This window comes from Grus americana, chromosome 1 (genome assembly GCF_028858705.1).
Source record: "Grus americana isolate bGruAme1 chromosome 1, bGruAme1.mat, whole genome shotgun sequence".
NCBI classification, from domain to species: domain Eukaryota; kingdom Metazoa; phylum Chordata; class Aves; order Gruiformes; family Gruidae; genus Grus; species Grus americana.
In genome coordinates, this window is record NC_072852.1 from 219,358,458 (window position 1) to 219,496,393 (window position 137,936).

The 137,936-nt window shown below is 50.8% G+C and overlaps 13 protein-coding genes and 2 pseudogenes across 27 annotated transcripts; 6 read left to right on the top strand and 9 right to left on the bottom strand.

The window, feature by feature from the left end:
• The first annotated feature begins 2,564 nt into the window (after positions 1–2,564).
• LOC129201939 (olfactory receptor 51G2-like) lies at positions 2,565–3,501 on the top strand. Its single transcript, XM_054813933.1, is given in 2 exon segments — positions 2,565–2,899; positions 2,901–3,501. Coding segments are annotated over 2 exon segments (936 nt in total).
• A 2,413-nt stretch (positions 3,502–5,914) lies between these two features.
• On the bottom strand, positions 5,915–7,282 carry LOC129201942 (olfactory receptor 51Q1-like). Its single transcript, XM_054813938.1, is given in 2 exon segments — positions 5,915–6,444; positions 6,446–7,282. Coding segments are annotated over 2 exon segments (792 nt in total). The 5' UTR covers positions 6,854–7,282; the 3' UTR covers positions 5,915–6,060.
• A 9,921-nt stretch (positions 7,283–17,203) lies between these two features.
• On the bottom strand, positions 17,204–19,133 carry LOC129201947 (hemoglobin subunit epsilon). Of its 2 annotated transcripts, none has more exons than XM_054813943.1 (3): positions 18,889–19,133; positions 18,556–18,778; positions 17,204–17,438 (listed from the first exon to the last, which is right to left on the bottom strand). In XM_054813943.1, the coding sequence occupies exons 1-3, from the start codon at positions 18,978–18,980 to the stop codon at positions 17,310–17,312; spliced, it is 444 nt and encodes a 147-aa protein (XP_054669918.1). In that variant the 5' UTR covers positions 18,981–19,133; the 3' UTR covers positions 17,204–17,309. The 2 variants fall into 2 exon arrangements, with proteins under 2 accessions (XP_054669918.1, XP_054669919.1); XM_054813944.1 differs by lacking the exon at positions 17,204–17,438 and adding an exon at positions 18,238–18,325 and having other exon boundaries at positions 18,889–19,115.
• Positions 19,134–22,234: 3,101 nt separating this feature from the next.
• LOC129201945 (hemoglobin subunit beta) lies at positions 22,235–24,121 on the bottom strand. The gene is made up of 3 exons (XM_054813941.1): positions 23,740–24,121; positions 23,405–23,627; positions 22,235–22,480 (listed from the first exon to the last, which is right to left on the bottom strand). The coding sequence occupies exons 1-3, from the start codon at positions 23,829–23,831 to the stop codon at positions 22,352–22,354; spliced, it is 444 nt and encodes a 147-aa protein (XP_054669916.1). The 5' UTR covers positions 23,832–24,121; the 3' UTR covers positions 22,235–22,351.
• A 1,618-nt stretch (positions 24,122–25,739) lies between these two features.
• LOC129201946 (hemoglobin subunit beta-like) lies at positions 25,740–27,230 on the bottom strand. The gene is made up of 3 exons (XM_054813942.1): positions 27,072–27,230; positions 26,737–26,959; positions 25,740–25,974 (listed from the first exon to the last, which is right to left on the bottom strand). Exons 1-3 carry the CDS (start codon positions 27,161–27,163, stop codon positions 25,846–25,848), a joined length of 444 nt encoding a protein of 147 aa, XP_054669917.1. The 5' UTR covers positions 27,164–27,230; the 3' UTR covers positions 25,740–25,845.
• Positions 27,231–33,006: 5,776 nt separating this feature from the next.
• LOC129201950 (hemoglobin subunit rho) lies at positions 33,007–34,685 on the bottom strand. The gene is made up of 3 exons (XM_054813947.1): positions 34,562–34,685; positions 34,229–34,451; positions 33,007–33,214 (listed from the first exon to the last, which is right to left on the bottom strand). Exons 1-3 carry the CDS (start codon positions 34,651–34,653, stop codon positions 33,086–33,088), a joined length of 444 nt encoding a protein of 147 aa, XP_054669922.1. The 5' UTR covers positions 34,654–34,685; the 3' UTR covers positions 33,007–33,085.
• Positions 34,686–41,274: 6,589 nt separating this feature from the next.
• Positions 41,275–52,497, top strand: LOC129201929 (olfactory receptor 51L1-like). 12 transcript variants are annotated; one of them, XM_054813911.1, is made up of 4 exons: positions 41,275–41,347; positions 42,994–48,677; positions 48,796–49,185; positions 50,769–52,497. In XM_054813911.1, exons 3-4 carry the CDS (start codon positions 49,170–49,172, stop codon positions 51,779–51,781), a joined length of 1,029 nt encoding a protein of 342 aa, XP_054669886.1. In that variant the 5' UTR covers positions 41,275–41,347; positions 42,994–48,677; positions 48,796–49,169; the 3' UTR covers positions 51,782–52,497. The 12 variants fall into 12 exon arrangements, with proteins under 12 accessions (XP_054669886.1, XP_054669885.1, XP_054669890.1 ...); XM_054813910.1 differs by having other exon boundaries at positions 42,994–48,460; XM_054813915.1 differs by having other exon boundaries at positions 42,994–48,305; positions 48,498–49,185.
• A 4,336-nt stretch (positions 52,498–56,833) lies between these two features.
• On the top strand, positions 56,834–60,057 carry LOC129201936 (olfactory receptor 52B2-like). Of its 2 annotated transcripts, none has more exons than XM_054813931.1 (3): positions 56,834–57,015; positions 58,376–58,517; positions 58,934–60,057. In XM_054813931.1, the coding sequence occupies exon 3, from the start codon at positions 58,971–58,973 to the stop codon at positions 59,919–59,921; it is 951 nt and encodes a 316-aa protein (XP_054669906.1). In that variant the 5' UTR covers positions 56,834–57,015; positions 58,376–58,517; positions 58,934–58,970; the 3' UTR covers positions 59,922–60,057. The 2 variants fall into 2 exon arrangements, with proteins under 2 accessions (XP_054669906.1, XP_054669907.1); XM_054813932.1 differs by lacking the exon at positions 56,834–57,015 and adding an exon at positions 57,220–57,254.
• A 3,530-nt stretch (positions 60,058–63,587) lies between these two features.
• On the bottom strand, positions 63,588–72,760 carry LOC129206388 (olfactory receptor 51L1-like; annotated as a pseudogene).
• A 1,065-nt stretch (positions 72,761–73,825) lies between these two features.
• LOC129206445 (olfactory receptor 51Q1-like) lies at positions 73,826–74,773 on the bottom strand. Its single transcript, XM_054825625.1, has one exon. The coding sequence runs from the start codon at positions 74,771–74,773 to the stop codon at positions 73,826–73,828; it is 948 nt and encodes a 315-aa protein (XP_054681600.1).
• Positions 74,774–82,952: 8,179 nt separating this feature from the next.
• LOC129201941 (folate receptor gamma-like) lies at positions 82,953–86,501 on the top strand. 2 transcript variants are annotated; one of them, XM_054813937.1, is made up of 5 exons: positions 82,953–83,102; positions 84,021–84,193; positions 84,850–85,038; positions 85,384–85,519; positions 85,788–86,501. In XM_054813937.1, exons 2-5 carry the CDS (start codon positions 84,056–84,058, stop codon positions 86,147–86,149), a joined length of 825 nt encoding a protein of 274 aa, XP_054669912.1. In that variant the 5' UTR covers positions 82,953–83,102; positions 84,021–84,055; the 3' UTR covers positions 86,150–86,501. The 2 variants fall into 2 exon arrangements, with proteins under 2 accessions (XP_054669912.1, XP_054669911.1); XM_054813936.1 differs by having other exon boundaries at positions 82,953–83,097.
• Positions 86,502–89,138: 2,637 nt separating this feature from the next.
• On the top strand, positions 89,139–94,839 carry LOC129206492 (olfactory receptor 51Q1-like; annotated as a pseudogene).
• Positions 94,840–96,705: 1,866 nt separating this feature from the next.
• On the top strand, positions 96,706–109,402 carry LOC129206529 (olfactory receptor 51Q1-like). The gene is made up of 2 exons (XM_054825897.1): positions 96,706–96,782; positions 108,568–109,402. The coding sequence occupies exons 1-2, from the start codon at positions 96,706–96,708 to the stop codon at positions 109,400–109,402; spliced, it is 912 nt and encodes a 303-aa protein (XP_054681872.1).
• A 14,644-nt stretch (positions 109,403–124,046) lies between these two features.
• Positions 124,047–125,006, bottom strand: LOC129201933 (olfactory receptor 52B2-like). The gene has a single exon (XM_054813928.1). The coding sequence runs from the start codon at positions 125,004–125,006 to the stop codon at positions 124,047–124,049; it is 960 nt and encodes a 319-aa protein (XP_054669903.1).
• Positions 125,007–131,361: 6,355 nt separating this feature from the next.
• On the bottom strand, positions 131,362–133,131 carry LOC129206564 (ubiquilin-2-like). The gene is made up of 2 exons (XM_054826036.1): positions 132,780–133,131; positions 131,362–132,632 (listed from the first exon to the last, which is right to left on the bottom strand). Exons 1-2 carry the CDS (start codon positions 133,129–133,131, stop codon positions 131,362–131,364), a joined length of 1,623 nt encoding a protein of 540 aa, XP_054682011.1.
• Positions 133,132–137,936: the final 4,805 nt, after the last annotated feature.

Here is a 137,936-nt window from a genome sequence, read left to right on the forward strand (position 1 = left end):
CAAAAAATGTTTTCATTTTCGTTAAGAACATGACCAATGCCCATCCATCCACTGTGCTGTCTCCTCCAGTGGCAATGGGAGAGGTCTTCTAAGAGGTGCCTTTTTAAAGTAAGAAATGACAGCAAGGGATTGTTGCTGGTCAGCAAAGGTGGCTGCCTGACTCATAGAGCTCCTTGGGACCTATGGGATGTGTCCATACAAGCCATCGCCACCACATAACACCAGATACTTGGCACCAACAGCTTGGGCTCCTACTCTAGGATTCCCTTCTCTGCAAATAAATAAAGCTGGCTGTGACATCTGGATCGTTGCACAGGATGGATGGGGTGGTTGTTGGGGTGGGAGGGGGTCAGCAGTGCCCTCCAGTCAATGCTAACCCTGCACGTGAGCTGCCTGGAGAAAGTGGTGGGAAAGCCAAGGAGGTCTGTACCTAAACCAGGGACACAAGCACACTTTCACTCTGGGGGGGGGGGTGTGTGTACAGCTTTGGGGTGGTGCTTTGAAATCCAAAGGCAATAAATGGTCCCATTGCTGAAAAAGGCCAAACCTGAACGTTTTGACAGGTAGCCCAGTGTTTTCAGGAGTTTCATCTCCTGACAATGGTGCCGGAGGCCTCAGCTGCTAGGAAAGGGAGATCTTGCCACCATCACTCTCTCCTCTTGGTAGGTTCACATCTGTCCCTCTAACCCCTACAGCGGGTCTCCTAGGAAAGTTTCCTCCTGTCTGATGTCCCCTTGTTGAAGCCAGAAGCTAATGCCACATTCAAGTCCTGCTTTGACTTCACACCTAGTTTCTAGTCCTATTTAGCTCCTGGTGCTAACCCAAGGCAATTCCACAGTAGCCTCCCACTTGACGCTGGGATTCACTCTTAATAGTATGTTTGCATCATCTCCTTTGAGATAGTGGATCAACCACAACAAAAGAAGCAGAAGTAGCCAGTGAGCCTGGGAGTCCTGGGGGATTTTGTGGAGTGGAGATATGAAGATGTATTCACTGGCAGCCTGGAGGCAAGATGCTCAGACAGGTCATAGCTGGGTATTGCTCCATATTTAAGGCAAAGTGATCTGCTTTTTCTGGCTGCTTTTCACAAGTCAGCTGTTAGATAATTTCAGATAACTTTGTGAGTGCTTCCGTAGCATTAATGTTGAAGTGGTTATCAGTTTTAAAGGGAGGAGGATGAGCATGTAATGAAGAGCTTGTTACCCTCAAACCCTTTTCTTGTCAATGAGGGTTGTACGCACCGTTGATCTGACCGGGGTAGACATCAGGGTGAGACAAACTGCCTTCTGGCAGCGCCTGTTCCCCAATGTGGTTGGTGGGGTCCAGACAACCAGCTGAGATGCTGATACCTACACAGCAGGCACCTGCACCCAGGTGAGGGGACAGTGACCTGTAAGGACGGACAATCCTTGCCTGTGTTACAGCTTGGCAAGGTGGGTAAGTAGGACTGAAATCTTCTCTCCTCAGCATGCAGAAGTGGTTCCTGTACACCACAGGGAACTGCCAGAGTTCTCCTCCCCGCGAGAGGGTGATTTGCTTCTTGTTCACTTCATTTATACTGGGAAACATCACTTTCGTTTGTACGTATGAGAATGTCCAAGTCCAAAATCTTTTGCTCTTGGGCTAGCAGATGTTCGCAATGCTGCTTTTTGTCAGCACGGTGGTGAATGCTCGTTGGCTGGATCCTGCAAAATGTTGCTGCACTATCTGGGTTCCCAGCTGCGCACAGCTCTCAAAGATGCAGAAACCACTTGGTGCAAAGGCATTTATATCAGGTCTTTGCTGCCAAGGTTATTTTTAGGGAAAGGAAAGATCACCAAGTCTGTTATTCATTCACAGAAAGAAAATAGAGGTGCAAAGAATTTAAAAAAAAAAAAAATCTAAAATGAAGATGAAGCTCACAGCCAGCAGAGAAGACGTGCTCTGCAACACCTGCACGGAAGGGATATGGGAATCTCATTCACAAAGCACTGGAAGCCACGCTCAGATATCCGGGTGGGGGAGTCACCTGGCAATGTCGGAGCAGGTCTAGGTATCTGCATGGTGCTCCGTCCCTTGCTCTTCTACAGGCCAAGGAAAGACAGAGCAAGGAAAGGTGAACTCCCTCCATGACTCCCAAATCCAGAGGTGGGCTTTCTGTATGAGATACAAGTCTGCTTTCACCCTCCATCCAGGATGCTGCCTCTCAAGTCTTTTTGCCCTCCGGTGCAACACAGTCAAGACAGTATCACATCTGCCGATCCTGTAAACAGCTCGCTCTGTCCTGGCATAGAGAAGCCCATAATTCAACCATCAACCAGGTACTGCGTCCCTCCATCTCCATAAGCTTTCTGACTTTTGGGAGCTGTAGTTGTCCGTGCCAAGAGACAATCACAAAGGTAAAATGCCCTCTTGCTGTCTCAGTAAACTCAGAAGTCTGGCTCCCATTGCCACAGTGAGAGAGACGTGAAGAAAGCTTTGCTTTATGGCATGATTACCCTTTTATGCTTTCTGCGAATTCTTTTGTAGGACAAATGGGATTTGCTGCTTGATCTTGGACAGGACAAAGATGCTGCACTAGGAAAATGACCAACAGTAGCTTCCTTAGACCTTCTAGCTTCCTTCTATCAGGAATCCCGGGAATGGAAAGTGGGAATGTGTGGCTGGCCATCCCTTTCTGCTGCAGGTACACTATTTCCATTCTGGGAAACAGTGCAATCCTCTTTGTCATCAAAGCAGAGCGCAGCCTCCATGAGCCCATGTACCTCCTCCTGTGCATGCTGGCTGTCACAGAGCTTCGTGTGTCTCTGTCTACGCTCCCCACAGTGCTGAGCGTGCTACTCTTTGATTCACGGGAGATCAGGTTTGACGCCTGCCTCGCCCAGATGTTCTTCATTCACTGCTTCTCCATCCTGGACTCGGGTGCTGTGGGCCATGGCCTTCGACCGCTTCATGGCCATCTACAACCCCTTGCAGTATGCATCCATCCTGAACAGCCCCAGGATAGGTGTCATCGGGCTGGGGCTCACAGTGAGGAGCGTTAGACTCTTGCTCCCCTTACCGATACTTCTGAAGAACCTGTCGTTCTGCAGGTCCCACGTGCTGGCTCACTCCTTCTGTTTGCACCCCAACTTACTCCAGCTGCCCTGTGCAGATATCAAGGTGAATAGCATGTATGGCTTATTTGTTGTCCTGGCCACCGTTGGGCTAGACTTGCTGTCTATCATTCTGCCCTGTGTCATGATCATTAAGACTGTGCTGAGTATCGCATCCAAGGAAGAGCGTCTCAAGACCCTGAGCACCTGCGTCTCTCATATCTGTGCTGTTCTGATTTATTATATCCCAATGATTGGCTTGTCCATGGTGTACAGGTTTGGGAAAACTGCCTCTCCTCTGATTCATGTCCTCATGGCCAATATCTACCTCCTTGTACCTCCTGTGCTAAACCCCATTATTTACAGTGTAAAAACTAAACGGATCCGCAGAGGGATACACAAACTTCTCACTCCAAGAAGGCACTGATGTAGGACACAGAAGACCCAAGAGGTTTTGCATATGGTAGAACAGCTGGTGAATAATAGTTTACATACTCCCTACTCCATCCTGCCACCCATTTGACTGCTGAGCATCCTGAACCTTTAAACTCTTCTTATGCAGTAGAAGAAGGATTCCTTGTTTCTAGGCTGACAGCATTTTCTTTGCTGTATAAAGGAGTGTTGCAATATCTACAGTCTTCTATACATTCCTGATCAATAATGCAGGGGCTGTAACTGCCTGAGGTTCCTAAGCTAATGGCCCTTCTTTTTAGACAAGGAGGACATGGCAATGGATGTGTTGGGGTAAGAGTTTCCCACTTTCACCATGGCACAGGGTCAGCTGGACCCAGAGCTCCTGCCAGAACAAGGGAGTTGATCCTCCTGGCCAGCACTGCCTGGGCATGTGTCTGCAGGGAAAATCTAATGTTTCCGAGATGTGCTCAGCCATCTAGCCTCTAGCGCATCAGCACGCGCTGGAGCATAGATCTACGTATGTGCTGTGGCATAAGGTTAGAGAGCAGAGAGGGGAAGCAGTGCTATGCACTTAAACCAAAACAAAATCATCGGTAGCAGCGTTGGTTGCAGCCTTGCTGTGCACAAGGCTGTACACCAAAGGCCAGTGACTTCCTCACCGGTGTCCAGCATCCACCATCCCTGGAGGGGCTAAGAAGGGCCAGAATAAATCCTGCCTTCTTTTTCCCTTACATAAAGCTGTCATTACTGAGAACAACCAAGAAACACTTGTATTTACTGAAGCCTAAATGGGCACATGAATACCCAAGGGAAATCAAAGAAAAATAACAAAAAATACCCTACGTCTTCCAAGTCAGACTGGGAACTGAACGGTCATCAGCGCTTTGCAGGTTATCTGTTGAGATTTTGCTGATGTGACCTGAACAACATGAGCCCCCTTCCTCAGGCTGAGCCCCCTTTCTAGCGTTTCAGGGTTGAGCACTGGGTTTCCCTGTCTCTCGTGGCAGCCCAGGAGAACTATCAAGGCATGTATTACATATGCTTACCACCATGCAGCCAGAGTTTCTTCAAATTCTTTGCTTCGAGACCCACTTCTGTGGGACTTGTGATCCAAATAATAGCTTATCACATTCAGGTGTTACCAAGTCTCATGGTGTTTCTGTATGTTGGGGCTGTGGTACACTCAAAAGCTTGTTACGGCAAAAGGAAGCACACATCTATGTTGAGCAAATAATTTATTGTTATTGCAATTAAAGCTTTAACAATCTTGTAAAAACACAGAGGACAGTTGCTATCAGTCCAGTGGCTGACCTAGTGTCATCTGCAAGCTTTGGGACTTCACTGTGCGTTCCCTCATCGAGGTCACTGATGACAATGCAGAATAAAATGAGTCCAAGCAGAGATCCCTTGGGGAGGTCACTGCTGACTCTTCTCTGGACTAAAAATGACCTACCCTTACTTTAACCAACTTCCCATCCCTAGAAGAGGGTTTCCTCCAATCCCCCTACAAAGTAATTTTATTAAAAGCATTTAGTCAAAGGCTGTTGGGCATCCGTGTGTATTACGGCCACGGGATCCCTCCAGCTGGAGCCACTCTCACACAAGTCCAGCAGACCACCGTGGCAAGATTCCTCCTTGCAGTAGCCTGGCTGACTCTGCAAGAGCTTTATCCATAGGTGTTTACGCATATGCTTAGTCACCTTATTCTTTAGCACAGCCTCTACTGTCCCACCAGCAATGGAAATCAAGCCCACTGATCAGTAGGTCTCAGGAGCCCCATGGAGCCGCTTCTGCAGGTGGAGTTGAAGGGATGATCCACCCTGCAGCACCATGACCATTTGCAATAGAGAGATGCACCCTGCTCACCAGCTCTGCAGCTTCACATCTGAGCTCCTCCCAGACTCTCAGCTGAATGACACCAGGTCCTGGGAGTTACTGATATGTAACTGATATCATAGAATCCCAGCCTGGTTTGGGTGGGCAGGGACCTCCCAGCCCACCCAGTGCCACCCCTGCCATGGGCAGGGACACCCTCCACTAGCCCAGCTTGCCCAAAGCCCCATCCAACCTGGCCTTCAACACTGCCAGGGAGCCAGGGGCAGCCACAGCTTCTCGGGGCAACCTGTGCCAGGGCCTCAGCACCCTCACAGGGAAGGATTTCTGCCTCACATCCCATCTCCATCTCCCCTCCTGCAGCTTAAGGCCATTACCCCTAATCCTATATTTCTTTAATGTGACCCCTCCTCCATATTTACTTCAAACTGATCACGATCCTCTAATTCATTTGCTGTGAAGACAGTGTTGGGTATAGAAATCCAATACAGAGAATTCACTGAGCTTCTCTGCTATGGCCTCATCACCCCTGAGTACGCTTCTCACCCTTGGTCACCAAATGGTCCACCTGTTTCCTAGCTGGATTCCTGCTTTCAATGCATTTAAAGAGCGTTCTGCTGACAGCTAGAGCATCCTTTGCAAGGTGCTCTTCCCATTAATTTCTCTCTCTCTTAAACTCCTGCTTATGTTCGACCTGTCACTTTTTATGGGCATTTCAAGAGGGCAAGCTTCCCACCTCTCAATGACTCCTGGGCTTCTGGCCACGGCCAGGCCAGGCCAGTCTTTGACACAGGAGCCTGAGGAGGCCTTTGCGAATGGGCTTGTTTTTCATGCTGTAGATGATGGGGTTCAACATGGGTGGGACAAAAAGGTAGATGTTGGCCATGAGCACGTGGCTGAAGGGTGCAGCTTTCTTCCCATACCGGTGTATAATGGACAGGCCGACCATGGGGACATAGAAGATGAGGACAGCACAGAAGTGAGAGACGCAAGTGTTGAGGGCTTTGGTTTGCTCCTCTCTGGAGGTGATGCCCACCACGGCCTTAATGATCATGGTGTAGGACAAGATGATGAGCACCGAGTCTAGGATCACGAACAGCACCAGGGTTAGGCCATACAAGGTTGTTCAGGGTGTAGTCTGTGCATGCCAGCCGTATCATGTCTTGGTGCAGGCAATAGGAGTGGGACAGCATGTGGGACCTGCAGAACGGCAGTTGCCTGAGCAGGCAGATGAGGGGGAGCAGCGTCAGAGAGCGGCAGACCATCCCCAGCCCAATCTTTGCAATCCTTGCACTGGTGAGGATGGAGGAGTATCTCAGAGGGCAGCAGATGGCCATGTAGCGATCAAAGGCCATGGCCAGAAGTACTGAGGACTCCATGAAGGAGAAGGCATGGATGCAGAACGTCTGGGTGAGGCAGACCGGGAAGCTGATCTTTCTGGTGCCATACCAAAAGACGTGCAGCACCGTGGGCAGGGTGGACAGAGTCAGGCCCAAGTCCGTGGTGGCCAGCATCGAAAGGAAGTAGCACATGGGCTGGTGGAGCCTTCAATTCGCTCTCACAACAAGCAGGATGGTGCCATTTCCCAGCATTGAGATGAGATACATCAGACAGCAAGGGAAGAAAGCCCAGCGGTGGAAACGAGTCATCCCAGGAATGCCGGTCAGCAGGAAAGCCAGGGCACCGCTGCTGTTCCCCGGGGACATGTTTGCTCCACGCTGATGCCCTGCCTGTGTTAAAGGCCCCTTTTCATTAGCAGTTCAAGCACGGCATCGCTAGCCGGTCTAGGGAAGGGATTGTCCCACTCTACACTGCACTGGTGCAGCCTCACCTCGAGTACTGCGTGCAGTTTTGGGCGCCACAGTACAAAAAGGACATCAAACTATTGGAGAGTGTCCAAAGGAGGGCAACAAAGATGGTGAAGGGTCTAGAGGGGAAGACGCATGAGGAGAGGCTGAAGTCCCTTGGTTTGTTCAGCCTAGAGAAGAGGAGACTGAGGGGAGACCTCATCGCGGCCTACAGCTCCCTCACGAGGGGCAGCGAGGGGGCAGGCGCTGATCTCCTCCCTCTGGTGACCAGTGACAGAACCCGAGGGAACGGCATGAAGCTGCGACAGCCGAGGTTTAGGTTGGATATCAGGCAAAGGTTCTTCACTGAGAGGGTGGTCGGGCACTGGAACAGGCTCCCCAGGGAAGTGGTCACAGCACTGAGCTTGACTGAGTTCAAGAAGCGTCTGGCTAACGCTCTCAGTCATCTGCTGTGATTTGGCTGGTCCTGTGTGGAGCCAGGAGTTGGACTCGATGATCCTTATGGGTCCCTTCCAACTCAGGACATTCTATGATTCTATGATTAGCAGTTCAAAGGTAATGCAGGATTAAATTTCACAGGACAATGAAAATGAACAGTCTGATGTTTCCGCATGAAGATCTCACTTCTTTTCTCCTCCTTGAAGATGTGCCAGAGCAGAGATGAGCACTTTGCAGTGCCAGTGCCAGTCTTTTTTCCACCTTTATTTCCCCCAGACTCTTCAGCTGTAAAGTCAATAATAACATCATTTATTACCACGGGTACATCCCCCCCAAGATATTGCGACAGCCTCTTCTCTCAATTCCTGTAAGCAACATTGCCGTCCTTCCCCGGCACTCAGGCGCCGGTGTCTGCTTCCCTGTGGGTCCCTCTCCAGCTCTCTACATCGGATCTGCACCCTTTCCCCTCGGTCCCCAGCCTTTTCCGCACCTCCACTCTCGGTCCCTGGTGCACACAGCCTCACCCCACGCACTTCCATGCAGGACATTGCAGGAGGACAACGGTCCCCCTCTTCTGGGCAGCCCTGCCCTTGCCCGTGGGCTGTTGCTGCAGACAAGGGATGACTGTTTCCCCTCCCAGGCTGTGCCTCCAGCCTGTTGTCCATCCTTGCTTGCAGGTACCAGCCTGCCCAGCCAGCTCCCTCAGTTTGCTTGCTGGATTTTCAGATTTTCATCTTTCACCCTGTGCAGGATGCGCTGTCTGGAGCTCTGCAAACCACCGCTGGCTGCTGAGTTTGGACCATGGCTTGGCTCGTGGCAGATATGGTCCTGCTTGTCCTCCTGTCCTGCACCTGCACCCTTTCCCATCACTTAACCTACCTGTCAGCAGAAGGGAAAGGGGAAAAGTCTGCAGTTTGTCCCTGGTTTGTGTCTGTGCAGCACCCGGCACCGTGGGACTGTGCTCCTTGACAAGGGTCCCCAGGAGCTACAGAAGCAGAAGCAATTACTGACATTTATCTGTCACCCACTCCGACCCCTGAGAGGACACAGTCACTCCTCAAATTTAGGTCACTTATTGGCAAATTTAGAACATTATCGTTTCCCTTCACTTTGGAGTTTATTTACTATTCTAATTGATGTTGCCATTACTACGGTTCTTACTGATAGCCCACCAAGCTATTCAAAGTGACAGGTATTTCAGTCGGTATGTGTTAGCAATATACGCATTCCTAGCAGGAATGATGTTATTACAGCTCACAGTTATGAGTAAAATTAAGCAACGTGTACACAAACACAGCTCATTTCTTCTACAGAACTGTCAACCAAGGGCTTCCAATTCACAGCCCCCAGATACCTCAGGGAAATACTGCTGTGTGAAATACAAATCATAAAAGAAAAACTATGCCTAAAGGGCTTAAACTTTGAATACAGAGGCGGTACCTTTTGGGGTTGCAGGTAAAAAAACCCCAACTGTAAAACATTCCTCTAACCTATGATAATTATTTGCCTGGCTTGTTGGCTGCTCTTCTCAGGGGCTGCAGTGGCTGACGTGGAAGAAGTTAAACTTTTCCAGCCCTCTGCACTCAAGGAATTCACGCTCCATCTGTCTGTGTAAACAGGGAACATGGCATTGTTTAATTGGAGGGCATGTGGCTAAACTCATTAGCGTGCCATGAAAAATGGAATTAGTCTATTTCCAACTGCCCCACTTCTCAGACAAAGCTCCAGACATCTGTGCCTCCACTCTTTACTTCGCCAGCTAAATAATTATCTTGATAAGTTAAATTAGCAGACAGCTTTCCAGGGTGCTCTAATTATCTTCAACATGAAAATATATTTTTAATATATTTAAGTATTTGCATCTGAGTGTACAGCCTTGAACATGTACCTCACCCTCATCATCTGTAAATGCGCTTTGGATGCCCCACAAAAATAAAAAGATTGCTGTGTTCAATCTGTGCCTCACTGACTGTTCTGGCCTGGGTAAATATTCATGAAATTGGGAAAAGTCCCGTCCTGAACCCATGGGGCTGCCCCAGAGGCTGGGCGTCCTGGCCCCCCCCCCAGTGCCCCTCCACGAAGCTGTTCACCTTGATTGCTGCACAGTGGGGCTGAGGAAGAAATATTCCTCGCCTGCTCCTGCCATCCTCCTTTTATTTTTGTCCCTGCCGAGACACATAAGCAATGTGTCTGCACACAGGAAAAGGATGAATTTCCACATCCCAGCTGGGTGCTGTGCCGCGGGGGGGGAGTGGGCGTTCTGACTCCGGTGGATGCTCAGCTTCTGCCCAGAAGGACGAACACGGAGCCTGTAGACAGAGCGTAATCCTCGCTCAGTCGTGCTTCATAGCACCATCTGTCAGGCTCTCGTTGAGCGCGGACCAGAGGAACTGGTTCGTCATCCCCAAGTGCTGGTGCTCAGCACCAGCCACTTCAGAGACAGGAGCAAAACATCGTCCCATCAGCAGATGGGGCATAATCTGTGTTTTGTGAAAGTTCCCATGGAAAAACACAGCACTTAAAGCTTGACTTCAGGGCTTTATATCCTGGCTGGAATATGCTGTTGTAACACTCGATGGTGCTCTCTATAGACATGTCCGCTCCCTCCTCCACGGGGTATTTTATACGGGCAGCTGCGCCCCTGCGGTGTCCCCGTGCTGCCCGAGAGGCACCCGGGCTGTGCAGAACGCTGAGAGGAGGCTGCAGTGGGGAAGAAATAGGGACGGATGAGGAAGATGTATGTGCGTAGATAAACAGGCAGCCAAGGGGTGTGCTGGCAATGGCTGCCCGGGTGGTGAGGGGATGGGAATGGAGGGCGCACCGGTTTTGGCTGGGACAGTTAATTTTCTTCATAGTAGCTCGTGTGAGACTCTGTTTTGGATTTGCAACCAAAAGTGTTGATGAAACGCTGATGTTTGGTTACTGCTGAGCAGTGCTTGCACAGCATCAAGGGCTGTTCTGCTCCTCACCCTGCCCCACCAGCGAGGAGGCTGGGGGTGCACGAGGAGTTGGGAGGGGACACGGCCGGGACAGCTGACCCCAGCTGACCGAAGGGATATTCCATACCATACGACTTCATGCTCAGCGACAAAAGCTGGAGGAGAAGGAGGAAGGGGGGATGTTGGGAGCTAAGGCATTTGTCTTCCCAAGTAACTGGTGCATGTGATGAAGCCCTGCTTTCCTGGACATGGCTGAACATCTCCGGGCTTAAACCACCACGGAGGGGGACGGACGGATGGATGCATGGATGCATGGATGGATGGATGGAAACAGCTGCAAGAATGCACCATGAGAGATAAGCAAGTCAGCTGTGAACCAAAGCTACCCTTTATCACAAAATCAGAATGGAAAATCACCCACCCAAAATTAAAACATCAATGATGAACCAAGGCTGACAGGGGAAGTGCATTGACCCCTCGGATGCCCTCACCTCTGATGAGCTGAAGTCCTTGGGCGGATGACGCAGAGGGACAGGGAGCCACACTCCTGCCTGGGTGTTCCACACGCAGAGGAAGCTGTCTGGTTTTATAATGCCTGTGTGAAATCTCAGCAGCAATGACAGTCACCTGGGACCTGCTGCAGGGGCTGAGGCCATGAAATGCAAACCAGCTACGCAATCCGGGAAGGTGACGGTGCTCCCTTTCGTGCTGTCCTGGCAGAGGCAAGGGTAAATGCTGCAAGAGTAAACACGAGGATCATAAATGTTTAAGAAATGTTGGTCAGAGAACCAATGAAAAAAATAATTTTCACTAGAATTTTCTTCCCTTTTAAAATAGAACCATGAATTATAAAAATGTTTTTAACATTGAATGAAGTCAATTATTTACCCCAAGTGTAAGTGTTGGCTCCAGGGTGAAACTGCTGCTCTGCACCTGCAGACTAGATCTGAAGGTAAGATAGAGAGGCAATTCCTTGGAAATGCTGCTGAGATTTCATCACTGAATTTTGGGTAAATAGAGTGCATCATTAGATCTTCGCATCCCTAGAAAAATACACATGTCCCTGCCAAGCCTTTTAGCACAAAAGCAGTGTCTCACTCTTCTTTCTCTGTACGCTTGAGAAGATGTAAGTTCTTTCATGGCAAAACTTTGGGGAGAAGGGGCTGGGAAAGGGATGGAGAGAGGGAAGTGCAGTGCCCCACATAACTGCACAGGTGAGGCTGAGCCTACTTTTTGGCCATGCAAAAGTGCTCTTACATGGTGACATGCACATCGCTTTTCAAACATCACCAGTGGAATCCAAATAAACCCTTTTAAAGATACATGCATTTTATTTTCCCCATGTTATCGATAGGGCAACTAAAACAAAGAGGCAAAATGCAAAAAGCTAAGGCCAGGGCTCGTGTTTATGGAGTACTTTGCTGGAATATTGTCCCAATGTGCCAATGGAAAATGATCCAACCATGACTCAAGTACAGGTCATGCCTGACAATGCCTGCATTTCTGCTGCATGCATTTCAGCCCATGTACCTAAGCTCTTTGTTGGGGACACAGACTCAAACATGCAGAAAGGTCCAAGACAAATATTCTTGCCTTTCTTTCACACTGAAAGGGGTTCCTTCTCTCTAGTGTGGTCAAACACTGAAAAATTAACGTACATAAAATAAAAATTATTAATAAAGAAAACAGACATTTCCCAAACAAAACTGTTCCAAAACGAAGCACTCCCCTCCATGGCAGGACGTTCTTTGCTGGAAGAAGATGTAGGACAGAGAGAGGGCAAAGCGGGAGCATGAGCAGTTTGTTTGTTTGGGTCACGACCAGGCAGCACGTGGCCGGTACATGGAGAAGGTGCTAGGAGCGCTGAGTAGGACAGGGTGAGCATATTTGCAAAAAGCCTCCATCCAAGCAGATACGTTGCAGTGCTCACAGCAGCAGTGGTCTGTGCAGCTCTGAGCACTGCTGCAGAAGTAATGGGAAAGCTTTGGAGCATGTCTCGGTGATTTGCTCCACGTCTGTCCCTGCAGATGCAACCCGGAGAACCACCACAGCCACCCGCTGCTGAAAGGCTGCCGTGGCCACAGGGGCATGTGGCTGAGCCCCAAACCACGGCAGGCTTTGGGCATGCTTAATCATCACTCTGCAACCCTGCGGTGAAGCTGGAAGTCTCCAGGAGATGACTCTCCCATTTGTGGTCTCTCAGGCAACAGGAGGTACCATGCCCTGTGGTGCTCTGCATTCTGGGGACCAGCGTGTCCTCCCTGTCACTTTCACATCTCTGCTGCATGGACAAAGGTGGTGCTCCTCCACCCTCTGTCAACTGCTGGACTTTGACAGTGTGGATGTATCTAAATCACATCAACTACCGTGGCGTTTGCTACTGCGCAGTGAATGTGTGGGTCTCTAGTGTGGGAAGTCTTAATTTCTGTGGGGTGGAGCGTGGGGACCTGTCTGGTCATTTAGCCGGGACAAAGAAAGATTGAAGGAGAGACATTATAAAACCAACAAAATTAACAACAAAACTGTTTTGCCAACAAAAACAAGAAAGAGAATGATTTGGTTTCTGAGTTCACCTTGTGCCAGACAGTGAGAACTGCACTTCTGGCCAGATGAGTCTTTGGGATATGAAAGAGAAACTCATCATCATTTCAGAAACGTTATCCCTGCCACTTCTGGTTTGGGATGGAAAATGAGCACATGTCTGATTCTCTTACTGAAGCGACTTTGGGCTGGAAGGGCACTAAACAGAGGAGGGAGGAGGTGAGGGGGCAGAAAAAAGGAAAGATGAGGCAGATCAGCTATGACAAGTCACTCTGGGGCTTCAAACCTTCATTTCTTCAAAGTTACCAAGGGGGATGGATCAAAAAAATCTCTTAATATCCAAATGATTTTTCTCAAGGTTTTTGAAGCAGTTGCCATGACATTGGATCTTGCTAGTGACACAGGAAAAAAGTTGCAGTCCTTTTCCCAGCCAGTCCTTGCACAACGTGGCTCACGGAGAACAGCCAGAAGATCTGGCCCCATCCCTCCAATCTCACCCGTGGGATTGCTTGTGGCCCTATAGATTACAGCACTCTCCTATGGGCTAGCCAAGCTGAAGAGGATTCCTCTGTATTTTCTGTCCAAATATCTCTGTAACATAAAATGCACTGTGAAAAACTACCAGAAATGGTTGCTGCAGGACCAGGGAGCCATTAGGCAGCTTGGGTATTTCCGTACTGTTTCTTGGAGAAAACAACATCTTTATTTACTTCTCAAAAGCAATAAAGCATCTTTTGCAAAATCAGAACAAGTACATTACCATTCATCCTCATTTCAAGTAGTGTGGGAAAACACAACAAACACATCACATGGATGGCTGAATTTTGTTATGATTATATTCCAGTCCCACCAGCTGTAAGACTTGTCTTATGAAATGCTCTATTATGCTGATGCTCCTGACAGAGAATTCCCTCTAGAGGCATAAAATCGTGCCTTACACTATATATAACTCCAGCAGGGGCAGCACAAAGTCAATTAAAGAGTATTTTTGGCTTATGCTAAAAAGTGAACTGGTTTGGTTTTGGTTTTAGGGGGGTTTTTTGTTTGTTTGTTTATGTTTTTTCTGAGGTTTTTGGTGTGTTTTTTTTTCTTCTCCTGTTATTGTGGTAAGTGTGGGAATCAGGACAGATAAAAATGATTATACCTGATAGTCCTCTAGTTAGTCTGCTCCTTAGACTGACATTAAACTTCAAATAAGAATTCCTTAAAAGGCTCTAGCATTTTATTAATTTATTATATTTTTAAGCAGGAGTTTTTAAGGTTTCATTTCTAGGCAATGTGCCACAGCAGTTAACAAGAAGGTTTCACTGTAGAGAAAGGATGAACGTTCCTTTCATAAGCACAAACCACACCACCACATTTTTCATTGCACAGACTCCATTAATTATCCTAGCACAGATATTCGGCTAATTCTTTTTCTTAACACCTGGTAGAAACTGCACACAATATCTATTATGAGATAAATAAGAAGTTTTGTCTTCCATCCCACCACGTGCACACCTCGGGGCTCCATGTTCACTGTGGGTCGGCAGGAGGGCAGGCTCCAGGAGGAGACGTGACATCTCCTGATGGCTGAGGAAGAGCAGGTATTGCAATCACAGAACACAACTCTTTTCTAATTTATATAATTTAACACTATTTCCTAATGCCTTTTCCTACCAATTTTCACAAGAAGTAATCCTCCACTGATGCAATCTATTCAGTTATCAGTCTGTGCTGTTGTTGTGGAAATTCCTTTCCTTTCCAAAGCAACATGGTATGGTCATCCATCAAAGGGCTGCAGTGCTGTCTCAGGTTTGAGACAAGCTGCTGTGAAAGAGGAGAACAATCCATCAATCTGCTAGTGAGAGTCTTCCATCATTTCAGGGCTGCATGATGCAATTCACAGGGATTCAGGGGGCTTCTGTAATTTCTAAACCAGACCTGAACCAAATCCTGGCTGTGCACATTGCATTTCCCAAGAAGTGACAGGACATCAAGAGCACCTCATGGGGGCGAGCACTGGACCAGCCTCATGGTCACAGCCTTTCCGCCAACCAGATTCCCCGGGTGTGAAGCATCTTTCAGATTTCCACCCGAATTGGTTCTGTTCATGTCACTATGAGCATTGGAAACGGTGTTATTCTGTATGCTAGAAAAGCAGACCAGAGCCTCCACCAGCCCTGCGCAATGTCCTCTCCATGCTGGCCCTCACTGACCTTGGACTGTGTCTCTCAACCATGCCAGGGGTGCTGCGGTCTTTGCTCATGGCGATTAGACTGTACCACCATGTGTCTCAGCTCTTCCTTATCTGCTCCCTCACCTTCCCGGGGTCAGCGGTGCATTTTGCCATGCCCCTTGACAGGTTGATGTCTCTCTGCCCCTCATGGAGCTCTATGACCATGCCAACAGGCGTGAGGCTAGCCAAGCGCAGGGCTGACGCACCCACAGAGGAGCATAGTCCTGATCATACCCCAGTCCTCCATCTCCTCTGGCTGCCTGGTGACTGGGGAGCACTTTGTCCCATCGCCTTTGCTGCCATGCCACGGTGACCTGACTGCCCTCCAGAGAGGTATCATTTAACAGCATCTGTGCCCCAGACCTCATTTTCTTCACCCATGGGTTCAGATCTCCTCCTCATTTTGTTGTTCTCCATCATGGTCCTCATGACACCTCTCAGCGTTGCCTCCAAAGACAAGGGCCTGAAGGTTGTGCGGTCCCAGTCTTCTTCATCCCAGAACCTGGCTAGTCCATCCTGCACAGATTTGGGAAAGACGCACCCTCATCTTCCTCACAGTGATGGCCAACCTCTACATCCTCCTCCTGCTCCTCATCTATCATGTCTTTTACAGCATCCAAACAAAGCAGATTTATAAAGCCACCTTTGACTCATTTCTTTACGGAGCCCTTCAAAACAGGCCATAGGTGAGAAAAGCAAGTGTCTTGCAAACTCAGAGTGCAGAACCATGGGATAATTCAGGTGGGAAGGGCACTCCGGGGGTCTCTAGTCTGATGCTCTGCTTGAAGCAGGGTCAGCGCGTGGGCTGTGCTGCTGCTGGCTGAACATTTCCAGCAACTGTGCTATTCTCTGTACAAAACCCGGCAGATCTGGCACAGAGGTGAAGCCAGCTGAACCCAGGTGAGGTGAAAGATCACAACCCAACACAACTGTGTCCACCCTGGTAATTCCAGGAATTTCTATCACAGCCAGGGCTCTGCTGTGCCAGATGCTGTAAACAGCACTGGTTGTCAGCCCCCTTGTGCAAGGAATTTCCAGTCTTTGTTTGAGGCAAGATTTAAGAGTAAGATAAACACAGTCTTGACCATTTTTATGGGTTTTTTTTCTCCTGTTTTGTGTAATAAGATAGCTAACAAAAATTTTACTTGTCACCCTTGTCCCAGTGAATGAATAACCAAGCCTGACCCACCGCTTCACCCCCCGCACCATGAAGGACCCTCAGATGGGAGAAGGAAGGCCGGGCACGGCAAAGCCCGGATACCAGTTAGCATGGTGGGTTTTGTTCGCAGGGTGACGTCGGGAGCTGAATGCCCTCAGCGTGGAGAGAGGGGGTCTTTGGGGCTGTGGGTGCCTGGGCATGAGGGTCTGCTACGTGCGTTAGCATGGTAAATCCCCCTCGGGGAAGCAGTATCTCCTCTTAGGCCAGCTGATATATCTAGAAGAAGTGGACATCTCCTGAACCTCAGAGAGTCAGAGTTCAAAGGTTTTCTCCTTTCTCAGCTGTATCAGCTGCTCTAGAAGGGGACAGTGCATCCCCAGCCCCGGAGCACGGCAAGGCAGGTGCCAGCTCCCTGAGAGCAGCAGCGGCTTGGCTGGGAGCTCTGTGCTCTGGATACCGATGGATTCACCTTATTTCCCATTAATCTGCAGCTGGGAGAACAGATGTGGATTCTTTGCAATCCCTCATTATTCCTACGACCCTATCTGAAACACTCCCGAGTGTCAGGGCCCTTCGCATGGGTTTTCTCCGCGCAGACCCCCGTGCGTGCACTGCAAGGGAACGCACATGAGAGAGCACTGCAGAGTTAAGGAAACCGCAACGGCCCTTGCAAACGAGAAATACACCCACACGCGGATGGCATTGCATTCGGCAGCACAAACTCCCCCGGCCCCCCCTCCTTCCCCAGCACAGAGACAGGGCGACTCTGCAGACATGGTCCTGGGAAGCATTTATTTGGTGGTCACAGCCTGTTAATACCGAAGGGCATCTCCCTGTGCTCGGAGGTGCTCACGGCGGTCAGGGACCCTTCCAGTCCCGGGATGCTCAGTGGTACTTGCGGGCCAGAGCATGAGCCACGACGCTGACCAGCTTTTGCCAGGCAAACTGGCAAGCAGGGGTAAAATCCCTGGCAAAGTGGGAAGCCAGGACAATGATTAAGATGTCTCCAAGGAGCTGGAGGAGAAAGAGCAAAACAGACAGGGTTAGTGCTGCTCAAATCGTTGTGCTGCAGCGGACCACAGAGCTGGGACTGGACGTCTCTGAGCTGGGGCTGAGCCGTTGGACTCACAACCTCGCAAAGAAGGCTCTGCGCTCGTGCTGCACACAGCTCCACCGAGCCCACCCTGTCCTGCCATGTCTTTAGCTCTAAACAGCTTCTCCCTTCGTGCGAGCCCTCTGTCCCCCTGGTTTTCCTGCTATAGACTTCTCTCCAGTTTCAGTTCTGCCACCTCTCCTTCCCATCCTCCCACGGCCCTGCAGCCCCCGGGCGGAATTTCCTTTCTCCTGGAAGGACGGGGGCTGCAGGCTGGCTACGGGGACTGGCTCACCCCCCGTTCCCTGGGACTGCTACAACAAAATCCAGTCTTGCCACAGAAAACTGTGGGTTTTGGGAAAACAATATTTGCTTCATTCTAAAAAAAAAAAATAAAATAAAAGAGAGAACCTTGAAACTATTTCCCCCCATTTTTGGGATGCTAAAGCAATTTGGCCTGAGATCCATCCTGCAAAATGCTGTGGTTTTTTTTTTTTCTTTTTCTCTTTAGAAGTAAATGAAGAAAAGGATCCATTTTTATTTAAAAGTGTTGGAGGAGGAGACAGTGTCCTATCCAGACAGGCAGCCCACGCTGGACAGGGCAGAAACCCGTTCTGTTGTTTTCAAGCGAGTTACTTGCTACAGGACCTACGATTTCCTTAAATGTTCTGCTTACCTTCCCTCTCCCTCCGACTCCTCCAGCCCACGCTGCACCTCCTCTTGGGTTTGTTTCTTCTGTTCCCATCCCCAGCACCTACTTCAAGTAACAATCTCCCAACACCTTCTCCTCCCCCTTGCTGCACTGGTGCTAAAAAATGTGAATTTTTAGTGTGAAAGTCACCCACACTCTTGCAAACAGTCCTGCACAAGCTATCATCTCACTTGGGTACTACAGAGTGACTCTGCCTCCACCAACCAAAGGAAATAACCCTAGACAGTGCTGTTGGAGGCAATACCACCAGTTTCAAAGCAAAACCTGACTTTCCCCATGCTACACAGGGGAAGGGGTTGGGATTGCAAAGAAATACGGCTGCTCACCCTGAAGTTCTCGGGGTCCACGTGCAGCTTCTCGCAGTGCAGCTCAGACAGCTTGGAGTAGGTTGCCTTAATGTTGTCCAGGTTCTTGACAGCTTCCCCAAAGGAGGTGAGCACTTTCCTGCCATGAGCACGGACTTTGGGGTTGCCAAGGATGGCGGTGGGGCTGGAGAGGTTCCCGAAGGAAGCGAAGAACCTCTGGGTCCAGGGGTAGACGATCAGCAGCCTGGGGAGAGATGGAGGGACACAAGCAGACACGTTAGCGCTCCCAAATGCAAATGCCACAGTTTCTCTGTGCAGGGTGCAGCTGAGCAGATGCCCGGGAGCTGGACCTACCTGGCCAGGGCCTCAGCACCGCATTCCTCCACGTTGACCTTGCTCCAGACGCTGGCGATGAGCTGCTTCTCTTCGGCTGACCAGTGCACCATGGTGGCAGGTGGCTTTGCTCAGAGCTGCAGGAGGACACAGACCCCGTAGCTGAGCCGCAGACCCCACGGAGGCTTTTATCCACTGCCAGCAGCTCCTCCCCGTCCTGCGCTGCGGGGTCATTGGCTGCGGCCGGGGTGGGGGTCCGCACCAGCGGGGGGGAGCAGAAGGGGATGGCCAGGGTGTGGCACGCTGAGATGGGGCCTCTGGTTATCCTGAGTTCAAGTGCTTTATCCCTGCCCTTCTGTGCAGGCAGCTCTCCATTTCACCCACCAGACCTGGGCCCCTTTGCAGAGAAAGGGCTGCACAAGCCACCGTGCAATAATAGTCCATCGGGGTTTAAGGCGTGTGCACGGGACTCGGTGGGGTGTGAGCTCGTGCCTTGGCTTTCCCAAGGGCTGGACTCTGCCTTGCCTTGGCCTCAAAAATGATGAATGCCCCTGCCAAAGTGCAGCCCGTGGCAGAGCAACCCAAAGGGGTTTGCCATCAGCAAACCGTTCAGATATCTGTGCTGCAGGAGGACGCCAGGCTCCTTGCACCACCAGGAGCTATGGGCAATGCTGGAGTTGCACAGAGGATGCTCAGGCTTTGCAGCTGAAATCTGCATCAGTCCCATTGTCCTCCTCCTGTAACAGATCTTGACCTGCTTGACTGACTTGTCCCTTCTGGAGCAGGAGGAAATTCACCCAAAAGTTCTTCCCTCAGCTGTAAAAGGACCAGCCAGATGCGGTGCTGCAGGGCAGGGAGCGAGTATCAAACTTTTCATCCCATTTCTGCTTTCATCCGCATCCACAGAGGGCAAGTGAAACAGGATTTGAACACCAGGTTTGCCACTGCAGGATCTGCTGTGGACTCAAAAAGCAGCAAAAGCTCAGCTCAAGGATGTCCAGCGCAGGGGGAGCCCGGGGTCTTTCCCTTCTGAACCTGCCCTGACAAGGCTGCCGTATTTCACATTTTCCCCCAAGTTCACGCAGGCTGCACCCAGCCTCCTTTGGCAGGAGGAGGCATTTGGACTTCATGTGAATTGCTCCCCTGGGACGCCCCCGAGCACACTGGGGGTGATGCACCCTCCCCAGGAGCAATGCCCCTGCATGGGGGGGCTCTCCTGTTCTATTTTTAGCATAAAACCCCAAGAAACAGAGCCTTGGTGAAAGCACAGGGGCTGTAAGCCTGATCCCAAGGCACCTGGGGCAATCCGCTGTCTTCCTGTTGTTTTCCATGGGATTTGGACTGGGTTAACTAAGCGGCACTGGGTCTTGTCGCAACGGGTGGGATGACTAGTGACGGGGTAAGGGCTGGGGTGTTTGGATAGCCAGGCTGCAGCAGAGCTCAAGAGCTGACCAAGCTCCTCTCCAGACACTGGGGCTTGCCTTCCTCCATGGACCACCTCTGCTAAGTGTCTTCTTGGCCTTTTTCTGAAAATACAGGAAAAGGAGGAAAACCAGTTGAAAGAAAGAAAATACTAAGGGAGATTTTTCAGCCTGATAATATCCCTTTCCCCCTTTAGTTGTAGACTTTTTTTTTTTTCCCCAATGGAATAGGGATGAATAATCTTTATTAGAGTTGCCTACATTTAGTGCACGTTGGCTGGTGCACTGGAGCATGATGATAAATCAAGTCGAGCGCTGCTGGGGTGCGCGCACGGGGAGAGCACACGAAGGCAGAACGCCGCCGGTGCCCACCCTCCTGCACCGCGCATCGCCCGGGGGGTGGTCGGCTCCCGCAGCAGCGTGCTGCCATCATGCAGGAGGCGAGGTGGGACCAGAGAAAGCAGCGTGGGGAGAGGGCGTCCTGCAGGGTCTGTGTGCTGGGGGCACAGGGAGCGGGGTGTCATCCCCCGGCGGGGGCTGGGGAAGGGGGGTGAAGCCACGGGCAGCACCAGGGGAACCGTCCCTGTCCTGCCATGCTGCCGGGTGCACGGGATGGAACCCCCTGTCCCTGCTCCTGGGAAGGGGTACCCCGGGAGGACCCCCAACAGCAGGAAGAGCCCAGCACACCCCTGACATGGGGTCTAACCTCAGAGGTCTGCTCGGCTCGTTTCTACCCCCAGACACCTTGCTTGTAGGAGGAGACCTACTTGTTCAAATTCAGGCATTTCTCTCTGAAGTCTATGAACAATCCCGCTTGTACGAAAGTCCACAAGTATGTATCATGAAACCTAAGAAAAATCATCTAAGAATCGGATTTTTTTGTGACCCTGGACACCTGCCCAGCACTCTGTGCCTGCCCAGACTCCCTGCAGGGAGAAAAGCTCTTTGTACTTCCTAGGAATCACCTTCTCCCCTTCTCAGTGTCTGCCCTGACAGCAGAAACAAAATGCCTCCGAGAAACGTGTGTGAGAAGGGGGATTTACGGGTCACAGAGGGCTTTTAATACCCCCCCAGGGGGTCCGGGGCAGGAGAGTGGGATGCCCGTGAATGTGGGTGAAGCAGGGGTAGGACACGGTGCAGACAGTGTCAGAGATACTGGGATGTACAGCTATGCCCTCTTTTTTTCCCTTTAAAAAGTAAGCATGTCCTTGCAGCTAACCATTGCTTTTACTGCGTCACGCTCAGATCAGACGTGGCAGACGGCGCTTCCCATGCCAAGAACAAACTCTACCCGAGAGAGTCCCGCTCTGCAGGCAAACACCCAAAACACTCTGCATGCACAGAGCATCGATCGATACATCCAGGAAATTATTAATAGTCACCACTATTAGCAGAATTGCTCCCCCCCCAAAAAAAAAAAAAAAATTGCAGAATGGGCGGCGTAGGGTGAAAAAGAAGCACATAAACAAAGTCTGGACAGGTCTTGATAGCAAAATGTTTATCTAAAACCTGCCCCCACCCAGCTGGCTGCTTGGCCAGTATGAGTCAGCTAATTTCTGGCAGGCTTTATGCCAGGAATGAGCCAGGGTGGATTAAAGTCTCCACTTTGTTTATCCTTCCTAAAAAATATGAATCCTCCAAGTCCCCCTTGCCTGCAAGAAACCACGCAGGTTTTGCAGTAAAATACAGCCTAGTTCCTCAACGCAAGCGTCCCAGTGCATGACCACCGAGGCAGCGGGGCTCTATCTACCTGACACTCCCTAAGTATGATTTCCAGAGGCAAATCCTACACAACCCCCCAAAAACATGCAGAACGAAGGGAGGTGGTATTTTCTGGGAGCAAAACGCCCGCCTTGCTCCAGCCTACACCCCCAGTCTGCCCGCGGCTGCCCCAGGCCCCCGTCCCCCCGACCCCTCCAGCCCCTCAGGGACACACGGACTCAGTGGACACTTCACAGGGTGAGCTTTATTTGACTGTTAGAAGCTGTCAGCTCCAGAGCAGCATGTCAGGCGGTGCACGACATGCAGCTGGAGGATGCTGCCGGGGCTTTCCTGCTGACGCTTTAGTGGTACTTGCGGGCCAGAGCGTGGGCGACCACGCGGACCAGCTTTTGCCAGGCAGCCTGGCAGTCGGGAGTGAAATCCTTGGCGAAGTGGGCGGCCAGGACGATGATCAGGATGTCACCCAGGAGCTGGGGGGAAAAGAGCACCCTCGAGTTAGCAGTGCCCAGGAACTAGCAGGTCTTCATATCAGCACTCACATCAGACCCAGGGAAACCTCCGGGCATTTTGTAGGCTTAAAAATGTCCCTGGGGTCCTTTTTAAGATGTACCTTAAGCTTGTTCTCTGCTCTTACTCTAAAGACTCAGGTTCTGCTACTGCTATGGGAAGACTAACCAAAATTTCTCCAGAAATGTTGTTGATTAAATTTTTCTTTCTCCCTTCTGGCTTCATTTGGGAGTTTCTCCCAGGCAGGAGACACAGCTGAGCATCTGCCGCGCAGCAGGGAGCTGGCACGCAGCGCTGCAAAGCGCCCTGGCATGAGCAGCGAGCTGTGCTGACACGGGGGGATCTCTGCCATCGCCGGTGACAAATGTCGGGGTTACTTCCCCACTAGGAAACTCTCAGCTGCAGAGATGTGGGAGCTACAGTTTCCTCTCCCTCAAGGTCCCATTCCTCTTTTGCTTTTGGCATCTAGCCGCTGTCTCTTGCTCCTCACTCATCTCTCAGCTCCGTGCCAGGCTTCACTCATGCTCCTTCGCTTTCCCCTTGGCTCAGACCTCTTCCTGCTCAACAACTGCTTTCGCTTTACTCTCCCCCTCCCTTTCTGCACTGAAATCACCTCCTCACTGCCTTCCCGTTCCTGTGCATCCTCGCTTGCACCCTCCAGACAGCACCTCCATAACCATCACCGCTCACCAAGCTGCAGGTTGGTCCCTTCCCTCTCCATCCTTCTCCTGCATCTCCCCCTCACCCCGACCACCACCAGCTCCTCTTCCTCCTGCACCACCATGTCTAGGGCAAATCCCTCACATGGGGGGCTCGGGGTAAGGGCAGAAACTGCCCATAGAGACGCGGTGGGGAGGACGGGTCCCCTGGTCGGGAGCGTGGCTCACCCTGAAGTTCTCAGGGTCCACGTGCAGCTTGTCGCAGTGCAGCTCGGACAGCTGGGCGAAGGTGTTCTTGATGTTGTCCAGGTTCTTGACGGCTTCCCCGAAGGAGGTGAGCACTTTCTTGCCGTGGGCACGGACCATGGGGTTGCCGAGGATGGCGGTGGGGCTGGAGAGGTTCCCGAAGGAAGCGAAGAACCTCTGGGTCCAGGGGTAGACGATCAGCAGCCTGGGGAGAGATGGAGGGACACAAGCAGACACAGACACGTTAGTGCTCCCGTGATCGGAGTGGTTTCTTTATCCAAGGTGCAGCTGAGCAGATGCCCGGGAGCTGGACCTACCTGGCCAGGGCCTCAGCACCGCAATCGGCCACATTGACCTTGCCCCAGAGGCTGGTGATGAGCTGCTTCTCTTCGGCTGACCAGTGCACCATGGTGTCGGGTGGAGGGTAGCGTGTGGCTGCCGGCAGGTACGGAGGAAGTCTTGGCTCTTGCTCCCGAGGGGATCGCACGCTGCTGAGCAGCTCTCCCCGTCCCCACTTTTATGCGCTACCCTGGGCCCCTCCTCTCCCCTGTGCACCCCTCCATTGGCTGGGCCCCCGGGGGGGGCCCCGCAGCCCTGGCACCCCGAGGGAGGGGACGCGGCATCAGGGTGGGGCCCCGGGGCAAGATGCCCAGATCCACGGCCAGGACGCGCTGGCGGGCCGCCCTCCCCCGGTCTTTGATTTCTGCAGCTCGCTCCCGAAGGGTGGCATTTATCTCCACGCGCAGTCGGAGCGTGGCACCGCACGAGTCCCACATAAGCCCCCGGAGGAAGGTGCGTGCAAGGCTTGGTGCCCCTCGGATGGCGCAAACCACTGCGGGCTTGCACGGCTGCGAGGCAGAAGACTCAGAATTGGGGCTGTTGGGTCCTCCCCCTGAATGCACCAGCAGCGTGCAAGAAGTTTCTCTTTGTCCCCTTCTTGCAGGACCTGTCAGGCTTTGGGTTCTCCTTGTCCTTTCCTATCAGCTATTTGTTTGCTAACTTGAGGGTAACACTAAGAAAACCACGGACAGTGGCTCGAAGTCAGAGAGAGCTCCTGTCTCAAAGAGCCCGCTAGCAAAGGTCAAGCAAGGCTGAGGGGAAACGTTACAACACGTAGGGTGTTAGCTCACAGGGGCCCCAGGAGAGGTGGGGGAGACTGGGTATGCTGGGTCTGTGCAGCAGGAGACAGTGCCTGCCCTAGCGATTTGGCAACGGGAGATGCAGCGGTCCTCCTGAGTGGTGGGAGAGGCAGCCGGGTCTCCTGGGGCTGCACGTCTGCTCCTGCACCCGGCAGAGCGGGCTGGAGGTGGCGAGGTGGGATGCAGGAGCTGGGGCCGGGGATGGAGCTTGTGGGACCGTACCAGGCAGCACACAGGAACGGCAACTGGTCCAGCGGGGTCTGGGCGACCACGGAGCACCGTGTTTGCCTCGGCCATGGGCTGCCCCCCGTCATGATGGCTGCACCAGGTCTCCTCTGCTGCTCACTTCAGGAGGGGGCCTGGGCAAAGGACCCCGGGTCCAGTCCTGGGGGGGTGAGGCGGTTCCCCAGCCCCCCTCGCTGGGCAGTGCAGCGTTTGTTGCATCCTGCTCCGGAGCCATTCGCTCTGCCTTCTCCCTGATAAGGGTCCGGGAGGAATTCACTGCCCAGAAACCCCAGACATGTCCCTGAGCTGCTCTGGGTGCTGTGGGGATGCTGCGAGTCTGGAAGGAGGACAGGAGGCTGGTGAGGGCCGAGGTCCTCTGCGTGGCATGGACACTCTTCAGGGAATTTCATTTTGCTTGTGCAAAGTTAGGTGTAGGGGCCAGCAAAACCGGGTACTCTGTCCTTCCTGCACATGACATCACCATTCTTGGCATAATTTTGCCATAATAGATAGGTGTGACTATTACATTCTGCCTTTAACAATTTGAGAATGATAATGATTCAGACAAAAAACAACGAAAAAAGTATTTTTCCTTCCATGAAGGAAATTACAAACGATGGACCTGATCTCGCTGCCACTTCTCCCACTACACGTTTTTGTACAAAGATTTGTTCTACTTAATCTGTCAAAGACTTAAAACATTAAACCTAATGATGTTACCTGATGTCTCAGAAAAGCTCTGGAGTATTTCTGTTTGTATTTTGTAGTCTGTTATTTGTTTTTGTCTTCAATGTTCCCCTGGATTCTCCAGCTTAGAAGAGTCTCACTTATATGAATTCACGGACAAGACCATGGCTCTCGTTAGCCCATGTGTGTGAGCACCTTGTTCCCATTCCCCAGCCCCCCCGGGGTGGTCCCCCACCCCATTCCCACAGAGAGGCAGACACCCCTTCATGGCTGAAGCAGTTGGTGTTTATTTGGCAATTAGAGACCAGCAGAACCAGAGGATGTTTCCCAGGGAGCCGGGAGCATCTCGGGGCACGAGTGCTTGCGGGAGGCTCAGTGGTACTCGTGGGCCAACGCGTGGGCCACCACACGGACCATCTTCTGCCAGGCGGACTGGCAGGCGGGGGTGAAGTCCTTGGCGAAGTGGGAAGCCAGGACGATGATGAGGATGTCACCCAGAAGCTGGAGATGGAGAGAGGAGAAGCTGTCAGCCCGGCGCTGCTCCCTGCCTCCTTCCCCACCATCGCACCACCCAGGTGTTCGTGCGTGGACACCGGTTATTGGGGAATTCATCGCAAAGCAAGGAACGGCTTTATCACAGCCCCGTGCGGAGCAGCAGGCTCCTTGCACAGCAAGATGCAAATCTCTCGCACTCGCCAGGACGCCTGGATGTGCTGGATCCTCCTTCCCAAACACCTTCCTTTGCCTGCTGTGCCAGCATCCTCCCTCTGCTTCGACCGGGTTTATCCTTTCCCTTCACTTCCCTGCCCACCCTGCTTTCCCTTGGCTCAGATCCCCTCCTTCTGCCAAAGTGGCTGTATTTATTTTCTCTCCTGGTTTAACCACTCCATCGTAGCCAAGCTCAGCTCTTCCCTCCAAACCATGTCTCAGTTTCTTCCCTTCTTGTTGCTGCCAGTTCCAACCCGACCTCACTTCCTACCGGCACGTATTCAACTCTGTGTTTCATCCCCACCCACCTAGCCTGCCCGCGTCCCTCCTCTCACTGATCCCAGCCCCATAACTCCTGCCTATTCTCCCCAAATATGCCTATTCACACCCCCTTCTCCCCGCTGCCCCTGCCCTCAGCAGACTCCCAGGCTCAGGCAGCCTCAGGGTTTCTCTCCCAGCTCTCACCGACTGTCAGACACCTCAGAGACCCCCAGAGCCCTCTCCAGGGAGCAGAAACCTCTGCCCAGCTGAGCCTGGAGTCCCAGCACAGCTCACCCTGAAGTTCTCGGGGTCCACGTGCAGCTTGTCGCAGTGGAGTTTGCTCAGCTGCGCAAAACATTTCTTGATGTTGTCCAGGTTCTTGACGGCTTCCCCGAAGGAGGTGAGCACTTTCTTGCCATGGGCACGGACCATGGGGTTGCCGAGGATGGCGGTGGGGCTGGAGAGGTTCCCGAAGGAAGTGAAGAACCTCTGGGTCCAGGGGTAGACGATCAGCAGCCTGGGGAGAGATGGAGGGACACAAGCAGACACAGACACGTTAGTGCTCCCGTGATCGGAGTGGTTTCTTTATCCAAGGTGCAGCTGAGCAGATGCCCGGGAGCTGGACCTACCTGGCCAGGGCCTCAGCACCGCAATCGGCCACATTGACCTTGCTCCAGAGGCTGGTGATGAGCTGCTTCTCTTCGGCTGACCAGTGCACCATGGTGTCGGATGGAGGGTTTGCCTGGGGCTTCCCTGAACAATGACGAGGAAGTGGAGCCAAAGTCTGCCCCAGGGATTTTTTATACACTAGTAACGGCTTGTCCTAATCTGAGTTCACGTAGCTATTGGTTGGGGCTGGGGAGGGAGCTGGGCTGCACAAGGAAAGATAGCAATTTTGGATGCTGTCCAAGGGGAAAAGGGGCCCTTTCCCCCTCAGCCTTTGAGTGGACAAGCATCATCTCGCACCCATGCACTTGTGTTCGCAGCCCCGAGCGCAGGTGGAGCTGCCTGCACAGCTGTGGGTTTCCAGTACTGCAGAGGCAGCTGGAGGCTGAACACGCAGTGCAGACCCAAGAAGACAGGCAGTGACATTCAAAGAGTTTGCAATCTTCGCCTTGACCATCTTTTCGGACTCATAATGGTGTCTTGCTGCCCTGCACTACTGGGACTCAGGGAAGCTGTGGATGTCCCATCCCTGGCAGTGTTCAAGGCCAGGTTGGATGGGGCTTTGGGCAACCTGGTCTGGTGGAGGGTGTCCCTGCCCGTGGCAGGGGATTGGAACTAGATGGGCTTTGAGGTCCCTTCCAACCCAAACCATTCGATGATGATGATGATTCTATGATGATTCATCCTGAACAACTCTAGGCATCATCCAGCCCAGCCTTAAAGGATCAGAGTTTGCTGGAACCAAGGGCTGAATGATCACTCCCAAATCTAGGCCCCATACTTTAAATGCAAGAGCCTCCTTTCTTGTCTGTCCTTCAGAGTTGTTGTCCGTCGTTGTTCTCCATCATTGTAGTCCATGCTGTTCTGAATCTAAGCTCTCCTATTGCCCATCCCTAGTGCAATTCCCTGTCATCAGAGAACATGGGTCCCTCTCGAAGGCACAACCCTGAGTTACGAGTCTCAAGAGCATGGTGTAACCCCTAGCCTTAGTCCTGTGAGGAGAACAATCCAGACATGTCACCCATGTGGACAGTCAGTCCCACCTGGTGCCAATGGGACTCTAGGACCAGGCTGTACCGTGGAAAACCAGTTTGATGTTAATTTTATCTGCTGGCCCTCCAGGAAGAGGACAACACAGCATTCATCTTATTTTAGATGTCTGAATGCCTCGTTAATGTATGTGGCTGATGACTGTCCCTTAGTCTAATAATTGGCTGGCTTTGGGGCACAGTTCTGAGCCTGCCCGAATCAGAAATGGTCTTTACACCAAATAAAAAGCAGAACCAAATAGGGAACCATGCTTATTTTTTCACACTGCTAGCAGAAATATGCAACAAAACCTTGTTTACGTGGCAAAAGTTTGATGGTTTTGCTATATCAGGCACTAGCACTGACAAACTTGTGAGTGCAGACACTGCTTATAGCAGAAAAAAGCATTCTTTTAATATATAGCATACCTCATACCCGCCTGAAAATAAGCCATCCTGGCCAAGCAGCGTTCCAACTATCAGTAGAGCTGTCTTGATCAGATTGCCTGTTCGCATAAAATAATTCAGCCCTAAGAAACAGCCTTGCAGGGATTGTCTCTGACTACATGCAGGATGAAGTCTGCCCTCTTGTCTCCCGCTTGGCAGCCGTCTTTACAAATCTGAAGAGCACTATCTTGTCTCTTATCTGCCTGCTCCAAATAAAACTGTCAATAAGTTCTTCCAACCTTACCTCTGGTCAATACCATTACTCCCTTCAGTTACTATATTTTCGGAAGCTGTGACTTTTTTCCACCCTCCTACTTGACAGGGCATCTCGATCCAAGGTGTTTTAAGTACAATTTAAAATCACATGCTTTATGGCTTGGGGGCAGAGGTCTGGCTGGCAATTTTTGGATGCTCAGAGCTCCCAGTACAGGGGTCCCCTATTGAGGGGGCTGTTTAGCAGCACAGGGTGGGAGGGGAAGAGTTCATCACAACATGCCAAGTGGAGGCAATTTCTGTAGCTTTTTTCCAGTTCACAGAGTCAAAGGGAGATTCTACAGAATCCCAGAACCCCAGATGGGTTTGGGTGGGCAGGGACCTCCCAGCCCACCCAGTGCCACCCCTGCCATGGGCAGGGACACCCTCCACTAGCCCAGGTTGCCCAAAGCCCCATCCAACCTGGCCTTCAACACTGCCAGGGAGCCAGGGGCATCCACAACCTCTCTGGGCAACCTGTGCCAGTGCCTCACCACTCTAACAGGAAAGAATTTCTTTCTAACATCTAATCTAAATCGACCCTCCTTCAGCTTGAACCCACTACCCCTTGTCCTGTCACTACACTCCCTGATAAACAGTCCCTCTCCATCTTTCCTGTAGGCTCCCTTCAGGTACTGGAAGGCCGCAATTAGATCTCCCCGCAGCCTTCTCTTCTCCAGGCTGAACAACCCCAACTCTCTCAGCCTGTCCTCACAGCAGAGGTGCTCCAGCCCTCTGATCAGCTTCATGGCCTCCTCTGGACTCGCTCCAACAGCTCCATGTCTCTCCTGTACTGGGGCCCCCAGAGCTGGACGCAGCACTGCAGGGGGGTCTCCCCAGAGCGGAGCAGAGGGGCAGAATCCCCTCCCTCGACCTGCTGGTCACACTGCTGGACACGCAGCCCAGGACACGGGTGGCTTTCTGGGCTGCAAGCGCACACTGCCGGCTCGTGTTGAGCTTCTCATCAATCAATACCCCCAAGTCCTTCTCCTCAGGGCTGCTCTCCATCCATTCTTCGCCCAGCCTGTAGTCGTGCTTGGGATTGCCCCGACCCATGTGCAGGACCTTGCACTTGGCCTTGTTGAACTTCATGCAGTTCGCACGGTCCCACCTCTCCAGCCTGTCCAGGTCCCTCTGGATGGCATCCCTTCCCTCCAGCATGTCCACCACACCACACAGCTTGGTGTCGTCAGCAAACTTGCTGAGGGTGCACTCGATCCTGCTGTCCATGTCACTGACAAAGATGTTGAACAGTGCCGGTCCCAGTACTGACCCCTGAGGAACACCACTCGTCTCCATTCTCCACTTGGACATCTCCTTTCCCCTAGTGCACCCACAGCGATACCCTGCAGCATGCTCATCCCCAGAAGGAAAACTAGGGGCATTTCTGCTGTCTCACTGTGCTCAGGACTCTTCCCTCGGGCATCCTTCCAGCCGGCTGTTTCCTTTCATGTGGGTGGAAGAGTCCCTACAGTCCTTCATCTTGTGGCCCCACACTGGGCCATGCCCACTTCCACGGGTGAGATCCTTCCCTTTTTATAGATAAACTGTCCCAATGGTGGCAAAAAGCAGCTACAGTGACAGCATTTATGAAACAAGCAGAATTTATTGGTCACTCTGATTGCAGCAGGCAGTGTCCCACACCAAGCTTTACCAGCACCCTTATCAGCAGGGGTGGCAGCTGTACCAGCCTCTGCCGCTCTGGATCCAGGCCAGCCTGTTGTCTCTCCTCCAAAACATGAGTTTATTGTGTCTTAAGCCAGTAGGTCTTAAAGGTGTCTTTGTTCCCACTTTATTTGCTGTGATCTTCTTTCGCCAGCTGAACATCCCTGTTGGGGCTCATCCCACTCCGTGCCAGCCTCTCGTGGTCTCCTCGCTGAGGGCAGGAGCTCGCTCCTTCTCCCTGGAGTGGAAGCAGCAGACAGCAAAATGGGAATGTGCATCAGCCAGCCCTGCCTTGGTTAGGCCATGGAGGGCTGGAACCGCTTCAAAGGGACTCTGGGCTCCAAAAGGCCATTTGCACCACGCAGAGATCCTGGGGCTCACGGTGAGCACCCGGGGCTCACTGAAATGGCAGAGGTCAGGTCCTGAACACGAGCCAGCTGCTAAGGACCAAGCTGATGGCTCACCGTCCCCTGGGCACTTCATGGCTCCCAGCCCTGCCTGAGCCACTCTGCACCGCCACTGCAGAAACGCCACGATGGACGTTTTTATCTTGCAGAGAAACACCAGCGCTGCTTTTTCCCCCTGTCGCTGTGCTGGTGAGGCTGGGCTCTCCTCCCCGAGGGGTATGGTCTGCACAGCCTGATGGTCTGGAAATGCACATTTGGTCCCTGCTTTCCCAGCAGCTGCTGGAGGGGCTTTGGTCGAGCCACTTCCCCTGTGCTGCTCCATTGCCCGGCTGCAAAGGAAGGAGGTACTGCTGACACCGTTTCCTCTCTAAAGAGCTGTTGGAGCTACTGATGCAACACTGCTAGGACTAGGCAGCAGTGTCATTTCAACACCAGGCTTGGTGTGGTGTTCACCTAGCCTGCCATCCAGGGCCCACTGGTAGCCCCGCTTTGGGGTCCGACAGGCTGTTGGTGGTCATAACGTTGCTCTTGCTTCACACAAGAGAGGGGCAGCTCTTGCTTGGAAAGCCTGGCACCCTGGCTCTGCAACACCAGCACCGTGTCCTGCCCCGTGCCTGTACCTCTAGCTGCAGATTAAGGCTGACAGAACCATCCAGGTGCTGGCTGTAACGCACGGTCAGGGAGCAGGACGCGTTCCGCATCCCCACATGGCACAGGGCGGGAGAGGAGGAGCAGAACGATGTGCACATTCACTGTGTTAATGTCGGGTGGAAACATACTGCTGAGGTCCACAGCCACTGGTCTTGCTGGTCTGGGACCCCGAGGTATAGACGCACGAACAGTGTGTGCTGCTGGCTTGCACCCAGCTGGGTGCACACACAGTCGTTTTGTTAATTGTGTCCGCCCGTGCCTCAAGCTCAGGAGACCTTTTCTGTTTGGTGGCAACTTCCAAGCTTTTGAATTACACTTCTGTGCTAGCTGGAACAAGACATTGAGAATGGTGTTACCTCCTGAAATCATGCTGAAATGCCCGACAGATGGCTGAAAGGGGAGTGACATGCTGCAGGAAAGCTGGACTGGTTTCTGGGGTTTGTTTCTTTTACTTTTCCCCCTGCCCAGGATGTTCTCGGCACTGCCAGCATGGCTGGATCCTTTGCCTGTCAGATGGGCTGTCTGTGGAGGATGGAGGGGTCATAACTGCAAATCCCTGCTTTATCAGGAGAAAGGCAGAAAATTTACCCCTAGATCATACAAAACAAGAATTTCATCATTCTGAAACACTGACATGTCTGTCCCTGTTGCTTTTTAAGTTATTCCTGGAAAAGCATTGCTGAAACTGATGTGCTTACGCAGAATCCTTCCATTCTAGTGAAAAAACATTCTTCCATTAAGCCAATCTGAGTAAAAAAAGCTCTGATCGGTCCTGTTTAAAAGCTGCCCTCATCCCCTCCTCTTGGGATCATACCCATTTTCTTTTAGATATCGTATTCTGATCAAAATGCACAAGAGTAATGGTAAGAGCATTTTCATTGATTCAGAAAATGCTTTTGATCAACTTCTTAAAAATACATCAGTACCAAAATATAAAGGACCAAATTTCTGCCTAATTTAAGCTGGCTTCAGTGAATCTCTGAAAATTTATATCCGTGCATGCATCAGAGGTTGAGAGGTTTAGGGCCAGAGGGGCCCTGGCTTGCCCTGCAGCTCGTCCTTCTGCGCAGGATAGGTCAGAAATCCCCCCTGTCCCCGGTGATTTTGGCAATCTCAGGGGTACCAGGTGGGCTGGGACGTGCCCATCACTGGTTTAGACACCAGCATCCCCAGATGTCCCACCGGAGCTCCACGTGCACGGGGCATCCCAGCATCACTTTGTGTGTGGAGGTCCAGGACCAGCCCCGCCGGGCGGGCAGGAAAGGGCAGCAGCGAGCAGGCTGATGCCTTTCGGAGAGAGCCCAAATAGCCAGGAGGACTGGCTTTGGCCCTTTGGCCAGCCTGGCTGCCTTTCTGCAGCGTGATGCTCCCAGCAGCCCTGAGCCCATCTCCCCCCTTTCCTGCCCCCTGCTCCCTCCCTCCCAGCCCACAGGCAGCCGCAGAGACACAGCAGCATGCTAAGAAGTTCAGAAAATGTGGATTTTTTTTTTTATTGACTGTTACAGACACATCTTCCTCCGGGAGGGTTTAATGGTACTTGTAGGCCAGAGCATGGGCCACCACGCCGACCAGCTTCTGCCAAGTGGCCTGGCAGGCAGGAGTGAAGTCCTTGGCGAAGTGTGCGGCCAGCACGATGATGAGGATGTCTCCCAGGAGCTGGAGAGGAAGAGGAAGGAAATCAGGTCAGCAGGAGTTGAGCACCCCTTTGCCCCACGCAGGACCCAGGGACCATGGGCTGGAGGGAACCCAGCTGCTCTGGTGGGTCCTGGAGGCTGTGACCCAGGGAAGCTCTTCCAGCTGAATTCTCTGTGCAGGAAAACACTCCTGTGCTGACCGCATGCACCAGTATCCACCCGCTCTGTCTCACACCTGCTTTTTCCAGCCTCTAGACTTTATTTCCAGACACTTTCTGTCTTTTTTTTTTTTTTTTCCTGCTGTGAAACCCCATGCCTACTTGAGCAGAGGGTTGTGGTCAGTGTGAGGTCTACCTGCTACATCCCCAAAGTCAGGCTTAAAGAAAGGCTGAAACAGAGGCCATCAGCCACATCCAGCCCTCTCAGTCCCTTCCAGCCTGAACTGCTCCATCTGTCACCCCCCCCTTGCACCCTGATGTCTTTTGCTTCCTTCACCTCCTGCTCCTCTCCCTCATCTACTGACCTTGTCCCCATGCTCAGACCTGTCCAAATCTCATCTCTTCCCATCGGTGTCCAGTCCCTGACCATCCCACATTTGCTTTTCCTCTCCTCCCACGTCTGCCAGTCTTGGGAAAAGGGGAGACAAAGTGGTCCCCATCCTGGGGGCCAGGAGGTGCCAGGGAAAGGCTGCACATGGCACTGACACAGCGACAGCACCCTTCAGGCGCTTCCCCCCATGCTCTCCACCCTCAGTCCCACTTGGCATCCCTGCATCCATCTCCTGCTTTTCTCAAGCCATGCCTGCACGAGCCTCCAGGCTTCCAAAGCATCTCCCTATATTTGTCCCCAGACCCCTCACAGCCTGGAGCCTGGCATTTCCATGGCATTATCAAATGCCCAGCCTTCTCCTCTCCCCCAGTTTCCATCCAAGCCAGCCCCTTTCTGTGCTGTTTATGCTTGTTTGATACCCTCCAGGCACTGAGCTATTCTGCAGGATGGAGGGACAGAGGGTCGAGCCCCAAGCACAGCTGCTCACCCTGAAGTTCTCGGGGTCCACGTGCAGCTTCTCGCAGTGCAGCTCAGACAGCTTGGAGTAGGTTGCCTTGAGGTTGTCCAGGTTCTTGACGGCTTCCCCAAAGGAGGTGAGCACTTTCTTGCCATGAGCGCGGACCTTGGGGTTGCCGATGATGGCGGTGGGGCTGGAGAGGTTCCCAAAGTTATCAAAGAACCTCTGGGTCCAGGGGTAGACGATCAGCAGCCTGGGGAGAGATGGAGGGACACAAGCAGACACGTTAGCGCTCCCAAATGCAAATGCCACAGTTTCTCTGTGCAGGGTGCAGCTGAGCAGATGCCCGGGAGCTGGACCTACCTGGCCAGGGCCTCGGCACCGCATTCCTCCACGTTGACCTTGCTCCAGAGGCTGGTGATGAGCTGCTTCTCTTCGGCTGACCAGTGCACCATGGTGGCAGGCGGCTTTGCTCAGAGCTGCAGGAGGACACAGACCCCGTAGCTGAGCCGCAGACCCCACGGTGGCTTTTATCCACTGCCAGCAGCTCCTCCCCGTCCTGCGCTGCGGGGTCATTGGCTGCAGCCGGGGTGGGGGTCCGCACCAGCAGTGGGTTGGTCTGTCCGTGGAGTGGTCAGTCTGCACTGACGTGTGGTCTTCAAGGAAAAAACCCTTGCTTAACAGGCGGGCTCAGGACACAGTACCTTCTTATCTCCCTCTCCTTCCCCCCATGACTGCGTGCACACGCTGCCCCATGCCCTGCAGCCTGCAGCAGGCACTCACCCGTGTGCAAGGTGCTTTGCAACGGCCTCATGCCAGCAGCACCCAACCTTTGAGTCAGATTTACAGGCTCTCTAAACTTGAGGGATATTTCTCTGATGCAATAGATGACCGGATTTATGAACTTAGGTGCTTCGCAGGTCCTTCTGCACAGGAGCACGCTCCTGGGGATGCTGAGTGCTGCTGCCCTTGGCCGCAGCTCTGCAGCTCTGGACACACAGACTTGCAGAGAAGCCCTTGTCTGTTTTCCTAAGCAGGCACCTTTCATCAGGCGAAACCGTGGAAAACATCAGCCTGTCGGTCCAGTTCCTGCACACCTGAACCGGGTGCTGGAGATCCATGGATGTGCGGCCACGTGTTAATGAAACAGAGAGAACCTCCCCGTGCTCCAGGTTTTGAGGAATTCCTGTGTGGGATGCTGGTGCCGGGGCAGGCTGCTCTGCTCTTTTAATGCGTGTCCAGTTTTAACGAGGCAGGCACCTCACCCTCCGCTCCCTGCTGGGAAATTAAATGCCTTGCACATGGATAGCAGGATTCACCGGGTTACAACCAGCCCGGCAACATCCCTTTCCACCAGGACAGGATGTGACCAAAGGCTTTTGTTTGACTCGGGGTGTCGCCTTCCCATTGAACTACAGGGGCATTTTCCCGTTTTTCAGCCTTAGGTGAAGCCGTGCTCCCATGGTCAGAAAGGCAAAGCCAGGAAGCACGAGGTGTATGGCATCCTGGCAAGACTTTTGGGTCTGTCTCTAGGCAGCCTAGGAGGTTTCATCCAGACATCTGACCCATTCCAGTTACAGATCGATACTGGTCCATCGATCTCAGCGGAGCCGCGCTGAGCAGCAGCACGAGCCCGTTACTGTGACCCAGCTGGGGTGCTTCACGTCTGCAGTCACATTTCAGCTCCTTGCCGCAGGGTCCTAGGAGGCATTATTCATTTTTTTAAAAAATTTCTGAATCCCAGACAAGGCCCATGGGCCCCTCTGGGCAGCGGGTGAGTTGCTGGAGCGGTCTGATAACAGGCTGTGGAGCAGAGGCTGCTCAGTGCAGATAATTGTATCGTGCAGGTGGCCAGCGCTTGCTTTAGCTCCTCACCTAAAGAGCAGACACACGCTCACACACCCTCGGCTCCTGAGGAGATCTGAAGACGTCAGAAGTTGTCGATTTTCAATAAGACGGGACTCAAAGGGTGAAATCAAATATGTACAACCCTAAATTCACAGGCAGATAACCAGCCAGCCCATACAACCGAGCACAGAGCTGACCAAAACAGCTCTACGCTCATCTGGGGGATGACAATAAATGACCTGCGTGGCCATTTCATTTATTACTTCTCTCATTCTGTAGTCCGCATTTCCTGGCAGACCCACATTGAAAATAAAATCCAAGCTACATCTGGGTCTATTATTAGGAATGCTTTTGCCTCATCTGTGATAGGAGTCTCATTTTCAGCTCTGCAAAGCCGAATTTTAAAAAAGAAAAGATAATCATGCTTTTCTTCTCAATTTGAACCAGCATCATGAAAAAGCTGAGGGAAGGGTGAGTGCAAAGCTGGGAGAAGCAGGACGACAGCAAACACAGAGGCTGGGAGGAGAGCATTAACTGTATTAACAAGAATCTATGGTTAATAAATGCCATTTTCCTGCACTCTGCAGAAAAGCAGGCAGCGACGTGGCTTGTAGTAATAAACCTCAGGTCCTGGTCCCATGCTTTGACCCGTTCTGGGTCTGGTTTTGCTGGTGCAGTTGCAGGAGCAGGATCATTTCTTCACAGGATGGTTAACGATGGTGACAAAGAGCCGAGGGGGGAGAAGGCAGAGGAAACAGGGGGAAGAGAGGCTGAAGTCCTTCCAGCTGTTTCGTCCAGGCAAACTCGTTTGGTGCTGCTCTTCTGAATTGATTCCTTCTAATGGCTTCTGTTATACCCACAGTAATTCTTTAAACTCTTTAAATCCGGCAGGACGAGCACTCATAGAAAAGGAATAATAGCAGGTGAATCAGCCAGCTAATCGGGTTAGGGTCATACTGGAGACTTGTACGCCTCTGGATGGGGAGAGTCCATAATAGGAACGACCTTGTACAGCCACTCTGGGCTGTAAGATTCATACAGGAGCTTCAGCCTACTCCTACCCCACCGGTCCTTTTGGCTGCGTCCAGCCTAGCACCGGTGCCTTGATTTAACTGGCAGGCCAGAGCTGACTTCGCCCCACCACACTGCTCCTGCAGGTACGGCGCGAAGGGTTGCTCCAGAAAAGGGTGCCTGGGGCAAAAGGGGACTCCAGGCTACTGTCCAGGCGAACCCCAAATTTGGGACCACAGCAAAGACTTCCCAAATGCTCACAGACCATAAGGAACCCGCAGGGCAGCTGCTAAAAACCCTTTTGGATGGGGTCAGTGACAAATTCAGGGACACACAGAGCAGCAGCAGGTTGGTCTGAATCACCGTAATTTATACAACTTTCTCCGGTTGGGACTGTCTGGTTACTAGCCTGAACATGAAAGCCAAGGAGAATGTCTGAAAATGCAATCTTTTTCCGTAGGAGAAAAAGGGAGAATAGGAAAGACTACAAACAGAAGAGGTATGGGTGCACCACGGTGCAGATTCGGAGCAGACTGGAGTTTTACAGCAAGCAGGCAGAGAGCTTGATGTTATTACCGCAAGGAGAGTTAGATCTAATTTAGCTGTGGCTCATCGCCTGAGGCACTCTGCTTCCAACATAAAGACATTTCAAATTGTTTATCTGCCGTAACAATAAACTAAGGGAAAAATATAACTGCAGGTTAAATGAATGCCTCTCTGCCCCTAACGGGGATCTCTAATTTCAGGATCCAGGTTTAACCCTTTGTACGCTTTAGGCCTGGCTCCAGGAGGTGTGGCGCACCCCTCGCTCTGACTGCTCTGGCCTGGATTTCATGCCACATAATGACGTATCATGCGAGCATGGGCCTCGGTGTTTTAGTTGGCTTACAGCCTTTTACTGCATTGCTTTCATTTTATAGGAAATCTCCTGGGTTTGAAATTTGGGTCTCAAGTGACCCTGTCTGGAGGCTGAAGGCTGGTTGTGACAGAAATGCACAGAGGACAATCAGGGCACAGCAGGAGATGTGACCTGACCCTGTTCATACATCCCTGCCCCTATATCCCTGTAAAGCCATCTGCCAGGACATACCCAGCCCTGAAGTCCCTTATTGGCTGGATGGTCACACTCCAAGATTTGTGGTCAACGGCTCAATGTCCAAGTGGACACCAGTGATGAGTGTTGTTCCTCAGGGGTTGGTGCTGTGACCGGTGCTGTTTAACATCTTTGTCGGCGACATGGACAGCAGGATCGAGTGCACCCTCAGCAAGTTTGCCAACGACACCAAGCTGTGTGGTGTGGTGGACATGCTGGAGGGAAGGGATGCCATCCAGAGCGACCTGGACAGGCTGGAGAGGTGGGACCATGCAAACCATGTGAAGTTCAACAAGGCCAAGGGCAAGGTCCTGCACGTGGGTCAGGCCAGTCCCAAGCACAACTCCAGGCTGGGCGAGGAATGGATGGAGAGCAGCCCTGAGGAGAAGGACTTGGGGGCTTTGGGGATGAGAAGCTCAACATGAGCCAGCAATGTGCGCTGGCAGCCCAGAAAGCCACCCGTGTCCTGGGCTGCGTGTCCAGCAGCGTGACCAGCAGGTCGAGGGAGGGGATTCTGCCCCTCTGCTCTGCTCTGGTGAGACCCCCTGCAGTGCTGCGTCCAGCTCGGGGGTCCCCAGCACAAGAAGGACATGGAGCTGTTGGAGCGAGTCCAGAGGAGGCCACGGAGATGATGCGAGGGCTGGAGCACCTCTGCTCTGGAGACCTCAGGCTGAGAGAGTTGGGGTGGTTCAGCCTGGAGAAGAGAAGGCTGCGGGGAGACCTTAGAGCCCCTTCCAGTCCCTGCAGGGGCTCCAGGAAAGCTGGAGAGGGGCTGGTGCCAAGGGCAGGGAGTGACAGGACAAGGGGAATGGCCTGAAGCTGCAGGAGGGGAGATGGAGATGGGATGTGAGGCAGAAATCCTTCCCCGTGAGGGTGCTGAGGCCCTGGCACAGGGTGCCCCGAGAAGCTGTGGCTGCCCCTGGCTCCCTGGCAGTGTTGAAGGCCAGGTTGGATGGGGCTTTGGGCAAGCTGGGCTAGTGGAGGGTGTCCCTGCCCATGGCAGGGGTGGCACTGGATGGGCTGGGAGGTCCCTGCCCACCCAAACCAGGCTGGGGTTCTGTGATTCCATAAGTCAGTCTGGAATCTGTGGGGGTTCAGAGCTGACTGAGGTGAAGGGATGAGAGGCATGTGGTCAGGCATAGGAGCCAGGATATTCAGGGAAAAGCTAAAGATTTAATTAAACAGCTTCTGAGTTATCCCTCAACACAAGAACTTGGGAAAAAGCAATCCAGAAATAGGCAAAAGCAGCTTTTTTATTCATGACAAGCTGTCTCCAAGGCAGTCTCATTTAAGGCAGTGTTTTTCCTGCCTGTAACCGAGTTGGTTTGCGCTCACCCCTCGCCCTCACTGGGGTTTTCATCTGCTCAGCACAAGAAGGACACAGGCTCCAGGCAAGAAGGTCCAGCCTGTGGCTTCCTACCAGAACCTCTGCCCTGGGCTGCAAAACGAGCCCACGCGAGCTCTGTGCCACCCGAGTGCGACAGCTTGAGCGAGGGACGTGGTCGGTGCGGCAGGGAAGAGCAACGGGGCAGGGGTTGAGGGAGCCAGGTGGGGTTTTCCAGCTGTGACCAGGCGTGTGACGCGTCTCCATCGCAGCATGGTGCACACTTTGCTGCTGGACCACGCTGCGCCGTTGCAGCTCCACTTCTCCCTGATCAGGGCTCTGCCTCGCTTTGCCGTGCTCGGGTCGGTGTAGCATCCCCGGCCGCAGCGAAGCAGCATGAGACCCGGCTATCAGGCTGACAGAGGCTGATTCGGACCCCACCACCCCGGCCGTGCCCAGCTCCCCTCTATCACCTGCGGGCAGCCCATCGCCGCCCACGCCCTGCGAGCCCGGCGCCAGATAGCTCCTCGCCACCCTCGCTGCAACCTGAGATAAAAGCCAGCGCCCGGCCGCCCTCAAGATGTGACAACCTGTTTTCTGCCCTGGATTTAGCAGAAATGGGCTGTGTTATTCGTGGGGATGGGGCCCGGCTCTGCTGCCTGCCGGCACACGGGCAGCAGCACAGGCTCCAACCACAGATCAGCTGCCGCCGTTTGCTGGTCACGCCAGCGTGCAGCCCTGGTATCTGTGCGGTAAACTGAGTTTTCCTACTCTTTTTTCTCTTAGGGCAGGTGAGAGGTGTTACGGTACAGGATTTCAGGATCTCCTTCACTATTAGTGCCCAAAGGCAGCATTCACACCAGAGCGAAGCGTGCACCAACATAGCTGATCAGGAGATGGGAGCTGGGTCTCTCCCCTTCCCCCTCTAGCCATGTGGGGATCCCTAAAAGCGTGTCCCCCAGGGCCCCTGGCAGAGCAGGAGGTGAGCAGAGGGGAGAGAAAGGGATGGAAAATCAGGAAAATATCCCTTCTGGGGTCTTCTGCCCATGCAGATGAAATAAGTGATTATGATACCAGGGGATAACACAGCGGCATGAATTACAGTGCCCTGGTTAGGAAACCCACAAAGCAGAAATCCCTCAGGCGTTGACGTCCCCGCGCCCACACACTGAAATCCTGCAGCTCAGCCACGCTCCCGTCTCTCGCTGGCAATTCAGCTCAACTGTGGCTAATCCAAAGGTGCTGATCCTTGGCGGTCTGCAGCATCCCTGCGGTTCTGCAGGCACAAACAGTGTCTGGAGCTGAGGGCTGTCCCGGTGCCCTTGTCCTCCTGTGTCTCTGCGCTCTGGCAGCTCGGTGGGGAATTCCCCTGGACTCAGCGTTTTTGCAAATGCAATTCTGCTGATGGAGGGCTCAAACTCAGAGTCATCAGTGCAGGAAGGCAGAAAATGGCCAGAAAGACCCATTGCCCAGGGCTGGACCCTGGGTGCTTTACAGGCCCAGGAGGGGAAGAGATGCAGAACCGAATAGGTGCTGGCACAGGCGGTCGGGATCAGCCGTGGAGCAGAGGGGTCTGGGCTGACCCGCTGTGGGACCGGCTGGGCAGGGAAACCCCTGCGGGAGGGACGCCCAGCCGTGCCAGGCAGGTTGGAAACCATCCTCAGGACCTTAGACAAGAGGCGTGAAACCTCTGCCTCTGAACATCCTGGGGCCTTTGCAGGGCTCTCAGGGCACGCGTGGCTCCCCATCTCAGGGTGGGCATCAGCAGCCTCCTTCGCTCTGCCACTGATGGTGTCCAACGCTGCCTCCCTCCATCGCTTCCCCCAGCCCTGGCCCGTGCTCGTGCCTTGGGGAGCACTCTCACACCTGAAAGGTAAGGCTGCTCCCCTCTCCTCCCCGCATCCTTCCGCACCCGTGGTCAGAAAGGGAGCCGGGGGCTCCTGGGACACGCTGAGCCCAGTCTTGCTGCAGGAAGAGCAGAGGAGCCCGCTGCTCCAGGAAGACACTTGGTTGTACTCGTGCCGGGCAGAAGTAGAGTGTGGAGCACGAAACCCTCCACACATTTAAACCCCAGAGACTTCGGAGTAAGGGCAAATGGCCTCGCTTCCCCCCTTACAAGGCTCGGGCATCCTTTTTTGTAAGGAGCAGGTGAGCTCCGAGGGACCTAGCCAGTCCTCCCAGCACTACGCCCGCTGCAACCTGCAGTCGGCTTTGCCCGTCGTTGCTTTGCAGAAGGATCCCTTAACCACAGACCCCCCCTGAAAGACCCCACAGCACTGAATGGGAACCACAAGAGCTGTGTCTCAGACCTTACAGTCCTGGGGCTTTTGCTAATGAAAGATGCCCCTGTGAGCAAGGACCTTCCTCCTAAGGGACCGAGAAGCGCATTGCTGAGCCCGGACAAGGACTTTCCTCCTCCTGCCTGCGGCACAAGACCAGCTGGGTCAGGAACGCATCCTCTGCAGGGGTTGTGTGTTCCCCTGGTGCCTTTCAAGCAGTTCACACTGGCACTGGACAGACCCAGGCCTGTTTCTGTGTTGGGACTTGATTTTAGGAAGGCAGAAAGTGAGACCTGACTCCAGCCCGGCACCTGCTACTTACTCAAGTAGCAAAAGCGGCTCTGAAAATGGGATGGCACCCGGGGCGATCCCCCTGCAGCCGCTGAGCAGCTCTTTGAGGGCTGCCTGTACAAGGTACCCCTCACCAGGGAAAGCAGCCCCCTGCCCGGAGGGATGCACCCAAGTCCTGGGAGGGGGGGGCAGCCCTTGGCAGACCCTCTCTCCAGCTGTCCCGCCAGAGGCCCTGATGCTCGGCAGCTCATCCCATCACCTCTGTGGTCCCAGGACTTGTTGGGTGAACCAGGGACTGGCCTGAAGGTCCTTACTCATTTGGTCAGCTCTCCACAGCACCGATCTCCATCATCCCGGCATCGTGCACTAGGCAGAGCCCCGTTCTCCCAGGGAGTCCCAAATAACAGCATCTCTGTGGGGCTGCGCTGGGACGGAGGTCAGGGAACATCCCACAGACCCTGTTTCACCCCAGCCCAAAGGCACACTGAATTTTGAGGCTTGTTTCAGACATCCAGGCAGAAAAGCAGCTCTGAAACCTGCATCGCCTGCCTGGCAGAGCCAGACGGGGCTCTCACTCCCGTGCCCAGGACTCAAGCCCATTTTCTGCAGCGGGATGTTTTAGCTATTTCTGCCGTATTGCTGTGGCAGGCTCTCCCATCATAAATTGAGTGCAATGAGTTTGCACCGACGCCGAGCACCCGCGGCAGGGTGCTGAGTCACGGCAGCCTCTCCCAGCCGGCTGCAGCGCGGGGCTGCGGCGGGGCGATAACTGGGGCGGCACAAACAGGAGCCCGGCTGTGCAGAGATAAGGCAGCCCTTGGCCGAGGAGCAGCGTTCCCCGTTATGCTGCGTCAGACTTCTGACGCTGCAGAAAATATTTCTGCTGAGGCAGTGTGGCAACCAGCTGAAAAATATTTAGCAACTTTTTTTTATTATTTATTTTTCTTAGCAGAACCAAGAGAGACAGGGCGGCCCTGGATTACCCGGGCAAGCGCAGGCTGCTCTCCCCTGCGGCAGCGTGGTTTTCGTGACTGCCCTCCACCTCTGGGGCAGAGCCCCTGGCAGGCTCAGGTGACTCGCATTCCCAAAGGGACGGTAGGACATGTCCTGATAGCCAGACCCTCTTCTTCATCCTCCCCTCTTGCCCTGCTGCAAGTCTGTGTGTGAGGGGGGTGGTGAAATGTGCGGCTGCTTTTGAAACCTTTCCTATTTCCATAGGAGAGGGAAGCAGACCACCTTGCTCCCCCTCCCAGAGAAATGCTCTCTGGGGATCAGCGTGCCCCCCTGCTTCCCCCTGTGCTGTCTGGCAGGCAGAGATTCCATGGGGAAACTGAGGCACCGAGCAGGGCAGCTGCACCCAAAGTGTCACGAAATGCTCGTGGCAGGATCCCCCTCAAAAAAGGGGGATGCTTGCTGCCCCATGCCCTGCTCCTACACCAGGGATACCACAAGATATAATCTTCCTTGGCCAGGCTTTTTTAGCATTCGGGCTGGAAATGGATGCCAGGCCAGTTTGGTGTTTGTGCAATTCTGAGCACGACTCCGTGCAAGCGGGTGCTGAGCCTGCTGCACTCGGGGCGAGCTCTGTGCTCTTGCACGTGCCTTGACACCGACCTTTTTCACTGGGATTGAGGGGCTTTGGGGTAAGTGTGGGTTGGGGTGATTCACAGCCCAAAACATTTGTGTTCGGAAGCACTGAGCTGCTGCATGTCATAAGGCACAAAACTCACCTGGGATCTCCTGTCATCCTGGGATCCCTCGTGTTTTACACGAGCCCATTCCAAACTGGCTGCAGGAACTGAAGGCACCACTGCTGCCCTGGGAAGTGCCTTTTTCTTCACGTTTAAAATGCCCGTTCATTCGGAAGAGGAGCAATACAAATGAAAGCAAATCTTCTTTTTCCAGGCAGGGAAACTGAGGCATGGATTTAAGGAAGGGATGGGGAAAGAAAAGCAAGGCTGGCCAAGCTGTCCTGCGAGGGTTGCTGGGGAGACCCGGCTTGTTCCCCCCAGGACCCCCCATCTCCCCGTGAGCCCCCGCAGCACCGTGCAAGTTGTGAGCGTGACTTTGCCCAGCGAAAGGTGCGTCGTGGCTGTGGGACCCGCAGACCCCTGCCCTGTGCGGGTCCACAGCCGGGTGCAATTTTGGAGGGTGGCAAACCCGCTGTCGGCCCCGGCGGGCACCTCACTACCGTGGGAGGGATCCTGCTCCCTCTAGTGTCGGTGAATCCCCACAGCGTGCCCACGCCAAATCCGGGCAGGATGGGGTGAGAGGGGAAACTGAGGCACAGCCGTGGACACCCGTTGTGCTGCCAGCCTGCGAGCATCGGGCAGGGGGATGCCCAGCGGTACCTGGGATCTCCAGAGGTGATGCCGGGATTCGGATGCCCCAAGCCCTTCCCCAGTCTGGGTGCTGATTTTCCATCTGGGCCGTGTGTGGTGCTAACCACTGCTAATCCGGGGCTTGCTCCGAAGCCGCTCTCGGCAGTACTGCCCAGGTTTGGTTTCCCAAAGGGAGGGCAGGGGACGGCAGAGCAGAGCTGGGGGGAAAGGAGTTGCCCCCCCCCACTCCCCAAGGCTTGATTTACCCCACTCATTTCCAGCGGTGTTACCAACATGAAGCCAGAGCAGCAGCACAGCTGCTGCCCAGTGCTTTGCACGCTCATTTGCACACCAGCAAGGTGTGTCAAAATACCTTGTACCCACCACCTCAAGTCACCTGCTGCAGGTCTCCAGCCCACAGGGTCAATCCTCTCGTGCTGACAAAGCAGCACCAGAAACCGCCCGCGGAGGCTGGGAAGGGGACGGAGAGCCTTGCGAGGGGCTCGCTGCTCCCTGTGCACACAGCAGACCAACCGGCTGGGGGGGGATTTTGCTCCTGAGGTGATCTTGGTGATTAAAGATGGACCTTGGGCATCAGCGTGAGGTGGGTGTGCATGGCCACCGGCTGAGAGGGGCGAGGACAGTGTGTCCCTGCCTGATAAATGCCCTGTCCTGCACTATTGCATGAAGCTGTGCTGCTCCAGTGAACCTCCCGCACCAATTTAGTAAATCTCCCTGCGAGCAAAGCCCAGTTTTGTCTTCTCAGCAGCTGATTCCCAGGGGGAGAGCTTCACCTTGTCTACATCAAGAGCAAGGCATCCAGCTGCTGCATTTTCTGGCTTTTCTGGGCTGGGACCACGTCCTTTCCCACACTTTCTGGGTCTGACGAGATGCACAAGGACAGACTTCGTGGGTGAACTTCCTAGTTTCACCCTTTTCCTCCCCTCTACCCACTTCATCCTTTGTTCTGACCCTATAGCAGCACTCAGGGACGCTCACACACACCTCTCTTTAATGGGAATTACCCGCAGGCACAAGCATTTGAGAGGCTGGTACTTTCTCATTGCATGTCTGGGCGCAGAGGCAGCAGACCCCTTTGAGGCTGGTCTGGACTGGGAGGGCTCTAACATCACCCCCAGGTACCTGGGCTTACAGAAACTGGCCCAGCTCCACTCTGCTGTGGGAAAACCCCCGTGCCAGTTTTTTCCCTGGCGCAGGTGGGGTTGTGCCTGCAGAGAGTTTCTCTCTGCCACCGCCGACGCTGCATCTCAACGGGAGGAAGGTCCACGCAGTGGGATGAGATCCCGGCTCCGTGTAGCGACCTGCTGCAGAAGTCACCAGTGCTGCAGCGAGTCTGCAGTCAGCCTGCACGGGCTGTGCCTCTGCTGGGCCAGGGCAGAGGGAAGGGGCTGTGCACCGCTTTGCTGTGCCCGGGGGTGTGCGAAGCGTCAGCGCTCGTGCCTGAGCTGGTGGTGAGCAAAACCCCCTCTCGACAGTCCACGGCGAGTGCAGGTTTTGTGTGGACATAGCCCCCAGGTAGCCAGAATGGGAATGTGGTGTGCTTATCTCAGTTCACCCTGATAATAAGGCGCCTGCCACCAGTCCTGGGCCACCATCCCAGGCAGGACCCGCTGTGATCAGTCTCGTGGTCCTGGAGAGCTCGAGCCCGGTGCTCAGGAGCAGAGATGCTGCCGCTGCCGCCTCCAGCCTGGCTTGTTCCCCGTGGCCAGCCGGGGGGTTGTGATGGCTGCGGTAACGAACCTCCACCGGAATGACTGCACAAACACAAACGGTTTAGATATTTAAGTTAACATTTCCCTAATGCAATTCCTCCTTGCACTAAAAATGGATTCACCATATCCCTGTGCACCATATTTTTTCATTAACATTTTACTGGTGGGGGAAGGCAGGTCCCAAGGAATACAGTAATAAATACAGCTTTAGATACTGAAATCTGGCCATCTTCATCCACTCTGAGGCTCTTGAGCTACAACATTTAGCACTAAATATTCCCTTTCTCCCCCTCACCAACAATGGCCATTAAAACCTTTTGTTCTTATCATTTCCTGTAGTCGGATGAAATCAACCCGGGGCGTTTGTTTTATTATGATGTTGTTTTCAAAACATAATAATCCATCGATGCGCCAAGTGCTGTGGTAAAATCCATTCCAAGATTTAGGAAGATCCCCATGAACCTTCTGCCTCTCACAAGAACCTTTCTAAGGGCTGAGAGGAGGTTTCAATCATACCTACACCCACTGCTGACCTTCCGAATTAACGTATAATTGCCACACCGCAAGAGCGTCTGCCGTCAGACAATAAGGGCATAGCAAGGGGTCTGTGCAGGGGAGACCCACAAAGAGCTGACAGGGATGGAGGTGGATGTCCTGGAGAATCTCTTCTGGTCCGGCTGAACTCAGCGTGTCATCCAGGCGCGTGCTGGTGCCCTGGCCCCGAGGACCATCTCACAGTGCTCCCTCGAATCCCGTTTCTCTCTCACTGCTCCAGTGGCTGCTCTCGGGGGCTCACGATGCTCCGCACCCCAAAGCACCCCAACAGGAGGACTAAAGGCTGGGTGAGTTACTGCAGGATCTCGGAGTGACCCGGGACAGCTGGAGGGAGCTGGGATGCTCAGGGAGGCATTTTGGGGACAGCCGTGGGGGAGGATTCTGAGTCCAGGCTCAGCTGGCCTCACCTGCCAGAGAGTGCTGGGCTCCAGGCTGCGCTGCTGCCAACGGAGCACGCCAGACACCCGTGCCCACATCTCCTTGGTCTTCATGCCATACCCAGTGAGGTTTACGGTCTGGGTGGTCCAGGCTGGCCATGGCCATGGACAGGGTGGCAGACGTTGGTCCTGAAACAGTGGATGAAGAAGAAGAAAGGTGGAAGGTAGAAGAGGCAGAGATGCAGATGTGAGACCATGCAGATGTGGGTCCCACAGGGACCAATGAGCTTGAGACAGATGTTCCTGGGAGGCAAACTCATCACATCTTGGAGAACCAAGATGTATGACCTGACATTGAAGATAGCATGCAGCACTGGTCAGGAAGGCAGTTGTCACACCCTGGACACTGCTTTTGGCACAAGCCACCCTTGAACGGCTCTAAGATGGGTGGGAGGGATCAAGTGTATACTGTCTCTTCCAACACATGAATTAGGACCCCTCCAAAGAAGTGTGTTCAGAACAAGCATAAAGTGGTGGGTCTAGATCTTCTTGCCATTGTGTGTTGCAGTTACCAAAACTCAAATTCAAATGAACCTTTGGCAGAAGAAAAAAGTCCTTCCTGGGCTATTATGTTAATATGAAACAGTTCTGGCTCAGGAATGCCCAAGACCACAAACTGCTGAGGGTTGGGAAGGTGCTCGAGGAATTACTAAGCACACTTGCCCTGTTCTTACATTCTCCTCTTGGCGTCTGCCTGAGACCACTTTTGGGGACAGAACACAAGGCCACATAGCTCTGGTCTGCTCCAGAGACCCTGGACTTGTCCCAGGGTTTCCTTCCACATCCACAGAACTGAAGCGGGGCTGGGAACATCCTTGAGGACTCATCGATCCATCAGCCTGCCACGGAGCAGGAGCTCCTCCGCCCACAGCACGCCTGGCCTGACCCTCTGGGGAGGGGGAGGCTGGGAGGAGGAGGAGGGCATCTCTGGAGGAGTCTCCAGGGTGCATCCCCTGCCGCCATCAGCAGGGACCGATGGCTCGGTGCAGAGCTGCACTGCGTGCCAGGGTGGGCCTGGTGCTGTGGGGGTTAGTGCATCTTCTCTGAGTCCTGAGAAACAGAGAGCCCTCCTGCTCCCAGGCCAGCCCGCTCCCAGGGGGGATTGCTGATGGTCTTCTATAAATCCTCTGCGGCTGCGAGCCCTGACAGTCGGGAACAGGCTGTTTCCTTGCAGCGGAGCTGGTGGGAAGCTCAGGGCAGTCGTGAGGGAGGCAGGTGAGTGGGCTTTTTGCTCTGTCATTGCAGATTGCACTGTGCCACTGGTGAGGGCTCAGCTGGGTCCTCGCTCCTCCCAGACGTGGACAGTGTCCATGATACCTGCAAACACTCCTGTCACCCTCCTGTGGACCAGCTCATTTCAGCTGCCCGAGGTAGGTGTTGCTCCACGGAGCTCTGTCCCCTTTCCAGAGGGCTGGCACGGAGATGGGAGACCTCTCAGAGACCCCAAACTCTCATGGTTCCCTGCTTGCAAGGGGGAATAGGCAGCCCTGCATCCGTCCAGAGAGCCACTCTTCACGCTAGAGCAGGGGGCAGCCCCTTTTCCACTCACAGCTTCGTGAGGACACTCGGTCTCAGTGAAATCCTGGGGTGCGTCTGTGGAATTTGTCATTTTCGGGAGTACATCAGACTGTAAGAGTTAAAAAAGAGTCATCACTTAGAAAAGCAACCAAAAGGATTCACCCTTCTTTTGTGCTCTTCCTGACAGGCTGTGACATGTGAGAGCTCGGTATGGACCTGATCTCAAATTTGGGAGGGTCCCGCATCCTGCCAGCCCAGTCCCAGCGCACGCTCTGCGTGCTTGAAACAGCGATGCTGCCTTGCTCCGGTGCACGCTGCGCTGCGAGCGTGCCGGTTTGCTGTGTAAAAGGTGGATGAGACAAGGGAGTTCCCCAGTTCTTTGTGCACGCAGCTGATGCAGCATCCGTCTAGCACAGTGTGTGTAAAGCACAGTCAGAGCTCTGGAGGAAGAGATGGGGCACACCAGAAATTTAGGGCAATTAAAAGCAACCTCTGACAGTTCCTGTACTCTCAGCGTGAAGACTGAACTGGGAATTATGGCTGCTTTAGCTGATCCTGCAGATGTTTTTGTCTGAAGGTAACTTTCTCCCCTAACTCCTCCTCCTTCCCCTCCACGTAATGTAGGGGATGATCTTTGACAAGCTTCTCCTGAGGACCAGAGCAAACTCCCACACATTAAAGTCTGCAGCTTTGTGCAAGCCCAGGTCAATACTGGGACTGATTCTGTCTTTGCAGTTATCCAAGGGTGCTGCACTGGGCCCTAAACCCGTGTACTGGGACAGGGACGGGCAAAGAGAGATGCTGTGGGTTGGAAGCCTTATGAATTTGAGGAAACACTGGCAATATTCTAAGCAGATAGATAGATTAGATATTTTTAAATGTAATGGTTTTATAGTTATTTAAATCGTTTCAAAAACTTTTCTACACTTACAGGTGGATATTCCAGATAAGGTGACGTAAACCTCCATAAAAGATCTCACTTAGCTGTCAAAACCATCATTTCCAGAGCAGTTCCTTAAAAACCCTCTTATGCACCCTTTCATTCCCACTGCCTTCCTCCCTGTTGCTTTCCATGGGATGTCCTTATGGTGGTGGGGGGAAGACCTCTCTAGAAGAGGTTAGAAAGCCGATGTGGACCACGCTGAGCCAACCTGGGGCTGCAGGGACCTCAGTGACCCTCGCTGATGCATGCTGAGGGTGCACTGGCTTTGCTCCCTGCAGCCCCTGAACAAGCACCCAAGGGAGCACAGGAACCCCTGCGGTAGATGGTCCTTCAAAGACAGACGTGAGGACCCAAGTTAGGCATGCGGGGAAGCCTGCAAGTGCCGTGGGGAGAGGACTCCAGAGATTACAGTCCTTCAGTCCTGTCCCCATCCTTCCTGGCAGCATGAGGCACCGTGACTTTACAGAAAGAAAACTTTCCGTAAAAGCAGTTCCATCTCTCCTCCACGTGTTTGCAGTGGGAGGATGTCCAGAGACATCCTGCTTTTATACGATGTCCTTGTAATTTCCATCTTACATTTATCCGCGTGCAATTTACAGACGTTGCTTTGGGAGTAATCACTATCCTTCAGCTTACATGGATCTTTTTCCCTCCATATGTTTGTAGATGTCCTGTGTTTTGTGGGTCTAAAAGGGCCAGGCTCTACTGGTCTCCACTCCTAAGAAAGTTGCCTTATCTCCACAGGCAGACCAGTATCTGATCCGTTATCACCTCCTCTTCTTTCACCAGAGATTCCCAGCAAAAGCACAAAATTCAAGATCAGAGCTCGCCACAGCCCTCTCTAATTGCAATGTCACTTCTCTCTCTCTCGATTTGCATTTACACAAGCACTCATGGACTTTTTTTTTTTTTTTTAAATTGTTCATTGCCCTGCTATGAACAGAAGGCAGCCAGAACTAGGACCTGCCTACACTGGGCGTGCAACACGCACACGTGCTTTCTCCCGGTGCATGGTTTCTGCGTCAGAGTGTGCACGCAGGCGGCAGTGAGTACGCTCAGACTGTTGCAGTACAGCTCCTGGTAGGCTTTGCTGCAGCACGGCGTTGCTGGTCAGGGCGATGCCTCTCATCCAAGGCTGCAGACGGAAGGGCTCCCGGGCTACCCCTAGTGCCACCCTGCCTGCGTGGGGTTTGTGACCCTGACGGCTTTCATTCCAGGGCAGCTCTTCAGGGATGAGATGGAGCATCCTTGTTTCATCCTGACCAGGACCAACAGCAGCCAGACCAGGACCCTATCATTCTTTCTGGGTGGCTTTCCAGCATGGGAAACCACTCAGATGTGGTCTGCTGTTCCTCTCTGCTCTACGTACCTCCTGGCACTGCTGGGGAACTTGACTGTGCTTTCCATCATTAAGGCAGAGCGGAGCCTCCACACACCCATGTATCTACTCCTTGCTATGCTAGCTGTGGCCGACCTGGGCTTGTCCACGTCCACGTACCCAACCATGCTGAGGATGCTGTGGCTGGAGGCCAGGGAGATCAGCTTTGGCACCTGCCTTGCCCAAATGTTCTTCATTCACACCTTCACGGATATTGAATCTGCTGTCATTCTGGCGATGGCCTTCGATCGTTATGTGGCCATCTGCCACCCCCTACGATATTCCTCCATCCTCACTAACTCGGTGACCACCAAGATATGTGTGGCAATCGTCGTGAGGACCACCCTTGTCCAGCTCCCACTCCCAATCCTGCTGACTCGGCTGTGTTTCACCAGGGTCAGCAAGCTCTCCCATCCCTACTGTTTGCATCCAGACATCATCAAACATGCAGGCTCGGGTACGAGGGTTAACAGTATCTATGGCCTTTTTGTGCTGCTCTCCACACTAGGTTTGGACTTGCTCTTTGTCTTCCTATCGTATCTTCTCATCCTTAAGACCATCCTGAACATTGCAACTTGGAGGGAGCGTCTGAAAGTCCTCAACACCTGCATCTCACATATCTGCGCTGTCCTGCTCTTCTTTATCCCCATGATCTGCCTCTCCATGATGCACCGGTTTAGCAAACACGTGTCCCCCCAGGCCTACGTTTTTACAGCTAACATCCATTTCCTTGCTCCACCCATCCTGAATCCTATCGTTTACAGCATGAAAACCAAACCAATCCGGAGACGGATACTGAGGATGCTCTGCCAAAGAGGGCTCCACAGGTCCAGGGTTGCCATTTGCCAGTGAAGCCAATATGATGGCTGCTGCCAACTGTCTTATACAGGGTACAACCCCCAAGAAGACCAACCAGGAGAGGGGAACATGCCAAACTTCTGCCGATGTAAGGATATGTGGCAAGTAAGGATATAAGGAAGGTAAAGGGTATATGGAAGGTAAAGGATACGTAGATACTTGCAATGTAAGAAACATGGTTTGTAAGAGTATCTGGTTAGTGGCTCTTCAACATATAAACAGAGGCAAAAGACAGGAAAAACAACAAACCACACCTGCACACACCAACCCAAGACCCCAGGAGATAACACAGACAATAACGCAGACCACAACCTTCAGGTCGGTGACTGAGGGGTGGCTGGAGGAGCCGGGAGCAAAAAGGTTCAAGCTGAACTGCTAAGAAGGGAGAAATAAAATTATCATGGGTGCCCTGGGAAAGAGCAGGCAGTGCTAGATATTTGATGGGGCTTGTGTAAAAGTTTATATGGGGTGATTTAACGGGCTTGTGGAAATGTGCAAAGTGTATGATGGGCTGTTTAGAAGAAGGACCAAAACCAAGGGAAAGGAGGGATCTAGGTGTTTTGGGAAGGAGCCAGCATGGGAAAATGGAGGGGGGCTGGTAAAGGGGCTGATCAAGTGGAAACAAGTTGCTGGTCAATGCAGTCTCCAGGCCATGCACCTGATCACCACAGCCTGTCCTGTCTGCTCATTAAACTCACTTCTGGCTCTTTTCTGAGTGACCTTTCTGTGTGCGGGGGTGTACGTGTGGGATTTGGTGACAAACGTAATGCTGGACTAACTGATGAATGGGAGGAGACCAGAACCTGGAGAGACCCAAGGCTGGAGCTGGGGAGTGGACAAACGGGGCCCAGGGTCTGGGCATGGATCTGGACAGGCTTCTGGTCTGCTCCAGGTCTGAGGGACCTACGGACACAAGAGTGGCCGTGAACCAAGCGGGCGAGGGTCGTGTCCTGTCCTGACCGTCCATGGAGGAGGAACGGGGCTGGGTCATGCTGGTCATGTCTACGTGAGCACTGCTGGTGCCGGTGCGGGTGCCAGGGCAGGCACTGCTCTCTCTGATGGCGCTTTCGGCTACCTGGGACCACGTTCGGCCCCAGGGAGACGAGGCTGGTCACTGGCCATTCCGACTTGATCCATTATATGTGAGGTAGAGGATGAGGGTGATTAGGAGCACAGGGGGCTGGCAAGGTTCACCCCCCCACAGACACGGCTGGACCGGTGTCCCAAACAGGGGGCTGATAATAGAAGCAGCCCCCCCCCCCCCCCCGCCCCAGATCTGCAAGGGGAACGCTTTATATCAAGCAATGGCTTTTGGACTCTCACATATGAACCAAAAGTATTGTCTTCTCTTTAAAACACAAGTGTTTTCCTTTCTAGGTTTTTCTTTGTTTCACCTGGAGCATTTTTCCTGGATTGGGTTACAACACTGTATTTCTTGAAATAACTGTCATTCCTGGATTAGCATGCACTAGTTAGTATGCGAGAGTTTCCATGAGGCACTGCAGCACAACGCCTCCGCAGACTGGCTCATTTAGACTTAGAAGATTGATTTCTTCCCACCTGAGCTGAGGGGAGAGCTGTTTCAAAAGGAGCTGTTCTCTTCCAGCTGACCCAGAGGTGCAGGCACTGTATAAACTGACAGCCCTCGGATGGGCATTTTAAAACAGTGTGAACATTTAAGGACTGTGTTTTCTGACAGTGTCTGTTATGGACGGTGCACCCAGCACAGTAACAAGTCAGTCTGTCCTTGGGAGGCACCGTTACTGGGAACTATAACTGCTTTAAAAAGTGGTCCAGTGGATTTTCCTGGCCTTTCCAGGCTCAGACCCCTTGGCACACATCTATATAGCCCATGAAGACACGTATATGCATCCTCCTATGTATAATGAAATGGCAAGCCCCAACTAAAGGCCCTGGAGACCAGTAATTCTGCTTCTTCCAGTGTCAAAGTTTGGGGTTGTTCTGGTGAGAGCTTCAATCAGACAACCTTTTCCCCAGAGCTGCTCAGCGTGTTCTGGGTGGTGAAGGTTTCTACAAGCTCAACAAGCAGCAAGAAAAATCCGCAGGAGAGCAGTCCTCTGATACCAAAATGGTCTCTCTGGCTGAGGAGCCCCTGCGCTTTTCTGCATCGGGGAGCACCACTGCATGTTTGCCTTGTGTTTAAACTCTGCTGCAGGCATCTGCCGGCGGCCAGGCTGTCGGGTTACACAGCACTGGACCAGCTCCTTGCAGCACTCCCGTGTTGGTGCAGGCTGAGCTGAGCTCCGCTGCCCCGGAGCGAGTCCTTCCATCACACCTTGGGAACCCAGAGGGATCAAGGTCAGGCCGGACGGGGCTCTGAGCAACCTCATCTAGTTGCAGATGTCCCTGCTCATTGCAGGAGGGTTGGACTAGGTGACCTTTAAAGGTTCCTTCCAACCCAAACCCTTCTGTGACTCTGTGATTCTATGGCCGGTGCGGCCAGAGCCGGACGCCGTCCCGCCAGCCGAGAGCGCTGGCTGCGGCTCGGGGGAGGTGTGAAGCCAGGATCCTGCAAACTCCCGGTCCTTTCCCGGGGGGATCTGCCGCTCTCAGGCCGAGCACCCCGGGGAGCCTGCGGGCGGGCGGAGCGCGGCTCGTTGCTTCCCTCTGCTGGGTGCTGCGGGATGCGGGATGGGGGATGTAGGATGTGGGATGTGGGATGGGGGATGGGGGATGGGGGATGTAGGATGTGGGATGGGGGATGGGGGATGGGGGATGCGGGATGGGGGATGTGGGATGGGGGATGTGGGATGGGGGATGGGGGATGTGGGATGGGGGATGTGGGATGGGGGATGGGGGATGGGGGATGTAGGATGTGGGATGGGGGATGGGGGATGCGGGATGTGGGATGGGGGATGGGGGATGTAGGATGTGGGATGGGGGATGGGGGATGCGGGATGGGGGATGGGGGATGGGGGATGGGGGATGCGGGATGGGGGATGGGGGATGCGGGATGGGGGATGTGGGATGGGGGATGGGGGATGGGGGATGCGGGATGGGGGATGGGGGATGTGGGATGTGGGATGCGGGATGGGGGATGGGGGATGCGGGATAGGGGATGGGGGATGGGGGATGTGGGATGGGGGATGTGGGATGTGGGATGGGGGATGTGGGATGGGGGATGTGGGATGCGGGATGGGGGATGTGGGATGGGGGATGTGGGATGTGGGATGGGGGATGGGGGATGGGGGATGTGGGATGGGGGATGTGGGATGGGGGATGTGGGATGGGGGATGGGGGATGTGGGATGGGGGATGGGGGATGTGGGATGGGGGATGTGGGATGGGGGATGTGGGATGCGGGATGGGGGATGGGGGATGGGGGATGCGGGATGGGGGATGCGGGATGGGGGATGTGGGATGGCGGATGTGGGATGGGGGATGGGGGATGCGGGATGGGGGATGTAGGATGTGGGATGGGGGATGTGGGATGTGGGATGCGGGATGGGGGATGGGGGATGCGGGATGGGGGATGTGGGATGTGGGATAGGGGATGGGGGATGTGGGATGGGGGATGGGGGATGGGGGATGGGGGATGAGGGATGGGGGATGCGGGATGGGGGATGCGGGATGGGGGATGTGGGATGGGGGATGTGGGATGGGGGATGGGGAGATATGGGATGGGGGATAGGGGATGTGGGATGGGGGATGTGGGATGGGGGATGTGGGATGCTCCTGGTCCCTGTGGCTCCCAGGCCTCCATGGTCTCAGCCCACAGTGGGGAGCTCCTCGTGTTAACAAGGGGGGATGTGGGGGGCATTGGCATATCTCTGCTTTGGGACCACAAATGAGAAAGCAAATCCATGGGATCGCACAGGTTGCCCCATGCCAGACTTGCCCCATAGGTTCTGTGTCCCATGTCTGGACCTTCACAGAAAGGATGTTTCTCCTTTTTTTTTTTTTCCTTCCTTTTCTCATTTTCCTCCTTTGTCTGAAGCAGGGAGATAGTCTAGAAGTAAACCACACACACCCCCGAATACGGTTGCTGCATTCAAAAGGTAGCTGTGCTTTGATATTGAGACTTTTAGGTTGAAAACCCAAAAGCTGAGGACCTTAATCCCCACACCTGCTTTTCAGACCTGAGCCGTAGCTTGCCACCAGCGTGGGACAGGAGAGAGGAACCCCTGAAAGCTGCTGGGCAATGACAAAACCTGCCGCCCTTGGGACTGCTCTGGGTCCTGGTCCCTGCGTGCAGAGAGAGAAATGAGGTGACACCAGCCCCCCCGCAGAGGCCCTGTGAGACCTATGTGCCACTGACTAACCCACAGGGAGGGGTACCCAAGTTAGGTGTGGGACACGGATAATTCCAACTTTAACAGTGTAAAATTGATTTTTAGGCATTAGAAAGCAAGTTAGTCTGCCTATGCCAAAGATACGTCAAGTGGGTCCCTGAGGCTTGAGGACCGTATTTAATTAAAACCATGAATGCTTACACTGGAGTCAATCTGAGCCAGGGGTTATGTGCTACAATATGTGCTGGGGCTGGACAGCCGTAAGGCATGCACATGCCAACAGCTGGTGACAACGATGTTTTGCAAATATCCCAATTTTGAGGGCTTGAATATCTAATCTGGAAATGTTGATTCCCAAGATGTCAGGTCACAATTTTCCTGAGAAAGAAAAGTAAAAAGAAAGAAAGGAAGGAGAAAGGGAAAATAAAATATCTGGCTGGGAAATAAAATATCTGGCTAAAGTCAATCTGTCTGGTTTTATTTCAGCACTAAATCTAGATTTAGTGCTTAATTTAAGGTACCCAAGTTTTACTTTCTCCATACTTTTATTAGTTTCCATTCCCACACAACCTCTTTCTGCTCACCCACTGGTTGACCATTCCCACTCTTTGTTAATATTGGATTTTCTTTTTATGCCCCCAAAGAGAATCCTCACAGAGTACAAGCCGAGGCTGAGCATTCAGACCAGGAATGGCAATGAAAGCAGAGAGCAGACACATTTACTGCATTAATCACGCTGGTGCTTGAAGCAGCAGCCTTTGAACACCCACGGAGGCAGGCAGAGCAAGGCTAGAGGCAGCGATCGCAGCAGATCCCGTGTCGTCCCGGTAGGGTTGGCTGGAGGAGGTCGGCATCACTCATCCGTGTGTCCGCAGCCATCCCACCTCATCCCGATCCCGCTGTGAAGGAGATGACACAGCGCTCCGATGGCTTTGTGTGCTCTGTCCCATGCCATAATCTGCGGAGGCAATGGAAGGTAATCTCTCACCAGGCAGCTCACACTAAAGGAGTTCCACTCAAAACCTCATTAATTTTGTGTACTTTCCATGGTGTTTGGCCAAGCAGAACAGACCAGAGCTCTGCCGCTCCCGGCTGCACGTGAGCCCCATGGGGACTCAGGGGGAGTGTATAAATATTGCCACCCCCCTGCCTCTCTCTGCAGGTGTCCCCTGGTTCAGAGGCAGATATCCTCATTCCTGGCTGTCACAGGAGCTGGTGAGTTGTCTGCAGTAGCTGTCATTTGTCAGGTTTCTGCGGCTGAGGTGCCTGATTTGAACTAGAAGGTAAAATTCTGCAGTGGAGAGAAACTCTCCTGGACCACTCCAGTCTGCAGCTTCAGGCTCTGAGATGAGAAACACCATTTTCCAGGAAGGGTTTGCTATGTAAATGCTGCTTCTTTGGCTCTGGGGTCCCTCTCTGACCTGAAGGCTGTGCTACCAGCAGCAGCTACCTGCAGGAGGGTTCCCCAGGCTCCACCTGGATCAACATTTCATGCGGGAGATCACAGCCCAGCTCTACAAAGCTGATGGCCTGCCTAACGACCTCATGTTGCCTTTCACGTATAATTCCCAATAAGGGGACCGGGATGTGGATTCAAAGAAGCAAAAGCCTATCAGCAAGCCTTCTGCTGTCATCACCAGGTTATTGCTAGTCAGAGCAGCTGGAGACCTAGCCCTGACCACCCATTGTCTGTGAAGGGTTCATGGCTCTTCTTCACATTTCGACTAGTTTGGCTGATGCTGCCCTCATGGGTGGCTTCATTATTTCTCTGGAAATACTGCAAATCACCTTCTCGGTAGGGCTGAGCAACTTGCAGAGGAACGGGAAGCACAGACAAAAGTGCCAAGGCAGCACCAAGGAGAAAAGCTGCAGCAGTCCCTGGTGCGCACAGAGGGGGCTCTGCACGCACAAACCCTGTTGCATGTCGGGTCACTGGAGGATTTGGGCTTGTTCAGTGCACATCTGGTGGCAGATGTGGCCAGCTGAGACCAGAATAGGAAGATGTGACACAGTGTGGGGCAGATTACACTAGGGCAGCACTGCTGGGTTGTATTTCACCCAGCTGCAGTGCAAATGCCCCCCCTCCACACACACACCCCCACACTATGCTGTGGGGCAATCCTTGGGCTCTGACACAAGCAAACACTGAGGATCCTGAGCTCCTCTGTGCCAGGATCGCACAGCTTCCCTATCAACAGCCTTGCTCTGCCTTACACCTTTGCTTCTGAATTTGCTTTAAAATTCAGCGGCTGTTCTGCCTGCCCGGCACACTGTCGTTCCCTGAGATCAGGCGCCCTGCGGGGTGCTGATCTTCCACTCTGCTTTGTTCTGCACAGGTTCATGGATCATCCTTTTGTATCGAGGCGATGCAGCCATCAGTAAGCAGCCTTGTTGCCCTGGATGCTGGGCGAACCTCCCCTGCCTTGCAGGGATCGCAGTCTGCCGTCATGCAAAATGTGATGTGAATGAGTGAGAGAGGTGAGGCGGCTGCTGAAAGAAACAGCACGTTGAATAAAATCAGTGTCACTCAGTCCCAACTTGTCACCTGCCTCAGATGCTTTTGGGTGCTACAGAACAAAAGCACAGTAAATAGCAGCAATTGGAGCGGGAAGGGCTGGATTGCTGGGTCCTTTGCCAAGCTTTTGCACCAGCTTGTGAACTTTGGTAAATCCCTTTGCTGGATTTCAATATCTGAGTCTACGAAATACACTTTTTAATTTATTTTATTACTTGATTCGGAGTCAGTATCTCAAGCACGCTTCCCCGATGTGCGGGGGAGTGATTTTTTAAAACACTTTGGCATCCAGAGAAATAAAGTGCTCCAGGGAAACTCAGGTGGGTTTTTCTGTGTCATGGACTGTGCTCCCTACCTCCTCCCCTATTTTCACTTACAGGGAAAGGAGCCCAAACTAATTCAGCTTTCACCCCACCATGGCGGCTATCAATCAAACCAGCGTATGGCTTGCCTCCTTCCATCTGCTGGGCATGGCAGGCCCGGAGCACCTGCACCCCTGGCTCTCCATCCCATTCTGCCTGATGTACGTCGCGGTGCTCCTTGGCAACTTCATCCTCTTGTTTGTCATTGTGACGGAGCGAAGCCTCCACGGGCCAATGTACCTCTTCCTGGCCATGTTAGCGGTGGCAGATCTCGTATTATCCTCCTCCGCAGTGCCCAAAGCCCTGAGCATGTTCTGGTCCCTTTCCAAGGAGATGTCTTTCCACGCCTGCCTTACCCAGATGTTCTTCATACACGTGAGCTTCATTGCAGAGTCGACCATTCTGCTGGCCATGGCATTTGACCGGTACGTGGCCATCTGCAACCCGCTGCGATATGCCACGGTATTCACGCACATGGTGGTAGCCAAGATAGGGCTGGCTGCAATCGCCAGGAGCTTCTGTGTGATGTTCCCAACAATATTCCTCCTTCAGAGGTTGCCGTACTGCAGACACAGCGCCATGCCGCACACCTACTGCGAGCACATGGGCCTCGCCCGGCTGGCCTGTGCCGACATCTCCGTTAACGTCTGGTACGGCTTTGCCACCACCCTCCTGTCCCCAGGCGTGGACGTTGTGCTCATCGGGGTATCGTATGTCCTCATTCTCCGGGCTGTCTTCAGGCTCTCGTCCAAGGACGCCCAGCTCAAGGCAGTTGGCACCTGCAGCTCTCATGCCTGCGTTATATTGATGTTCTACACGCTAGCGTTTTTCTCATTTTTCACTCATCGGTTTGGCCACAACGTCCCCCACCATGTTCACATCCTGTTGGCCAATCTCTATGTGCTCCTGCCACCCATGCTAAACCCCATTGTCTACACTATGAAAAACAAAGTAATTCGAGGAAAGGTGTCCCAAGTACTCTTCAGGACTGGGCAAGTGCGGTGACAGGGATGCTATTCCTTCGAAAGGAAAGCACGGAGAAATGGTCTGGACCAAAGCAGCAGAGTGTACGCATGTGATATAACCCATTTTCCTACCTTTTTTAGACTCAGCCCAACATCACTGCTGATCAGATTTCCTGCTAGATGTTTCCTCAGACTAAATTGCAACACTAATGAAAAAAGAAAATAGTGGGGAACCGTAGACCAGAATTCAATCTGATGCAATCTGCTGTTACACCATTACCATCAGAGCTTTATCGGTGGGTTTGGTTGGACCTACGTGGTGATGAGATGCATGTTTTCTGCTTGGACTCTGCCATGTCCAGCTCCCCATTGAGTGCATGTTTCTATGTCGTGTATCTCAAAGTTTTCAGAAAATATCAAGCATTTTCCTAGGTATAAGCTGAGAAAAACATACTGTGTTGGACTAAATGCAGGATTCACTGTTCAAGTTTCTCTGACCTCTTCAGTGCAAGCTAGATAAATGTGATCAATCCTTTAATTTTTACTGGCCTTTCCTACTGCCGAGAGTCAGCACTGCTCCCTTTGCACCACTGAATTTTTGCTAATTTGTAATAATTGGAGATCTGTCCCCAGATATTTTTTCAGGAAAACAAAACCAAAACCAAACCCAGAAATTTTGATAAATGGGGTGAATTATTATAAAATGGTTTGTGGCTCAAGGTTCTGCATCTTCCCGAGAGCAACACTCAAGACCGCGCATGTAGCACGTCAGTCCTGTGTGATGGGAGCATCGATGTCTGTCCTGCCCTGCTCTGCATCCCGCGTGGCTCCCAATGCCGAGCGCAGGGTTGAGCTGCCCCTCCGGACCCTTCCCTCCTGCCTGTCACTTCTCCAGAGACCGGACCCTTCTCATTAAACCTCGAGGCTCTTGACATCCCCACGATTGCTCCATCTCTGTCAGACTTGGTAGAAAATAACCAGAAATCCTGGCGCTTATGTGGGAGCTGACAGACAGACACAGACACAGACACCTTGCTTGCTTTGATTTACACAGCAAGGCGAATCAGCTGTAAAAAATATGAAAAATGGAAGAAAGGGGAAGTTGATAAGGATTAGTATGAATACTAATGTAGGAAGTGTGGGAAATTCATACGGGGGGAGTGTGTGTGTGTGGGGGGGGTGTTTTCACATAGAAAAATCCATAACCGGGAGAAAGGAGGACTTTCAGAGAGACGCTTTCTGAGCAATAACTAAGAAATTACTCGGTCACTGTATTGACAGTGAAACTGTCAGTCATGGTAGAAATGCTCAGGAAAATGTTTGCCTTGAGGAAAAAGCCAGATGTTAAAGATTTACCATATGCAAATGATGGAATATTTTCCCTCCAGGAGTCTCAAAAGAAAGCATCAAAACAACAAGCACAGGAATTTTCAGAGATCTGCAGCTCCAGACGATTGGCATTTAAGAGTTTTAAAAGATCTTGGGGCTTTTTCTGCCGTAACACGGAATGCTGCCGTGCGATGTGGACATTTCCACTCGCACACGACCCACACGGACAGCCCACCGCCCCGTCGCTGCAGGGAGCAGCCAGAGCCAGCCAGGGACTCTGCAGCTGGGACGTGCTCCCTACCCGCCCCAAGCCCCGGGACCCCAGCGCGCCTGGGGACGAGGATTGCTCACGCATGGCTGAGTGCAAGCTCGTGTCAGAAAGAACGCTGGCTTTCCTGCTCAGGCTTTCTTGCTCCCTGTTGGTTTCCGATTCGATTGCAATATTGCTGAACAGAGACGTTGTCCAACAGGCAAAAAAGGCAAAAACCCTCCCATTTGTGGGGCAGGAGTTGAAGCAGAGAATTGCATCATGTCTGCAGGTGATGGAGAGCTTCTGAGGAAAGAGGGCAGCTCTGGCAATTTTCTGGAGGTGTTGCAGCCTGGGGCTGGGTAGGTGGAAAGGAGAAGGTGGAGCAGCGGGTCGCAGGGCCAGGACAAGCAGCTGGAGCAGAGTGTGTTGGGAGGGGAAGGTGGGATGACCACACTTGGGACTACCGAGCATCCCTGGGCAGCTTGCATTTCCCAGAGACGTTTTTTGAAGCTCTGCTGGGATGGGGAAGGGCTGGGGCCAGACCCCACTTCGGTCTGGAAGTGTGTCCCACTTATGCACCAGAAAATCCTTCATTTCACCATCCCCAACAGAAGCAGATACAAGAAGCTCCCCAGATGAGAAATCTCATGGTCCTAGGGCAAGGAGGATTGCTCACGTGAGGCAGGGCTGCGTGATGAGCAGGGCTAGATCACAGCAGGGAACTTGGAGTGGTAAAACAATTCTCTGAAATTCATAGATCTGTGAGGATCAGCCAGAGACCTCTGTGTGTTAATCCACCTCTGCCTTCAGCGTCCCACGTGCAGTGGATGAAAGTGCCCCTGAGCAACCAGAGCCCAAGGAATTCCTCTTTCCCTGAGAGGCATGCAATTAGTAGACCACTAATGCTCTTCAAGGGTGGGTCATGACCATGTATGTCTTGTCCTTACTACTATCTCTGTCCCACAAAGCTGTGCATCAGCTCATCCTTTCAGGGTTTTGAGGGAAAAAACAGTGTGAAGTGTGGTTCAGCCTTCCCGTGGCACGTGCCGGGAGATGGCAGATGCAGATCCTTTGCTCACAAAGGTGTCTGGAGGCAAAACTTGGTGAGCTCACACCATAGCATCACAGGTATAAAATGCTGGTGGAATGGGGCATTTGAGTGCCAGGCGGCAAAATTAACTCCTCCCTGCTCCAAACCCTGTTTGTTTACATGGAAATAGAAATACATGATAAAGTCATGGATTAATCACGCATGCGTTACCGAGGAAGGAAGATCTCCAGTTCTCTGTTCGTGGGCTGACAGCCCATCCCGTGCACAGGCAGCAGGGTTTGGCATGCCCTGGACACACCGGGCTCACGGTGCAGACACATACCTTTACTTTTGTGCATGAAACCCCAGGTAGACCTATGGCAGACCCATCCTCGTGGTGGGTCTCACAGCTTAGCCAGCCTGTCTGAGATGATTCGTTCAGCAGGAATCCCACCTCGAGGACCTCCCTTGTCAGCTTGGCCCTGTCTATCTCATGCTAGCCAGCATTTGCCTTTGCTGGTTAATATTTAACTCTCCTTTGTACCCACTGAGAGTAACTGTTCTTACTGATAACCCCTTTCTGATGCTTGTGATGGCTGTTTTCCCTAATTAACTGATACAAATTGCTGTTATTCCTAGCATAATATTGGTGGATATATCCAGTACTCTGCTGCAACATTTTAAACTTTATTGAAATATTTATTCCTTCCTTTTTTTTTTTTTTAACCAGAGAAAGCAGACAGAACATCATTCTCCATTAGACATTATTGCAAGAGGAAAACCAATAGAGGAAATTATGTTTGGTTAAAATATTTATGCAGTTACATCAGAGTTATATGCATTTCTTCTAGTTAATAACATCTTATGTGTGTATTTCAAGAAGTCGCATCTGACCATAACAACGGCACACCTTTCAGCTGGAATTTTATTGCCTAAGTCTTAGCAGTTATTCAAGTTGGCACCAGGTGATGAGTTTGCCCTTAAACTTTTAAGCCAATTCTCATTGCGTCTCTGAGATGGGTGACTCCACTGCCACCTGCAAGGCTTTACCCACCCGCCCATGCAACCACGGTCAGACCCCTCAGCTGCGATGCAGCTCACACCATGACTGCGGAGTCACATCTGGCTTCTTGCAGCTTTCTGGTGGTCCAGGTACGGATCTGTTTGGTTTTCACATTGTACGTAATCCAGTTCATCATGGTGGGACCAGCAAGCAGATGTTGGCCATGAGGATGTGAGCAGGAGGAAAAGCATTTTTTCCCAAATTTGTGAATCATGGACAGACTGATCACTGCAACGTCAAAGATTAGGACAGCGCAGATATGGGAGGTGCAGGTGTTGAAGGCCCTGGACCGCTCCTCCTTGGATGCAATACTTAGTCTTAAGGATCATGATGTACAACAGAAAAAGTAACAGTGAGTCTAAAGCTATTGAGGAGAGAGCAAACACTTAAGCCATAAACGTTGCTGTCTCATAAATGTCACATAAATGTGACCACGCCACACTGGTGCAGACAGGAAAGAGTGCGAGAGACCATTTACCCAGCGATATTGCAGCATCTTCAGGAGAACAGAGGCCAGGAAGACCAGAAGTACTGCGTGGATGGTCAACCCCATGCCAGTCTTGGTGCCACGGAGTTTGTCAGGGGGGATGTATGCCTCGGGGGCTGCAGATCACGACAGAGAGGTCAAAAGCTACAGCCATGAGCACAGCAGACTCGGTGGAGAAGCTGTGGATGAAATACTTCTAGTTCAGGTATGCGTCAAAGTGGACGGTTTGGTGATAAAACCCACACAGCCCGGGCTCCAGCATCTCCAGCCTGTCACTCTCTGCTGCACTGGGAGACCCAAACCGGACCCAGTGCCCAGACATGGTCTCACCGGTGCTGAACTTTGTGGAACCGCACAGCCTGCGTGCCCCAGCACCCCCAAAGACCCACCACCACCAGCCACCTTCGCTGCAAGGTCTCCTGGTGATGTTGGGGTAACTTGTACCCACCAGGACCCCGAGCACTTCTCCACAGATCTCCTTCTGGCCAGACAGTCCTTATCTAGAATAAAGGCACCAATCAAAATGAAATTTAAAACACAATCTGTGGGACGAATCCATTCAGACCCAAGGCCATCTGTGGCAACAGCACACTACATCCTCAAGCACTGTTTTTATTTGTGCTAATTATTGTTAATAATAGCGACTGTTATGGCTCAGCTGTAAATTTGAGCTGTGGGGTTTGCTTTCTAAGCAACCTCACACTTCATAACCCTCGAACGGCTCTGACGGCAGTAAGATTACCAACCCACGGCCATTTCTGTTTACAATCCCACTATCTCAGCCGCCCCAAGTAGCCTTGATGCCCACTTGCAGCCTGCTCTTCAGGAGCTGTGATCAGCGTAAGTCACAGCTAGCAACTCTCTCACGGAAATACCTCCCCCACTGCAGCTGGGAGGCCCTCTGTTACATATAGTTAAGTGACTTTTTTTTTCCTTTCTTCTTTTCTGGAATTTCCCATGGAACAAAAAAGAAAAGTCTCCTGCCAGGCTTGATTGTCAATCAATTTTGAAAATCTTTCTGTCAGAAGCATGATATCCATCCTTCCCAGGGAGACAGACGCATAGGTAACCATTCATAAGACACCTAGCATTTCTAGCAGCACTCACAAAATTAATGCAGCCGGCAGCTTTTCCTTTTTTCACCAAATCATATAGTTTACACCTCAAGTGGAGTTGAAACCTAAATACTCAGAGTTCAGTTTATCTTACAATCCATGAGAAAGTAAAAACGGAAAAGCTCAGGAGGGCGAATCGGTCAATGATCAGATCGCATCTCTTTGCACGTGTCTTGCAGACGAAGTCGCCCTGGATGCGTCCCAGCGCCACGTCCGTCCTCTCCGCATCGCGATCCCGTGGCCGCTGCTCCGTTTATCAACACCGCTATCACCTCTCCCGTCTTCCCTGCTACCTACCCACATTTTTCCCTTCCTCAATGTGTATTTTATACTATTTGTGTGATTTTTTCAGACCATTCCTGCACTTTTTCAAAATTACCCTGGGCAGTAATCTTTCTTTTTTTCTGTGCTTCTGGAGAAGCCGTGGATTGAACAAATATTTCCTCTCCTCTGTTACCCGGGCTAATATAAGGTCCAGGATGCTCATTCAGATTCTCACTTCATGTCTTTCCAGTAGCACGAGAAATAGGATTTGAAACTTCCCTGTAATGGTTCAAGCTCAGCAATATTCTCTGGCTCATTTACAAAAATAGTATATAATATGTATGCTAATTAATCTCAAAAATTATGGTCTTTTTTTCCCTATGTACAAACTTTTGCTATCCTTCCACACAAAGGAAGTGATCTGATTGATATGATCCGTATTTGCCAAATTTGTAAAAGTTTCTGCTTGTCTCATTATTGACCAAAAAACATTATTTGATCATTCATTTACGTATAAATTTTCTAAGGATTGTGACTAAATTTTACCCTAAACACAAGAGTGTGTAGGGGAGTCCCTAACCGGTGAATTGATGGGAGGTTTTTGGGGAGCATCATGAAGTTCGGTGGCAGGAGGACCTGCGCCCTGTCCCCGGGGCGAGCGGCGCAGCCCAGGCGTCTCCAGGCTGTCAAGCTGTGCACGGCTCCGAAGACCACCGGTGGCCACCACCAGCCCCTCTGGCCAAAGCTGCGCCGGGACGGTCCCCGCAGTTTGCTGGTACAGACTTGGCCTGTGCTGGCCCCCTTCCTGTATTTTCCTACCAGCTGCTACTGGAGGCTTCAGACCTCCTTTTTTTCCAATTTTAAAGATCTTTTTTTTGCTCTGCCTTTTTCCCAGCTTCCGCTCTTTCCTCCGTCCCTCCCCACAGCAGCAAAGAGCTAAAATTGCTGTCTTTGGTAATACTTGAGGCTGAGATGAGACCAGTCATCAACCTCAGTATATTGCTGTGAAACAGAAACGGGACCGTTGCCTTTAGTGGAGTTTCTCCAGATTCACACTACAATGAACCATGTCAGGGTCTAAATCCGAATGCGGGAGGGCAGGCTGTGTATGTCACTTCAGGTCCCACCATGCTCAAATGACAGAGTGCGCTCCCAACTCCTAAAGCAATTGGAAAAAGTTTCAAGAGTGAGATATCAGTTAGTTTTCTGTTAACAACTAAGAGCAAAGTGAAGAATCTGAAAGATAAGACCCATCAATAGAGTGATTTTTAAACAAACACCTGGATAGATGGATGCTTAGACAGATGTTTTCTTACGGAAATAACAGAGCATCCGCTGTGGCCAGTGCATCCGAATCAAAGTCTTCTGTTTGTTTGTCATGATCTTGGCATAGCATTAAAAATCCCTAAAATGCATTTTATATGAGAGGTGTATGGGCTCCTGAGGGACGACTTATCATGTAGCCCTGCAATCCCTGCAGAGATTTACTCAGCTGGGAATCTCAGCTGATATTTATCGCTTTAAACTGCAGATCACCTTAAACATTGCACAAGCAGTGAGACACTCCTGTGTGTTTATTCAGCCTAGAACAGTCTTTGCCTGTTCCAGCTTCGGTGCTTAATTTCTTTTCATTCTCATTGATTGCAAAAGACAGAAACGGATGCATCCGCTTTACAACAGACTGCCAGTGGTTCACAAGTACGCTCCAGCTGAAGGGGGGCTGCGGCAAGGCAAGCCGGGCGCTGGCCCTGTTTAAACAGAAGAGCAAACATCGTTATACACTTACGCATCTTCCTGATACAAACCTCCCGTGTCAACAGGGTCAGTAACACTAATAAATCCAAGGAGCGCAGACTTCAGATCTCCCAAGCCTTTTATATACATATATGGAAACACAGTACTCGGATCACCAGCTGAATTTGTGTTCTTTATGGTATTTACAGATACAGCCCTTCTGCTGGACCTCGAATCATCACCACAGGGGCCAGGTTCCACTTTTAGAGCCACAGATATAAACTATCTGGCTGCTGTATCTGCGGCTCACAACAAGCAAACGGCTCCTGCCTGCACATCAGGAGGCCGCTGTGCTGCATGCACGCGCTCTCCCCCACCGTGCCCCTCCATCCCCTGGGACCGGCACCCCCCAGCCTCCCTCCTCCCGTCTTTTGGGGACACCAGCAGCGTGCGGCAGGTAGCCGAACGCTGGGGGTCTCTGCACGTCGGCTTCCCAAGTTAAGATCAAAGCAATCTTTAAATCCAAATACAGGTCGAGAAGAGCAACGCCGAGGTGAGTGGCTGGGTCTGTTGCTCCCTTCCCGCCCCACGGTGGGCTGCCAGCGCCCCACGGGCTGTGCACCTCGCCCCAGAGAGGCCCCCGAGCTGATCCCACAACCTGTCCCACCCTCCCAGGGTGCAGCAGGAGCTGGGACCCATCATGGTGTACGGCGTTAATGGGGCAAGTGCCCCGCAGGGACCGGGATGGGACAGGGAGCAGCTTCAGTTGCCCAGATGGGAGAGGGACGGACACCGAGCTGCAGGCTGATTGCAGATCCAGCTGCCAGGCTTTGGCCGCTTGCTGCAACATCTGTACGAGGATTTGCACAGCTGTCCCATGGGCCAGCGAGGAGTCTGGTGTGGGAGACTGGGTGAGCCATGAGGGTACTGGTGGTCACCCAGCTCCTCTGCTGGAGGAGCCCCCACAGTTCAGTGGCACTGGAAGGGGGCAGAGGGTCGGAGCTGCAGGTCTCGTCACGCTCCTCAGCCTCCTGCTCTGCCAGCCTGACACCTCCGCCACGCCGTGCTGACAGCTCGCGCAGGGAGCAGCACCCGCCTGACCACAGCCATCCCCACGTCTGCCTGTCTGCCTGTCTGTCTGTCTGCAGCCTGACCTGAGATGAGCAGAGGTGGAGAACCCGGTGCTGCGCACGTCCCCAGGGAGGTGGATGGGTCTTGCACCACAGGAGACTTCCCCTGCTCACCCCTGCCATCCTGTGCTGATGCTCGGGGCAGAGAGGTGGGTGGACATGCTCCTTTTTGTGCATGTTGGGGTGTGGAGAGAAGGCGAGGCAGAACCTGTCCGGGGAGGGCAGAATGTTTCTGCCATTGCATTTCAGCATTTTCACCTTGTGTTCAAAGCAAAGGGAAAACCTCCAGCTCCAGTGGCTGACAGGCAGGGACATCCACCATGGCGTTTCTGTGCGTGGCACCACGGCCATGCCAGTGCCTGCAAACCCAGCATGTTCAGGGTGGAGAAGGTCACACATGAGTTACAGACACCAAAGGGGCTGCGCAGTCACGTCCCACTGCATGCACAGCTCACTGGGACGCCGTGCTGAGCCAGGCTCTTGGGGTGGATGGTTGCTGATTTAGGTAGCTGCTGCACTGAAATTTTTTTTTTTTTTTTTTTTTTTTGAATCATAGGGCTTGGCAGGGACCTCTGGAGATCATCCAGTCCAGCCCCCTGCCAAAGCAGGATCACCCAGAGCAGGTTGCACAGGATCACGTCCAGGCGGGGTTTGAATCTCTCCAGAGAAGGAGACTCCACAACCTCTCTGGGCAGCCTGTCCCAGGGCTCGGTCACCCGCAGAGGGAAGAAGTTTTTCCTCATGTTCAAACGGAACTTCCTGTGTTCCAGTTGGTGCCCGTTGCCCCTTGTCCTGTCGCTGGGCACCACTGAGAAGAGTCTGGCCCCTTCCTCTTGACACCCACCCTTTAGATATTGATAAGTGTTGATCAGATCCCCTCTCAGGCTTCTCTTCTCCAGGCTAACCAGCCCCAGCTCTCTCAGCCTTTCCTCACACCAGAGATGCTCCAGGCCCCTCCTCATCCTCGCAGCCCTCCGCTGGACTCTCCCCAGTACTTCCCTGTCTGTCTGGAACTGGGGAGCCCAGAACTGGACACAGAACTCCAGCTGTGGCCTCACCAGGGCAGGGCAGAGCAGAGGGGGAGGAGAACCTCCCTCGACCTGCTGGCCACGCTCTTCTCCATGCACCCCAGGACACTGTCGGCCTTCTTGGCCACGAGGGCACACTGCTGGTCATGGAGAGCTGCTTGTCCCCCAGCACTCCCAGGTCCTTCTCCGCAGCAGGTCACCCCCAACCTGTACTGGTGCTGGGGTTGTTCCTCCCACAGCTCCTGCCTTGGGAATGGTTATTAAAGACACAGCATCCCACCTGCGCTGGCAATGCACATCCATCCCCAAGGCTATGATCCCAGTGCTGGTCTCCATCAACAGCTCCTCATACCACCAAGGATGAACAGAAAAAGCTTTACTGGGTTGGAGCTGGGACCACTGGGGAGGACAAAGTGTGGCACCCTGGGAGGGCTCCTCGGCCGGCTCCTGGGACGTGGCCGGGGACCACAGGGCAGCTGTGTGCTCTGGAGCATCTCACACGTGTGCATCAGGCTCTGGAGGATGGAGAGCCCAACTGCTGCCCAGAGCTCCCTGGGAGCGGTGGTGGGCACACGTCTGCCCCAAAGGCCACTGTCCTGAGCAAACATGGAAAAACATAGGAAGCCTCACCTTATGCCAGAGCTGGATTTCAAGGCAACCAGCAATTCACCATAAAAATACAAACTCCTGATTCCACTGAACGCTAAAAATGGGCATTAAGCAGAAGTGTGAGATATGTTCCATAAATCTCAGAGTCGTTCTTCTTAAGCTATATTTAGCTGTGAAGATTGCTACCTTTCAGACTGGAAGAGCAACCTGTGAGTTTGAAAGATTTTTATAGTTTTTCTGACTGTAAAGTTAATCTAATAAAAGGCAGCACCTCTCACCACAAACTATATTTGTCTGACATATTTGCAGCTACATACTTAAAGTAGCTATGTATTTATAACGATATTTTTACAGCTACAACAAACACTACCTCTGCAAGCTCTGCCCTTGGAGTTTCTGCAGCCGCCAGCCCTCCTGCCCGCAGGTTCCTGATGGCCCCAGCATCGTTCTCAGGGACTTATGTCCAGCAGTTGGCTTGGCACTTGCTGGTGCAGGACGCCTTGGTTGGCATCAAGGATGAAGCCTCTTGACTGATGCCCAGGAAGGAGTCGGATGTCTTTCACGCTCATTTCAGTTAAGGGCTGTTAGGGAGGGAAGGGATGTTGTCTTTTGTTTCCCAGATTCCTCCTACCTTGGGATGTGTGGCCTTCTTGTGAAGGAGGATGGGAAACCTGAGCAAAAGTGTAAACAGACCTGGAGGAGATGAGGTTTAAAATCTTCATTTCAATTCCACCCTGAGATGCAGGGAGTTCATTTTCCTTAAAAATGCTGTGCTGAAAAACACTATTACTCAGTATACAGTCTTTCCTTGGGGCATATGTTTTCTAAAATGGCTAAAAATGTCTAACATAATGAGTTAGAACTATTAAAAAAAAAGTATTGGTGGAAAAAGGCAGTATGGCTGAAGTATAATACCTGGGGGTTGTAATCAGGACACATGTGATGGTGAAAGCATTTCCAGCAGGCAGTGATGCTTTTCCCCTCGTGATTTTACCTGAGCGAACAATTTTTCAATAAAGCATAATGAAAAATCCATGTATTATTCAAAACGTTGTACTGCCATTTCAGTGTGGTTTTAATAAGTGAACAAAGAGTAGCGATCAGGTGTTTCTCCTTCTCGAATGTGAGCTAGCACACACAGCACCACGCAGCAGCCGTGCACTCACCTTCTCCTCCACGCTCTTGGCCCCCCCAGGGACGATGGTTTCTGTCCCTGGTCTGTACCAGAGAACACAAGAAAATCAAGGCAGCTTTAAATCTGAAATTCTCTCCAGAATGAGCTGCAAGATGCAGGGGTGATACAGAAAGTGCGTTACGCAGCCCCGCACCACCAGCACTGTGGGATGGGCAGAATGGAGAACTAGAGCAAGCCCCTCTCATCCAACACGCACGTTTCCCTTGTGCTTCGAGCCTTTGCGCGTTAAACGGAGCAAGTCTGCTAATTTTTTACACCTAAGGGCTGGCGCCCGTTTGCATGTAAGATGACATTTTAATGTTACCTATTGGCAAATCCAAAATGGCTTTAGGATTTACATTTCAAGGTAAAACAAGGTGTGGTTTTTCACCGTGACTATGAGTTACTGCCAGAACAAGAGACCACAGATGGTGGTGAACTCTGTCCCTGAAGGTGTTTCATCCAGAGTCTCACATCAGGAAGAAAAAGCGTATCTAATGCAGAGGAAAAGGAACAGAAAGAGGGGAAGTTGCTGAAAAACACCTGCCCTGGGAACCCTCCCAGCCCCTCCACTCACACAGTTTTCCTGAACTTGGAGAAATCACTCTTTTGAAGCTCAAAGTGGATGCATTATTGATAGGAGAAGTTTCCTGACTGCGTTGGCTGAATTTTAGAGATATCGATAGTGTGTTGCAGCTGTCTGCACACGAGCTACACGGTGTGTCTGCCGCAGCTATGAAACACGTATGATGATAAATATAGCTGTCTCTTTTACTCTGCAATTCAATATTTCTACAAGCCCTTTGTCGTGGTTTAACCCCGTCAGGCAGCTCAGCCCCACGCAGCCGCTCGCTCACTCCCCTGCCCCCGCCATGGGATGGGGGAGAGAATTGGGAGGGTGAAAGTGCAAAAACTCATAAGTTGAGATAAAGACAATCTAGTGGGTAAATTAAACCCATCCTCCTTCTTCCCTCATCTTTTATTGCTGAGCATGCCGTATGGTATGGAATATCCCTTCGGTCAGTTGGGGTCAGCTGTCCCGGCTGTGTCCCCTCCCAAATCCTCAGGCACCCCCATCTCCTCGCTGGTGGGGAGCAGAAGAGGCCTTGAGGCTGTGCAAGCACTGCTCAGCAATAGCTAAAACATCCCTCTGTTATCAGCACTGTTTCCAGCACAGACCCAAAGCAGAGCCATGAAGCTAAGTGCTTCTTCACACTAGATATGAAGAAAAATAATTCTATTCCAGCCAAAACTACTACACCCTTCCATCTTATTTCTATCCAGGTAAGCAAAATTCCATAGGTAAACGTTGTTTTGGCATGCAGTATTTTGCCAGAAATACCCTTATCAATGGGATAGGTGCTTGGGTCCCTGCTGGAAAATGAACAGTAACACAAAATGTCCTTTGAACAACCACCCTTCTGCTGCCCCATTCTTTGTCTATCTCTCCGTCCTAGGCCACCGCAGTCTTCCACTGAGATGCCTTAATGACCGTCCTCAATGTTCTCCACAACACTCTCAAAGTTGTCCTCGTCACCTCAACCACCTCAGCTTTTTGCTCCGTGTTTTTCCCATCGCTAATCTCTCCAAAGAGATTCCTACTTACCAGCCCACGCCCAGGAAGAACTCTTTCTTACCCTAAGTATATGCTGTTAATTCGGGACATGTTGCTTAAAAAAGTGCCCTCTCAGCAGGCTAAAGAATTAAGAACTGGATTTTCCCAAGTGACGGAGCTGTCTCTGAACCACAGACATTAATTCATTGCGTAACATTCATTCGTTGGATAACACACGGCTGATCCATACAAATCAAGATGTAGACATACCATTGAAGTGGCCCGCAAACCCAGCACTGGTATATATTTATCTGAAATTTTGCAATTGGAAGTGTAATTTTTTTTGTTGTTGTTATTTAGCATTTCTGTTGTTATTTAGCATCTCAGTCACGTAGCCCAGGAAGAGAAGCAATTGGTAGCAGTAGTATTTAGTATCTGTACCCTTGCTATACATTGAAGCACAGATCAGATACTTTATTATAGTATTAGAGGTGCAGAATGAAAAGACAATCCCTGCTATCAAGATCTTCAAATCTAAGGACAGGAGAAGAGAAAGAACTGAGGGGAGAAAAAGAACAATAAACAGCATGGGTCATCATGAGAGACTGCAGGAGCTGTACGTGTCACAGGCAAACAAGAGGCTCTATTGCAAATTATGGATTTCATGAACAGGATCAGCTGGAAAACAGAGGGGGTTGAGATTGTTTAAATTTCCATTTTCATGTTGCTCCTCTTATCAAAATCATCTGGAACAGATGAAACTTCATCTGCAGTAAAAGAGCAAGACAAATATCACATAATCATCCATGACGGTTGTACTGCCACTGAAATTGGCTTGTGACTGATTGTGCAGCCTTTAGATGGAACAGAGCATTATTCAGGTACTCAGGGTGCAAAACATATGAAGGAGTCAGAGGACAGGGATAACCACAAGAAACTGTGGGTGCTAAAATGCTCTAACGGTCAGCTAGAATCTGTGGACCCGAGAAAACTCCTGGCTGCCCCTCAGGGGGACAGACCCGAGTGGCAGTTGTGACCCACTCCACACGCTGGGAATTCCGATGAGTTGATTTTAACGTATGGATATCAATGATAACTGTGAATACCTTCACTGAGTAGATCCCCACATGATGCAAAGCAAATGCGCTTTCCAAATGAGGAATCTGGATCATCATGTTAGGTGGGTGTTTCCCAGAGCAGCGATCTCTGCCAGGGACATCTCTGATGTCCCACCAGAGGAGCTCCTCCTTGGCATGAGGATCCTGAGGACACATCCCTGTGGATCTGTTTAGTTTTTATACTGTAGAAGACGGGGTTCAGCGTGGGAAGGACCGGCAAGCAGACGTTGGACCTGAAGATGTGAACAAGAGGGGAAGGATCCTGGCCATACTGGTGAACCATGGACAAGCCACCCATGGGGATGTACAGGATCAGGACTGCCATGATACAGGACAGGCAGTTGTTCAAAGCCTTGAGATGCTCCCTCTGGGATGTGATGCTCAGAATGGCCCCAGCAATCAGTATATATGACACAAAGGTGAGGATGATGTTGAACGTCAGACAAAAAATGGCTACAGCAAAGTCATACCAGTTACTGAATGCGATGTCTGCACATCTGATTGATGAGACAGCAGGCGATGGCAGCCCTCCTAAGAGGTATCCGCACAGAGCAGCCAGCCCAATCCTGCCTATCCTGGCACTGCTGAGGATGGAGGAGTATCTCTGCAGGTACCAGATGGTCACATAACAATCAAAGGCCATGGCCAGAAGCACTGAGGACTCCACAAAGGAGAGGAAATGAACAAAGTAAAGCAGAGCAAAACATTCTCTGAAACTGTTTTCCCTGTAGTTGACCCAGAAAACACTCATCACAGTTGGCATTGTAGAGAGAGACGAAACCAAATGGGTGATGGCCATCAAGGACAGGAATTGGTACATGGGCTCGTGGGGGCTCGGATCGGTCCCGATGGCAAAGAGGATTGTGCAGTTCCCCGCAAGTGACGCAATGTAAATGCAAGTGAAAGGGATGGAGAGCCAGACGTGGGAAACCTCCAGCCTCCGAATGCCTGTTGGGGTGAACAGCATGAGAGGAATGAGAGGAATTGGTTCTGCTGTACACGACATGATGAGCTGAAGCACAAATAGGCAAGGTAATCCTGTAATCAGTGAACCAAAGAAGAAAGAACAAACTAGAAGTGATCCAGTATCATAAATCTGCCAAATCTAAGCAAACAGATTTATGTTATGCACTCTGGCTCTCTCAGAGTGCTGCAGTACGAGCTCTTATTTAAATGAGAGTTTGATGGTACAGAAACATACCATTAAAGATGTAAACATTGCACTTTGCTATGGCAGCAGTAAATACGCATACCTATGAACCCGATAACTTCTTCATTTACCTGTTACTGTGACAAATATCAATACGCAATGTTACTCATTAAAAACATCATTGAACTAAGGAAAAGGGAGGAAAGTTTGCGGTGGCTCCCCAGATAAATAATGACTTATCAAATGTACTGGGTGAAGCAAAGGCATTTGTGCCAATTTTATAGAATCATAGAATCTTTAAGGTTGAAAAAGACCTCTAGGATCATCAAGTCCAACCGTCGACCCAACACCGTCATGTCTACTAAACCATGTCCCTAAGCACCATGTCTACACGTCTTTGGAAGACTTCCAGGGATGGTGACTCCACCACCTCTCTGGGCAGTCTGTTCCAGTGACTGACCACTCTTTTGGTAAAGAAATTTTTCCTAATATCTAATCTAAACCTCCCCTGGCACAACTTAAGACCATTTCCTCTTGTCCTATCGCTTGTTACTTGGGAGAAGAGACCAACACCCACCTCACCATAACCTCCTTTGAGGTAGTTGTAGAGAGCCATCAGGTCTCCCCTCAGCCTCCTCTTCTCCAGGCTAAACCACCCCAGTTCCTTCAGCCACTCCTCATCAGACTTGTGCTCCATACCCTTCCCCACTCCGTTGCCCTTCTCTGGACACACTCCAGCACCTCAATGTCCTTCTTGGAGTGAGGGGCCCAAAACGGAACACAGCACTCGAGGTGCGGCCTCACCAGGGCCCGGTACAGGGGGACGATCGCTGCCCTGGTCCTGCTGGCCACACTGTTCCTGATCCAAGCCAGGATGCTGGTGGCACCTGTGGCGTTTCAGGGCTTCTGCTTTGTGCAGTTGAGAGACCCTTGCACCATTGATACGTTTTCTTACTCCAGAAATAAGTAGGAGCCTCTCTTTACGTGATGAATTTGGCAGTGCTGCCGAGTTGTCTAGACTCTGCCCCAGCTGCTCCCAGTCCTGATGCCAGAGGAGATGCGGTTTCATGCTGGCTGTGGCTCCGCTCTCCTCCCTCTTCCCACACAACACACCTCCAATGCCTTGGTTTCAAGGAGCTGAGGAACCACATCTCCAGTGCCACTATATCACACACCCCTCACCTGCCCAAACACAGCCAGGGAACATCCTCCAAGTCTTTACAGTGATTGCCCATGCGTTACAACAGACTCTTGGAGAAATGGCTGACAGGAGAGCTGTATTACTTTTATAAATATATAGTGCATCCATGCTGAGACATCACAGAAATTCCGCATGTTCATTTTATCCATGGAGAATTTCCTAAGTACCTGGCAGGTGCACAGGACTTCTAATCTGAATACCTTTTAAAGAGCAGTAAAGCGTAACGAGACACAGCAATATAAATCTGAATAATTCATACTAGACACCAGGTTCTGATTTTATGCTGAGCAGGTAAAACTGACTTAAGAGAGGATTTGCTGTGGTGGCTGGGAAGCAGGTTTCTGAAAACAGAGCACGCTTTGAGGTAGCAGAGGACATATCAGAATTTTTAGTTGCTGAAGGCAGAAGGGTTTGGTAGCTCAATTAAAACCGGGAGTACATTTTTAGTCGTGATTTTGCATTATTGGGTGCCTGTTACCCATGTACTAACAGAAGGCTCCAGCCCTGGGTGTCTTACCTGAGTTAAAGTCTGAGCTCGGTCTCTCGGTGCCCATGAAATGCTGTGAAGCACAACAGGAGACTGCAAAGCAGGGCCAGGGTTTGTGAATCCAACCTTTTGTTTCGCTCCCTGCTCAGCAGCTCCACGGTTAGTGCTCAGAAGGATTTAACAGAAAAGACCCAAACTGAATGCTGATAGAGCTTAGGACTGGAATCACCAACAGGGAACAGTCCTTATTCTGCTGCATGAACCTGATGTTCACTCAGACCTCGTGCACTTTGGGTTCCTTCATCTCAAAAGCGGCACAGGTCACTGGGACGTCCCGTGCTCCAGCTCACTTACCAGAGATCCTGGGCACGGTCCGTGGCAGGGGCAGGCACTTCTGCCTTCAGCTGGTTCCTTCCTTCCCTGTTCCCTCAGTTATGGACTTCCAAATAGAAAAAGACCATAACAGCAGGTGAAAATAGCATGCTAGCTCTCGCACCCGGTCAGAGCAGAGTGGGTACCAGGAGAACACTTCAAATACTTCGGCCAACTGCAGGTGTATTTCTCCTGTGGTTGGACACTAGCACCAGCTTATTTCTGACCATATGCTTCCCTTTCTTGATCAAAACCACCCATTTTTCCACTAGCTGTTCAAGGCAACGACGTCTCCATCAGCCGAGACCCAAGGGACCATCGGCAGCAAGAATGCCCCCCTCACCCTGGATGCTGCCCCGCAGGACAGTACTGATGGTGGAGGTGATGACATAAACACACATTGCTGCTCCTGTGGAAGGGTGTCCAAGAAGTTTTCATCTATCTCCATGCTCACATAGTCTAATAATTGCAATATTGTGTAATAATGCATAAAGTAGCTTTGCACTGATATTACCTTGGCAGTTTGTCTGGCAAAAGGCCACTTTTTCTGCAGACATGGCAGTGAAAGACTGCTGCCAGTCTGGCCCTGGTAGAAGACCCATGAGACTATGAAATATTGGGCTGAATGCACAGCAGTCACCAATACCAAAACAACTTGAAACTAGTAGGAAAAGAGTTTGACACAGAGAAAAATACTTCTTTTTCAGAGAAGTTTTCTGGAACTTGTTTCACAATCAGTTATGAAGGAGGACAGCATCAGGGAGTTTAAAATGTGATTATACAAGTTAAGTGATGGGCCCATAAACATGTGTCCTAGTGAGCAGTCAGGGACGTGACCTCTATTGTCACTAGTAAAACAATAGTGGAAGTTGGGACGCTATGAGGGGAACGGACTGCAAAAATTGGCCAAAGTCACGTACCCTCCCTATTCCGACCCCAGCAACCTTCCCTGGGGACATCTGCGATTCGATGGCTCCTCTGCAAGGAGGAAGCAGAACCGTTGCAACGGGATATCGCAGACAACCCTCTCAGAGAGGATGCAAAGAAAGGAGCGATGGCCTTGGTCTGCCACCCACGTGTGCCCGCTGGGGCAGCGCTCCATTTGGCCACGGCTCAAATGTCGACGGAACACGAGGTTTTGGGGGTGAAACCTGCCTCTGAGCGGAGGAAGTGCAGCAGAGCTGAGAGCAGTGTAAGAGTGGAGGTGCACACAGCGACAAAATGAGGAGTTACATACTTCGCTGGTGGTCAGGGATGATCTGGTGGGACTAAAATCTCACTTGTCCAATTTAATCTCACTTCGGCATTACGACGTATTCCTGCGCGGCGAGGAAGTTTGCTCCGGGGTTGGTTTGTGTGATGCACTGAGCAAGCACTGGGCCAAAATACAGGAACAAACCCCCTGTCACTAGTGCCCATCCAGATAACATCATCAAGAGATGAGTCAAAATGCAGAATTTAGCAGTTAGATGAACTTAGTGGTTTTCTCCAGCTTTTCTCCTGAGCTGCCTTCCCCCTGCGTTTCCCCAGCGCTCCCGTGTACACGTGGGTTTATTTTCCCAGCCCGTGTGTCCAGAGGCCAGTTTCGACCTTGTTTCATGGGTCCCAAGGAGATTCTGCCCTGACCATGGGTCTGAGACAACGTCTGTAGCCTCCATGGGAAGTCCCTGAGGTTTTGAGTCATTTCATTGTCAGGTGGGAACTTTAATATTTAAGAAAGATCACTCTGTGGCTCTGTCTTCATTCTCATATCTCCCACTATCCTTTTTTTTTTTTTTTTTTTTACTCCTTCCTTGCTTTCTATTCTCAGTTTTCTCTTCTTTCTTGGCTCACATGTAACTTCCTTCTATATGTATAGCCTCTTCATCCAGAGATATTAAAGTACTTCATCAAAAAGCGGCAGTTTCTCCTCCTAACCTTCCAGCAAGCAGAACATGTGAGTGTGTTACCTAGTAAAATAAATAATTGGATTTTTTTTTGTCGCAGAGCAGCAGCAGAACAAATCAGGTTTTGCAGTCTACCTGTATCTGCTGCCTTTCCACATCACCTCTTCACCCCGAGGTACCTGAGTGCCCAGCATCCCTTTGAACAGCAAAGATAACTCCTTTCATCATCTGAGCTATCCACCTAGACAGACCTGCATTGCTTTTGCTCCACGAGCAATGCTAGAAACATCCACTGACCTGAGCAGTTCAGTGTGCAGGGGCCCAGAAAACTCCTTATTCCCTGTTACAAGACCAGAGTGATCCAGGAGTTGTGCCATGTCATCTCCAATTTCAGTTTTAACAACCACCTTCAAAATCCCACATTTTTTAGGCAACAAAAATTTTGATGGATGGAACAATCAAGTATTTGAAATGAAAAGTCTGAGGCAACAATCTTTGTCCAGTGTAAAAGATACCACTTTTTTATCCCTTTCCTTTTACGTGCATCAAAACCTCCCCTGCATTTTAACCAATTTTTTCAGGGAAAGGAAGAAAACTTTAGATGTTCTCTCAGGGACCCTGGAGTTATCTCTGCTCTTCTTGTAGCCAGACGCTGATTCACTCCTGAAGGACTCCAGGACTGAGGTCCATCTCCAGCGTGAGATGGTCAAACACGGGTTCCTCTGCACAGGCATCTCCTTGTGCCGGTGGTGGGTGTCCCTCTGCAAGGGTCCCCATCCGCATGGGGCATCCCAGCCCCCAGCAGTCAGTCGGTGGCGATCCAGGGCTCAGCTTGCTCGCCCCCCAGCTCGGTGCTGAGTCCCATTCGGGATGTCCTCAGCATCCGCCCGGCCGGGCAGCTGTGGCACTGGTCCTGCACACCGAGCCAGCACCACGGCATGGCCACCGCTGGTTACAGGCCACAGGCTTTGTAATAAGTTTGCAAGGTCTTGGGACAGAGGAGTGCCGGGTTTGCTCTCTCTGAACTTGTCCTGGCCTGCCTGGAGCTCTGTTTTTTACCAGATTTAACAGTAATGGCAATTGTTATTCTGACTATAGCTATGGCTTTTTTGCTTACAGTTGTATGGTGCAACCAGAGTTTCAGTTTTATGCAGATAGTCGTAAAAAGTAGCTACTCTGTGCTGAATGAGATATTTATGACTTCCACAGAATTGTGTCATGCTGAGAAATCCGGGTCAGGCAGCATGGCAGGGGCCTTGAGAAGTGAGGACAGAGGATGCAGCACGGAGGAGTGCAGGCATGAGGTGATAAGAGATGGAGCACAGGCTGGTACCGGAGACCTCGTGGCTGTAAACATCTCAGGAGTGGTCAGTTAAAGGAATGCAAGCTCAGAGCCGGGCAAAAATTATTTTTGTGGTGACAAAAAGAACAAAGAACAAGTATCTATCATGCATAAAATGCATCATATTTAGGAAATCTGCATGTATGATGGACTTGCAGACCAATGAAGAGAAAGCAAGGTGTAAAAGCACATTATCAAACATAAAAAAGACACAAAGTGGAGCCTAGAGTGAGAAAGAAGCCATGAACATCAATATCCTACTCCCCACAAAGGACTCCAGATTTGGATGACTTGATGTAACATCCACCACCAAACTGAAGTCACCAACATTAGGACCCAGAGGAGCAGTGAAAGGGTGAGGTAGGACCCAGGAAGAGGTAGTAATTGGGAAGTGTGTGTATAACAATCTTTATTATCATTATTATTGTTCTTCTTGTTGTTACTACTCCTCCTACTTATTTTTCTGTAGAGAAATATTAATTCCTTTTTTTTTTTTTCTTTAACAACTGGATCTGGACTAACAACGATTCTTCTATTAGCCTGTTTTCAATTACACTAACAATTAATTCTTGGCCTTATACACAAAGTGCATTTGCCCGTAAATGAGATGCTGATCATAACAACACGCTTTGTAGCAGTGGCAGTGGGAAGCCACGTGGGACACCACCAGGCATCTCCGATGAGATCTGTGATCCCCAGTGGCACTAAGCGACAACACGTAGGCAAGTGCATTGAGCTCCTGGTTAATGCAGACCCTGGGGTGCCCAGAGGCACTCAGCACACCCTAAATAAGTTACCCAGCAGCTGCTCACCCAAATTTGACCCCAGGGAAGAAGCATCCAAAGCAACTCCATCCCAGACCCTGGAGAGAGGTTGCACAAGGCAAATCAGCTGGATTGAGCAAATGTGGATGCACCCAGCCGCCCGCCCATCCCATTAGGTACGAGGGTACGGGCAGGGCTACGGTGAGAGGGGAGAGTTTCCCTGTTTTCGGCACTGTCGTGTGCACAAGTACCCTCTGCAAGGACACGTTCCCATGGGACACATTAAAAGGCTTCCTGGAGAGATGGAGGGATCTGCAAAGCCACGGACATGGTACCTGTGTGGGAAGAATTTACCTGTGTTGCAGAAAATTTAATAAAGGATTGAATCAATAGGGACATGGATAAGTACGCCATATGGGCAAAGCGTCAGTACGGCTCTTCTAACACGCAGACAAGACTCCCTAGCATCTTGCGAGTCCTCCAAGGGCTGGAAGGGATTCTGGCTGGGGCAGGTCCAGGTGATGGAGTCTACCTGGATTCCCAATGGCTCTGAGCAAGGTCCCCACTGACGGTCATCAAATAAGCAGCCATGAAATGAGAGTAAGGTCCCACACACGAGTGTATAATTGAATCATAAAAAAAAGGTTCATGGCTATCCTTTACAGCGAAGCTCTACAGGAACCAGTACTGAGATTTCTGCTTTTCAACAATTTTCTTCTGGGAAAGGGAGAGGAAAACAGCAAGGCAACCAACTTTCTGATGATATTAAATTACTCCAGGAACAGGAGGACCAGCTGCGAAAATCTGCAGAAGACCCTGGTAAGACTGAGTCACTGAACAATAAAACAACAGATAAAAAAAAAAGAAGTTGAGATAAACATAGTGATGCACTTGGGAAAAAACAGAACACTTCAGATGATAGAAAATGACAGGCTGGTGGCTAACAATTATCTCTCAGGAACAAGCTGTCACAGTTATGATAGTGTTACGACAACACAGTTCAGTGATCAGCAGTTCCAAAAACAAAGTAGATATCAGAAATTCCTAGGCAAGGACCAGAAAACAAGTCCAGGACAGCGTTGTGCATCTGAAATACTGCTACAGTCCTAGTGCCTCGGGGAGCGAAACACTTATCATGGGACATGAGCGAGCAGACGTGGCTTCGGTTGGAGAGAGGCAATGGAGGGGAGATGTGACAGAGGGGGGGAAAGTGGGGAAAGATCTGCTCATTGTCACTTCCAATATGAGAGCCAGAAGCACGAGAAATTAAAACAGCACGCGTCTGGTTCAGAAGGGACGTACAGAGGTCGTTATCCATGCAGCGTGTCATTAGGCTGTGGACATCGCTGAAGCAGGGTCTCCTAGAGCCTGAAGTCTTCATGCATTAAATTTAGGAAGATGAGGTCCTCAGGCTAGTGGGTTCATCACCAAAACACCAGTGATGTGATTGAAGGAAAGAGTAAAATAACCCCAGAACCTGTGCTGTTCCAGTAGGAAGATTGCCCTGTTGCCGATGGTGCGGGCTTTCCGAGGGGTCTTGTGAGCAAACCCCAGCTTTTAGCTTCAATTATTGTTCTCAGGTTTTTGCAACAAGGTGCACTGTTTCCCCTCATCAGCTAGCATTTATTTTTTGTGTTGGGAATTATAGTTCTTCCTTGTGAGACAATAGTACTCGTTCCTGCATGTCATTTTTTTGCAATGAGCGTTAGCCCTTTTGTATTTATTCTTGGTGCGTGGCAGAATCCTGGATCCGTCCCTCCTTGGCTTTTTTTGTCTCACGCAATGGTGCAAATCAAAACTGTTTGGTGTAAGGTGAGTAGAGGAAAAAGAGATTGTTATGAATGACCAAGGCCGATAAGTGACCTCCCTTGCAAAAAATCCCGGTAGATCGTTTCCCAGGAAGAGGGTGTTGCGTGTGAAAGAGGCTGGACAAGCTCCTTGTCGCCAAAACAACTGCCTCTAAGGTAACGAATGCTGGCAGAAGTTAAACCTCGTTGAACATATTAGGAAGGTACTTACAAGTGCCGGCGCCTGTGTCAGAGGGCTTTCCTATTAAAGCCGACCCCGGGAAGCTGCTGTGTTGAGTGTTTCTAAGGTGTTACAGAAGGTTTAGAGGCTACCTGGACTGGTAAGGTTGGTTTCTGGTTTGGATTTTATGGGTTATACAAGTTAGCTGCTTCCTCGTTCTCAGGTTAATGCGTCTGCTTCCTTAGTTCTGTATTTGCTGTCTTCTGTGTTGGTTCATGCTATTTTAATGCTGTAAATGGCTTGTCTTGCTCCTGTGTTTTGCTAAATGCTTCTTAAAAGGTGACTGGTTTAGACTCTCGTGCTGTATTGACAAGGCATGTGAGGAGTACTGTGGTGTGTTTGGTTGGTTTGGGGGGGGATCTTGAGGTTTCTTTGTTTGGGTTGTGGTGTTTTTTTGTTTGGTTTGTTTTTTAATAAGCTACTGTAAAAGCCCCATCAGCCTCTAGGGGGGCAGAGGGGGCTTAAGGCATAGGTATGTGAAGTGTCTTTAACTGCTCAAGTCAAGTCTTCTTTGGAGACCTCAGATGTGGTGTCCAAAAGCCTGGATGCAGGTAAAGCAAAGAAAATGCCTTCCTCTTGTAACATACTCCTGAAAACAAGGTGGGCCTCCTGCAGCTTGAGGTCCATGCAAGATGTCAGTGTGTTAATGCACTTACCTACCCGCTCCGAACTGCTACCTAAGAGATCCCTTAGCTAGAAACATCTGGTTGCAGAAGTTTTGGTATCTGAAAGCTCCGCACTGAAACAATGGGGTGACTTAATGCGAAAGGACCCAAATTTGAGTGGGTCTCACACAGCATCCCCTTTCTGATAAGGGATGTTTGAGGTTAACTGTTGAACAGCCCAAGCGCTAAAAGGGCCATTTGTCTGGAAATAACACATAGCTGACCTTGCAGCTTTGCTTGGGGGCTGCACTTGTGTGTGAGTTGCTGATGGTCTGCTGGTGTGTCCTCAGGACCCCACACACCTCGTTTACTGTTGCTTGTGGCAAAACCCTTCCCATGCTGTCCCCTTTCTGTGCAGCTCCATCACCTCCCAGAACCGACCAGGCTGCAGGGATGGGAGTGGGGCAGGTGCTGCTCGTGCTGTCGGCCGCCTGCGCGGTGATGCCTGCGAAGGACCCGTTGCTGAACATCTGCATGGATGCCAAACACCACAAAACCAAGCCTGGCCCGGAGGGGATGCTGCATGACCAGGTATGGCTTTGCTGATGTGTTAGGGGGGATTGTTGGGGTCCCCTGTACCTCCCTCCCCAGATGATACAGGCTGGCTTGTGCTTTGGGCTTGGCAACCACTTGCCTGAGGAAGAAAGCCCGTGCTGGGTACGCAGCCTGCTTGTTTTGCCCTTTTCTTCCAGCACACGGTTAGGGCAGATGCAGCAGTGTGAGGATTTTTGTCTGCTCAGTGCCACCCCTCTTGGACCAGGAGGCCTCCCCCTCCCAAAGCTTAGGTACCCCAGATCAGAACAAGGTAAAGGATGGCAAGGAAAGCCTCTTATCTGCTCCTTGTCTGTGTGAGAGACTTCTTGCTAATTGAAGAGCTCTGCCCCCAGGTCCTTGGTGGAGATGGGGCTAAGAGCAAGCCGGGGTGCAGGAGAAAGAGCTTATTTCTATCCTCAGGCTGGAACTAATTCCTGGTGAGGATTTTCCTCCTGCTCTTCCTGTTCCACCTTGCTGCAGCCCTGAACCCTTCAGTCCAAAGTGCCCAAAGGTTTGCTGGAGGACAGAAAATCCTCTTGCTGCTGAAGGTTTTTGCTGTAGGCTGCGCAGGGAGCTGGCACCTGCAGCATCCTCCAACTCCCTTGAGCTGCTGCCTGCCCTCCCTGACCAGCCTGTCTCTTGCTCTGTTGTAGTGTGCTCCCTGGAAGGACAACGCCTGCTGCACGGCCAACACCAGTTCAGAAGCCCACAAGGACCAATCCAACCTGTACAACTTCAACTGGAACCATTGTGGGCTGATGCCCCCCAAGTGCAAGCGCCACTTCATCCAGGACACATGCTTGTATGAGTGCTCACCCAACTTGGGGCCCTGGATTGACCAGGTAGGATCAGATCTGCTGTGATTAAGACCACATGATACATTACATGCTGGTCCCCCATACGGTATACCCCTGCTATATGTACGGGAGTGTGCTTTCCAGGGACACTGCAAGCTTTCCACCTGCATGGAAAGAGTCAAAGAACTTTGACTACCTAAGCAGAGGCTAGCAGACAGGCTGGTGGAAGAACTGCTTGTTGTCAAGGCATGTCTCTGCTGGGGCTGAAATTCTTCTGAGATCAGCTCTGGAGCCCAATGGAAGGGGCCAGGGGGAATCTGGGTTGTGGCAGACCCTGCCCCTTAACTTTCGAGGGCCACCACCAGTGTGCATGGTCCTGTTCCCTTGCAGGCTGACAGCAGCTGGCGTCGGGAGAGGATTCTTCACGTGCCACTCTGCAAAGAGGACTGCGAGGAGTGGTGGGAGGATTGCAAGGACTATGTCACGTGCAAAGAGAACTGGCACAAGGGCTGGAACTGGGCAACAGGTTGGTGGGCTGTGTGGAGCAAGCCTCTCCTCGCCCCTGCAGGCAAGGTCCTGGCGGTGTCACTGCTGCCTGCCCGGTGGCGGGAGCCAAGACCCCTAACTGCTCCTGTCTGTCTGGGGTTGCCAACCAAAAAGTGGCCAAGCCACCATGCATCAGCTCAGATGCAGCGATGGGCTACGGGAAGGTGGCCTTCTCCTCCCGGGTGAAAGCACACTTCACTCGTGTCTTAGCTCATCTTGTTTTCTTTTGTGGTGCTGTCTGTCTTCAGGAACGAACCGCTGTCCTTGGGGCTCCATGTGCAGACCCTTCAGCCATGTCTTCCCCCGACCAAAAGACCTGTGTGAGAAAATCTGGTCCAACTCCTACAAATACACCACAGAGCACCGGGGCAGCGGACGCTGCATCCAGATGTGGTTTGACCCTGCCCAGGGAAACCCCAATGTGGTTGTGGCGAAGTACTACGCTTGGAAAAAGAGATCTTCCCCTGCTTGGATGGAGAACGTGACTCCTGAGACCGACAAAGCTGCATGCATTCTGCCATGGCCTGTCCTGGTCCTGCTGCCTCTGGCCCTTGTGGTGCTCCCTGAGGGAGCCGGAGGCTGTGGGTCCCATGGATGGGGGTCCCTGTGACTGCTCCCCAAAGGGACATGCCTTGGACTGCTCCAGAGAGGAGCTGGCATAGGTAACTTAGGTCTGTCCTAGCTGGTCATGCACCCCAGTAAGCACTCTGCATGAGTTTGGTTGTTGGACCTTTATACCTGCCTCCGCTTTCAGCTGCTGACAAAGGCAGTTGTCTCCTTGCCGTCCTAGGAAGGGCACTACCACGTATCTTTGCTCTGATGTAGGAGCTCCTTCACATCTGTTCCCTCCCCGTGGCTGTGTGCGGGGTTGGCAGTGCGTGTTCAGGGTCCTCTGCCGAGCTCTGGTGTCTGCCCCGACCCCCTCAGCGTGGGGACGGTAATAAAATACTCCTCTGAACCAGCCTTGCTGTACTGACGTTAAGCTCTGTTGAGGAGGCAGAAGTGCTCGGGGGCGGAAGAAGGCTGCTGGTCCGGACTGGGTGGTGGTGGGTCTGGGTCCTGTAAAAGTAGGAGTCTGCCTGGGGGGTGGGAAAGATGCAGCCTCCTGGGTAGATGTAGATGTCCTGGGTGCTGACAGCTCCTTGGCCGCTGTGCTCTGCCCGTGCTGCTGGACGAGGTGCAGAGCTGCCTGCACGTCCGCACTGGGACTCCTGCAGCAGACCACCGCCAGCCATGAGAAGCACCTGTAACGTCTCCTCCTTAGTCACAGCCACCTTCTGTGCTGCTTCTGCTTCCCTCTGAGCCTGGCCTCCCCAGGCTGGGGGCAGGAGCAGCCTGACCTTCTGGGCATGGATCGATGGAGCTAAATGCGAATTGCTGCTGCAGCCTGGTGCAAGTGGCACCTGGTTTTCCAGCCCAGCAAGTGCCTCTGAGGAGCATCTTAGCACAACCGTCCTTGTCCTGCAGCTGACCAGAGACTGTACGTGGAGAGCTACCTCTCCTTTGCTACAGCCGTGCAGTCCAGGCTGACTGGTACAGCTTTCCTCCTCCTGCCTGTGACCTGGGTTTGGCTGTATACCTGTCGTTCTTCAAAACTTTCTCTTCCCCTGGGGGCAATGGTTCACAGCCTCCCGCATGGGACTTGCAGATGTCATAAGTAGCTGTGCAAAGGCTCACTGTTGTGCTTTTTTTTTTTTCCTCTTTCTTGGAAGTGAAAACAAGCCTCTAGCAAAACTTCGGCAACTTATGAAAAGGAATGGCAAAGGGGAGAGCAATGGGGAAACGTGCAGGGCTGCTCAGGTCAGGCAAAGCCCACAGCTGTCCGGTCTGAAGAGCTTTATAGTATTTCAAATACTTTAAGGAGTCTGTAGATCAAAGCAGCTATTCACAGATGGGGTTTTTTGGTTTATTGGATTTTTAAAATGCTCCTAATGATACAGCCTCTATTGTAGCTGGTTACTTATTCTTTGCCTTTACATGAAACACAGAAGTACCTTTTTGTTTCCCTTTCTAACTTCAAAGTGTTGTCTGCAAAAGCTGAAGCTATCCTAGGACTGACCCCAGCTTAAAGTGGCTTCTAGCCCAAGTGTGGGGTATGGGTCTGTCCTGCCTGACCCAGCTGGGGAGGGGGAAGAGGAAGCACCTGGAGCAGATTCCTGCAACAGTGATCTCCATAAAGAACGAAAATAGAATAACTCTACAGACAAGGCTACTTGAGTTTAAGGAAAATCCCATTCTGGCAGCTCTCACTGTCCACAGGCTTGTTGTCTAGGCAGGTTCTGATCAGCTCTGCCACTGTATCTGAATGATGCTCAGGTACTTGTCTCCAAGAAGCATACTGGGATCCCTCCAGGGCTGGTGTGGAGCCTCCTGCCCCACAGCAATGGGATAGGCCTGTCCCTGGAGGGAGATCTGACCTCACCGTTTCCAAGTCTCAGTGATATCCTTTGAAAGTTGCTTTGGGATTAGCTGCAAGTGATACTTCAGTCAGCATCTCTTCTTTATGCAAAACTTGTAGATGCTTGTTCCCTGGACATTTCACCCTCCTGTTGTATTGTGTCTGGCTGAGATGGAGTTAATTTTCCCCACGGCAGCCCCATGGTGCTGTGCTGTGTATCCAGCAAGGTGTTGGTAACACACCGGTGTTTGGGCTACTGCTGGGCAGCGCTGGCGCAGCATCCAGGCTGCCTCTCCAGCATCCCCCCTCAGCAGCGGGCTGGGGGTGGGCAAGATCTCGGGAGGGGACACAGCCAGGACAGCTGACCCCAACTGACCCAAGGGATATTCCATACCTGCTGCTCAGATTATTTTTTTTTTTTTGTCTACTCAGCAATAAAAGCTGAGAGAAAGGAGGATGAAGCGGGGGGGCATTCGTTATTTACAATGTTTGTCTTGCAGAGCAATCACTACACGTACTGAAGCCCTGCTTCCCGGGAAGCAGCCAGACATCACCTGCTGATGGGAAGTAGAGAATCAATCTCTTGTTTTTTCCTTTGCTTCTGCACGTGGCCTTTGCTTTTGCTTTATTAAACTGCCTTTATCTGGACCCATGAGTTTTTCCACCTTCTTTTTTCTCCCCTCTGTCCTGCTGAGGAGGGGACTGATAGAGCAGCTTGGTGGGCACCCGGTGTCCAGCCAAGGTCAACCTGCCACAACTGTTCCCATGCTTGGCAAGGGTAAGATGATTCTGCCTGTTTCTGTGAGGCAGAGTTCATTTGAAACACCCTGCAGTGATGTACTGCAGAGCATCCATGTTACAGGATGACGTTATGGAACAGCAGTGGCTTGCAAACCCTCGGTGTTAATTCTGATTGGCATTGCTGGGATGGGAGATGGTTGCAGCTTGCTCTCTATTTCGTTTTCTTCTGCTTATCTTCTGTCATTTGTGGGGAACTGCACAACCCTGTTTGTCACTAGGACTGACTTAAGCCTCTGTGAGTCCCTGTATCAATTCTCTGTGCTGTCATCGTCAGTTTGGGTTTGTCTCTAAAACCCAACAGTAATGAGTGTTCTATGCCAGGCAGGTTAGTCTTGATGCTTGGTTGGGTCAATCTTTTTAAATTCATCCCTCCTTCGTAGCGTCCTCTGTGCTTCCAGCCATGACCTTTGATCACTATGTGGACATCTACAACCCACTGAGATACTCCTCCATGCTCACCAATGCCAGGATGGACAGGATCAGGCTGGTGTCCTGGGCTGGTACAGGTGTCTCATCGAGCATTCCTCCACTTCTACAGATAAGGATACCATTGCCATCTGCACCAGGGCCTGATCAAGCTGGTGTGTCTAGACATTGCATTTAATAACTGGTATGGCTTTGCTGTAGCTGTTCTCTTTCTGTCCCTTGACCTCATCTTCATACCGTATATTGGTAGGGCCATTCTGAGCATCACATCCCAGAGGGAGCATCTCAAAGCTTTAAATAACTGCCTGTCCCGTACCCTGGCAGATCCCAGTTGTCTTGTCCATGGTTCACTGGTGTGGCAGGCATGCTTCCCCCTCATTCACATCATCACGGACAATGTCTCCCTGCTGGTTCCCCGTTCCCCGCCCTGTGCTGAACCCCATCATCTACAGCATAAAAACTAAACAGATCCACAGATCCGCCTCTCGGAGGCAGCCCTGCCCGAGGCAGACGGCAACATCTGACTGAGAGCGGAGTTGAGGGCATGGGGTGACTGCAGGCTAGAGGCAGCTCGTCTGTGTCATCGCTTTAGCATTTCCTTGCATTGGGGGTATTTTGGATGGGGACTTCTCCAGTTATCATGTGGTATCCATTGGGCTATAGCGATTTGTTGTGTCTGCTGGGCAGAGTCAGCAACTCAGCGTTATTACTTGAGCTGGGATCGTTCGTTGTGTGCTATAGAAAGGTTTTGCTTCATGAATCTCTTCTAGAAAAAGGCATCCGTGAAGAGAAGAGGCTGATTAGATCATCCGTCCATCTCCTATCGCAGTCTAAGTTCATCTGCTCAGCCCTGAGTTGAGCTGAAATGTCAAATGTTTCACTGGTGCTATTCTGTATTTGATTGTTTCTTGTGATAGACTTTGACTCTACAATCACTCATGCATTAATCCCAGCATGCTAAATATCACTGTTCACTCGCTATTTCAATGAAACTGTTTTCAAAGAAAATCTCTTGAAGTCCAGAAATGGAGAGAACCGAAGAGAATTTTACAAATAGCAAACCACCCAGCTTGCAAAGGTTTAGCTCCTTAATTACTGGAACAGTCACCACCTCCATCTGCAGGTCTGGATATGCTCCTTTCCTCTACACAGCAAACACTGGCTGCTGAGCCTGCGATGGGGAAGCGCTGACCTTACATTGCTCATGATATCTTGAAGCATCAGACTGGCCCAACATTCCCCCGCTGTCTTTGCCCACCCTCTTCTGCTGTTTGCTGTCCCACTGGGGTGAGCTACCCAAATGTCTCTGCCAGAGCAGCTGTGAGTATCGGCCAGGACTGCCTGTTAGGAGCTGTGTTGCAGGAGGGCTGAGGCTCTGCTTCACCAAAGAGCTCCCGTAACCTGTGCTGCAGATCACCAGCTAATTGATTTCACCTTTGAAGCACTGTTCTGGGGGCACATCACCTCACTTCACGTTCTGAGTCATCCTTTAGCTGGAGCTGGCATTTACTCCTCTCCCCCGACCAATGCACTTGCATTTGTCCGACAGCTCTCGGGGCACGCAGGGGCCGAGGGGTTCTGCCGTCCCTGCACCGATCTCATCAGGGTTCGCTGTGGCTGACAGCATCTTTCAGCTGAAATGGTACGTGGAAGAGTCTGGCTGTTTCTTTAGGTTCACAGCCACCAGCTTTCCCCTGGCTCTGTCCCAGGCTGTGTGCTCGGTGGGTGCCCTTCAGGTGGGGGACACACCTTGCAAGGTGCCCCTCCATGCAATGACTAACATCCATTTTCTTTCTGTATCCTCAAGGACCAAGATGAATTAGGGGAAGATCCGGGTGATGTGTCCTTTGCCGCCACGCATGAATTTGGATCACCCTGGATACTGGGGACATGCTGGGCTGACAGTTCCAAAACCCTCTGAAAACATCCTGGGCAATGTTACCGTGTGGGTTGGGGCTCACTGGGGTCAGGAATCCCTCACCAGCAGCTCCCTGCCAGCCCCTCCGGCACGAACCCTCCCTCCTCATGTAGGTTGGGAAGGGAGATCTGGGGCCCGTGGCCCAACACCCCACTCAAACCACAGTCCCTTGGAGTGAGATATTTAACACATTTTTAACGTCGTCTCTGATTTTTTCCAGCACTGACACCCATTTCAATAAAACCGGGGCCATCCAAGGGTGAGTTGCACAGATCGCAGGTGCACGGGGAGGTGGCAGGAGCACGCTGGCTGAACCGCAGGGTGGTAGCAGCGAGTCCCTCTGCTCAGCACGAAGCCACTGACGAAGGTGAAGCAAGCTCCTAGCCAGGCTCGTGCCAAGCCAGACCATCACTTGGAGACCTGGCTCTGCCATCTCGTAAGCGCGTGCAGGAGCCCTCCCTGCGTCCCATGCAGCCCCCTGAGCTGTTGCCTGGTCCACGTCCCCTCTCTGTGGACGCAGCAGTCTGCGGGCGGTTGGCAGCAGAGTCTCAGGAGGGACCGGGCAGGCTGCTGCAGGCTTGGCTGCTGTTCACGACCTGCCTGGACCATTCCCCAGGGCTGGCGCAGGAGCGCTGGGCTGCCCACGGGGCTTTCACAGGGAGGTTGTAAGCAGCCATGTGCTGGCAGAGCGGTGATGGGGGCTGGCGGTGACTCCCTCCTCCCTTTCTGAACCCTGCTCACCTGGCAAATCTTCCGGAAGGTCTGGACCCCAAGGTGAAAGCATGAGGCTGGAAGAAGGAGCTCTTCCTACCACACCTTCATGCTGGATCCCGCTGCTCTGTCTTTTGGCACTTTCCTCGCCACAGACAGGCTGTGTGAGCAAACTCCTGGAGGAGCTTCTCCCCGCTTCGGGTGCTTGTACTAATTCCTGACATCGGTGGTGGTGTTCCCGTTGTCGGAGAGGTGGCGGCTGTACATCTGCAGGGGGTTCAGGTATCTGCCGGCTCTGCGTGACTATAGCAGAGGCTGCGTTGCAATGTGCCTCCTCGTTTTCTTGGAGGGGGACCTGATCTTGGAGACAGGTTTCCAGTCCTGACCAAAATGTCTCCGCTTACCGAGAAGTCACTTTCTGTTCAGACAGGGACCCTGGAAGTGTGCTCCTGAAACAGCTAAAAATTAGTTCTGCAATTCAAGGCTTGATCTGCCAAACTTCATGCTCCAGTCACGAGCCTTTGCTGCTGCCGCTGCATCTTCAGGCCGGGAAACTCCTCTTTTCCGAACAGCTCTTCTGGACCATGACTTCTGATGCTGAGTAAGGTAAATTGCCTGTGCTTTCCAGTGCCTTGGTCCAGGGCATGAGGAGCCCAGACTCGCCTCAGCCTGAGAGCACAGCAGCATCACCATCTGCTCTTGCTGTGTCACAGGGTGCTTCCAAGCTGGCTGCAGATTTGTTTCTTCTTGTTTTTATGGAGTTTTGGATGCATGTATGTGACTGATTGCTGCAGCCTGGGAGGTCCCAGCTGTGGTTACATACAAGCCAAGATCTCCTGGAAGGAGGGCTCTGTGTTGGATGTGGTTCCTTAGTCTCAGGAGCCAACGGCAAGGGATGAAAAGCAGAGGAGGGGACACCAGCCAGGGGGAGATGTTTGACTCCTTTTGCTCTCCAGACAACAAAGAAGGTAACCAGTAGAGCTGACAAGATACTGCTGTAGCTGCAGCTATGATGGTCTGCTACAAGTTCATAACATCTCTTTTTGTCTTCCTAATTAGAATAGAATAGAACAGAATGTTTCAGTTGGAAGGATCTACAATGATCGTCTAGTCCAACTTGCATTTGTAGAGGAAATCCATGCTTTGGAGCACACAAAGCTTTCTGCATGTCTCATAGAGAAGCCAGATGCTTGAGCTGGGGAGTAGAGGCAGAACAAGGCTTGGAGGAGCCCAGTGCACAGCAAGACCCCACAGAGCGGTACATGAGGAGCCCCAGCACAGCAGAGGTTTCCAGTCCTGAGCATTGGCTCCCAGGTAAGCACTTGCGCGCTGAGTGGCTGACGATGCCCTTTCCACTGCAAGGGCGGCTTGCAGACCAGGAATCCCACCAGCTTTACATGTGGACATTTGTCTGTAGGGTTCCTGGTCAGAGCGATTGCTGGAGCGGCTGGGCTCTGACCAAAGGAGCCTTCTTCTCGCAGCCTACTTGCAAGGCACAGAGGGAAAATCCCTTTCCTGTGAGCCCTCTGCCAGAGGACCTTATCCAGCAGCCTGGGCAGTTGGCACAGAGGTGCCGGTTGCCTTGCCTGGCTCTGCAGGCCAAAGCAGAGAGGACAAAGGAAGGGTGAGCTGTGCTGGTAGGAAGCTCTGCAGGTGCTGCCGGTGCTCCCCAGGACTCCAAGGGCTGCTCCGTGCCGCTGGACCATACGCAAAAGGGAACTTTTCTCACGTAGTTATAGACCTACTACTGAGACCTTTGCCCAAATGCTTAGAGCAAGAAAACTGCAAGAGCTCTTTGGTGCCAATCACTGAACTAAGGTTTTTGTAAAATAGTGGTACGGCACAGGTACATTGCCAAAATCTCCCTTATTTAGTAAGTGCAGAACTACTTTTATGAGCAGCATACTTTTTCTGAAAACTGCATTACAATGCCGCAGCTCATGTGATGCAGAGGAGAACCCAAAAATGAGCTCCTTTATAGATATCTTCTGTGTATGACCTTACCTTAAGAAAACTGAACACCCATCTGCTGGGGTCCCCAGGACCTGAAGTTTGTGGTGTCTGGTCCATGTCCCTATTTGACATCTATGTTCTTTTAGCTTTGGTTTCACATCTGTCACATTGACATGTGTTTGCCTAGATTTGCTGCTTTGATTTCTTTGATATTCCTTTTTCACTGCAGGCCACCTCCAGCACATCATGCGTCTCAAGAGGTCCACCCCCACACGAGTCACATTTATCCTTTCAGGCATCCCAGGGCTGGAAACTGTCAGCATCTGGCTCTCTTCCCTTCACCATCATTTGTGTTGTGTCACTTCTGGGGAACATCACACTCCTGTTTGCTACCAGGACTGATCCAAGCCTCCATGATTTGAATGAATTCCTCTCCACGCTGGCCACCACCAGTTTGGGTTTGTCTCTGTCTGCAGTGCCAGCTGTGATGAGTGTATTCTGGTTTGATGCCAGGCAGATTAGTCTTCATATTTGTTTTGCTCAATCTTTAACTCATTCTTGGAGTCCTCGGTGCTTCTGGCCATGGCCTTTGGTCGTTATGTGGCCATCTGCTACCTGTGGAAATACTCCTCCATCCTCACCGGTGCCAGGACAGGCAGGATCGGGCTGGCTGCACTGTGCTGATGTGCCGTATTTGTAGCATTAAAAGGATTGCCCTTCTGCCAGTCCTGTGTGCCCTCCCACGCCTGCTGTCTGCATCAGGACCTGGTGAAGCTGGTGTGTGCAGACATCACATTCAGTAACTGGTATTGGGTTTGGTTTAGCTGGTCTCTTTCTGACGTTAGTCCGCATCCTCACCTTCGCGTCATATATTCTGACTGCTGGGGCCATTCTGAGCATCATGTCCCAGAGGGAGCATCTCAAGGCTTTGAACAACTGCCTGTCCTGTATCATGGCAGTCCTGATCCTGTACATCCCCATGGGTGGCTTGTCCATGGTTCACCAGTGTGGCCAGCATGCTTCCCCTCTCGCTCATGTCTTCATGGCCAACATCTACCTGCCACTCCTTCCCACGCCATCATCTACAGCATAAAGCCAACCAGATCTACGGGGGCATCCTCAGGGTCCTCTTGCCTGGGTCTCCCTGTATGAGGCAGGGACAGGTCACAGCTGTGGGACAGGACCTGGGGTGATGTTCCTGTGTGCCATGGGCCAAGTCAACATCTCAAATGCACACCTTCCCACTGCACATCCTCTGGGTGAAAATGCTTCCCATGGTAATGATACCCTGTGATTCATTAGGGGCTCTGCTGACTGACTCCGTGTGCAAGGACAGCTGACAACGTCTGCTCAAGTGAACACAAAGGGCAGACAGAGATCAGAGGGCAGTGAGAAGGAGGGGAAAACCAGCCAGACTCATTCCTTTACAGCTACTGCTCCTAAGACCATCAGAGGTGAATGGTTCAACCACCGTCCCTGTTTTGAAACCAGAACAATTCGTCAGAAGAAACTCTCTCCAGGACATTACGCAGAATCCTGGATTATTGCCTAGATGGGTATGGGATTTTTGTGGGGTGCCTGCAGGAAAATTTGAGGATTGAGCAAGAGAATTATGGGACTGTATAGGGTTTATCACAGGATGTTTAGCGGAAAGGCTGACAGCAAGAATTATCAGGAAATATTAAGGAATTAATAAAGGAATGTGTGCGTTTGTGGGTGTGTACAATCCCCCAGTGACCTTCTGGCCAAAGCAGGGAGCAAGGAGAGCGAGGGGTCTGGGGTTTGGGGTCTGAGGTCTGGATTGGAGGGACCAGAGGTCTGGGAGACAGGTATCGGAGAGACCGAGGGTTGGGAGCAGCTTCCAGAGAGACGCGCTGCAATGGGGTCCCTGAGCTGCCATCCGTAGAAACAGGTCTGAGCAATTCCTGCTGTCGGTGTGGGTCCACCCCGGTCCGCTGCACTGGGGCACCCTGGACACAGCCACCAAACAGGCTCTGAAAACCCCAGCCTGGAAAATCCCCAAGCCAGCCGCCAGGCTCCAGCCAGGCAGTGTTTTGACAGTGAGCTCACATTAAAAAAAAAAAAAATTAAATTAAATTAAAAAAGCCCCATTCGAGGCAGTAAGACCGTGTCTCAGGAGGGCATCCGGGCAGCGAGCTGGAGTGGGGACAAGGTGGAGGGGGGGGTCAGGAAGATGGGGGCTGCTTGTGCACGCTGACTCCTTTGGAAATGTCAACGTATTCAGGGAAATGCCAGTGCAGCGGAGATGTCAAAGAAAGGTTTGCTGAGGGCAAGGGGAAGACGAAAGGGTAGTGAGCACGTTTGCAGCAGTCTGAGCAGTGTGGGTGGGTGTCTGGGGGGGGGGGGGAGGGCTGCTGGTGCCCCCAGGCATCCTCCTGCAGTGGTGCTGTGCGGAGGGAGCACAGCACGGCAGACGATGTCCTTCTTGCATCCGATTGCAGATGAGCTGCTGCTGCTTCTCCATCCGCCTGGGAGAGCCGAAGTGCCCCGGGCTGGGGCGGGTCTGGAAAATCCTGGCTTAGCAGACGATTTTCTGGGGTGTGGAAGGAGAAGGTCAGTGAATCTGGCTGTGCTGGAGGTTGTGCTTTGGTTTGTGCAGCTTTCTGAAAGGGTGGGATGATCGCTGGAGACCTTGCAGGGCCACAGATTCTAAGGGTTGAGTATTTTCAGCAATTTGTCCCAGACCTGATTGGTTTTCATCCCAGAAATGGTGGGGTTTAGCGCAGGCGGAAGCTGCGCGCACAGGTCAATGTGAACAGGCTGAGGAACGTTGTGCCCAAACCGATGGGTTGAGAAGGAGAAGGCGGCTGGTCAGCAAAAGGCTGCTGTGACCCAGGTCTTCGGATGAGCAACGTTTTGGGGATGTTGTTGGAGCTGAGGGTGAGACCGGCAGCACGGAGGGGATGATGGCCATGGTCTCGGGCAGGCTGTGTCCCACATGGGTCGCCAGGAGCAGAGCCGCGGTGGCAGCCAGGACTGTGGCGTGCCGGAGCGGGAGCGGAGGGAAAGCCAGAGGTGGGCAGCTGCAAGTAGAGAGGGGGAATTTGGTAGCACGATGAAGAGAAACTGTTTGGTCTCAGCCCCCTCCTAAAATACCTTCCTCTCCCCTGTGATATTTGACTTTTGTCCAGGGCTTATGGCTTTGCCCAAAGAAGAGCTCTATGGGCATGTACAGGAATATTTAGTTTCCCATGTTGGCCATGGTAATTATTTCAAGGAAAGAAGCAATGCCACTGAACAGAACAACAACTTTTTAAAAATCTTTATTCTGTAGGCTTTTTATTTGCTTCGTTTGTTTGTTTGCTTGCTTGCTTGCTTGTTTGGGTTTTTTTAGTTGAAAGCACTAGACTTCAGCAAAGTGGACTTGGTAAAACTGAGATAGTGATATCTCATGAGGAAAATGTCTAGGAGAATATTTTTCAGGGAGCTATGCAGTTCATTAAAGATGCAAGACAAAGAGCATTTTTTTCAAACCTCACCAATAGAACGAAGCAAGAAGGGCACTGAAAAACATCTTGCATAAATCACCACCTTTGCAGTGATCCTTAGCATGAGAAAAAAACATGAGCGTTTAAGCTTGGTCAAGCTAGTAATGATTTACAGAAAGAAATAGCAAGAGCATTTAAAGCAAAAATGGAAAGGAAGGGGAAGGCAAAAAGCAATTTGCATTTAGTTAGACACATAGATTAATGTAATAATTGCTTTGTTATTCAAATTCTAGGGAAGCATATTGAATGATGAATGATATGAACATGCATGGCATTTATTATTTTTTTAAATTATAAATGATTTTTCCCTGAAATAGTCTAACATCAGCAGTAAAGTAAGAAATCAGAGGAGACGGGGGGAAAAAAGCTAAAAAAATAAGAAAACAGATGTCTTTAAATTACAAGGGCAGTATAACGTTCCCCTTAGAGTACTTAGCGAGCGGGCAGGAGCAGTCCAAAGGTTGTTGGCAGATATCTTTGAGAATGAGCAGATGATAAATAAGAATGAAAACCAGACCGGAAGAAGGTAACCCTAGGGCCTGACTTCAGAAAGGAGGAAAAGGGTAAAGAAGCGATAGGGAATTAGAAACCAGTTGGACTAACATTTATTTCCTGAAAAAAAAAAAAAACCAAATATTTATGAAGCATGCATGGCGTATCAAGGAAATAAGCAGCAGTGACCATGAATTTCGTAAGAACAAATTGTGACAAAGCAATCTAATTTTTTCTTTAGATGGGGTAACATGCCTTGCTGACAGGGAAGAAACAGAAAATTAAATCTACCTTGACTGTAATTATGCTTTTCACACATTTCACATAACATATTCAGAAATAAGAAAGGGGAGAATGATCTAAATGAAATTACCACAAAGTGAAGGCAAAACTCACTGGAAAAAAAGACCTTTTCAAAGAAATGTTATCACTTATTCATTGTCAAAGGTGAAGTGAACAGTGATTTGCAGGAAGCTATCTTACCTATTCACTATTTTCATTAATGAGCTTTTAAGAAAATAGAGGTTTCTTTGGGTCTGAATGTAGTCATTGTCATGTCATTTTGGATATGTAGATCTGATCTTGCTTTAAAAATCTAGCCTTTAATCAGTGTATTCCATATGAATGTACCAGACCGACATCTTCTTTATTATTCTGCCTGACTATTTAAAATTTTTGGTGTAACTCCAGCATCCTTCTGGTGATTGGATAGGGAGTATGCTTATTAATTCATCAGCGAGAACCAGGTAGAAAGGCTGAAAGTCCAACAGGGAGAACGCTGGAATTCAGAACTGTCCTGGCACGCTGGGTGTGAAACTAGAAATACAATTCACACCATTGGGCTGGTAGGAACAGGAGGATTTATGTCAGTGAACACTAATATCCAACCGGTTAGTCTGGCAGTAATATTAATCTATAGATTTTATTATTATTACTTTTTTCAAAGTAGAAATAGAGCAGGCAGCATCTCTACAGCAAAGCTTTGGGAAGTACCAGAGATAACGAGGCAAACATTAGTCAACAATGTCACGGTTTGCTAAAATAAACAAGAAAATAAAATGCACAGTGAAGACTATGTCAGAAAGTATGAGTAGGAGTGTTGTACCCAGGGCACACGGAGTAACCTTCCCGTTCTTCTCAGCACCAAAACAGCAGTTTGAGGGCACCTTCTGTAAAGAAACACAAAGACCTGCTAGCAAAAGGAGAGCAACAAAATAATTAAAAGTCCACAGAGTATGAAGTGTGAGGACTCCTTCCAGACATGAGATTTTTTTTGAGAGGTATGGAGGTCTCATCCAGGGATGTTAGAACAGATTTACTGAATGCTCTTCTGGGTTGGTTCGGGTAAGCTGCTGTCTTTTAGGGTGGTAGATGGACTACAAGATCTCTTGAGGTTCCTTCTACTCCTACTTTTCATGTTTCCATCTAAACTTCCACATGAATTGTGTATTTTCTACCACTGTCCTGCGCATCTCATTTGTTGCATGTGTATTTTGATATTCCTTATCTACACATAGGATAGCATCTTCTGCTAAGCAGTGATACGAGGGTTTGAACTCCTTGGTATTATTTCCGTAGTAATAAATACTTGGGTCTTGGTAGAGATTCACCATCGCTCTTGGCCTTCCTGTATTTTTGTCAGCAAATTGCATAGGCAGATTGGATTTCTCAGCTATTAAACATAAAGGTGTTTTGTCTGTTTTTCTTGAACATCCTGGATTTAAGCCAGACTTTGTGCCCCTTGGGTCTCTCGCTCAGGCTCAGGGCTGAGGACCTGGCTGACTCTGAGCAGAAATGTTATTACAGTAATATTGTGTGTTATTGCTGGATGCACACAGAGTTTCTCGTCAGAACTCCCACGCAGATGAGGTTTCCCCTTCTGACCCCTCTCTGTGTGAAGCCATGAGGACCCCTAAAAGCACAAACGATAAAGCAGAGGCGTGGTGGCTAAGTGTGATCAGAGGCTGTTCTTTACATCGGCTCATTTTATAGAAAGAAGGCTCTTCTGCAAGCTTCATCTTCCAACCACGTCGTTTGGGCTAATAAAAGAAATTAACTCTCTTCTGAAACACAAGGCAAGGTCAGCCAGCTAATATCTGATAAAACCACATTTTTCAGAAAAATGCGTCATTAATGGTTGTTGTTTGCTGGAGGTAAAAATGCTCCAGCATTAAAGTGATTAGCTTTTAAAAAAATTATACATGACTCTTTTCTAATACTGAATCCATTGCTCCCAGTAGCAAAACTGTGTCCTCCTGATGAATGAAGATGAAATAATTACTGATGGGGAAGCTATCCTTTTCTAACGGGTGAGTCACCTTGATCTGGATCAGTGTCAGGGGCACTGCAGAGGTCAGCAATAAATGTCATTGGGGCCCCGTAAGGGTTTATATCCCAGAATCTGGGATTATTATGAGATAACTTGGATAATAAAATCCCACATCACGCTGACCACTTGGACACAGATCATCCTTCAGCTGGGTATGTCATCGCACCTGGAAGGAGAGGCAAAACCAGCAGTTAAGCATTGAATTTGAAAGTGGTCAAAAGCAGGTTTTCTATACCCAAGGAAGTGCCTCAGAAAACTCAACCCACTACCTTAGGCATGATCTCACTATCCAGCGTCCCTTCTATTTTCTCATCAGATCGGTTTGCTTCAGCATTGCCCTTTTCCTGACAGATAGAACACGTAGCAGGGAAACTTCTCCCTTGGTTCTGTCAACTAACACTAGCAGTCCCTAGTCTGAATTACACCGAGCACGCGGGTTATTCAGTATGACCCAGATCTTCACGTCCCATATGCGAAACAACCGGCATTCACTGCTCCAGGAGGAGCAATACGCTCTGTGACTATTCAGTTCAGTTTGGGTCGCAGAACAACCTTGAAGGGTATGACTTCCAGCCCGGCAAAAGTGAGGGTCTTGACTTCCAAAATAGGAATGTGGTTACAAAGAAAAGCCTGGGGAAAATGCGGATGTGCCTTGCTTTTGAGATCCTTCCCTTGTGCCAGGTGCCATCTGGGATTTTCCTGGAGGTTTCCCTGGTCCTGGATGCTGAGAGTCCAACTCCGCTGTGCTCCGCTTCCCAGCTTCTGCTTTTTAGAGTGGCTCTTCTCCTGCGTTACACTGGGGAATGCACCTTGGGTAGATTGCAGGAGTCACTGATTTGAACAAACAGGCTGAAAACGGGAACAAACGCATTCATGGTGCGTAGATCCACCGACGCCTATTAACTGTGCTTGGGATGAAAGAGCCAGCTTGTAAGGTTTCTACATCATAGTGTGGCAGGTGCTGTACTCTCATTTTCCTGTCAATAAATTATACTAGAAATAAAAATTAGAGAAGAAAATGGAAAAAAAGGTTTGGGGAAAAACGCACTTCTTCAGGGCCAAATGCAACAGGCCTCCAGAAGCGTGCATCTAGTCACCTTCCTTCTCCAGGGGGGAGTCAGGCACTGCCAGGAGCTTACCTGGCCCATGCTGTGCATCTTAGGATGGGACAAACATTCCCTCAGCAATGCTTATTTCTCCCCCATAACCATAAAGGAGGCAGTTAGCCCCACGTCAGAAGACTGATGTGGTCCATGCTGTGTTTTTTCAGAGATGTCCTCCATGCTGAAGAATGAATATAAGATGCTAATATCCTTCCTGCCTTGGTGAGATGACAACAGTTTAAGGTGAAAAAGTTCCTAAACATAATAGCTACCCAAAAGAGCAACTCTGTACCGAGACATCCCAGTCCCAAACTGCCCCGTCTCTGCCCAGGAGACGGCTGCAGCCAGCACAGACCCAAACTGGTGTCTCGCCTGCCGAGGTCCCTTCTGACCATGACGGCCTCAAAACCACCCTGTCTACCTCTGCTCCTTCAGCTTGACGATGTGTCTGTCACCTGTGTCTGCGTGCCCATGCCTGCACACGCACTCAGGTCCAGCGGACACTGTCCGCGCAGCCTGGAAAGCACCTCGGCTCAGCCAAAATCCCCAGCGTCTGGGGAGCTAACACTAACGCTATGTGGATCTCAGCTAGATCTCTTGCAGCTGAGGCACCCAGGGTCCTTCCTGGGCACCACACGTGGGTTTCTGTAATCTGCAGGTGAATCTGTACCCAGTGACAGGGACCCTGAGGAGGCTCAGCACCTCCTCCAGCATCCAACCAGTGCCCAGCCTCCTGCTGCGTACCCGATGCTGAGGGCAGCTGGGGGAAACGAAGGGAGGATCTGTGCGGCCGCTCACAGGACACGACGTGAGCAATGAGCTCCCTGCTGTGCCACGGATGTCATGCAAGCGTGTGCGCAGGATGTGAGCGACACAGGACGCGTGCCCTGCGAGGACGGAGGTCCGCAGGTGTGTTTACAGCACTGGCGCGGCTGTCGCTGCAGCTTAGCGCAGACACGGCTACACAGCCTCCCAGCCGGCGCTCGGCATTTGTGACAGCACGGAGTTCACTGCGGGCAGAGCGTCTCCCGAGAAGCTGGGAGCACTCAGGCAGGCAGCGCCGGTGAGCTAGGCTTTGTAAAGGCTAGACTTGCTGTGGTACCCAAGTTGTGTGATTTCTTCTGTCTGTGCTGTGCAGAAGTTGCTCTCAGGCAAAAAGACGCATGAACCGAGGATGAGAGGGCTCAGGGGAGAAGGGAATCTCATTTTTTTCATCTAATTTCAGTCATAAGGTTCATTCAATCCTCTGCACAAGGGACAAGATGTTTTTTCATGAAATGCAACATGCTAAACCCAAACACTTCTCTTTCACATCACTGCAACTCCCAAACCCCGGCAGCCACATTAATTTAACTCTGTATTTATACCCATGCTGCGGAGATCGGCACAACAGCTCACTCACTACCTTCTCTGCAGAGTTCAAAAGCACGCACCCCCCGCCCCCAGAGAGAGATTTTTGCTGGGTGAGTTTGCTTCCCCCCCATTTCCAGCATGATCCCAGGGTGGAGGGAAGAAAGCAGTTTTCGTCGGAGTCCACGTAAGCAGGTGCACGTTCTGCAGTGGTGATATTTACCCACTGGAAGAAGTTAGTGGAAACATTAGGAACATGCTGAATTCCCCAGATCTGAGTCTTTTAGAATTTGACGGAATAACTTTTTGGAGAAACAAGCTGATGGGTTCAATACAGTGTATGTTAATGGTCAGAGAGAGTATATGGGGTAAATGACCAGTCTGGAAAGGTTTCTGGCATATACCAAATGCAGTTTCTGCATGCTTGCCTATATGACTGTAAGCCAAGGTCCACTGAAAAACAATATTGAAAGAGCCATTGGATGGGGGCCCAGGGCTTACGTGTGGCTTTTAACAATGAAGTGAACGGTCAAGGAAATATTTCAGGAATAAGGGTATGTTAACAGCATGATAAGGCATAGCATGTTAAGTATCCTCAGCAATTTTGGTTTTCATCCCAGAAGTGGTGGGGGGGTTAATGCAGGTGGAAGCTGTGTGCACAGGTTGTCCAGGAAAACGTGAACCAGCTGAGGAACGTTGTGCCCAAAGCGATGGGTTGAGAGGGAGAAGGCAGCTGGTCTGTGCGAGGCTGCTGTGACGAGCAATGTTCTGGGGATGTTGTTGGAGCTGAGGATGAGACCGGCAGCGCGGAGGGGATGACGTACATCCTCTCAGTGTGCTGGGACAGAGAACAGTGAGCTCGCAGGACTCTGGCTCTGACCCATTGCTCACTTTCCCTGGTCCGATGCAGCAGGGAGTCACTGCAGGCGACTGTGGGTGCTGGTCCCCTGCTGAACGGGGCTCGGGTGCCACCGAGCTGTGACCGCAGCCACCGGGTTCTGCTGCACACCTCCGGGCTGCACCGCCGAAACACGGGGCAGGCTGGATCCTGCAGTCTGCTCCGGTGTTTGACCTCTGTGCGGCTGCAATCAGCTCCTTTCGTACCACATCCCTTTGATTGCCACCCACCCCCGTCCTCCCCAATGCCCCTTTCCCCTGAGGGTTCCTTCACCAGTTCTGTGCAGTCCCACAGGACCCTCAGATACCCCAAATCCTCAGGCCCATCATTTCCCACTCCTTATCAGCTACAGGCTAGCCCTCTCCAAAGCAGAGTTTGGAGTTTCTTAATGGCCTGTCAATTAGTGGATGAAGAGTTTTAGTCTTTGTTATTGTCTCCATCATCTACCATGGGGTTTGTTCCTCTGTGTGTTCTGTGTCTTTCCCTGTTACTTACTCTTCCCTTTGGGCTGCGAAGGTCTTGATCTGACCACCTCAATGAAGCAGATGCTCTCACCTTCCACATACCCTCATGGGGACTAGAAGGATTTGGGGAAGATGCAACAAAAACCACCAAAAGCCTAAAATAACTTTTGTGCAAGGAAGAGCTGGACGAACCAGGACTCTCCAGTCTGGAAGAGGGATGACCGAAGGGGTGGGGAGTGCTCTGTAAAATCTTGAGTGACTTGAAGAGGACATTCAGGTGTAATTGCTCCCTGTCTCTTTTAATACAAGAACTAAGACGCATTAAATAAAATAGCAGGTGGTGAATTTAAAACCAATTACAGGAGGTGTTTTTTCACTCAACAGGATTAAGCTTTGGAACATTTTGTCACAGTGAACTGCAAACGCCAAAAGTCTGCAGGGGCTCAACCGAGCGGTAAGACAAATCCACAGGAAAAAGAAAAAAAATCCATTAAAGAATATTCAACACGAAACACTGCTCTTGGTTCAGGAAGTGCCGGAGCCTCAGATCGATGGAGGTTGGCAGAGAAAAGACGCCCCTGTGCTTGTCAGGAGTGTATTCCTTTCCTGAACGCTGCCCGGGTCACAGCACCAGCCAGCCGGACCTTGGAGCTCTCCCCAAGGAGCACAGGGCTCCCTCAGGGGCCGTTCACCCCCCGAGGAGCAGCAGACCGTTCTGCAACCACACCACCTCCCACCCCAAACCGAGGACAGTGAGCGAAGCTGCCTGGGGTGGGGTCCAGGCCCATGGAGCATCGCTGAGTGTGTGGCAAGGCGGCAGGACATCAGGCAGGGAGAGTCCGTGGAGTTGGGAAGGTGGGAGTCCTTCGCCGTCGTCTCACCCCGGGCAACCACGGTGAAACAGCCTTCTCGCCGCTGCATCCTCTCACCTTACAGCGAGGAGTTTTGCACCAGGAGCTGCTCATCTGTGGTGATCCCCGTGCCAGAAAGGCACTCAGACCCTGAGAAGTATCGTTTACAGTGCTATTTATTAGAGCTAACACTATGAAGAGAGACACGGTACAGCACAGATAATCTCACGTCATTTCAGATGCTGGGAACCCCGCGTTGTGCAGGGTGGAATGAGTCTCCGGTCAGCACGCCACGCAGACCTCACCCATGAAAGGGTTACCCCATTTTGGTCATTCTAGCTATTATAAGAAAATCTGTTCCCATAACCAGAGCTTCAGCAAAGAGACCTTGACGCAGGAGGAAGAAAGGGCAAGCAAGGTGGGGGGGACTGTGGGGCCACAGAAGACAACGCTGCATTTCCTATCCGTTCCATTAGAAATCTGACACTTTCTTCCCCTCCTTGGAGGAAGAACCTTTGTAATAAGAACAAAAAAGAGCAGGATCCATGTGTGAGCTTATGACAGCCTGTGAGAGGACCAGCCGGGATCTGGATGACACTTCAGGGTGCATTTGCAGACACTTCACCCAGAGTATCCCCTCCAGCAGAGTTGGGACCAGGTGCTGGGACACTGCACACATGAACGTGGGACGACTGCTGTCCTTGGAGGGTCCAGCTACCACCATGTAAAACCAGAGAGGGCATGGGCCTCTCTCAGATGAGCAATGGACAGGTGCTGCAGAGTGGGTAAGGCACAAAACGGGGGAAACAGACGCAGGGTGCCTGCACCGCCGCTCCCCACACCACAGCACAGCTCTGCTTGGCAGCAAAGAGGAGACACACAACACATTCGTGTGCAACGGTACCGCTCGTGCGGCTGGCACGCAGCCGACCTGCCGGTGCTTGGAGCAGTTAAACACACCGGTCTCATCTGGCCGCGGCACACAAATGAACGTTAAATCCTGTACAAATCCAAGAGCGGGTGGGACAAGTCATCGCTCTGCCCACCCCGGGCTCCAGCTCCCGACCTGCAGCCAGTCGTGAGCCTGCTGCTTGGCATCACCCAGCAGACTGCAGCCAGCCTTTCACGCGCGCACAGGCAAAGCTCCAGAGACATCGGGACCCAACGCTGCCTTGTGTTGTACGAGAACAACGCAGAGAAGGAGGCTTCTCCGGTGTCTGTCTGTACAGCTCCTTGCACGGGGGGGGACTTGATCCCCAACACTTGTGAGCTGACAGCAGATCTGAAACTGATTCCCTATTGTTTCTGTCTATTGTTTCTGTCTGTTCCCTTTATCCAGGGTCCCTGGGGGTTTCAGAGACCTCACAAGCAGCTGTGTGTGGGCAGGGTGAGATGGGCTCCGGCTTTCTCACCGCAGTCGAAACTGAGCCTCATCGGCAGCAGAATTTGGTAAGTTTCTGAAGTGCAAAGGGCAGGAACGTTGCTGTGTGGTTTCGTACCTCAGATGGCACTTGTAGAGTCTGATCTTGATGCTTAGAGGTTTTGCTATGTGGTACTTAAGGGCAAAGTAAGGAAATAGTGTTTAATCCCTTCTCTCTGCTCTAATTAATATGTTAATTCATGTGGGTCTTTTTTTCCCTAGTTATAGGAGAGTTAGACAATATTAGATCTAGAAAGGGACACTGTGATGATTTGTTCTGACGTCCTGCATCACGCTTCCAGAAGAATTTCATGACCGATTTACCCATCAAACCCATCGTACAAGCTTCAGGCAAAGCATACATCTCAGGAGAATTTCTGTTCTTAGCTTTACGGTTCCAACAGATGAAGAATTTGTCATCTGTCCTTTTTTATTTTCAGATTTGCAAACTAGCAGTGTCTCATTACATCCAATTTCTGCGTAACTTCAATTTCCAGTCACTGGGTCACGTTGTGCTTGTGGGTTATATTGAAGAGTCATCACTGTCAACCACGCACCAACTGGTGGACAATTTTTAGATCAATTGAGCTTTTCTTTTGCCAATCACGTAGTCTAAACTAAATAAGTTCTTCAGTAAGAGACTTGTTTCCCCAGAGAATAAGAAAAAACCTCTCTCCTTTGATATGGACTAGATGATCATTGTAGGTCCCTTCCAACTGAAATAGCCTATTCCATGCCATGCCATGCCATGCCATGCCATGCCATGCCATTCTCTTCTCTTCTCTTCTCTTCTCTTCTCTTCTCTTCTCTTCTCACTCCATTCTATTCCATTCCATTCCAGTCTAGTCTAGTCTAGTCTATTCCCATTCCATTCTATTCCATTCCATTCCATTCCATTCCATTCCATTCCATTCTATTCTATTCTATTCTGTTCTGTTCTGTTCCGTTCCATTCTATTCTATTCTATTCTATTCTATTCTATTCTATTCTATTCTATTCTATTCTATTCTAATTCCATTCCATTCCATTCCATTCTATTCCATTCCATTCCATTCTATTCTATTCTATTCTATTCTATTCTATTCTATTCTATTCTATTCTATTCTCATTCCATTCCATTCCATTCCATTCTATTCTAATTCCATTCCATTCCATTCCATTCCATTCCATTCCATTCTATTCTATTCTCCTTCCATTCCATTCTATTCTATTCTATTCTCATTCCATTCCATTCCACTCTATTCCATTCCATTCCATTCCATTCCATTCCATTCCATTCCATTCCATTCTAGGCTAGGCTAGGCTAGGCTAGGCTATTCTCATTCCATTCCATTTTATTCTAATTCTATTCTATTCCATTCCATTCCATTCTAGTCTAGTCTAGTCTAGTCTAGTCTAGTCTATTCTCATTCCGTTCCATTCCATTCCATCCCATTCTAATTCCATTCTATTCTATTCTGTTCTGTTCTGTTCTGTTCCATTCCATTCCATTCCATAAACTCTGCAAGGTTTGATCTTATACAATGTTCATTGTCAGCGCTCTTCCTGAAGTTTCTGGACCTCCCTTTCCCTGGAAAGATCTCTCCTTTGTAGCAGTGACTCCGTTGCCGTGCAGGGATTCGAGGGTTCCCATTCGGGAGAGATGAAGCAGCAAGCATTGCGTCCCCGGTTCCCTGTCTCACACACAAGCACCGGCTGCCTTGTCCCGGCTGTTTCACAAGTCATACGTGGGGGGCTCCGCATTGCCACAAGATTTATTTCTGCAGCTCTCTGTCCCTGAAAGCTCTTTCTCTCTGCTGATATCTCAAGTGAAATTTGCATTACATTTATATTTCATTTTTTTTCAAGACATTATTCAAGTATTATCTATTGGATGAACAATTACAGGTTTTGTTATTTATTTACCATGAAAAAATTAAAACACCCTCAGTACAGTAATCCACCTTCCCAAGACAAAATCTGCATCGCAGGGGTGCAGAAGTCTAACTCACTGCTGGATGGACATGTGTGATCCAATCATGATTTATAACTTTACAAACTAGTAGTATTTTAAAACAAGCATTGCTGTTGGGAACTTCTAACATATTGAAGTAGCTGATAAATTTAAACACTCCCTGATGCTTTTGTCTAAATTTTTCTCTCATTCATGAATATTTTATCCCATAGTCATCAATGAAAAGGGAAAAATAATCAGCAGCACATTCATTCGCCACTGCTATGAACCTGGGTAATTTATGAAATTTGTACCATCTGCATATATAAGTATGCGTATGTCTATTTACCAGTTTGTGGGCAGTACACTTATTTTTTAAGGGGTTTTTTTTTATGTCAGAGTAGATGCTCCCTCGTCCATCATGTGGTTGTCAACAGCTCGAACTCCTCCTGTTACATGTTCATCCTGGCAGGCTGGAGGTTTCCCACGTCTGGCTCTCCATCCCTTTCACTTGCATTTACATTGCGTCACTTGCGGGGAACTGCACAATCCTCTTTGCCACCGGGACCGATCCGAGCCCCCACGAGCCCATGTACCAATTCCTGTCCTTGATGGCCATCACCCTTTTGGTTTCGTCTCTCTCTACAATGCCAACTGTGATGAGTGTTTTCTGGGTCAACTACAGGGAAAACAGTTTCAGAGAATGTTTTGCTCTGCTTTACTTTGTTCATTTCCTCTCCTTTGTGGAGTCCTCAGTGCTTCTGGCCATGGCCTTTGATTGTTATGTGACCATCTGGTACCTGCAGAGATACTCCTCCATCCTCAGCAGTGCCAGGATAGGCAGGATTGGGCTGGCTGCTCTGCGCGGATACCTCTTAGGAGGGCTGCCATCACTCTTCTTGGTGAGAAGGTTGCCCTTCTGCCAGTCCCATGTGCTCTCCCACGCCTTCTGCCTGCATCAGGACCTGATCAAGCTGGTTTGTGCAGACATCATATTCAACAGCGTGTACAGGTTAGCTGTTGTCATCCTCATAGTGTTACTAAACCCATTGCTCATTGCTTTGTCATATATTGTGATTTGTAAGACAATTGTGAGCATCGCATCCCAGAGGGAGCATCTCAAGGCTTTGAACAACTGCCTGTGCCATATCCTGGCAGTCCTGATCCTGTACATCCCCATGGGTGGCTTGTCCATGGTTTATCATTTCAGCAAGCATGCTTCCCCTCTCATTCGTGTCCTTCTGGCCAACATCTACCTGCTGGTTCCCCCTGCACTGAACCCCATCATCTACAGCATCTACATGTAATGGCTGGAGTCAATGATCTTAAAGGTCTTTTCCAACCAAAATAATTCTATAATTCTATAAAAAGCAAAGAGATCCACAGGGGCATCCTCAAGGTCTTCATGCCAAGGAAGAGCTTCTCCCCATGGCACCACAGCGTGTAAAGTACTTTTGCTAACTGCTCACCATAAACTAGTGGGACGAACTCATTATGCTGTGTACACCATTGTTACTAATTGAATGTATACTTCTGGGTGAATATAGAAGCAATTGATATTCAAATTAATTTAAATCATTGTCCATGCTCCTTTATTCTGTGATTTATCACAGAATTTTCTCTGTGAAGTTTGTTATATTTCCACTGCCCACTGAAGGAGTTCATGCTCCAGAAAAAAACTTAAATATGCAAGACTTTTTTTCTCTTGGCCACTGAGTTTGTAACATATCTTGCTCAAGTATTTCTAATGAGAATTGTAATGAAGAATTAAACCCCAGTCTAAGAAATATTTCAACCTGTGATTAAACCTATCTGATTAGTCATATCGTTTGCATTCACCAAGTAAGAAGCCGTTCAGTCACCAGTTATGAAGCCATCAGGAACTAAATAAAGCAGTCTTAAACTCCTTTGTATCCTACCTATATATGGTTGATAGCAACAGTCTGGGATGGATATTCGCCCAGTTGTTTTTCATGGATGCTCAAGTCTACCTTGGGGAGTATAGTCTTGCCACACAAGCAGTACCTAGGCAACCTCATCAGTAATACCACGTAAGGTCAGGATGACTTAGGTCATCACTGAAATATCAAATTTGGACAGTGATGTAGCAGAACTGGGGCCAATGGAGAAAACAGTAATGAGAGACAACTTGTTTACCTGGGAGGAGATTGGAGTGGAGAAAGGAAAGGTCAAAGGCAATGAAAAGGAGGGTCAAGAAATGGTAAAAGAGACAATAAGGCATGCAACCGATGTGTTTGGGGCTGTCCAGGGTAACAGTTGGGCCACCCTGCGCTTGGCCCTTATATCTGGAGCAGAACTGAAAACCAAAACCATGCCACAAGAGTCGAAGCTGTTCCTGTGCTCAGGAGGACTGGGGGAGGCAATCTGCTTGTCCTAGCTGATGGAGAATACCTGGGTGAATGGATCAGGCATCCTGACATCACCTTATCAGCATCTACCCAACACTTCTGAACAGAGCGGTTGCTAAATTACTTCCTTTAGTGGCATACCATGAATACTCTCAAATCCTGAAGCTATGATGGCCATGTTATAAAGCCATGCAGATGTGCACTCCCTCTTCCCATGTAAAGACCACACCATCCATCGCTCCTGCCTCCACGTGTCTGATACCCACTTTAGGAGGAAGAAATACTGTGCAGCAGGAAAGATCAGGTGGCTGATTCTCCAAAGAATGCCTTATCTAGTAAAATCTATAAGGCACACGTGTTCCTGCTTTTAAATTATTTTAATGACATATCTAATACTTTTGTATACTTTAAGCAAGACATTCAGACACTTGAGAGATGATGTGCCTCTGAGACCTCCCAACAGTGGCAGATACATGAGAAAGATTGTACTGAAGCAGTTACCAATCTCGACTGTCAAGGATAGAAAGCTAAAATGGAAAACAAGTTTTTTTATAGTTGAAACCAATAATGTCCTTAAGAGTAAACATGCTTCCAGTCTGAAGAACGAGCACTGGGTGCATCCAGCAACCTGTACCTGAAGTATGTAACAGCACAAATTTATCTTAGACTTGTAACCTAATAAAAGAGTTTCTTTTAGAAAGTTGTGCATACTCATTAATACAGCTGGGAATTGGGATGGTGTTACCACGGGTCCCTTGAAGCAGACAGACTCCCTGGTGCCTGTGGCATTATGTGGGGACACATCTGTGAGGTCTGGTTGAGGGGTTGACTCCATGCATGTTTTGTCGGAGAAAGGTCTGCCTGCTTTTATTCTCACCCAGTAGGTTAAATACACATGTGCAAAATTAATTTATAAACTTGTGAACTGGCTCAGAGTCTTAATGTCTACTTAGGTTTATCAGGCCTTTGTCCCATGGATTTTTTAAAATTTCCAAGGACTGAGGTCCCACCCCCATGAGGAAGATTTTTTTCCTTTATTGTCCAACCGAATTTTCCCCTATTGCAACTTCTGTCCCCATCCTCCTGTCTTTTCATCTCTGACAACTCTGACTCCATTTTTTTCTGTAATCTCTTTCAGGTATTGGAAGACTGTAATTAGAAACCTCTTTTGCCTTCTTTTCTTCTGGTCAAAAAACCCAGTTACTTCAGCCTCTCCTTGACCTCCAGCCACCTGACCGTCTTAGTGGTCTCACCTGGACTTGCTCCAGTTTATCATTACTTTTGCATCTACGGGAGGATCCACAGCTGGACAAAGTACTCCAGATGCAGTCACACACTTGCTGATTGAAGGGAAAAAAGTCTCTTCCCTTGACCTGGTGGTGGCACTCCTACAAATGCAGCCCCGTCTGCAGTTGTCCTTCACTGCTGCAAGGGCACACCAAGGACTCCTGTCCAACCTGCTGCCCACCAGGCCCTTTCTGAAGACCAGCTCTCCAGCCAGTCAGTCCCAGTCCATCCCAACGCAGGGGCTCTTCTGTTCCACATGCAGGAATTTTTATTTTTTAAGGAACCTCATGGGACTCAGATGAGAATTTCCAGGTGCATTTTCTCACTGTTATGACAGGGCTCAACCCTGCAAAGCGCTGGGTGCCCAGCCCTGACTCAGTGGCTCATGAATGTCCCACCAGAGTTAGGTGAGTGCCTAGGCACTTCGAACCACCCACCTCCCCAGCCCACACTTACCACACTTCATATGCCCAGGTAATGAAGTCACCCTGAACTGGAGCAACACCAAACCCCGCGAGGCATCGTGTGCCCCAGGGTGGGGAGATGCTGGGACGGGACGTGGCTGCAGCAGCTCCCCTGTGAGGAGCACATTATTTCAGGCGTCTCTCAGGCACACGGACATGCGTATATGGCTTAGTCACAATGACTCACACTTGATACAGAATCAAAGATGAGCAAATTCTGGAAGGAATGATTCATTAGCATAAGACCATTATTTATTGCTACCGTGATGTTGCCTAAAAGGAATGCAACAGGCTCTATTCCAATGTGTATTTGCTCTCTGCTTGCACCCGGACTGGGGAGGTTTAATAAGGTCTATTGCCTAGCAGCCAGTGGAATTAAAGGCTTGGCACCTAAAGTCCATTAAACACCTCTGAAAATCTCTGTCTAAAATGTGAAAGCCACAACAGTGTTAATTGGTGAGCTTCAGACACAAAGGGAAAACCTCTCAAAGAATACTGCAAGCCGTTCTCTAGTTCTTGCATCCATTTCAACTAAGCTGGCATTGAAATGAGCAGACGACGTCTGTCTGCTTCCCTTGTACGGGCAAAGCTCAGTCCTCCTGGGTGGTCACAATTTAAGTTTTCAGTTAGGCTAAGACATCCCTGAGCTGAAGGTGGCAGCCAAACCTCCAGAAAACAAACCAACCAACCAACCAAAACAGTACAGTTAGAGGTTTTTGAGCTGCGCCCAGCCGACCCGTCCATTTTCTGTGGATCTCCTTGGGGAACAAGCCCAGAGACCTGAGCTCACAGCCTGCAGAACAGACTGGAGACCGATCCATCCCATTTGAATCTGTTCCCCAGGAGCGCTCGCCCTTTTTGCTCTGTGCTTTTCTGACTGTGATTCTGTGATTTTACCCATCTTCCCCTTTTTCTAATGACAGGCTGACCTGTCTATATGTTTTGTTTTCACAGAGCAGCTTATGCAGCCGCTGCTTATCATGACAGCCCTGAGCATCACCATCTCCCAGCCTGCCAAGTTGCACCGCTGGGGGATGGAGCAGCGTGTGAGAATGACAGCAGAGACCTGCCTCAAACTGAAGAGCATCTTCTTTTACAAGTACCTAGGCTGATGAACAGATGAGCTGTATCTTCAAAGTGCAGAAGTTCCTGGTGATTTAGGGTGAATTAATGTTATGGCACTCAAACTGAAACATTTCTCTGTGATCCAATGCTGAAGACAGACCCAAGTGCTTTTTTGAAAACCAGCATATATGAAGAATTTTCAAGCTGAGTACCAAAACAATGGGATAGCAAGCATTTCTAGTCACCTTTGAACATGTAGGCCATTGTATAACCACAGAGAAAAATTAAACCCCAGCAATAATAACAAAATCTGGGGCCTCAAGAGATGAATTCTGTACCTTCTGTGCTCTGCCTGATGCAGGGGCTGCTAAGTTCACACGTGTAACTGCTGTATGCTCACGTACCGTCAGTTTCCCCACACGTAATATCACTGGAAATGCAGTCAGAATACACCGAGATAACAGATACAGACAGCCCCCGGTTACGGCCGTGTCTGGAGACTGCAACGTGACTGACCGCCGTGAGTTCGGCTCGGGGCAGACACCCGGGTCCTTACGTAGTGTCCAGCAGCAGAATCAGAGGAGCCGTTCAAACGCCCGTGGGTGCACAAGCCCTTGACACACTCATGACCCGTGCACCAGCCCTAGCTGCATGCACACAAGGCGTGCAAGGAGGGGCTTGCACGAGCCGGGGGCCGTGGGCACGCGTCCTGCCGGGGGGCGGTGGTGGCTGCGGGGGGGGATGGACCCTCGCCCCTCTCCCCATCCCGCAGCGGGGAGATCGCGACCCTACGAGCAGCCGCCCTTGGCGTTGGGATGACTTCACTGCGTTGCAATTTGGAATCGTCCCTCTAATTGGGCTTTCAGTAAACCCATGTGTCTAACCAGCCCGCAAACATCTCTCGGTCTTTAGGCTCAGCCATTAGGCAATAGCATTATCTGTATTTCTTTCTCTATTGCAGACATCATTTGGTTTTAATGTGCATTTTATCACTACTTTATACTCGTGAACACCGGGAGATGTGAAATACTACAGCTGCCCTGTACATCAAATCAATGTAAACACAATGAGAATATGACAAGAGAAGATGAATGGGGGTAGTAAGTTATTAAACAGTATTTCCTGTATCATTTCTAGACCCAGAACCTATTTGCTTATTTATTTTTATTACATTACCTGAGAGGTTGCATTTAAAAAAATTGAGAGTGGCATACTACCCAGGAAATTGATATCTGTTGCACACCGTTTTCTCCTTCTCAGTGGAAGAAATTTCGTGTTTTATTGCCCAAGATGTTGAATCTGTGATGACAGTTTTTATGTCTTTCCTTTACAAAGATATATGCTAAACATATAACACGTAAAATGCGTTTAAAAAGAGAAAAGAAGAAAAAAATGGAAAATATTGTTACACTGCCTGTTAGGTAGCAGATGTGAAAGAAAATTTGGCTGTTCGTTTCACAGAGCAGAATTTTTTTAATTTGACAAAATATAAATAGTTTAACACAAAGCTTGTTTGGACTTCTTTTTTTGACAAGAACCCTGGAAACATTTAAAGTAGCCCAAAATATTTTATTTCACTCGCAATGATAAGAAATTGCAGCATCATAACTAAGGCAGACAGGAGCGGGTGGTCTGTACTGGGTGATTTCAGCCTTCTTTCCTTTATCACTTAATACACTTTGAAGGATTCTTGTATCAACTTCCTATGATTCCTGGAGACTGCAGAGAGGTAAACTGCTGCACGCTGCGCACAACCATGGTCTTTATAAGCACCTTTTGTGAATAGTTTGGGTCTTACGTCCGTGATCGATGATATCTAATCTAGTCTTCGTGATGAGCAAGGCAGTTGTTGCTTTTGCGTTTGGCATGCACAGCGTCCCACCTTCCTGAAATAGCAGGAAACTCTGTCCCTGCCCACCTCAGCGACATTTACATCCTGGCATCAGCTGACGCTGACATATGGTCCGTAGACAGAAAACCAGCTCTTTACGTTTGTGAGGAAATGTTCAACATCTGCAGGACACCTCTGTGAGAAGAAAGTCGAAACGCTGATGCTGCTCAGCCAGACCAGCTGGAGCTCTGCTGTCCCTCCAAAAGCACAGGACCAGAGGTAGCTGCTGTAAATTATAAACCGTCTTTACAAATAAACAGTTTGCTTTACTTCTGCATTAAGACTGCTTCTCTTTCCTAGAGATCCAGTGCCCGACAGCTCGGGATGGTAGTGGATGTTTTGTGCAACTGAAGTGCTCCAGGAGCCACAAGCACCAAGGACCAGCACAGCCTGGACCACTTACCCGCAGTGCCAAGCCCACTGGATAGCACATACGCTAACAAAAACATCATTTTCTTAATGTTTGAGTCGCCAGACCTTGCTCCTCAGTTGGTTCAATCCAGTTGCAACCAGCTTCCTGCGGTAGGTATTTGTATTTGCGGCGATGACTGTGTCAGATTTACACAAGAGCGTTGCACTGGTTTTTCAAGAGCATTCCTTGGCAGTACCGTGCCTCCCCGCCGCTGCCCCACCAGAGCCTCGTGTCTCACCCAGCTGCCAGGTTTCGCAGAGTGGTGTGCCACCGTTCCATCTGCAGCCAAATGCAGACCGCCAAGCACACTGCACTTTCCCTGCCAGCTCTCGGTCATTAAGCAATATATGACTGTCTTGTTCGCAATTAATTTCTCCAGCTTTATTTGTGTCAAGGGCTGGGAAGCTAAGGATTAAATGTCCCTGTGCCTGGTATAAAGTCCCAAAAACTGCAATATTTTTTCCAATAAACTTCATGCAGGAAATTCCTCTTCCACGTGGCACGTCAAACGACAGTCTGACCTTTTCCGTGTCCCGTAGCAGATAGTAAACTGGACCACCTCAAGGTTGTATTTGTTATTGTGCAGCTGAGGTTGTGAGCACAGAGGTGAAGATGCAGACCCAGAAGCATAGATGTGAATCAAATCGCTCGCTTGCTTGCATACAAAGCAGCGGGCAACGCGTTGAAAAGCAGACATTTCCAACTACGGCAAATTAAGTCCTGCTGAGGCAGGCTAAGGCTGCTGGTAGAAATTACGCTTCAGCCTTTCAAAAATCAGGAAAGCTTCTTTTGCAATAGGTTAAATCATTCACATACTAGGCAACCCGCCTCCTTTGCAGGTCGGTTTGTGCACGTGGGCAGAAGAGAGAAGTTTTCAGGCACAGACTTTCCTCTCCAGACCTGAACACAGGTGGTTAAGTTGGAATGTCTCTCACAAGCACAGCTGTTTTGTTGGTTTTCTAACCAAGTTTCAACCTCAGTCTTGCAGCCCTTTGCACAGCACCTGAAGTTCTGAACTTTGTGCCTTGCGTTTGCCCTGTGCCCCCTCCATGCCCAACAGTCACTGGTAACTCTGCATTCACAGTCACGTTGTCTTTTTGTTCCTCTGCAGTCCCCGTCCCTGGAGATATTTAAAAGCCATGTAGACATGATGCTTATGGACATGGTTTAGCGGTGGCCTTGGCAGTGCTAGGTTAGTGGTTGGACTTGATGATCTTAAAGGTCCTTTCCAGCCTAAATGATTCTATGATTCCATGATTTGCACTAATGAAACAACGGAAAATCATAAGGATATCAGCAGGATAAATCCCAAAACAACATCTGGGCTTGCCCCTGACCAACCTCGATCAGCTGCCACCCCCTCGGGGGGGGCTGTGAACCCCATGAGCTGTACCTGGACGGATGCTTGATGGTGAAAGCTGCTCTCTGCTGGGTGCTCTGGAGATGTCGGCAGCGGTTCACAGACCCTTACGAACCCACCCAGTCCTTGTGGGTTCTTCTCACTTTCTGATTTCAGTGGACGTCGCTGCCATATTCCCTGTGCCAGAGACCCCGTCCTCCCCTCCCTGCCAGAGGCTTTGTGCTTCCCTTTGCTCCAAGGGCTCGGGGACGTTCTGAAGTCTCCCTTATTCCCTGGACCTGGCCACCTAATGTTGGTGTAACACAAGATCTTGCCCTTTTGTCTCTGGGCTCCCACTGTCTGCAGTGAAGCACGGTGCTCACCTGGCCTCCTTCGAGTACTGGCACTAACACAATCTTCGGTGTTTGCAACGCTCGCATCTCCTTCCCTAAGTGTCAGCACGTGCTGCCTGCTGGCTTGCGCTGCCATGGACAGCCCCATGATGAAAGCACTTTCATCTTTGGGGTGTCGGTCTAGTTAACCCCGTTCCACCATCATCAAGAGGAATTCACACCCAGCACAGCGACGACTAAAGACTGATTTCTGCAAGAGGATTTGCATGAGAGAGGGGAGCTTTCTCAGAAGGCTTGCCCAAGGGTCAGAGCTGCTAGCACTGCTCAGTGCAATGTGTCCTCCGTGGTGTGGAGTAAGTGCCACATGCTGCTTCTTGCAGGGACATCCACTGCCCTTGGACATCTGTCCTCCACTAGCCCCCAGGCTTTCTGTCCTCTTCCCATGGCTCCCAGCTTTTCTGCAAGGGTTTTGAGTTTACCTCATGGCAGCAGAGCCATTTCTGTCTGCAGCGTGCAGATGACGTGCGGTGCCACGTCGCTGTTTTGTGCCTCCTGGACCAAACGTCCACATTAAGTTTTGTGGTGACCTGGAGTAGGTGAGTGGGATGTGATGGGAGCCGGGTGTGGTGAGCCAAGTGGCCTTTCCCAGGCTGTGTCCCAGAGAGGAGAGACATGTTGGCATCCCAATGTGCCAGTAAAACCCAGGAGACAGTGGAGTGGTCCAGTGGCACTATGATGCTGAGAGTTCTCCAGCTGAGCCAGGTACCAGCAGAATCTTTAGAATCGTAGGATCACAGAATCATGGAATGGTTTGGGTTGGAAGGGACCTTTAAAGGTCACCTAGTCCAACCCCCCTGCCACAGGCAGGGACATCTTCAACTGGATCAGGTTGCTCAGAGTCCCGTCCAATCTGACCTTGAATGTTTCCAGCTTTGGGGCATCTACCACCTCCATGGGCAACCTGTGCCAGTGTTTCACCACCCTCATCATAAAACATTTCTTCCTTATATCTAGTCTGAATCTACCCTCCTTCAGTTTAAAGCCATTACCCCTTGTCCTATCACTACAGACCCTACTAAAAAGTCTGTCTCCAAAATGAGCCTCTGGCAATGAGCCTCTGTGACTGATGTAGCTTGAGTCTTTCGAGTCCAAGACAAAACTAATGGAGATAACAAAACAAAATCATATTCTTATCAGCACTTCCATTTGCAGCATCACTTCCCAAGCAGACTGTTCCAATGGTGCCTGCCCTCCCTCTGCCCTGGAAGATGAACTGAACCAGAGGCTAAACGGTCCGATTTCTACAGCTGAGCCAGGCTGACGTAAACCTGGCTTTGGTTAGACACGACCTAGAGCTGGAGAAGTATGCTGCATGACACGTGTAAACCGAAACACGTCCACAGTTTGGTAACTACTATAGAAAGTAATTACGGACTAAGTAGAAATAGGACATCATTTGTCTCAGTGTTGGGTCAGGACCTGTTCCAATTTAGCAGGTGTCTTAGTGAGCGAGATTGCTTTCCCACGCACAGAGCTACGCACCGCGGCGAGGGAGCCGGGACCGGCGTTTCTGGAGGTGTCAATAGCGTTGCAAATTACAGCCCAGGGTTTGATTTCACCTGAGTTTTGACCTCTATTGATTCAAACCACTGGTAGGGTTGAGATGGAAGCGGATTTGCATTGATTTGCAGAAGCAGTGCTGGTGACCCAGGGACCCCAGTGATGTTTCATAACGTTGCTCCGTAGGTCCGGGCTCAGTGGGATCCCGGTGGTGAGACCCTGCCAGGCCATCCGCATCCTTCACTCACTCGGAAAAACGCAGGAGATCATTCCTCCTGAACGTTTCTGCGCAGGCTGTGCGGTCAGTGACACGGCTGTGTCTGCCGGCAATTAGACTGCCGCAGGTTCGCCAGCTGAATTCAATGGGTTTTATTGATCAGCAAAGTGTTTATTCAATTCTCCAGCCACCCAGGAAAATGGCTCCTTTATTATTTTCTGTAGGAGCAATGTTCAGGACAGGACACACGTTCCTAAAATAAATCTACTGCAAAATATCTGCCCAGATTTGACACATACATGCAAAGGGATTATTGTGTTTTACATGAAGATGGCAGACTTGCAGAATTTTCAGTATAAAATAAACCCAAATTAGTGTTTTGACCTAATGCAACTCAAACATTGGAAACCAAAGCCAAACTTAGATTTGTATTTTTACCTCAAAACCACGTAGAATCAGTGATTCCTGTCAAAAAGAAATGCATCATCTCTGTTTTACAAGGGAACCGGTGACAATGCTGTAAATGTGCTGTTTGCTGAGTGTTGTAGCACCAGTTTCTTCCTCCCTGGCAGCTTTGTGACCGTGCTGGATCATCTTCACAGCAAGGTTAGGAGCCGAGTGAGACTTGATTGGTTTTGGAACTGAGACAGTTTCTTTTTTAATTATTTGTTGAAATCTGGGATACATAGCAAGACAAGGAATGACAAGATCTGCACCAACAGAAAAGAAAGATATTAAGTGCTACAACAAGACTTTGGGGCAGTTTTCATTACAACAGACCAGGCTGGAAGCAGAGCAGCTCCTGGATTTAGATGGTTTCTCAACCACTTGTTTATCACTGACTATTCCTTGTGTTGTAGAAAATTTTAGAAAAAAGTGTTTCTGTGTGGTGAAGCAAGACCTAGGCAGCAGAACAGGTGCAGTTTAGATATCTTTTTTTCAACAGCCAAGATCTGAGGTGCCTTCAGAGACTTTTGAGGATCTAAGTCAATCTACATTAGCTGTGGTTTTGGTCTTTTCTATTTTGTATATGGCCACTGACTGCCGGTTGTCTGATCCACTCTATGGGTGTCACAGGCAAGTGCATCACAGCTTCAGACTGGTTGAGGGACCTCTGGAGGTCACCCTGACCAACCCCCCTGCTCAAGCAGGGCCACCCAGAGCAGTTGCCCAGGACCATGTCCAGACAGCTTTTGAATATCTCCAAGGACGGAAACTCCACATCCTCCCTGGGCAACCAGTGCCAGTGCTTGACACCCCTCACAGTAAAAAGGTCTTTGCTTGTGTTTGAAAGGAAATTCATGTATTTCACTTTGTGCCCTTTATTTCCTGTTGCATCATCGGACACCACTGGAAAGATTCTGGTGCCTTCATCTTCATTGTCTTATCAATGCTTATCAATATCTAAAGGGTGGGTGTCAAGAGGAAGGGGCCAGACTCTTCTCAGTGGTGCCCAGCGACAGGACAAGGGGCAACGGGCACCAACTGGAACACAGCAAGTTCCACCTGAGCACGAGGAAAAACTTCTTCCCTCTGCGGGTGACCGAGCCCTGGGACAGGCTGCCCAGAGAGGTTGTGGAGTCTCCTTCTCTGGAGAGATTCAAAACCCGCCTGGACGCCATCCTGTGCGACCTGCTCTGGGTGATCCTGCTTTGGCAGGGGGTTGGACTAGATGATCTCCAGAGGTCCCTGCCAACCCCACCAGTCTGGGATTCCCTCCTATCAGGTGGGAATTGATACACATTGATAAGATTCCCTCGAGCCTCATCCTCTCCCGGCTGAACAGTCCCAGCTCTCTCAGCCTCTCCTCATAGGAGAGGTGCTCCAGACCCTTCATCGTCTTGGTAGCCCTTTGCTGGACTCAGTCCAGTCTGTCCATCTCTCTTGTACTGGGGACCCAGAATTGGACACAGTGCTCCAGGTGTGGCCTCACCAGCACTGAGCAGAGGGGAAGGATCCTCTCCATCACTGGTCTTCCTGGTCCCAAACCCAGCGACAGGGAAGAGCTGGCTGAAAGTGTTAATATTACAGCAAATGGGTCATGAATAACTTTATACAAACAATATATACAGGTAATAATGTGAATAACAGGAGTAAAATTAAAAATAAAGTGTGCACCTAGGTCCCATCACAATTGAAGTAACATTTGCTTACTCCAAAACTCAAGAAGCAAACACAAAAGGGCCTTTTGGAGAGGTGAACTACGCAGGGAACTTGAGCAAGATGAAAGAAATAACCTCCAAGTATTACTGAGAAAGGATGGCCAAGACACAACTTAAACTGAAGGCGTCGATGGAAGGAGTTTTACTTTTTCTTTTTTCCTTTTTGATTCTCCCCCATCCCACTGGAGGGGAGGAGCGAACAGCTGTGTGGTTGTTTTAGCTGCCAGCCAGGTTAAACCACAACAAGAAACATGGGTCATAACTTTTACTTATTTCTTCCTTAAACAACAATCCCATGCATTATCTCTAACAAGAAATGAAGGCAAAGTACTGAAATAAAACTGTTATGTTACACCTTAGAATGGCATTATATATTTTGGGGGCTATTTTTAGATACAGGAACTCAAATGAAAAGGGCATTTTAGCAACAAAAGAGCTGACAGTAAATGTGGTCAGTCACACAACTCACTGCACGAGGCTGCTCCGAGATGCTCTGCAGCCCCTGCCCAAGCCTGCAGCTCTGCTCTGGGGAACGCGTTGCTCCGATTCCTCCAGCTGCTGTCGCAAAGTGACGCCCGAGAGATTTTTAAGCTCTTGGCCAGATACTCCAGGAAAGCAACGACTCTGGAGCAAGAATATTTTTAGGATTTGATAACAATAATTTGCTCCAATGCTTAGTTAACCTCTGCTTTCTAGATGCCAGAGACTTCTCTAACCTGTGAACACACCATTACTCATCCCTGAAACGGAAGATCTGTGGCCCATAGAAATTGTGCATCATTCTTCCCAACAGTTTGAACTTACCCTCTCCATTCTCATGGGTGCGTGCAGCTCTTCGCTGCTGCTGGTGCTCTGTTTGCTGCCTGCAGGACTCAGTTTCGCAGCGTCACTGCCAGACACTCGGTCACGGGTTACCCTGAGCCTGTCGAAAGCGTCTCGCCCACGCTCAATCACGGACGTGCTTCTCGCACAGCAAGGGACGCGGGGACACGTTTGCGTGGTGACTGGTTTCACTCAGCTAATGGCAGCAAGGTTTGCTGTTTGATTGACAAGAAAAGGTAGGGTGAGGTTTGGCCCCAAAGAATTTGGCACGCCACCATCAGAGACGCTGTTTTCTCAGGAAGGTGAAGGTTAGTGCTGCGGGGAAGGTTCGTGCTAATGTCTCACTAGAGGAACGGCGCTTGGTTGCAGGAGACAAAGGTTCTCCAGCTCAGTTTTGCACACACGTTTCGTGCCTTGTCATGATGTGGTCCACGCACCATGTTCCCACTTTAGCACATACACTGCTAAACCTGAAAAGGGGACTTTGGCAGACACTGAGTGCCGGCGGCGATGGCACGTGCCACCAAAGGCAGGACACTTCGCTGCAGCACCGAGACTTCCACTGGCTCCCTGCTCTGGCAGCTGTACCCCAAAATGAACGCCCAGCACTGAGCTCCCCGAGGTGCTGGTGGGCATCAGCAAAAACACCTGGTTACCCACAAACATCTGGAAAGGACCCTCTGCTGGGGTGAAGTTTTCAAGCTGCTCATTTTCACAGGGAGGGTGTCTGGCACCTCGGTCGCCTCACCAGGACATTCACCTCTGACCAGGTACAGACCTGGGAGAGGCGGAAAGGAGGAGCCCTCCCCTCCCCTTCCCTCCCCTCCCCTTCCCTCCCCTTCCCCTCCCCCTCCCCTTCCCTTCCCTTCCCTTCCCTTCCCTTCCCTTCCCCTTCCCTTTTCCCTTCCCTTCCCTTCCCTTCCCTTCCCTTCCCTTCCCTTCCCTTTCCCTTCCCTCCCCTCCCCTCCCCTCCCCTCCCCTCCCCTCCCCTCCTTTCCCCTTCCCTTCCCCTTCCCCTTCCCCTCCCCTCTGGCCTGGTTGCATCTCCCTCTCCCAGCCCCGCGGGAGGTGCAGCCACCGTCCCTCAAGTTCAGCCCCAGGGACGAGGACCATCACCCTCCTGGGCTTCCCCAGTGCAAGAAAGCAGCTTGTCTTTCTCTGCAGCTCTGGTCCCACCCCATCGCCTCTTTCCATCTTGCTCTGGCCCATCGCCGAGCTCCTCCTTAGAAAGGGCAGAGGCAGCAGTTTCTCATAGGGGCAGCTTTTTGGGGTCCATGCAGACAGGATGCTCAGAGCATTGGGAGTTTGCCTGAGCAGAGACTGGCACTTCTGGAGCCAAAGGCACAGCTGTGATACCTGACCTGATGCCTCTGAAGCATCCCCCTCCTCTGTTATAACCTATCTTATTAAAAAATAGTTTCATGTGTTCTTTTGGGAACAGTTTTTCACCTCTGTGTTTACTCAAAGCATGGTCAAATAATATAGTTAAGGAATAAAGAGACCCCATGCTTGCTAACGTGCAACACTTGCTTTTATTTCTCTGTTATTCCTTTTGGAGACTTTTTCAATACTATGAGTTTTAGTAAAGAAGCAATTCCTAAAATTAACTCCATCACACACCTGTGATTCAGAAGAACCAGTTCATTACGTGTCTTTTCACCTGACTCCAGAGAAAATGGCCAAGATGTAGATTTACTGTCACGCTACAGTGAAAGCTGCCCACCTCCACCTCGTAGGGGATTTCCCCAGCTGACGTATCTGGTGTAGGTTCTCGTTTCTTTGGTCACTCTCCTTCCACGGCCAATTGGAGATCCTGACTTTTGTCCTTTGTCTTACATTTTCTACAAACTCTTTGGGAAAGTGAGGCGGGGATGTCGGGTGTTCTGTATTTGACTGCCACTGCAGAAGACTTGGGCGCGTTGCCCGATAAAGTGCAAAAAGAGAATTTGGGGTGGGGAGCTTGGAGTCCCACCAAGGTGTTCATCACTTTCCGATAGCGACATCTCACTCTTACTCTTGCAGCAAATGTCTCTGGAGGTAGATGAACACTTTCACAACCTTCTTTCTTATCTGTTTTGTCCGCACACCATACACCACAGGGTTCAGCAGCGGGGGGATGAGCACGTACAGGTTGGCCAGGAGAATGTGGACGTGGTGGGGGATTTCCTGACCAAAGCGGTGTGTTAAAACAGTGAAAAAAGCAGGAATATAGAAAAATAATATAACACAGACATGAGAGCCACAGGTGTTGAAAGCCTTGTGACGGGCAGTCCTGAAAGGGAGTCTGAATAACGCCAGGAGAATTAAGACATAGGAGACAACAATGAGCACAAAATCTACCACTATTGCTGCAAAAGGCACTGCGAGGCCATAAAAGATATTGATGGAGATGTCGGCACAGGCCAGCCGGGCGACACCCATGTGTTCACAGTAGGTGTGCGGGATGACGTTGTGCCCGCAGAACGGCAGCCTTTTCAGAAGAAATATACACGGGAAAATGATGCAGAAACTTCTCACTAAAGCCACCAGCCCGGTTTTGACAACGGCTGACTGGGTCAGCACTGCCGTGTACCGCAAGGGGTAACAGATGGCCACAAACCGATCAAACGCCATGGCCAGCAGGATCACCGACTCTGCCGAGAAGCTGAAGTGCAGGAAGAACATCTGGGTCAGGCAGGCGCCGAAGGAAATCTCCCCCACGCTGAACCAGAACAGAGCCAGCATCTTCGGCACGGTCGTGGTCGACAGCATCAGGTCGGCAATGGCCAGCATGGACAGGAAGAGGTACATGGGCTGGTGGAGGCTACGTTCTGTCCTTATGACAAACAGCACGACACCATTTCCCAGCAGGGCCACCAGATACATGGAGCAGAACGGGATGGAGATCCAGATGTGCGACTTCTCCATGCCTGGGATGCCACCCAGGATGAATGTTGCTGGCGTCAAGCTGGTAAGGTTGAATGGTGGCATGTTTCACCTGGAAGCAAGGGCAGAGACACTGCAGAACGTTATTTTAGATGCTTAAGCTCTTCCATCACTACCAAATGCCTTGTATCACCTCTGATCTGCTAATAGCCACAGCCAGAGGTACGAACCCAAATTATGAACCATGGTCTGCAATGTATTGCAGCAGGTACTCACACTCCTATTATGTGCAAACGGCTACATCCAAATTTTCTCCTCACTTGATTTTAACACAATGTAAGTGTGTTTTTTTCCCCAAGTACTTCCACTTAGACAGAGTGAATGGTGACAGAATCAACCCGTATTGCACAAACCGATGTTCTGTAAGTCCAGAGTAGAAGGAAGAAGTCAGGATCAAGAGAGGAAAGGTGAAGTGTTTGCAGGGATGCACAAGATGTTCTCAGACATCAGGAACTGGGAGTTTTAAGGTACCTGAACTCACACCAGGTTAGCGAACAAAATTAGCTCTGGGTTTGAAGTTGGCTGCTCATGTTGCTTCCTTATCTCCAAACTTCTCTCTCCCTTTCCTTTTGGTTCTAGGACCCAGTTCAACTTGCTTTGCACCTCTTTATCAGTGCAAATCTAGCAGAAGTAAAATTTAACCAGGCATTTGGAAAGACTTTTGGGTCAGGAGAAAATCTATGTGAGATGGAGTTCCCTCACCAGCCAAGGAAAGGGATGTCCTGCTGCCCTGGAGAGGTCTAAAGAGCACTGGAGGCTGGACCAGACCCAGACTCACACAAGCTAAAACGGGATGACATTTTTTTTTTTTCAGCAGCTTCTGCAATAACAGTCAGCTCTTAAATATCAAAACTCAAAATAGGAATTACCCATAACACAGCCGAGATGAGAAAGTGATGCAAGTACTTAAAAACAAAACTGTGAGGTTGCTGCAGACCAAAATATTGACTCCATGTATGAGAATGCAATTGTATTTTAAACGACAGAGCTGATTGCCTATTCACTCTCAATGAGAGACACACATTTCACGTCTGAAATATCCTGAACCAAGAAAGTCTAAGGAGCCTGCTCCACAGAAACAAAACATGGCAGTGGACTGTATGTGAAAATAAAATCAGTCAAAATAATAGCTATCTAATTCTGTAAATGATTTAAAACAATTCAGTATAAGTATTGCATGAAATAAAAATGTGTGGTATATTAACAGATAAAATATTACTAATGCTGATAGCATATATATTCTGTGCTGTCATACCAAAAGCTAGTCACCTCTTGCAAAATTCAAATGTTAAACTGCAAATAAGCAAGGATCCACTGCACCTGCAGGTGGGAATCTCTGCACCAGAGGAGCCTCTCAGAATCAGACCCCTTCCTCTATAATCTAATCGCCACTGTAAATCTGCGTTAATACAAATACAGCTCTACGGATTAATCTCCTACAGCTACCTCTGAGTAGCCCCTTGGATTCTTCTTTCCTAAAATCTTTAGTTTTAATTTAAACTAAAGGTTATAACCTAGGAAAAAAAAAAAAAAATCACATTCCTACAGAGCTGCCGGAGGATTACAAAAATGCCTGCAGAAGTCTGCTGGCTTGACTGCAGGTTTTAGCTGCGAGCAGCTCTGCAGCCTGTAGCTGCAAACACCGCTGGTTTGTCCTGCACATCCCCGGCGCCCAGCGCAAGGGCTTCCCGGTGCCGCGGAGGGCGAGGGGATGGAGCCCCCCTCGCTGCCATCCATGGGGGCAGCCTCCCCCACAAATCGTCAGCCTTCAGGAGAGAGGTCAGGGAAACAAAAACGAGGTGGCAGAGAAAGGTTTCATTAGTGATTCCTTGTCTCCTAACAAGAGAATGAAAATAATGGAAGCATTTCTCTTGCCCAGCCTGAGCACGTCGGCAGCTCTCCTGCGGGAGCAAGACGTGGGATGCCGCAGCTGACCCAGGCGAGCTGCAAAGCTGGCTTTGCTTTCCTGTACCTCACCCCGTGTGTGGCTCAATCCTGCCTGCTAGTGCTGCCCTGGCGCCTTTAACTCAGCAATGCCAGCTCTCAAAAGCACATCATCTCCGTTAGAGAGTGGCTGATCTCACCGCTCTGTGAGGAAAGGCTTTTCACTTGATTATTGCTAACAGGGAAATTGGCATCTCTGCGCCAGACTCTCAACGTCCTAGAGATCCTTCTGGCACCAAATCCACCATGCGAACAGCTCACCAGACCCCTGACCTTCAGAGGAACCCGGCTGCGCTCCGGGCAGGGGCTGCCGCGCCGGGGCGGTGGGGGCAGCTGTGCCCCTCTGTGGGGTCCCCGAGGACGGAGGAAGCGTCGTGCCCTGCTCGGCAGCTCTGAGTGCCCTCCAGCTGAGGAGACGTGCCCTGGGATGTCGTTCCCCCGCTCCTCCAGCCCCACCTTTGCACCACACACATTATAAGCGTGTTGCTCTCCGCAGACACGCTCGCAGGTCCCTAACGTATGGCTCTGTGTCTGCCCTGTCTCCCTTCCCTCCGAGCACACAATTATACCCGCGCTGCCTTGCATCTCCTGTCCTCGAGGCCCCGGTTGGGCTGACGTGATGTTTCTGCAGGTTGTGGCAAGACACAGTCAAGCTTTGGAAAAACAGATGTGATGAGTCCTAAAAAAGCGGTCTGACTTATCAAAAATGCCGAGCATCCAGGCGTACAAACTCGATGCAATTACTTTTGCAAATATCTTAGCACATATGTATAAATAGCAATCTATGTTTTGAATAGATTATTGAGCGTGATACGTAACACTCTTGGTGATTAATGCAATAAAAGGAATTTGGAAGAGTTTCCCCATAGGAATGAGAGAGGCAACCTGTGGGCTGTGCTCCTCTAGGCGATGGGAAGAAGAGTTTGGGGCTTAGGAGCCCTCCTGGGATGAATGACTGGCCACTGCCCCCAGTTCCCAGGTCAGCTGGTGACCACCCCTCCCTTCAGCCCCTCAGGAATCTCACCATACAGAGGGTTAGAAACACTGCAGGAACTATTTTCTGCAGGCTGAATCATTTCTGTACAAATTAGCCTCCGAGCAGAGGCAGCTGTGGATGTCACAGGCTCAGCAGCAGCACACCCACACCTGAAGAAACACAGGAAGATTTTGACCATAAAAAAAAAATAATTCCGTAAGAACAATTGTGCAGCACAGCATTCAACACGCATAACCCCCCCAAGGCAGAAGTCCCACTGTGCAAAGTCTTGTTTGGGATTGCAGGTGTTGCAGGTATTTGGGATTGCTACCCAAAATTAGACGTGATGCCAGGCTGGGTCAGAGCTCAGGGCCAGTACAGGCGGCCGAGAGAGCTGCAGGACGGCCGGATCGATGCTGCAGTGGCATCGCTGCTGCAGGGACCTACAAAAGCACGGTTAGTGCTATCAAGGGTGGTGCTGAGCAGATGATACTCGTTGTCCTGGCCAGGCTGGAGTCGCCCACCGCTGCTGCCTGCGCCAGGGAAGGAGCCAGTGCCAGGGAGCACGGGTGGGCACCGCAGCTCAGCCACCTGTACGCAGAGGTGGTACAGCATCCCCGGGAGGGCACCGCCAGCAGACTCTCGTGTGATCCCCGTGCGCAGGAGCTGGCAGTGACCAGCGCTGGGTCAGCACCCCAATTCAGAGGGTGCTGAGCATCCCGGACACAGGCTGTTCTGTGCCTGCTGGGATCCCAGCGGTGCACCATGTCTTCAGGTGCCCAGGCGCCTCCCAGGGATGAGGACCGGCTTGCAAAGGAGATAGATAGCTGATGTTTACCAGCCCAGCTGCCTCCACGGACAAGGAAAAGAGAGAACATGAAAGCAGTGGCAGAGCTCATGCTGTCCTGCAAGCACAAATGGCCCTTACACTCCCCAACACACAGACTGCAAGGGACCACCGTCCTCCAGCAACTGCCAAATCGCACCAAAAATCCCATACAGAAGCTGAGCAAAGTCAGGAGGTCATTTTTGTGGGAAAAAATATCTACATTCAGTGATTTCTTCATGTGTCATGAGTTCCTCCCAGGTTTACTAAAATATTTACAAGAAAAAAAAGTAAAAATGGGTTTAAAGTGGCAAATTATTTTAGCACTTTTTTGTAACTGGAACCTTAAAACTGCTTGAATTTGAAACACAAGCATTTTAAAGAAATACTTTGTTCCACGAATCTTTTGTGTGTAAATGCTCCATCAATTTTTAATGCACTTTCTGAGATGCCCTATTCTATTCCTCCTCATCTCCGGCCGCTGATCTAGAGGGACGCAGGTGTCTTGTAGGTCCTGTGTCACATCTACCAGCCCCATGTGGATGTCTCAGATGCCCAAGGGCATCTCCTCCGCCTGAGAATGGAGCCATGCCAAGATCTCCACCGGCTGCAGCAGGAGGCTGGATGCACAACTCACATCTAGATCCTTATGGTTTGGCGTCTACCACCCACACCTACCTCGCTCCAGCATCAGCCTTGGACAAACAGCCCAGCACAGGTCACGTAGGCTCTGCACACATGTTCAGCCTCTCATGTCTTCAGGGGTGGCTGTTGTCATTTGAGTCTTCAAGCATGGCCCCAAGCAGAGGCGTTTCACAGCAGCACGATCCTGAAGCATCAGTGGCAGTTTTAACCACCGGGGAAGTCTGCAAAGTCTTGACCTGGTGCAGCTAACACACTCCTCAGGTCATGGCTGGGGACCCCAACGAACCTGTGATCATCACCCCGGGTTAAACTACATCCCTGTGGCCGAGGGGAGAGGGCGGGGGTGAAGCTTTTGTCCATCAGAAAACAGAGGACATGAGCACGATCAGCTTGTCAATTGCTGCCAGAGGCTAACGCTGTCATTGGGAATTAGCTTTGTCCCAGCAGGTCAGACGAAGCACGGCCGCTGGCACGTGCATGGTCACACATGGGGTCTGCCACGAGAGACGAGCATTTTCCAGCCACAGTCCACTGAGCATCAAGCCCATGTCCCCAGGTCCCATCCTCCAATCACATCCAGAAAGGTGAAAAAAAAGGGTGTGGGGAGAAAGAAGGAACAAGACACAAAATAGCAAGGAAAGACAGGACACAAAAACTCTGAATTTGGCGTAAGAAGAATGGCTGAAGAACCATAAAAGGGGCAGGTGGAGGAGAAAGTGAAAGAAACAGGTAGAAAACCTCTCACTGGACGTATTGTAAGGGAAAGGTGCTGGGAGAGAAAATGTTTGCAGAAGAAATGAGTGGGAAACCCAGAGCGGGAAGAAGGAGACTGGGGGCTTGGGTGGCAGGGCAGAGGGGACGGGTGAGGAGCAGGAAGGGAGGGATGTGACGGCACGGGTGGAAAAATGGACAGAGGGGCCAAAGGAAAGGGGCTGGGCTGATCCGGACCTTGTTCACACCAGGCAGGCTGGGAGAAGGGAAGAAGGTCCAGAGGAGCACGGCCAGCCCCAGCTGCTCCATCTCCCCTGCGGCAGCAGCAGGGCTGGCCAGGACGTGGTTTTGAGACGTTATGGGCAGGTCTGCAGCGGCAAACCTTGAAAGCCCAAAGCTCCCCATCGGTTATCACAGCCTGCGTGAAGAGCATTACGGCTGCATATGGCACAACCCCATTCACAGCCTCAGACTCACACGCAGCAAAGCCAAGGGGACAAGACTTGCAAAGGCACTCAGCTCTGGTCCTGAGGAGGGGTCTGGAGAAGGCGCCTTAATCCCTGGCCCCATGCGTGACTGGGCAAAGCACAAAGGGGTTAGGATTTGCTAATGGGAGAAGCTCTGAACTGGTGCACAAAACTAAAAGCTTCTGTGCAACGATAGGTGGGTAAAAACCAATTGCAAACATACTCGGGATGAAAATCTGACTTACAGCCACCGCTGATGGTTATCATAACCCTCATGAACTTCACTCCCGTAGTAGAAGCAGTGGCAGAAATGACAGACTGACTTTCAAAACAGCATTTGCTCAGCTGAGGAAAGGCTGATGCCCACAGTGACAGGAATTAGATGGCTCAGATGCTCCCTGCCTCTCTTCTGTAGGGCCGGATTTAAAAAAAAAAACAACCCACATCTGTGCCATTGTTTGATTTGGAGTGCAAATGGGAGCCAAGCTAATTTGTCATCTGGTCTTCAGCATCTCTGGATCTCAGTTCCTAACCTGTAAAAAAGCATATTTTTTCCCTCCCTGGTGCCTTTTCTCGGCATGTCTTTCCCTGCATACCCCTGGCTCACAGACTCTGTCTGTAAGGGTATCACCACGTTCAGGTAGGTCCTCCTGCCTGTTGCTTTTGAATGCAGGAAATCCTTGCAGCCAAGAGGAAATTTATTCTCATAGACGGAAGAATGTTACAGCACACAACTTCTTAATATGCATCCTGCCACTTTATCGTGTGATGAGATTGAAATACAGCCATCACCAAATGAGGTACTATAACTGGTTCATTTGGACAAACCAGTTACGGTATCTTGTTTGATGATGGTGCTCTTGCCAGTATCTCCGCTGCTGCACCGATGTCTCCTTCTGCATCAATCAGTGCCTGCAAGTTTGCACTTTGGTCCTGGAAGCCCATGGCACTGAGTTGCTCCATTTGTCTCTTAAATCTGCTCTGTGGCACCTCCTCGTCCATCTCCGTCTGACCTTCTGTTTCATCCTCGTCTGATGCCAGAATTTCATCGTCCTCAGACTCACTGCTTTCTGCTGAGTCATCCATGCTTTCCAGATCCAGCTCCACACATGAGTCCTCCAAACTAAGCATAAAATCTGGTATTTCTGTTGAGAGGGTCTGTAAACCCAGCTGGATCTGTAGCAACGCCTGCAGCGCTCTGGGGTTTCTCAGCAAGGATGAAACCTCAGCGTTCTCCATCTCCGGTGGCAGCTGCTGTGCCCATTGATCTTGAGGTGGAGAATTTCCATTGCTTGATATATGAGCGCTGTTCAGCAGCATTTGTGCTGGGCTGTTGGGGTTTGTTAACGCACTCTCCAGGTTGTGCATGAGTTCTGGGTTTCCTGTTAGCTGCTGAACCATTCTCTGAACCTCCCCCGAGTTGGGTACCACCGCACCTGCTGCAGGACCCAAACTCAGCAAGGTAAAACTGTTGCCTGCAGTGCTGCTGGGAAATTGGCCATCACAGTCATCTGCATTATCAGTGACTCTGTTGGATCGTGGAGCCCAAGGGTTGGGTAGTGGCCTGCGATTTTCGGTATGGTCTGGTAGCCTGGCTCCACTCAGGGGCGGGTTACTGTCCAAGGAAGCAAACGGGTCGTTGCCCAGCTGTGCCTGCACAGCGTCCAAGATGGGCTCCTCAATTTCCCTGTACAGCTGCTCCAGAGCTCTGTACCCACCAGGGATGCTTTCAAGGTTGTTCATGGCCACATCACGGTTCCTTATCATCTCTTGCATTATGGCGGGACTGCTGGAGGCCTCTAATATTTCTCTGATAGTATGTGGGTTGGTGAAAATCTGACGGATCTCTGGATTTCCTTCAGCCAGCTGTTGCATCTGAGGGTTGGACATGATGAGATCCCTGACAAGATCACCATTGTCAAGGATGTTCTGCATAAAGGTGCCCTGCACCCTCTCATTTATCAGGCACACATCCTGTTCTTGAATGCTACTCACCAAGTCCAACACGTCTGTTGAGTCCAGGCCTAGGAGATGTACACCTGTCACCCCAAGGAGGAACCCTAGCAAAAATGCGTTGTTGTTGATGGTGTTCAGATCAAGGCCTGAACTGATGATCCTAGACAAAAGGTTCTCCATGGTCTCAGCCACTATTTCCTGGCTGGAGGTCAACACCTCAGGCAAGTTATGATGGATCAAGCATGGGTTTTGCAGATCAGCTATACTTCCAAAGTAGAAAAAGTTGGAATTACTGTGGCTGGGAGGTCTCATCAGGGTGGTTGCTCTTCCTTGATATGCCAGACCGTCCTGTGGTCTCTTTTGGGACCTGATGACCACGTGGATGTTGACCCCACTGTGAACTCCATGCTGGTTCAAAGTGTCTTGATCCCTGAGGACTTTCCCAGCAAATATCAGGACCAGCAGATCAGGAGGTGTTTTGAAACGCTTGGCAACTTCTTCCTTAAACTCCTGAATGGTGCTGCTCTGCGCAACCTCAAACTGCTCCTTCTGCTTGAGGGTCTTCACGGTCACTTTGATGATACCTGAGGAATCCATGGTGACAACAGGTTGACTAGTCTCCGCTGCCCCTTTGCTTTCAGACATGGTGGCTCTGAGAGCAGGACTGTGCTTTGGTCTGTTGAAAAGCAGAGGTGCTGGCAGAAGGTGGGAAGCAACAGGGGGCAATGGCTGCCAGATGAAACAGGGGAGTGGCTGTTGCCCCTGCTGTGGTGACAGCTGCCGGGAGGGACAAGGATCACCACAGCGCAGAGCGGATGCACATACCAGCCAGATGTTGCACAGCTGCTCTGCTCGCTCACTACCTGAGCAGTCCCCCCATGGTCCTTGTCCCGCTGTGGCCTCCTGCCCACACAGAATTTCCATGCAGCCGTCCCTGTGCTATGACATCACCACTGACGTCAGAGTGAGCAGCAATGGCCTGGAGAGGGGGCACCTCCCTTGGAGCTGAGCTCAGGCTTCCTCGCCTCCACAGTCCCCAGCCAACCTTGTCCCTGGGGCACAGGGAGGACCATGACATGGGAAAATCCGGGCTCAGGGGGCTCCGGGACCGTTTCCATTTGAGACGACCACCGCACCTGGCCGTTTGCAGGCTGGCATTGCCAGCTCCCAGGCACCCACCCTCTCCGTTCCCGACCTTGCTGCCCCGTTTCAGTGAACGTCCCCTCCTGCCAGGCTTGCTTCAGGGAATGCAAAGCACGCCGTGCCCGTCATCAGCCGCTGGGTCCTTTTGTGGTTTTGCTGCCAGCCCTGCGCACCCGCACGCGGGGTCAGCCCCCTCCTCTCACAGGCTCCTAGCAGCGCGGTCCCTGTGCCTTCCTGACAGCCCCGATCCCAGCTGACTGAGAAGGAAACATCCCCCTGCTTCAGCCCGAGCCCAGGAGCATCCTCACCTTTCAATGGGGAAACACCACCACCACAGAGTGCGCTGGGAGCTTATCTCAGCTTTATCGCCGAGATCGCCCCGGTGCAGATCCTCCCAGGTAAGCATTGCACAGGCTGTGAAACTTCAATACACTTTGCACCATCCTTCTGGATGCTGTTTTAGTATCCGTGTTCACAGAGCAAACACGCCCCACCACCATTAGCAGAACAAATCTCTCCTTCACCCAGCTGAGAAAGCTGATGCTTGTTTCAAAACAAAGTCAAAAGGAGGTACATTTGTTTTAGCATCCCACGTTTTATTTCTTGTTTGTGTGGTGCTTGGAAAAAGGTTTTGATGGTCCCCAGGTTGCTGCTCAATTTCTTCATCCACAAAATTCAAAGACTAACTTTCATGGAGCCAATATAAATTCCAGGTGCATACCAGAAGAGCAGCTTCATTTGTTTAGCATTTTTTCATAGCTTTCAGGTTATTTGATGTTGATATTAATTTTCTAAATTGCAAAAGTTTTCTTTTAATCAAAAATCTTCTGATCCATTTGCAGAGTGCTTATTTCATATCTGCTAATCCTGCCATGCGGTAACTCCCCGAAGGACGTGGTGTGGTTTCTGTTTCCAGATACCACGCCAAGAGAAGAGCATTTCCAAAGCCCCAGCACTCTTGTTTGCAATAACAAAGAGTTCCTCTGCAATTATTTCTTTGGACAGAATACACTGGCACGCACACCCGTGCCGGTGCACCAGTGCCAGATTGGTCTCCCCACCAAGATTTGTCCCTCCATCGCTGCCACCGATAACCCTTCTCCCAGCTGGGCGCAGCAGCAGTAGCACGGGCACCCGTCCCTCTGCTTGGTGACCCTCTCATCTCTGGCTCCAGTTCACTGAGAAGTGATGGAAAAATAGTGCTAAATATAGCACTGGTGGGTTTGATCACTATTGTCTCTGTTGGTTAAGTCTCAGAGCACGGACACGAGAAAAAGGAAAGGTCCTCCTGCTCCGCTGTGGACATCAGTGGGATCTGGGGAAAACTGACGCTTTGGAGCCAACACTGCCGTGAGATCTCACAGGCATACCACAGCAAGCAGAGAACCTTTATCGTGTGTGTTGCACCCAAAGGCAAGGGCACGGGGGACCCACAGCGGGGACCCAGCGCTGAGCAGCGTGTGCTGTTCAGGGCTGCGTGGTGCTCACGTCCCATCCGGAGCACAGGGTGGCAGGGCTCTCCCAGGCACGTAAACCCATCCTGCCTCACCGGCACGCGTATCCTCCTGTTTGCAACACAGCTCCGTGTTGAAACGTGTTTGCCCAGCTGCACTACCTGGAGCAACCTACTTATCTAGCAGTTGGGAGATTCCTTCTAATTTGCAGATTTATTTTCTGATGCCTGTATTAGTGTGTGCCTAGGTAGTGCCTCTCCTCTAATGAGTCAGGAGATAAATAAATCTGGGATGAAAATCAGAAGGATGAAACTTCCCAACCACTCTAAAAATTCCTTTCCCATTAAGGAGGGTCATGAACCTGACGAGCTCCAGTTCTTCCTGGGATTTGATTTCTGGAGCTTGTGAGGATTGGAGACTGTCCCAGGAACCGCATGCAGCATTTACAGCATGTTTAGATGCTGCTGTTCCTCCTCAGACATTGTTCATACAATTTGCCAGACCCAGAGCTGTTGCCTGCAGCAGTTGCTGAGTTTCTGGTATCACCCAGAGCCCGCAGACGGAGCATCAACCATGGCATTGACTGATGCTGCAAACCACGCTCAATCTGTGACCAAGCCTGCAAGGTCTTTGGGTTAGAGACCACCACCACCATTTCTGAGTTCTGGGTTTGCTGGAATAAATTTGGCATCCTCTGTGTGATTCCTTGCTGCTGCATGTCCTCGGTGGAGAGCGCAGCTGGTGCTGCCTGCTGGGACCTCTGCAGCAGCAACAGCATCATCCGCTTTGTGCACGGCTTCACCATCGGCTGGAGGGATGCAGTGACCTGATGGAGCAGGCTGTGGACACCTCCTGCCTCAGCCGTCCCAGCTCCCACCCCAGGGTCCCGGCCGAGTAACAGGGAGCTCTGTCCCAGCAGGCGAGCGGAGCTGCTGGTAACACCACAGTCAGTCAGCAGAGCTGCTGTTGGTACAAACACTGGTGGCACTCAGGGAAGGAGAAGAACATGATGGTCCCTGGTATTGCTACAGGAAAGCTGGCATCTCCTGCCCATCTCCTTCAGGGAGCAATTTCTCACCGAGGAAGCAAATGAGTTGTTTACCAATGGTTCGTGTGCTGCACTAGGCGATGGCTCCTGGCACCCGGTGCGCACACACGGCAATGGATTGTCACCTCCTGGGATATCTTCAGGATTGCTCACTGCTCGAAGTTGACACTGATATCTGCTGGAAGGACAATACAGCAGGACTCAAGCCACTTGGGAGATTTCTAGATGCATTGATGACAACTTCCTGGCACAGGTGATGAAGGAGCCAAAAGTAAAGGGGCTCTGCTGGACCTGATACTTGGAAACAAGGATGAACTGGTCAGGGATGTGAATGTTGGAGGCAGCCTTGGCCACGGTGACCATGAGATGGTGGAGATCAGGATCCTGGGAGGAGGAAGCAGGGCCTGGTCTCCTCCAGTGGCATCGCCACCAGTGATGGGAAGGGGAACGCGGATGGGGCAGGGTGATAGGGAAGAGGTAGGATGGGCACCGTGGCTGCCAACAAGTCTCATCACCAAGCACTAGAGAAGATGATGTATCTGGCCTCAAGGTGCCAGCAGCACCTATCCTTGTTTAGAAGAACCCTTCCAAAGAGAATGGGCAGGGGCATCTCAGAAATACCGCAATTATCACATTGCAAGCATGCACGTATGTACAGCTGGAAGCCAAAACAGGCATGCAGACTGCTTCTCGGTCCTCTGCCACTCTGGAAATCAAAGATTTAATTGAGAAAACAACTTTGTACTTCCATTCTCCACATGGGCATATATATATATATATATAGGTATAGGTATAGGTATAGGTATAGTCACTGTTGCTCTCATGAGCTTCTCACAGCAGTTAATTATTCTCATTATTCAAAATAAGGCTTTTATTTCTAATCAGAATATGTCTGGCTTCATTTTGCATTCATTCAAATTCATCCTTCTCAAGGGCATTACAATGATCCTTAGCATCAGATGTTTTCTCCTGAGACTTCCACCCTGCAATGAAGATGCCTCTACAGCTCTTTAAAAATTAATATGTTTTGCACCCTTTATAGATCAAGTATTTTCTCCAGCACTTGAATAAAATGTCTGTTCTGTCTCCCTCCTCTCCAGACTTTTTTTGCCACCTTTTGAAACACCGACCCCAGACCAGAGGGCAGGATTGCAGCACCGCTCTCACCATGAGCAAGCCCACCCCGTCACCGCGCCGCATGGCTGCCATTACCCTGCTCCTCCCTAGCAAGTCTTTTCAAGGCTAAATCAGACTGTGGGTTAGTACCAGCCCCAGATAGGTCAGCCAGGACAAAAGCCACCGGCTTATCCTCCACTGAGCCCAGCGATGGATATTTTTAAGAGATCTTTGAAATGTGTCTGGTCAGAAGTGCTTTCCTCCCTGAGCTCGTGCAGCTCGAGGCAGAGCATCCCCTGGGGTGCATCCCCTGGGGTACACCCCAGCCCCCTCACAAGGCTGCACCCCCATCTAACAGCCACAGATTGCCGGAGAACACCCATGGATCCAACCCTCTCTCTGCACTTACCTGCTGCTCCGGGAGGGTTTGCTGCCGCCCATTTCAGCTAGGGCAGAGCAGCTTCAACACGCCGTACCACTGATCACCGGCGAGACTGTTCTCCTGTCTTTATGAGCCAGCAGGCTCACTCCAGCAGGTTTTTAGATTAAATGTCTCCTTCCACGTTAACCCGCCTTAAGCACAGCACGCACCATAACTAACCTGTGGGCACACGTATAGGAAGCCACCGCACAAAGGCAAACATCAAAACTTCTCGTGTGCAAACCCTCAGAACGCTGATGTTTGCAAA

Coding starts and splice junctions, on each gene's coding strand:
- LOC129201947 (XM_054813943.1), bottom strand. CDS start 18,980: ATGGTGCACTGGTCAGCCGAAGAGAAGCAGCTCATCGCCAGCGTCTGG. Junction 18,779..18,888: donor GGTGCTGAGGCCCTGGCCAG/GTAGGTCCAGCT, acceptor ATCTCTCCCCAG/GCTGCTGATCGTCTACCCCT. Junction 17,439..18,555: donor TGGACCCCGAGAACTTCAGG/GTGAGCAGCCGT, acceptor TTTCTCCTCCAG/CTCCTTGGAGACATCTTAAT.
- LOC129201945 (XM_054813941.1), bottom strand. CDS start 23,831: ATGGTGCACTGGTCAGCCGAAGAGAAGCAGCTCATCACCAGCCTCTGG. Junction 23,628..23,739: donor GGTGCTGAGGCCCTGGCCAG/GTAGGTCCAGCT, acceptor ATCTCTCCCCAG/GCTGCTGATCGTCTACCCCT. Junction 22,481..23,404: donor TGGACCCTGAGAACTTCAGG/GTGAGCCACGCT, acceptor TTTTCCCCCCAG/CTCCTGGGTGACATCCTGAT.
- LOC129201946 (XM_054813942.1), bottom strand. CDS start 27,163: ATGGTGCACTGGTCAGCCGAAGAGAAGCAGCTCATCACCAGCCTCTGG. Junction 26,960..27,071: donor GGTGCTGAGGCCCTGGCCAG/GTAGGTCCAGCT, acceptor ATCTCTCCCCAG/GCTGCTGATCGTCTACCCCT. Junction 25,975..26,736: donor TGGACCCCGAGAACTTCAGG/GTGAGCTGTGCT, acceptor CTCCATCTCCAG/CTTCTGGGTGACATCCTCAT.
- LOC129201950 (XM_054813947.1), bottom strand. CDS start 34,653: ATGGTGCACTGGTCAGCCGAAGAGAAGCAGCTCATCACCAGCCTCTGG. Junction 34,452..34,561: donor GGTGCCGAGGCCCTGGCCAG/GTAGGTCCAGCT, acceptor ATCTCTCCCCAG/GCTGCTGATCGTCTACCCCT. Junction 33,215..34,228: donor TGGACCCCGAGAACTTCAGG/GTGAGCAGCTGT, acceptor CTTCCTCTCCAG/CTCCTGGGAGACATCCTCAT.
- LOC129201936 (XM_054813931.1), top strand. CDS start 58,971: ATGGCGGCTATCAATCAAACCAGCGTATGGCTTGCCTCCTTCCATCTG.
- LOC129206445 (XM_054825625.1), bottom strand. CDS start 74,773: ATGTCGTGTACAGCAGAACCAATTCCTCTCATTCCTCTCATGCTGTTC.
- LOC129201941 (XM_054813937.1), top strand. CDS start 84,056: ATGGGAGTGGGGCAGGTGCTGCTCGTGCTGTCGGCCGCCTGCGCGGTG. Junction 85,039..85,383: donor TGGGGCCCTGGATTGACCAG/GTAGGATCAGAT, acceptor GTTCCCTTGCAG/GCTGACAGCAGCTGGCGTCG. Junction 85,520..85,787: donor GGGCTGGAACTGGGCAACAG/GTTGGTGGGCTG, acceptor GTCTGTCTTCAG/GAACGAACCGCTGTCCTTGG.
- LOC129206529 (XM_054825897.1), top strand. CDS start 96,706: ATGGGTCGCCAGGAGCAGAGCCGCGGTGGCAGCCAGGACTGTGGCGTG. Junction 96,783..108,567: donor GAGCGGAGGGAAAGCCAGAG/GTGGGCAGCTGC, acceptor TCATCCTGGCAG/GCTGGAGGTTTCCCACGTCT.
- LOC129201933 (XM_054813928.1), bottom strand. CDS start 125,006: ATGCCACCATTCAACCTTACCAGCTTGACGCCAGCAACATTCATCCTG.
- LOC129206564 (XM_054826036.1), bottom strand. CDS start 133,131: ATGTCTGAAAGCAAAGGGGCAGCGGAGACTAGTCAACCTGTTGTCACC. Junction 132,633..132,779: donor GATGAGACCTCCCAGCCACA/GTAATTCCAACT, acceptor TCATCAGTTCAG/GCCTTGATCTGAACACCATC.